The following is a 143,689-nucleotide window of genomic DNA, read 5'->3' on the forward strand; positions in this document are numbered from 1 at the left end:
AGGAAACAAACACATCCAGCTAAAACGACTGCTTCTCCTACATGTATTTTGAAGTCTGCGTGGAGTTTGACGCCGCAGCCTGAGTGAATGAATCCAGCGGGGAGGGGGCGGAGAAGATACAGCGTTTCTAGACGCCGTCCAAGGAAACGCAGCAGCCTCGTTTCCTCGGACTGAGATGCTGCGTCGACGAGGCACATAACGGAACAAACAATATGGCTTTCTTTCATTTGCTGGGTAATGATGAGAATTTTTGAATATGAAAAATATTCTGATCCATCGCATTATACATGTTTGGATTCAGGCACTGGAGCTCCTTTATTTTGTCACTTTAAATCTTTATATAATACCTTAATACCTGTACATGTACTGTAATCTTTTTTTAAATGATTATTTCCAAAAAAGTGGCTTTTCCTTTATTTTCCACACTTCCACACAGCTTTCTTACCTTTGTTACTCCTCTTGGACCCCCAGTACAACACTGTCCCCCACGTCTACCCCCCTCACCACCTCCTCACCTCCCACCTGCCCCTCCGACTGACGTCTTGCCCTTCTGACAACCCCCCACCAGCTCTCCAAAGCATTTCATACCTCTGCCGGTTACCACCCACGCAGGCCTCTTCCTCGCTCGCTTCCCTCCGCCAAGTCACATGAGGCCCCCGCCGATGCCCGAGGCTCCACAGCGCTCTATCTCCCTTGTGCACACACACATACACACACACACACGTACATACACACACATCCAGGCCATCATCGCCACCTCGGCAGCACGGGGCCATCTGTAGAGTCCTGGTATGCCGGTGTGGCCAGCCAAGTCACCTTGCTGTTACACAACTACTTTTACAACCTTTCACATGTGCTCCACATGCACACCTTCAATTAGCCACACAGTCAGCAACAATGTGTGCCTTTGTGTGTGTGTGTTTGTGTGGAGGAAGGAGGCTTTTTCTGCATGTGTGTAGGTGTAAAAGTGTGTTTGTGCGTCTGAAGGAGACACTGCAGCAGGAGAGCACAAACACAGGAGGCCAATGTGATTTCAGCCGGTCTATTGAACTGGTGTAATTGGGAGCATGACCGACAGCGTAGCGGCTGGAACGATATATGTCAGACCAACTGCTTTTAGTGCCATCTCTCCTTCCCTTTCTCCCTTGTTCACACACACATGCACTCTTTCATCTCTCCCCATTGCTTTACATTGCCTGTTCTCACCTCCCACCCCTCCATCCATGTGTCTCTCCTGAATGGGATGGAAGCTCATTCTTTTCTCAGCCGAACATCTTAGCCGAGACTCAGCCGAAAAGGCCTTAAAGAATTTACTGTATGTGGAGGGGTCGCAGCTCTCACCCCGACCCAACCTGCCCCGAGACGAGGAAAAACAGCAGGTCTTTGTAGCGGCTTGTAAGCAGGATCTGAAGTTTCTCCCACTCAGCAACGTGGAGAGAGACCTTGACTTCGACCCCTTGTTGTATCTGGCATCGCAAAATGGGAGCCGTTGATGCAGAATAGTTTTCATTGAAAAGAACGGCATTCTGAAAGATGCTGCTCGCCAAATAGGCCAAATTGTCTGAAAACACCCCTCCTACAAGGTGTTTGTTCACATTCTCACATTCTGTTATTTTATCAGAGTGCTGGCTTCTTGAAAAGTGGTGATAATGCTACAGGCCTGTAAAAAAAAAATTAGACCTTTAGGCGAGGTAGCTCAGCCACTTAGATACAGTGCCTCTGAGTGTTTCTCCCTTTCTCTTTATTTCTTTTTCTCACTTGTTTACCTTAAATACCTCTCTGTCTAACTCAGATCTGCCTTAGTTTTTTGTGTTTTTCTCCTCTATCTCTTTTCTGTGTCTCTTTCCCTCGGATCTGTGACAGATAGAAAGAGGACTACAGGGCCACGGAGCGGAGGCTGTGAAAATCTCACCACACTTTTAATGACTTTTAATGAGATTCATAAAACATGCAGAAACTTGAGAGAGAGAGAGAGAGAGAGAGAGAGAGAGAGAGAAACAGAGGGAAGGAGTGAGAGTGAGAGACGGAGAGAAAGCAGCACCGCCCGCCACCAAGCTGACAGCGAGCAGGCTTGACATTTGGCCTCTCGTAATTAGGGAAGTGCCAGATTCCGTCCCACTAAATCTCAGCTCAAAATCATTATTCTCGACGGTGTTGACTCCGCAATGTCCGACCCGCTTAAGCCCTCCTCGGTGCTTTTTTGTCCCCCCCAACCCACCCCCTCCTCCTCCTCCTCCTCCTCCCTTCTCCCCCGTAAATATCGCAGCCAAAATTACATTACAGTTTTGCGCTTGCCTCCCCCTTAATTGCTTGCCCTCCAAACACAATCTGCTTTGGCAATACATAAGATGGTATGTGAGTTAACAGCGACAGTGAGTTGGCAGCGAGGCAGCTGAGCGGCGGTCTGTGAAAAAAGGGAGCACTAAGACGAGGAGATAAAGTGTGGAGGAGAGCTGGAGAGGAGCTGATCACACACAGACAAGCTGGGGAGCAGCAGACAGATGCCATGAGAGCATGGCTGTCATCCGCACAGCCAGGATGGAGGGAGGAGAGGCGGAGCAGAGGAAGGAAGGAGAGGCCAGGATGGAGAGAGAGAGAGAGAGAGAGAAAAGGAGGAATAGAGAGAGGCACAGGAAGAAAGGAGGAGTGGGAAAAGGAAAAGGAAGCAATGGAGAAAAGTGTGATTGAAAGCAGCAGAGGGAAGAAAGTGAAAGGGAGGTGGAGAGGAGCCGATCAGCTTGAAGAAGAAGAAGAAGAAACTTAGAATTTTATTATGAAGAGAAAGTGAAAGACACCTACATAACTCTTCTGTTCTCCTTATCCACATTTCCTTTTCTAAAAGATGTCTTCTTTATTAATAGACAAGGAGCATGTCTGTGTAAACATTGTGCACGTATATACAGTATACCATTTGTGCACTGGCATTAGATAAAGAAATCACTACCCAGCCTAAAGAGAACAGAATAAAATATGCTGTTGCCTAAATATGCAAAAATGCCAGGAGAGAAATGACTCCTCCGCCTCCTGAACTAAAAATGCTGGGGTTGGGAGGAATCATGTTTTTCCCTTTTAAGCACTTTCCCATTTATGCATGTCTATACTGAGTTTATAATTTCACTTTGCGCGTTATATGTTAAGTGCTAATTAGTGCATAAAGGTCTGCACAGTGTCAACTATTCTGAAGCAAACAAAGACAGTCATTATCAGGTTTAAGTGAATATGTTTTATTGTTTATACTCAAGGTTTCCTTCAGGATTCTCAGGTTCCACTGCCTCTTCTCTCTCTGGATGTCACATATTGACATGTAGCTACTCTCCTAAATCCAGATGATCCAGTCAATGTCATCTTTAAAAAACAGTACCATGATTTATTTTAAGCCTTGTGCAGTTAATCACTTTGTATCAGAATTAAAATAAATAAATAAATAACACTTCAAATGTGCTTATACCACCCAGCATGCACCAGCAGCTCATTGCCCACAAAAAAAATAAAATAAAAATATCACCACACGCTCTGTCCCCACTTTTTCCCCACTTTAAGAGAAGTTTAGACAAAGTTCCCTCCTTTTCCTTACACTCGGAGGCTTGTGTCTTGCAGAGAGAGCCCATCACAAAGCGTCAGCTAATCTGGGAGATGGCAAAGAGGGGACATGGGTTTGACAGGGGCTCGCTTACTCCATAAGCCTGCCATTAACGCTAATCCTCATGGGTGACGAGCAGAGGAGGGGCAGTGGCGGGCAGGGAGGGACAAGACAGCCAGTAAATATCAATAACAAATAGGGGATGTGGTGGTATTAGCCCCCGCCAGCCAGTTCCACCAGCCACCACCACCACCACTACACCCTCATCCCAGCCCAGTTTGGCCCCCATGTCTTTATCCTTTATCTTGCAGGGATTGGGCTGAAGTTAATCTCTCCAGCCGTTATGACAGTCAATTAGCAGAGAAGAATGTAGCTGGACTCAAGATGCTTGAAAGTGGATGTATGGGGGTTCACAGGGTGCGTTTGTGTGTGTGGGTGTGTGTCAGTGAGTTTGGTATCGAGGGGTGTGTGTGTGTGTGTGTGTGTGTGTGTGTGTGTGTGTGTGTGTGTGTGTGTGTGTGTGTGTGTGTGTGTGTGTGTGTGTGTGTGGAGAGATGTTCCACAATGACAACTATCTCTCTGTCCGCCCCCCTGGAGAGCAGATGGGATATGAGCCTGCCAATGAGACAAGAAGAAAGAGTGGTATGTGTGTGTATGTGTACAAGTGTGTGTCAGTCATGCATATGCGCGCACACATGCATAAGGGTGTCCGCGTGTGCGTATGTATGTGTGTGTGTGGTTTTTTTCCCCGTGCATTCAGCAACAGTGTCTTCCCATAGTTGCACAGTTGTACAGGCTGGTGAGCTGAAGAAAGTACATTTACTTAACCAGCCGCCTTGTGACAACGTAACACCTATTCACATGACTCAGAACAAAACACACACACACACACACACACCATAAATAAAATCATAAACAAGAACCATAAATGGAGATTTTCTTTCTCTTTCCCCAGAAATACCCAGAACAATATTTGTTAATCTTCATTTTTAGAACAGTTTTTTGTTGTTGCTCATATTTCATGTAAGGAATCACACACTGGATGATGATCCAGTTGTAGGTAATTTAGCTGAATACATTGCACCAAACGCCTCCAAGAAAACAGGACAAAATATTCCTGTGAATCTGTCACATTCTCTACGACTCTTTGTGTAAGTTTAAACAAACGTTGTCCTCCACCTCCCAGACTTGGCAGCGAATTCAAGCTGTAGCTCAGCATTCCCCTTACCCACACTTATCATGAGGCAATATCATGATCAATAGCAGCAGAGTGAATGATCCAACAGCAACAGATGGATGATTTTAGTGGCTGTGTTCTCATTATTTAGCAGAAAGTTAAAAAACTTGCCATACACTTAATCAAACCTTTTAAACTAAAAGGATTTTTTTTTTTTTGGGTGGATGTATCATCTCCGTTAGAGATGTAGACAGAGGACGCCAAAAGAAATGATCTATTACTTTGTATAATCAATGAATTATTTTGTCTAGAAAATGTTACGCAGTAGTGAAAAGTGTATTTTATGATGATTTCCCAGAACACAAAGTGACAGCTTCAGATGTAACAGAGATGTAACCAGAATGAAGCAGAATGAGAGGCTAAACTGGGCCGCAGGATGCCCTGGTCTGTTGATGCCTCTCCCAGGGCAGAGGGGATCCGGAGGCCAGACCAGCGTGATCCAAAACTGAGCCCGAGTCAGCCCAGGGGACCAGGACAATAGCCAAGAATTTGTTCATATGGTAATGCAATCAACATCAAATCTAACTAGAACAGATTTAGAGGTTTTTTGTTGTTGTTGTTTATTTATGTTTCTTTTTTTTTATATAAGTTAAGAGGGCTCACATACTCTCATGCCCATAAACCCTGCTGAACTGTGCGTAAACATTACCATATACGCGCACACACGTATAAGCAGGCTTATAGATACACACACACACACGCAGAAATGAGAGAACACACACAGGAGCGGGAGCAGTAGCAGCTGCACAAGTCTTTGGGTGAGTGCACATCTGTTAGACTGGCTTAGTACAGTGAAACTGGCTGTTGACAGCAAATGTTTTCACTCAAGCTCACATTGTGAGTTATTGTATATGGAGGCTGCTGCGCGGGGGAAAGGATGAATTCATTTATGCTCTTTCTCCCTCTCTCTGTCATTCTTTGTCTCTCGTGCAAAATCTTTCTGTCGTCCTCTGGTTTTCCTTTCATCCCCTGCCCGTCCGAGGAGCACTGGCCGGCAAGTTAAATCAATTATACCTCTAGCAGTTGAAATATTTGTGGCCATTTGAAATAAATGCTTTGTCCAGGTATCTCTTTTAACCCCTCCCCCCCAATTTCCAGAGGGGAGAGGGCAGGTCAGGGCCACATACTTCCGACAATCTATCATCTTCCCCCTCAGCGTCGCCTGTAATAGCCTCACTTCCTTCTTATATCAAAGTGAAAGGTTGCAGTGATAGAATGACATGTTTGTATGTACCTAAGATGTGGATTGATGTGATTGTATGATTGATCTGAAACCCAGTGTTCCTTCCTGTGAGCCAGAGTATTTGTGTGTAGGCAGCAAATGAAAAAATACCAGCATGTAGTGATTGGAACAAAACGATCTGACCCTCAACCTTCCAATCTTTTTAAGCGGGTTTCCATTCAGAGGCAGCTTTCAGAACGATGACATTCAGTGGTATGATTACTCAGAAACATAGAGTGTGTGTGTGTGTGTGTGTGTGTGTGTGTGTGTGTGTGTGTGTGTGTGTGTGTGTGTGTGTGTGTGTGTGTGTGTGTGTGTGTGTGTGTGTGTGTGTGTGTGTGCGTGCGCAGGGGAGGGTTGTGGGTAGGTGTGGTTGAGCGTGGCTAGGTGTGGTAGTGCTTTATGTTTCTGTGCGTGCTAAGCACCTGTAGGCTGCTGGTTGGGGGAGGCGTTTGTGTTGAGGGCACCAAACAGGCCTTTAGAGCGCGGTTCAATGAGCAGCAGTCACACACACACACACACACACTTATGCACACACACCCACATAGCAGCCAAGTCCAAGCCTGAGCTGAGCCAAGACTCTGTGTTTAGAACAAGAAAAACACTTTGTTTACGCTTTAGGGCCCTTCACTGCTCAACCAGCGAAAGAGGGACATCAACCCATCCCTGGTTCCCTAGCCACCGCCGCGTCGTCAACAGATGAAGTCAGCATCTCACACCCAACAGATGGGGTGCAGAGAACAGCAGCCTACTTTACCAAATGGACTTTTCTTTTCCCTGTTTCCCAATCTACTAATCAATGCCCATCGTCTGTGAGACGGCGCTCGGAGCTGCAGGCGGAAGGTTACAGGAAGTCACCGGGTGAAGCGAAGGCGTGATTATCTGAGGTGTGTGTCAGCTCTGAACTCACTGTGGCATAGAGCTGGCTGGGAGAGAGAGAGAGAGAGAGAGAGAGAGAGAGAGAGAGAGAGAGAGAGAGAGAGAGAGAGAGAGAGAGAGAGAGAGAAAAAAAAATTAAAAAGATATCATTTATTGTTCAAAAGGAAATGTCTTCTCTTGGAAATAATCCTGCAGGGCTTGGTGGAAGTGTGTCTGTGGCAGAGGATGTTTAATATCAGATGCTGCTTATTTGAAATTGTCTTGCTTTGGTGAGATCAGAGCATCCAGATGATAAGGACACGCCCACCTAAACGCCCTCAATCAGATGAACAAACAACTCTGGCTCCAGAGGAAAAACACACACACAATCTATTTATTTAATTTTTATCATTTATCCTTTAAGTCGTCTGTTTTTTTGTCCGTATAATTCCTTTATTCTTCACACCCAAATCAAGTGCCTCTGTGCGCAGCAGATAAATAGGAATTCCAAACTCCAATGGTTCATTTGTCATGGTGTGAATTCCAAGAGTGGAATCTAGAAATAGCTCGAGTGTTCAAGCGCGGTTGTTGCCTGGGGCTCGGTGGCATGTAGGAGGCTTTGGTGATATTTGCTTTTTGCATATTTTCTACTAGGGGGCTTTTTTGGAAGGGAGATATGCACTTTTCCCATTGCAAACATTGCAAAAAAAAAAAAAAAACAGAGAAAAGATTTTTTTGTGTGTGTTCTGAGCAGCACGTTGTAGGAGGCTATGCCCATTATTTTGGTATGACATTACAGTTTTAATTGAATTGAATGCAATTTATTCTTAAGAAAACTTTTAATTAAGTGCCATATGGACAGATTGTGGAGTAGTGGCCTCCATCATATTCCCTTGGGGACATTTGCTGCATAATTAAGAATATGAACTGTAATGACACAGTGAGATTTAATGGAAACTTGCAGTCTAAATAGGCGACGTTGGAAAGCCATTATTACCCAGCCAGAGAGGGCTTAGTGAGGTTCTCAAGGGACAGTGGGCTCCCCAGAGTGGAACCCTGGGAAAAGAAAACTCTAGAGAACATGAAGGGAAGGACTGAAGGAAGGAGGAAGAGGAAGTACAGTACTGTACAATGCTGAAGTTGAAGGGATAGTTCAGAAAAAAATCTTATTTATTTATTATATTTAATATAATGAAATTACCAGCAGGGATATCTATATATGGTCATTAGTATAGGCTAAAGTGAGGGAGCACTTCCTCACAGCTAACAGGCTAAATGCTAAGCTTCTCAAGACTTTGCTGTTTTTTTCTTAACGCCGTTTTTTAAAAACTTTTTTTTCTTTCAAATTTTTTCTTTAGGTTTAACTGATATATTAACTCAAATTTAAACATTTCTTACAGGCTACAACAGGTCAGAAGCTGCCCTTGTGTCTGTGCAACATCGAGTTTACTTGACAACCAACTACATTTGTAATATTTGTTATTTCAGTAAATGAACATGATAACTTTATTCATGTGGCTACATAGCTGGAGCTACAGAAGAGGATGTTGTCCCCAGCAGTCTTACGATGAAATTCAGAGGTCTGGGATCAGGTTAAACCATCTGGGTGGTTTACCTGCTAGAGCCTGAACCACATGGATCTAGTGCTACAGTCTCTCTCAAGTCTATCTCTGTCCTCTGAACAAAGGAAAAATGCGCCAAAAATGTTGCACTTATTGACATCGTTCAATGTTTCTTACCCTTTAACTCACTTTTGGTTGTAATAATAGCAACCTAGCACTTAATGGATAAAGTTTATTATGCAACTGCAAACACTGCAACATTCTGTAGAGATATTAGATTGGCTAAAGAGTTCTTGTGTAATGGACAAAACAACAGCAGTTTGCCTGTGTGAGGAATTTAAAATCTTAACTTGGTTATCAGACAGAAGGTTATGACATAGGGAGCAGATATACGATGGTGAAAAACAAAGTCAACAGTGTTTACTTATGGAGGTAGGTTGATGTCCTGTTGTACGTCATTTAGGCTGCTGCTGCAACAGTGCACTCTGTGTTCCTTCAGCTGTCCAGGCAGCCATCTTTTAATCAGACAAGAGCTTATTATTGCCCTTAAGAAAATGCCTTATTCATCACTGTTGTTTACAGGTTGATTGCCATGGGACAAACAAGTTGCACAACTATTTTTTGTGTGAGGGAAACTGTCCACAATGGCTGAGAGTTAACAGTGTTGGGTGGGAATCTTTAATGTTGTGGAGCACTAATAACAGAGGATAATACAGCAGGACAAGGCTGCTGGAGTCAAGGTGAACTATTTGTTTTGAACAACACACAGCAAAATAGAGAATTCCTCTGTTGTTAACGCTCAGTGAGCAAACAAAACAAAGAAAGGGAACAACGAGTAAAGCAAAGATGTAAAATGCCTGCTGTGCCAAAGAATGTGGAACTGAGAGAACAGAGAGGCAGAAAAGAAAGATTGAGAAGAAAGAAAGTGAAAGAGAGGGCATTGAGAGAGCCAAGGAGAGGGTAAATATGGAGGCCAGATAACAAGAAAACAAAGCAAAGAGAGGAAAATCAAAAAGTGTGTGTGTGTGAAAAGGAGAGAGAAATGAAAGGAAGGAAAGACACAGTTAGCCGCCCGCAGAACAGAACAAACTCATTTACAGAGCAGTGCCAGACTTGAAAACAATTATCTGCCATCTCCGTTGCCTCTGTAGAAGAGTAGCCCGTTTTGTGGGGCTCTTTGTTTTTCTCAAGGACATATTCATTATTTCAGATGAGACCCATTTGAGTCTAAATAAAGACTTTCCGCCTCTCTGTCAGATTCACTGGTGCTGTGATGTTGCATCTGAGGGGATGTGAAAACACGTTTGAAAAGGAGTCTGATGAAAGCACTTCTATGCCACTAATGCATGTTCATTAAGTTCAAATTCTCTTTTATTTCCACCTCCCTTTTCACATTTGAGTCCGGGTGCTAATATTTGTGTTTTTGTGTTTTTCTGTGTTTGCACGGTGCACAAGTTCTCTCGGAAAACCTGAACGCTGGAGCAATCGGTGACATCTTTTTTCTTTCGCTGTGCCGCCCACGACAATAGTCTTCTGTCCGAATGGGCCCTTTGAAAGCAGGCCGCATCTTCTCCTGTGCATATATGGATGAGGACAGGCTGGCACTAATCACACTCAGACAAAAGACACCTCTGACAAACAGTAAACAAGGAGCCAGAAGTCTTTTATGACTCTCACACACACACACACACACATGCATTTACAGAAAGTGTTCTTCCTCGCCGGATGATAACATTTTGACATTGCAAGAAATAATTTGCTGTTGTATTTGTAACCTCCTCATCTCCTCCTAAGGCCACGACACCAAACACAGATGGAATCAAACTGACATTAAGGTCGATGTGGAAAAATAACCGCGCAGGTTTCAGGTCCCATCTTACCTGCTCGGGAGGTTGTCTCGTCTCCGCTCAAAGACGCCTGTGTGTGGAAATGAAAGAGGAGGGTACGGAGACAAAGACACACACACAAACACACACACACACACACACTCACGCACGCACGCACACACACAGATACAAACACAACACACTTCAAATGGCCTTCGAGAGTGCTGCATTCCACATTTAATTGGAAGCGAAAAAATCCAGCATACAGCACCCTCCAAAGTAAACTTCTCACTGCGGCGAGCCAGCCAATCACACGGGGGAGGCCAGGTCTCCGGGGCCCCACCCTCTAGAAATAGGCACAGATAACCTATTGTTGGAGCTCAAACGGTGGTCACACACACACACACAAACACACACAGTTGACCTCACGCACAGAAACACATATTCAGAGAAAGTGTTACTTCTAAAAGCAGCTGTAAACATGTTGAGTGAGCAGCAGGTACTGCGAGTAGTTTCACACATATTTCATCCCAAAAACTACGCGCAACAAGAAACTAGAAACTAATAAATGAGAGTAAAAAGCAGAGCAGGGAAAGAGACACTCAGGCTATAAAAAGGTAAAAGATGAAGCCATCCTTGTAAAGTTGCACAAATCTCAAATCACATTTACACACACGCACCTTTAAGCTGCAGGGGGAGACAATATTGTAGGATAAATTTGTATTCTTTAATTTACGCGTATTAATGCGATGCAACTTAACATCAAAATGACAGCAGGTCTGCAAGCCCATGTGGGAAATTTGATGACTTTGATCAGAGCTTGTGTGACTGCAGTCTGTGTCAAGATTAGAACAAAAGGGCAGACAAATAAAAAAGGAGGAAAAGTATTTTATTTTCAACTGGAATTGTGTACAAAAATTTTAGGTGCAGAATGATCCAAACGTTACTAATCAGTTTGACATGGCTTCAGCGCCCAAAAGACAGAATCAAATAGATGTTCTCCCATATTTTACTCATAATTTAGGGCGTTTGTTTTTGTCTTGGTGCAGTGTTTTTTCTTTTTTTTCCCCCTCTCGTTCTTTTTTTAAAGCATTTTTTAAACTCTCACGCTCAGAACTAAATAAATGTGTTTGAATCCAATCTGGATTAAAACATTATAACTGTGAGCATTTATCCCTGAAAATCCACAGCTGAATTTTTAAGAGGATGTGAGCACTAGTTTTTATTTAACGCAAACACACACAGGGGGGACATCTGTGCTGAACACTGACCAAATCCGCGGCGACTTTACTCACAATACAATTTTGTTGGAAGTGTTAGAATTTGTTTCAAGTTGATGGCACAGCCTCCATTTTGAGTTGACTTTGATATCATTCTGCGAACAGTGAAATGTCTGGATAAGTGTTGCGTTTAGGCCAGCCATCTGTACCATCTCCAACTCCAAAGCAGTTAGATGCAGAGCACACTCAGTGTAGAGGGGGAGAGCCGTGGCGGCGTTTTAAATGGTTCACTGCTGGCATCTACTGGAGGAAGAGAGGAACCCAGGCGCCATGGCAACTCCACGGACACTCGCTCACGGACCCAGAGAGGCGTTCGCTGTCCTCTCCCTGCTCCTCTGCTTCCAAGTGTAGATGATTGACTCCACAGATGAGGCATCACCTCCACTTCCAGCATCAAATGCACTGTGAATAACAGACATTATGTGGTTTGGCACAGATTAATTATTTGATCAAATGTTTTGGCCAAAGTGACAGTTTGTTTTCTGATGGAGGATCAGCTTCAACTATGAAATAAAAAATCTGCCTGATGAATCACACTAGTTTACATCTCAATCTGCATCTTGTCCCCTGCTGAGTGAAGTGGACATGAGACATTTTCCTGATTTTGAAAAGCCACTGAAATGTGCAGCATTTTGAGCATTTAAAAAACTGCTCTTTATCTTTCTGTCTTTATATTCATCCCAACCATCATTATCTATACCTGATCAGTAAAGATTTAATGAAGCAAAGCAATTATAGAAAATTTGCCTACTGTATATATTCCAAGCTATAAATTCAGAGACGTTAAAAAGATGTGAGCCAAACCTTGTATTTCAGGTTTGGATTCAGTATTTGGGTTTAAGGTTGATAATTTCTGAATAAAAGTACAGTTATTTCTTCAATTCCTGACTCCTAAAAATTAAACATTTTTAAAATAAACTGGTAATAAAATAATCAGATTTGACCTTTTTCAGGTATTTGATTACCGCTGTGTAAATTGTAATTTGCGGGGATGCAGACATGATGGAACACTGGGATGATGAATAGACGGGCATTCAACAAAAAGTGGGAAATGAAATATAAATGAAACTTTGCAAAAGAAAAACAATCACATTCACATTTGCTCTTAACATTTTAAGCGTAAAATGTCGTCAGCGGTGCAGTGCAGTCTCTCATTCTCCAAACACATGTATGTAATGACTCAGTATCCTACAGATAAATGTTTACACGCACAGAACTTCATGTTTATTTAGCACTGCATTGGAGGCAAAATCCGGCTGCTGCAGATGCTTTTCTATCTCTAGCCCAAAGCTGCTTATGATGCGGATGACAGTAGGAGTTGAAAGTGCAGTGTTCAAAACACGATAAGACCATAAATAATAACACACAGCGTGTTTTAAATAAAGATAAACTGTCATATCAAAGAAATAATCTGCCTGTCTCTAAGCTCGCCTCTCTCAACTTTTAGTTCACTGAGGAATCAGTCAATTTAAGTGTCACCAAGTCAGGTGAAAATGAAAAATTAGAGATGATTTAAGTATAATAACAATTTCTATTGTTTCTCTTTCTTCATTTTTATGTGTCTGTGTGACTTGGGAAATCACTCCTGAGTGAGGAGAAGCAAAAACAATCAGTGAGGAGAGCAGCGATGAAAAAGATCTCCCGTGTAAAGGAATGTGATTACTGTGATTCTGTTTCTTCTTCTTCTTCTTCTTCTTTCTTTTTGCCAAACACAATTCTCATCTAATTCTTGTAATTGTTGCCTCATAATATAGCACATTCATATCAGCAAATGCATTCAGCTCCCGCCTGTTTAGGACGCGGCAGATTGAGTTAGAGAGTTCATCCATTACAATAAAGAACAAAGCGCCCCCCTATCTGTTTCAGACATTTCGCTCTTTATGATGCTGAGTATGGCTCTAAGGTTGTCAGAGAATTCAGGCAAACAATGTCTCGCTTTGAGATATATCAAGAGCTCCACAATAAGATCCTGTGTTGTTGATCATTTTGAAAGGGAGGGAGCAGGAGATGGAGACAAACTCCAGACAAAGGGGATTGTCTTGATTATTTGTCCGTCAGCGATGTCAGGAGCACATTATGAACGACGATGGCTTGGAGGATAACAATGATTGAGATTAGGCCTGCTGAGACAGAGGGAGCAAGAGAGGGAGAGGGGGCGAAAAGAGAGAAGCGAGGGAAGGAGAGTGAAGAGTGGAGAATAGGGATGTGACTAGACTAGAAGAGAGCTCTGTGATAACTGCCAGCCAACAGCCTGTTTGATCCTGAGGGATGGCGGAGGGATGTAAGGCGTTTGAAGCTGACAATCCCTTTGTGATGATAACACATGTTTTTCAGTGTGCGCGCTGATCCTCCCTCTCCTATTGTATTATGGGCAGCAGACGGCAGCTGCCTGGGTATTGTAGCGCTGCAGCTAATCTGAAACAATATCTTTAGGCCCAGCGTGGTTATGAGCAGCTGTCGGCATTGTTGGAAGCACCGCTAATCTGCTTCAGTATCTTTAGCCCCTCGTTTAGCTCTTTGATCCTCTCCCATTATGCCTCCCTTCCCATCACAACGAGCGACTGAGCTTGGCAAAGCTGTGCTGGAATGTTGGATAGATAGCAGGAAACAGAGGGAGAAGAGGAGGGAAAAAATACACAGCGCGCCCATCAGAGGCTCGTCTATTAACAGATGTTTCGTACTGTTTTTCCATTTATGTCTCTCCGTGAGCTTCTGCACCTGTCACAGCCAGTCAGACAGAGACACACAGGACAAGACGGAGAAGACAGTTCCTCTCAAACATCGGAGATCTGTCAAAGCACCTTCATTTATGTGCTCCATCACTCCGTTCTGGCTTTCAGTCAGAGGTTGTGGCTAAGGAGCAAGTTTTTTTGATTCTCCCCCGAGGTACAATTAGCCATAAGAGCCTGCTGAGGTGGTTAACATCACCTCAGCTCCTGGTTTAGATCCCAGCCCCGGCTTTTTTCTGTTTCCTCCCACTGCTCAGAGACATGCGAGGCCGGTGGATGACACTGAGGGGCTTATTTGCAGAAATCACTGGCGCATGGAGCAAAGCACAGTCATGGTAAAACGCCACAAGAGTACATTTATAGAAGACGACTGCACCGTTGGTGGGTGTGGAGCACAGCTCATTACCTCCTTTACCTTCTGTAAAAGGTCTGTTCGAGTCATGAGTCGAAAATCGTTGCAGGAAGAAATTCAATCACAAGCAAATACACAGTATTATTGCAGATAAAACATGTCCTGTCTCTCATTGTGTCTGAATATTAACACCATTTCAATCTTAGGAGATGAAGAACTCAGGAACTTAACCAGAGCTCCAGGTTCCTCTGGTCCAAGAACCAGGGTTCATATGTGGACCTGGTCCTTGGCCCGTAGTAAACTGCCCAGATGTCATTTGTCTGGGGAACATTCAGGATGCACTGTTGACAGGTCAAGTACGTTAGCATTTTCCACAGTAGTGAAAAGTTTACCACAATTACTGCTTTGGCCCTCAGATACCAACAAAAATGTGTTTTTCTGAATTGATTTGTTATAGTTTTATTTGTAAGGCAAGGCAAGGCAAGGCAATTTTATTTGTATAGCCCGTTTTTACAAACAGTTTGTCTCAAAGGGCTTTACATGGCATCATAACAACATCCTCTGTCCTTAGACCCTCACATCCACTGAGGAAAAACTCCATAGAAACTCTTTTAACAGGGAAAAATCGGAGAAACCTCAGGATGAGCAACAGAGGAGGGATCCCTCACCCAGGACGGACAGACGTGCAATAGATGTTGTTACAGACAAGACAGTTTACTGCATTTATGTTTTAAATCATATTGTTTATTTAGTCTGTGTCTTCTTTGTTTGTTCTCACTGCTGTATATTGTTGGTTGGAAAGTTGATTTTCCACCATGGAAGAAAGTAAAGTTGGTAATTTCTGACAAACTAAAATAATCTGAAGAAATTTGTACAACTGACGGAGCAACTTTTAGACTGCTGTGGAAACGCAGCCGCCAATGCGCTGAATGAACCTTTTAGTTCCTGGGATACTTCCAGTTGCCTGGGAATACTGGCAGGTGTATTTCTCACAACTTCTCTCACAGTTCTGAACAGTTCCAACATCCTCAAAGACTCATCTATCCTGCCAGAACCATAAATATTCAGTCCAGATTTTATCCAGTTTCCCAATGTGAATTCATTCCTCCAGGAGAAAAAACCAAGGGAGGGTGACATCTCTTTGATTTTCTTGTTCTTACAAAACTTTAAGTTTTTTTGACAGGTTTATTTATCTACATGTATCTTATTCCCTTTTATCTGTTATGGGTAAAAGATAGTGTTCATGTTTTTTGGGTGGAAAAACAGTAGTAATGCACTTTTGCTCTCATGACATTTTCTGATCAGACAGACACCACCGGGGCTGAACTGCATCGCTTGATTATTCTGCTGAGCCTCTTCTCCCACTTAAGTGCAGTTGAGTTCATGGAGAGTCACCAAAATACCCAAAACAAGGAATGAAAAGTGAGAAGAAAAGGTTCCCTCCTGAAAGCAGAGAAATGGCAAACAAGGGATCCAGACGTAAATGGGCTGATTACGACTGAGAAACAATCAGTTATGAGACAAATTATAGTCTTTTAACAGCACTGACTGTTTGACCAAAACAGTGAGCAGTAGTCTGTAATGAGACGAGGTAGGTGCAGTGGAGGTGTGTCTGCATGTGCATCATTGTGTGTGTCAGTCGGGGGTGTGCGTAGCGGATACAAGCTGCGGACAATTAACAGAAACATAAATATCTCGCTGTGCTTAAGCAAGCCATTAATCAGATATAAATAGAGCGAAGGAGCCCTTTGTGATTAACGAGGTGAGACTCGCTGCTAATTACTGTTTCCCTCTCCTCTAGTAATTAGGTTGGCGCGTTGAATGGGGATGAACGAGACTGCCCTGACCCCATTTCCAACCCCCCCCAAACACACAAACACACACACACACACACACTGCTATTGTTCTGCCTTGTTCTCTGCTCTTGTGTGTGATTGTAGTGGTGTGTGTGTGTGTGTGTGTGTGTGTGTGTGTGTGTGTGTGTGTGTGTGTGTGTGTGTGTGTGTGTGTGTGTGTGTGTGTGTGTGTGTGTGTGTGTGTGTGTGTGTGTGTGTGTGTGTGTGTGTGTGTGTGTGTGTGTGTTTCCCTTTGCCTTCCTCTCTCATGTCATGTTTGTCCTGGGAATTTCCACTTTTGATGTAAGACGTACAGATCTGATCGTCCAGTCATGACTCCAGATCCATGTCCAAGTGGAGCTCACATGGCAGTGGCACCTTCCACCCCCCCATAGACACTGGCCTGCTTGTGGGGTAGAGTGGAGCTTCTTCCATTGGTGGGTGTCACAGCTCATCACTGATGTGGGCACCCAGGAGTTTAAAGCTGTTAAAAGAAAAGTTCACCCAAAATTCAAATTTCACTCATTATCTCCTCCCCCTCATGTGGACTAAGGGCTGGGAGAAGTTTCAGAGTCCTCCGTGGCTTCTCTGAGTTACAGGGGGTCTCGGCGTAGCAGTGCATGTCCATATAACGGTTGCAAATGGATACCAACTGTCTTTGTAACAAAAAGACACACCAAAAAACATCCAAATACCTCCATGCTGCTCGTCTGTAATGTCCGTCTTGTATCGAAGCCCTGAAAATTCTTGCGAGATTTGGACGGACCAGGAAGAGTAGCTTCCACTACAAAACAAGCTTGAAATATAGACTTATTTAATTTTTTTCGGGACAATTTCGCATTTCGGGGCTTCAATACAAGACGGACATTACATACGAGCAGCATGGAGGTATTTGGATGTTTTTTGGTGTGTCTTTTTGTTACGAAGACAGTTGGTATCCATTTGCAACCGTTATATGGACATGCACTGCTACGCCGAGGCCCCCTGTAACTCAGAGAAGCCACAGAGGACTCTGAAACTTCTCCCAGCCCTTAGTCCACATGAGGGTGAGTAGATAATGAGTGGAATTTCAATTTTGAGTGAACTATTCCTTTAATTCTCCCTGTTCTCCCTGGGCCTGCTTGGGTTCTCACTGAGTGTCCCTGGTTACTCCCGCCTTCCAAAGATATACTCACTTAGATTTAGACGGCGACTCTAAAAACTGTCCATTCCTGTTCCCATGTTGGTTCCACCATGACCCTGCATATATCATCCATCAATTCATCCATCCATTAGCTATACCTAAGTGGTATAGCTAATGGATGGATGAATTGATGGATGATTCTTTCCTCCTCAGACACACAGATTTCTGATGACACTTCCTCATGTCCACCATCATCTTCCTGGTCTTGGAGACACTGTTGTGCCACCATGTCACCTCTCTCCTGTACGATGAGTCATCAAAGTCATCAGTGATGTGGTGTTGTCAGCAGTTTCCAGACAGTGTCATCCTCAGCCACGTCACCCATGGATGTGGGGCTGAGGACACATCTTTGTTGGGTGCCAGTGTTCATTATCACATTATTTATGGATAGATCTGCACGTTGGTCTGCCACTGAGGAAATCAGCTGGTCACTGGAGTAAGACCAAGGTTGTGCAGTTTGTTGTTGAGTTTGTGGTGGAGGACTGAGCTGAGCTGTAATCAGCAAGGAGTGTTCTGACATAAGCACTGTTCTATTCTAGGTGGGAGAGGGTCGTGTGTACGTGCTTTTTTTTAAATTAATCTATTTATTTATTTATTTATTGTGGGGATGGGGGGATGGGAGGGCACTTTGACTGCAGGGGTGACCAGTGACTCAGGTGTATTACTCTGGACGTGGGCCACAGCTACTCTTTCAGAGCACTTCATAATGATTGGAGTGAGTGCCTGTGTTCATTCAGGCAAATAAAAGGGCTCCTTTTGGGAACCGTGGTGACGGTGGTGGTTTTAACACAGGCATGTGCAAGAGACAGGTTAAAGATGGAGGTGAAAACGTCAGCAGCTTCTGAAGCACATAGCGCAGGCCCACGCAGGGATGTTATCTGGACTCGCCGCTTTGCAGGGGTTAACTCTCTGTGGATTTCAGCCAGTTGGGGTTTTTGTATCTGAGTGAGAGTGTGACCACTGCTGCAGGTCTTGAGGAGGTAATAGAATATCTGAGTTCAGGTAAGGAGACAGTAGAGTTGGTTATTTCCATGGTGGTTATAGCCTGTGATCTGCTGTAGGCCTCCCAGCATAGTGTTTATATACTGTATCTCTAATTGTTTATTGGTGTGTTGGTGTCAGTGGGAAGGTACCTATGTTGCAGTACACGTCTTCATTCAGTGAAGAATCCTGTTCTGTGTTGGTGTGACAGGGGGAAGTGGGTAATTAAGACCAGCTGTGTCTAACTCCCAACTCACACACTAGTAGGAGCTGTGCTGCACAGACAGCAAGGTGTGTTTGTCCTTTGTTCTCTCATGCACAGAAAAGCCACAAGCAAGGGTATGTACAGCAGGAACCTTAAATTGTTTTAAAATAACTTGTGCCAGAGACTTAAACATTATCTCACATATAGTCACAGTGACAGAGGCCTAGAGCACCGTCAGGCAGAGATGACAGCAGGAGTTTGGCCACAAACAATCGAGGTAATGTGCTTTTATGTTTTGGTTTAATGTTTGTTTAATGCTTTTAACATTGTTGATGTGTACTGATGGAGCGTAATTCCTTTTTGTCATTTCAGAGATTGGTGCATGGTGCCGTTGTCAGCCGTTGTTTTAGTATGGTTTTCCTTTGATTTTATTGACTTTATTTTTAGCTGACTGTAAACCTGAGCCAAAGCGTATTGTAGTAGTGGTTGGGTTATAGAAGACGGAGGCTGGGTATATGATATAGGTTTTATCTGCATGGTTTTATTCATAGTGTGTTTTAATTGCATGAAGTGTGCTCCAGTGTTCTTTTATTTTCATATTGCCCAGTTGAGTTGACTTGATTTCATGTTCCGTCAATCGCCTACAGAATGTTACTGTACCTCTAATGTAAATTTTTTTTAAAAGTGTTACTCTCTAACAGTTGTCCTCATTGTTATGGGCCTTACCAAGGGGTTTAGTTAGTAGACACAGTCTACAGCTACTACATTCGGTTACAGCCCAACTTTTGTTAAGGGTGCACACCCAAAATGCACACAAAAAGACACTGCTAAAAATATTGGACACTAATTTAAAACAACAAGGAGTTAGAACAAAACCAACCCAGGCCCATCAGTCCCCATGTTAATCACCTCAGTCTTCTGCTTTTACTCCCAGACCAGGTGGATCTTGTTTAGCGATCAGGACCTGAGTGGAGCTGCAGGGAAAACAAGGCAGAACACATGCAGATTTTAAACACATCTAACTCTACATGTGCTGGGGTAATCAGCTTGATTGGCATCCCAGATCTCTTGTAATGCATCATCAAGAATATTCTGGTGACTGGGATGTTCAATATGATGGTAATATTTTGTACAAGTCTCAGCATCAGGGCGTGTGAGTTCCTTATTATTTAATTTTCTAATTACATTGATGCTTGGTGGGATTGGTACAGTGAAGCTGTATACTATAAGTAATATCAAATCATCTGTAAATGAGCTGCAGTTATATATCGCTTCTCTAGTCTTACAAAATTTCACACACTCTTACACTGTATAAACAGCCATCAGTGCAACGTGGGGTTGAGTTTCTTAAGGACACCTCAACACGGCTTGGAGGAGGTGGAGATCAGCCCACCGATTAGTCAACACCCGTTTTTTCCTCCTGAGCCTCAGCTGCCCCCCTGCTGTAGTCACCAGATTATTTGTAAACTGATTAAATGTGACATTTGTGAAATCTGCATTATAGCCCAATTGATACAGGAATTTTAAATCTCATTTTGTTATGGGCTGTATTTAAAATGCAACATATAACAAAATGGGATTTTTTTTTTTCTAAGGTTGCCTTGAATTTGTTGGTTTGTAGCAATTATGACCAAGAAATGGTCAAGACAGTAAATCAATGCAAACCACTGCTGTACTATGGAATGGTGATACATTTCAAAACCATGTCTTTCTGTGCCGACGTATTTGCACTGAATTAACATCGGACAATACTTCAGCGCAGCTAATTTTTCAGTCAGGCTTTAATCTGCATTCTTGTTTTTATTGCTTTTTCCTATTAGTCCGATTCCATATCTTTTAGTGTCAATTGTCTTTCTTGCCCTCCAGCTGATTCTCATGCATCTTAATGGAGAATTGCAACACATGGAGGAAGCAGGTTCGAGCCTCAGCGGGGAGCTGTGTGGTGCTGAACCTTCTTCTCAGGGTTCTGTAAATCACACACACACCACAGGACCCTGCAGCACTTTCATGGTCAATATCCAGATCAGTTTAAGGACCAACTTAAGGTCCTTGTAAACAGCAGCAAGTGTAATGCTATTTAATATGATCTGATTTGTTTTAAATGTTGTGGGCAATTAGTTTACTTATTTAAAAGTATGGCTACTTTGGCCTTAGAGACAGACCATGGAGGCGGTAAATTGAAGTGGTTAAATGCCTCGCCACGGTTTTCTGGGCTTCTTTTAAACCCAGAGAAAATATGAAGAAATGAGTCATTGAGATTGAACCTAGCCAAAGAGTGTGTTCTGTCTGCAGAGAAATGAAACCAATGAGATTGTTCTGCCCTCCTGAAATGTTTGCTGCCACTCCAGAGGGATTTGGCTTTATGAGTTTAGTGAAACGACACCTCTGATGGATGTGCATAACAGCTGTGTCAGCGCTTCTCCTCTGTCCTCAGCCTCTGCCTACCAGCAGGCTAACATCCCCACTGCTCCTCATCTCTCTCTCTCACACACACACACACACACACACACACACACACACACACCGAGCCTTGGTGATATATAAGTGTAATCCATTACTACACACTTCTACCAATTGTCTTCAGTGGAAGTGGCTGCTTTGACCTTTTTATGGAAAATGAAAATAAGTGGAGGCGCAGAACAGCCGATATTGGATCCCGTTGTTAATTAATGTGTGTATTATCCGGGTGGATGAAGCCAGGGGGAGGAAGTTAATTGAATTACAGTCAGTGAGTTGGATAATGCACTGTTGTAATTGTTCGACTGTATAAGACAGTGCTCACATTAGGGAGACGAAGGGCAGGCCTGATTTGCTTCCAGAGAATGGTAAGAAATTACTTGTTTGGTTTTGGGGGTGTGAGGCATGAACGGCTTTCTAATTTAACCCTTGGGATGGTAAACTGTGAACATATGCATTACTAAAGCCCGTCTACACACTTGTTATTTACTTGCTGCAGTTTTGTGACACATCCACAAACTAACACATCAATCTCATCTTACTGTGGTTTTCACTAACACATACCCTACTGTTTTTTGTTTGTTTGTTTATTTTCACATATCAAAAGTTAAAAAAGATATAACATAAAATCCAAGACAATGTGAAGGTAAAATGCCCAAAAAAACCTCCAGGGGCTTGTAGGGTGGCATTCTCCGACTACAGTTCTAAGCTAATGAGCATACATTTGTGAGGTACAAAAATCGTTCATACATAATAAATACAAACATGGTTTAACATGATTTAACATTGTACAATGCAATACAAAAGCTTGATAAACATATAAGAAATATAAAATAATCCCAGTTTAGATAGGCAGACCATGTGGAAAGTATTGACTGGTTAGCAGGAGTGACATAGTGCTCTCCTAAATTGTTGTAAAGATAAATTTAAAAAATGTACAGGTAATAAATTCCATATTTTTGGCCCACGATAAAGTATACAGAACTGTGATTGGGAGGTACAACAATATTGGGTTCTAAAGTGGTTTTTATCTGACACCAGGCTGCAGCCCTTCAGAGTTTACCTTCTCACTTTTTGAACTGATGCCATGTTGCCTTTATAAGGCTTTACTGTATGTATACAGGCTGTACAACCAAATGTGGTCCTCCACAAAGGAAAACTGGCCCAGAGCTCAATGTCGCAAAGCCTTTTTCAATGTGACATTTTCTTCAGTAAATTCCGTATTTCATTTGCAGTGAATAGAGGGGTTCAATACATGGCATATTAATAAGCCGCCTTTATTTTAAATATAGAAATCTCCGTTAATAAGCATTAATATCACAAATAATAAATGGCGAATAGGATTATTTTTGTACCCTGTGGTGAGCTTCCTGCCAGGTTTGAGGACCTGTGTGCGTACTCTTTTCTTTCTGTGGGTTGTACTGCCATCTTGTGGTCATGTCTGGTAACAGTTCTCAGTGAAGGATGTATCTTCATAACATAAGCTTTCTCAGAACCAGGGCCAGCTGATGTAGGCCACTGTTTTAGTCGCTGCAGTCACGATATCCTAAAACACAAAGAAACTTCATAGCAACATTGTCATTGATCAAATTGTCATTTAATAATCTGTAACTGTTTTTCTGTGCCTCAGTCTTAAAATTGAAACAATGTATATATGAATAAATGTTTGTTTTTTATGTATAATCATACAAGACCAAAACATACAGTAATGCAAACAGCAAACTATGATTTACATACAAATCTTTGATTGATTTATTTATTTATTGATTGATTGATTGATTAAGCTTGTCCCCCTGTCCTTGTTCAGTGTACAGCAGCGGTTGGCACAAAAAACACACCAGTTAGAGCACATAAAGTCATAATAGAAATACATCATGTAATTAGTTTTCTGGTTTACTCAAATACATTTAGTGTTTAAACTTGTTCATGTGTATGTTAAATTCAAGAAGTCACATGAAATATAAAAGCTTAAAAGATTGAGGCAAATAAATAGCAGACACACTGAACCTATATGTAAAATAGCTAATTATTAGAGGCATGTGTGTATTTGTCTCATGTTTTACGATGTTTTTAACTTTTTCTTCCCTTTTTCATGAGGTATCCATGTTATGTTCCAGTTTTTCTCAATTGTTTAGACACATTTTCTGAAAGCATACTCTCAGAACTCTACACACAAATCCAAAAACACACACACACAATGGGCAAAACCCCTAACTTCTCCTGCAAAATGAAACTTTACATTCAAAACAATGTTATTTATTCTCAAAATGCTATTTTAGTCCATCACACAAACCATCATATGACTAGACATTTATAAGAACCAGTTGAACACTGATGTGCTCAGTGTAAAACACTATGATGAATGGAAAACACTTCTTCTCCATTCATCATAATGACTTAGCCCCCCCCCCCCTCCTTTTTTACAAGATAAATACAGATAAATGTGTTGTAAAATTTTAGAATATTGTTTTTATACTCAGAACACTCAAATGAGGTGGTCAGAGGTGGTCGTGTGACGATGCAGCCGTGCTGGTGTGACCACAAAAAAGAAAGAAAGAAAAAAAAAAAGAGTCGGTCGGGACTCGGGGTCAGCTGGTTTACGGCCGGACAATTTTGAAAGACTGAACACATCATTTTGATGGGGTGAGACTGTAACATGCAGCTCACCTAGTAGAGCAGCACTCTTTGTAGTCAAAGACTTTGTTCTAGTCTAGGTTTGAATCCTTCCATCAACATACATGGAAGGCGGCAGGTGGTAAAGCGGGTCGTCCAATGATCAGAGGGTTGGCGGTTCGAATCCCGCTCTGTCCCGGTTGCTGCCGTAGTGTCCTTGGGCAAGACACCTTACCCACCTTGCTCCTGATGGGTCGTGGTTCGCGCCGTGCATGGCAGCTTCCGCCATCAGTGTGTGAATGGGTGAATGTGATGTACTGTAAAGCGCTTTGGGTATCGTTCAGGTAGAAAAGCGCTATATAAATACAGACCATTTATAGTCCATCACTGCCTGTTTCCCTTTTATGCTAAAGCTCTGATTGCTAATTGTAAAACTGTGTGACAGGTGTTTACCCATGTGATGAGTCAGTGTGCATAGTAGGGAAACTAACTTTTTTTCTTCATGCAAATTGTGCCAAACGCAGAGAATTGTGTGTAGTGTTTTGGAACTGCAATTTGAGTGTAAAGCAGGAATCGTGCTTGTAGTTTAGCAGACTTGGTTCAGGGGGTTGGTGCATGAGTTAGATGTTGAGGTCATTGTGTCACAAATACCAGTAATTGTGTGTAAACAATTGAGAAAAACTGTAATGTCCCCCTGTCAGGGTGCAGTTCTGTCTTTGACAACTAGCTGGTATTATCAGCTTTTACCCCAGGGGGGGGCGCCATTTGGCTCATTTAAACTGCAAACTGGGTAATCCCATAAGTGCTTGTTATGACAATAAAATTGGTCAAATTCTTTAAATAAGATATAATAGCTACTTTGGTTAGTTGCCACACATTTGTTTTACCAATCCTGTTTGGTGTTAAAATGTTTTGTCTGCCCCTGAACACCTTGTTAAGACACTGAGAGAGACACAACTAAGGGTAAATATACTTTATTTTTCAAAGCATGTTTACAGTATTTGAAACGTCACCTCTTACCCCAGACAACTATTCACTTTAATGCAACTTTTAGAAAAAAAATCCTTTTATGTACATTCATTCACATTATTTCAGAACAAGCAAAGATATTGTTACATTTGTTTACTGTACATATAAACATATGCTACAGTGGCCAGAGAAATTTAAAGATACACTTCTTCTTTTTTTACAATGTTACATACAAACAAACATTTAGGAAATGTAGTGCTGGTTCATGTTAATCAGAACTGAGATGAGCATTGATATACAGTGAAAATCTCTTTCAGATGGATTAGGAGACAAAGCCTATAGGAAACATTTCAGCGGTATGATTTCTACATTTTCATTCCAGACAGTCGAATTAAACCGACTGTATTATAATGCAAGTGTATGTTGTGGGTAAACGCGGTGTGACAGTGTACTGCATGGACACCAAAACACAACTTTAACCAGTTATGTAATCAGAACAGCCATCAGGTAGAGGATTTTCTTGCTAAGTCTTTTTGGGGCTCCTCAATTTCCTCATCATTATTCACCAGCAACAGCAAATTAAAGACAGAAGAGAAGTAACAGGCTAAACTTCAAAACTGTGAAGTACAAAATAGGAGCTTCCACAGGCACACAGGCAAACAGGAGTCTACACGTGATCCGACAATCCAGCATTGTCTGTCAAGTCTCTTCACAGAGCTAACCAGCAAAGGACACCTGGGTAAATATGTGATCAGCAAATGTATTTGAGTAAACCAGAAAACTTGTTTCGCTGCAGCTTACATGTTCATGTTTAACCTGCTCAGGAAGTTGGAAATTAAACGTTTTTTTTGGCAATGCCATTCATAAATTCTTATTTGAATAAAACATATTTGCCCAAGTGTCATGTGTTACTGCACCAGCAAACATCCACACAGTTTCCAAAGACCCCAACCTTGACATTTCCATTTAAATAAGTATAAAAATGGTCATTTTTATGAAGTCTATATAAAGTAAGAAGTCATTCTAATACTTTGTGCGCTACGTGGAAAATGTGTGCATTATGTACAAGCAAAAAAACAGATGTCAGCACTTTGGTGTAGGCTTGTTAAAGTAACCAGGAGATAATGAATAAAGGGCCCCCTAAAGCTTCTGAAAGCAGTAACATTTAACATGTAGGTCAAAGGTGAATGTCAAGAATGACGACTGACAGCAGCCGTTGTCTTTTCTCTCCAACAGATGGAGCTATTGTTCCTCAGGTCCCACTAACAGCCGACTTTCAAAACTTTAATCACAGTTTTACTTAACCCATTAGAGGTAACTGACTTCACTTTCTTTTCTTTCATTGTTCTCAAACTTCAACTTTTCTACTGACCTTCGTTTCAACATTGGCTCAGCAATCTGACAGTCAAGCAAAGGCCACGTCACACTATCAACAACACATTTTGTGAATGAAAACTGGTCTACAAGTAGATAAAACGATCAGTCCTTGAGTCACCAGGGCTGATTAGTAGTGTTTCGTAATATTTAAAGATCATTCCCAAACATTCCCTGAAAAAGGAGCAGGCTATATCATGGTTTGGTCTTGTCAAGTACAGCATGGCTTACAGTCGGTGCCACAGTGGATCAAAGTCCTTAACACTACTGACGCATCATGTGACCTACAACCAAATGTCCTGTCTTGCATTATGAACATGGAATGTTCAACTTACAGTGAGATGCATTCATGTCCCCAGTTATGAATCAGACAAAAACCCAAGTATCAAAACAAACCTGAAAACTAATTTACAGTGAAATCTCTCTCAAGTCAAGTGGCTGTTCAGTGACACACAACTATTTCACTTGAGGGAACAGGGTAAATGTAAACACAAGATGCTCTCCTACAACTTGATGTTTCTATTTTTAGTCTAGAAAGCCAAAACACAAACCCTCACCAAACTACACACCAGTGACTACATGGCTGTTTTTGGTGCACCACCCACGCCCAGCACGCTGCGGAAAATAAGGGTGAAATCGAGAGTCACAAGACAGGCCTTAATGTTTTTTTTTCCTTTTTTGTGGTGTGGCTCATATCACATGGTATTAGGGTTGAGCACTGGCCTTTTCACTTGGCATTTGTTTCATTTCTTGGTTTTTTTTTAAATCATGGATGGTTTGCGAACAAAGCAGGCTTTGTAATGTATGTTGTAATCAATTTGGTCGTTGGCTGCGCTGGCTCTGAAGGATTCCACCCATCTGTGTATAACAAAGGTGTCTCCAGGCAATCACATTAGTGCTCGGGACAACCTGTCCGTCGCGTTGGTGGTTTCTATGTGTTGTTTGTCAATGAGGTGACAGTCCACCTGATCTGACCATGAGAAAAGCTGCTTACAGATACGTATGCCGATATCCTGTTACTGATATTATAAGAAGCCACGTGAACTTCACATTATAGCAGGTCTCAAGTCAATCCTTCGTACGCACCCGCACTACAAATTGGAGCTGACCCCCCGGTTACAAAAAGGCGTGACTGCAGATGATGGTTATGACTGGGTGGTCCGTTCAATCTCTAGAGATAAGGACAGTAGAGAGGGGACCTGTAGGCACTCAACAGGACAGACTCTCAGTCTGGCTCTTTCCTACACAGACCTCTAGAGGGCGCTCGGCTGTCAGCATGTGAGGTGCAGAGCGGAGTGGTGGAGGAGGAGGAAGAGCGGGAGGAAGAGCGAACGAGAGGGTGGGGACTTTTATTCTGGTAAGTTCAGCGCAGTCACCTCTGGTTTCATCTTGAAGTACTGGTTGAAGCGCAGGACTGCGTATCTGAGAGGAGAGACATGGACAGAGGAGCAGCGTCAGCAATGAGATAAAAATGCATGCGATGGATATCGGTGCAAATATATCAGACAGCAGAGATGACACAAATAACACTAATCTGGATGCTTCACATTTTGTTCTTAAACATATGATTAAATATCTGTGGGGCAGCAGAATAAAATAGCTCTTAGTAAAAGTGTTGTAGCTGGTTTATTTCAAGATGGCAACCTACCCCAAGAAGTCAAAGTCGATGGTGGAGAAGTTGGCCTGAATCAGAGCCCAGAGACCCCAGATGAAATGAGACGCCTAGACACAGAGAGAGCAACAGGCAGACAGGATTAAAATGGACTAGAAGTAAAGGCAAGGTTTCTAATTACCCAACAAACCTCACACACACATGTACTGAGCTTTCAGAAGACCTATAGCAACTACAACAAATGGCCGACACAGAAAACAATTTGCCCCACCGACTTGCCCATCCTCCACGCTGCCCTCTTTTCCTCTTGACAGTCAACAAGGCCGAGCGCGGCTCAGAGGAGAGTTTCAGACCGCCACACTTACACTGGCCGCATCAGTGAGCATGTCACAAATATCTTTATCTGGTATTCAGAGCAGGTAGCAGCACTGGCTGTAGCCCACATCACTCAGGTCTGTGTTTACCCACATCAGCCTGTAATACGTGTTTACTGGCCCAACACCTGCAGGAGCAGGGGATGGAAAAAATCAGCTGACAGGAAGCCCCCGGCCTCTTACTCTGTAAGGGTTTCATTTTAACTTCTCTGTTATTTACAAGGGCACAGCGCAGTAGCTAGAAAGAGTAGGAGGACAGCATACAGTAATACTAATTCTTGCCCACATGGAATTTGTCAAGATGAATCAGAAGCTGCTATCTGCCAATCAGAGACCATCAGCAACTTTTTTTATATACAGAATCGAGACTAGACCATGAAGATAGTCTGTACTGGTCTTTTAGTTTAGTTTTTTTCTGCTTTGATGTTCTTCATTTAAACTTATTTCACCATTTATTTAACCTTCACCCTGTAAGTTGTATATTCATCTGATCTGCAGGTCATGGTGGGGACCATATATAAGCCCTCCACGGGTTTCCAACCTCTCCTGCACATTGTTTTTATATAATCCATTCTCTATAGAGTGATTTTGTACCAAATGTAAACACTTTTTTTTCTGTATTTTAGGTGCAATAAACTAATTAAATTAAAGATTAACCAGATGCAGATATGCACAAATGCTTACCAGGGCAAAGCGGTTGACTTGGACGTACAGAATCTCCACCTCTGTGTCGGTCACTTCACTGCCCTGGCCTTTGTGCTCCTTATACGCTTCCAAGTAGGAGCGGAGCCACTGCAGCTGAAAGGCCCGCCCTGGATAGTAACTATAATCCACCTCATTCAGGCCTGGAACAAACAAACACACAAGTTAGAAAAGACTCATGTGTGAATGTATTTTACATATGCATTTTCATGTAAATCTGGACATACACCTACCAGCAAACTCATTGAAATGGTTCCCAATGTCGTAGGCTTGGTAATTGTACCCAGCATATTCGTAGTCAATGAACTTTACGGTGCCTGGAAAGAGAAGGGGATTTGTTCAGACGGAGACACAGGAGGCAGGTGAAATGATTATGTTGTGTTTTCCCTTTGATAACTCAGAATGTCAAGGCCTTTCATTTCATACTGTTACTTTCTCCCTGGCTGTCTGGACTGGCTGGCTAGTTGCCAATTTTAGAGCGAGAAGAAAGAGTTTGCATTTTGAGGGGAAGAAGACAGAAGACGACTTACAGTAAGCACAGAGAAAAAAACAAGATAAGGGAATTAAAGAGAGACACTTTTAGACTGGAGGTATTCTGAAAATAACTGCTGACCAACACTTCCTACTAAAATGACAAGCTGCTTATTTAAATATATCACAGCTGACTAACACTGGCACATTTACTGTTATGCTAACTGTGATGTGTGTTGTCCTTGTAAAAACATTTAGGATAAAAGCTCCTGTTGGGTTTCATATCGTGAGCCTCCCTGTTTATCTTGGTCGTCAGAGTAGAAGTACTGGTGAATGAGTTATCAGCCCATTTCCAAGAAATCACAAAACAGGCAGCCGGGATACATTAGCAGAGATGAAAAAGTGCAAAGCCTGATGCAAGATGTGGAACACATACAAAAGTCTAGGGGGGCAAAGCAGTGCAGCTGCGTTTTCAGTGTTTGTTTTGGATACATGCAACAGAATAAAAGGAAAAAAAAGGTCAGTTATTTTTGAAGAGATGGAAAAAAAGAGTCAAATGAAAAGAAAGCAGAGAGACAAAGGAAGGAAAGGTCCTAACATACAAGTAGACACTCAAGTGGATGTCAGAAAAATGCAGTGAGTACAGGAACACACTCTTCCATTACTTGCAGCGAACAACGTACCCCATGCACAGACTGGGAACTAAATGGGGCTATGCGCTTTGATAAAGTTTGTAAAATAAAACACAAAAGCGTTTTTTTTAGTACCAATGAAATATGGCTATCTGGAGATTACAGCCGATCATAAATTTAAACCTGTGGTAAGAGAAGAATGCGTTGCTGTCTGGTTGCATTTGTAGGTCAGTGAAAATATGAGGTGACTGCACTGATAGGAAACACAGAGGGAAGCATTCAGTCATGAAGTGGCTGACCTCAAAATACAAACCCTTACTTTCACAAGCCCAGTTGTAACAGTCAATATTAACAAAACAAAAAAAAACCTTGAAGAACAATTATATCTACGGTAATGAAATGTCTCGGCTCTTTAATCTTTTTTTGTTGTTGTTTGTTTGATTTGGCCTTAGCTCATTTCTTTGCCCTAACATATGGAACATATGTCTTTTGCGGTGTTGCTGGACTATAAAAAAGACACTTTGAGGTGGGTTACCAGCCGGCGTGTAGGTCCTAGCGGGACACAACTGAACACCTCCGGGCAGTGGCTATAGCCCCCTGTGCAGCAGATGAAAAGGTTGGGGCAAACACATCTTTCACACATGCTCACTCTCTCACTGACACATTTGTCTTTTATCCATTCTTGCTCGCACGCATAGTGTCGAAACATCAGGCCCTGCAGCCAAACTTCCATTCTTTTTCCTCCCCACCCGATCACCCCCCTTTCCCCAATACATGCAACCTCACTTCCCCTTCTCACAACACTCCCCTCCAATACTCCCTTCCCATTGGTCTGTGGTGAACCCAATAGCGTGACACCTCTGCTGCTTTTGCAAATGACAGAATTTTTGAAGAGGGCTTCCTGTTGGCTGCTGAACTGCAGTGTCTGTCTCTTGTGTGCAGATTTTTTTTCCCCTTTGCAAACATTTGAGTAAAGTGAGAGGGGCAGGGGAGCTAAGGCTGAGAAACAACCTGAGAGAAGATAAGCAATACAGCACTTAGTGAAAGTATCTCTTTTTGTTTAACCCTTAACTGAATGTTTTAAAGAGAGCAGCGAAAGCAAATGAGCGTCCACCACTTTTATTTATGGTTTTATCAATACAGGAAGTGGTGGTTTCACTGCTACAGTGCTTGGCAGACAAGTGGTTTCAACTCAGCAACTGCAGCTGAAGAGAAGTGACAGGAAGCAGCGTGGTAGATGTTTGTTTTGTGTTTTTCTTTTTTTCATGCCTAGTCTGTTTTTCAATCAAACACAAGGCTGTAAGTGCAAGGTAAGACAGGGATTACTAGAATGAGGGTTCAGACAGCTTGAGTGGGCCCAGTCAGAACTGTGGTAATTATAGCTTGAAGCTGAAGTCCCGCAACTCTATTGTAGTGTTGATTCTATTGTGTTTGTCATTTGTAGGCATGGCCTAGTTGTGTTTGCAATGTTAAGACATGTGATTACACTGAAGGTACTGGGATAAGGGGAAATTCCAGGTCCTAATCAATAGTACTTCCAAACTCTGGTCCTTTGTACCAAACATGATTCTGCTAACATGCATGAATTTTGTGCAGCCTTACATGTCTATACAAGTGACCCCCCAATACACCTACAGTACAGAAAACTAATTAACAATGTTTAGAAGCATTTAAGGCGTTATCCCAATCGTTGGGATGCTGGATTTCTTTCCTTGCAGAACCAGTCAACACCTGTTTGATGTGCAGAACCACCTATTCAAATGAGATTCTGCAGGTGTGCACATCAATTCCTCCACACTGTGTGGTTATGCAAAGAGATTTCCCTGCATACTTCTGAAAAAAATAAAAATAAAAATAAAAAAGCAGAGAAATCTCTCCAATTTTTTTTTCAGCTTTGAGGGATAAAGCCAATGAGATTCTGTATTATTGCTGTTCTCAACAAATCCCATGAAAAGAACCAAAACCAACCATGTGTTAATCTGTTTCTCTGTACTTTCCAACTTCCCCATACTGTCTCCAGTTACCAGGCCCAAACCTGTTCATTCTTTTTCAAATAACCCTTTTCTCAAATTTTCAAAAAAGGTGGTCATAGATGTAGTCCCTCAGACTTGTTTCCTACAACAGCTGAATAATGTAGTTGTTAGCAGTATTTAGAGTATTATTGTAGAAGTAAAAATTCTGTAGAAACTCAAAATGATACATTTTGTGTTGACAATGTAATCAAATGCAACAGTGTTGCTGACTGGTGTTTTTGACAATACGTAGTATGTAAACCCCTTTGAATAACCTGGTTTCTGTATTGTTTAGATGTGACCTGATCTTCATCTAAGTCACAAGTATAGACAAACACGGTGTGCTAACACAAACATCACATCAGAAATGATCATCTTTTGTGTCTTTATTGTACATAGTGATTAAATATTCATGGTGCGGGTGAAAAAGTAAGTGAGCTCTTGTGTTCAATAGGTGTTAAACCTCCTTTTGCACCATTAACCTTACGGAGGAGCTTCTGGAATCAGACTTGTGAAACAATCAGGAAGTATATTGGACCTTTTTTCTACAAAACTGATTTGGCTCAGCCACATTCTTAGGAGTTCTTGTGTGAGCAGCTGGTTTAAGGCCTGAGCTCTGACTGGACCACTCCTATATGTGGATTCTCTTTGTTTGAGGTCATGTAGGAGATTTACTTTGGCAATTAGTCTTCGGGGTTTCTTTGGTCCTTGTCCTATTACATCACCTAACTTGTATTGAGCTTCAGCAGCTGGACAGCCACCCTCCTATTATCCTCCTGAATTCATTTTCCCCTCGAGCTCTCAAAGCCAAGAGGCAGCAAAGCTGAAAATCAAGACGCTCCCTCCACCCTACTTCATCTCTGGGATGATGTTTTCATGTTTGTATACGGTCTCCTTTTGACGTCATACATAACGCTGTTCTTCCCCTAATAATTCAACTGTGGTATCACAAGACATAACACCCAGTCGTGTTATGGAGCCTAAGCTGCTCTTTTTCAAACTTCAGAGGTCCAGAGATGAGTTTTTTGGAGAGCAGCAGCTATCTCTGTGGTGTCCCTGGTAAAACACCATGGTACATGAAACCATGCAACAAGATTTGTTTACAGTAGACTTGTGAACAGAGATGTTCACCAGCTCCAATGCTTCCTTGAAGCCTTTAGTCTAACCCCCACTCCAATGGAGAGTAGCCACAGAAGTGAATGATCTCCATTTAGAGAGTTTGTCTGTGAACTAATGAGTCTTTGAGAGGCATCCGTAACCATTTCCAGCTTTATGCAAACCAATTATTGTTCTTCTGAGATCTTTGATGTGAGGAATGTTTCACATCTGCAGATAAAGTCAAAACGTTTGAGTGTTTCTTAATAAATCAAAGCAGCTCTAACCCACACCACCAGTCTGGTTTCATTGCCTAGACTCCAGGTTTGAGATCTCTCTACTTATTATAGTTGGTATCGACCCAAAGGGTCCAAACATTTTACACTTTGCACTGTGAATGTGTGAATTATGGAATAACAATACAGTTAAAGCACAGTGTTTATAGGCGTAATGTGGAAGAGAGACAGATTTATACAGAAATGAGGATTGTTCCAAAAGGGTTTAATTACCACTGTAGTGCTAAATAAACACGAATTGTTAGTTGGAAAATGTGTTGGTTTTGATTTGTTCGTTGGATTTTCTTGACACTTAGGAAAATACAGATTATCATTGGACATACTGAATCCTATCACTTATATGGTCTGCCCAGTGAAGAATATGGTGCTTTGATGTGGGAATTGCAGAGTGAGGAGCAGTGACGGAAAGTAGCTTTATTCTTTAGGCATTTGGCTGGCGCTCACAGTAAATAAAGCAAGTGCAAATGGAAAAAAAAACAGTCGTGTAATAATCAGTGTGGTAAGTAGCCTAGCAATAAGAGGTCAGAGGGAACTGGTGGCCGAGCAGCACCGGAGGGTGATAAATGGGTACGTGACTCCTACTGCTGCCATGAACTCATCCCGATTAGCCTGAGCAGTGGGCAGACTACTTGAGGGCCCTCAGAGCCGCCTGTGCGTGAGGTTTGTCTCTCTCCATTGCCTCCCCAGGGCAGGGCGGCGCAGGGCAGCCACACCCTCAGCTGTCATTCCTGGGGGAAAAAGGCTAGACACAAGGAGCTGTGAGAAGGGCCCCGCCCCTCGTCGCAAACCCGACGAGGGGGCTGACAGCTCTGAAACCCTCCCTTTAACACCCCCCCGCCCCACCTCCCGCATACATAAAATGCCCCGTACTATCATCATCACCCCTTTGTTTATTCTTTCTCACCCGTTTACTCCACCATTCGCCTGCTACAAAGACAATGCTTAGAACAGTTGTGGCTGGTACACGCTCTCTGGCCGCTGTAATCAAAGTCACTCAGTGCAGAAAGGCAGCTACGTTTGCCCGAGGACATGTCGCTTGACATTCATACAATCAAAACAGCAATAATGCTAAAGCACCAAACATGTGCCGTCAATGTGGAATGATGTAATGGCATTGTTTGTTGAAGCTTGATAACAGTGGTTTTTCCTTTTAAGTTTTCAGCACAGAATTAGAACGACAGATCAGACTTCATTTAGGAATAAGAATGATATCCAAATTAGAAGAGGCTTCACTGTGCATCTATCAATAAATGACACAATGGCCAGGATTAGAGGTACAATAACTCAAATCTCTAATAAATGTGTGTTTTAACACATTTTTGCCTTCACAAAAAAGAAGACTTTGGGAAGATATATTGTAACTGAACCACATGTTGTGCCTTATTTTGAACAGGAATTCCCCCAAGGACAATAGTCAAGCATCTAAACAACTGGATTGTCTCGTCTGACCGTTCTAGTTCTGCAGCCCAGTGCAAACACTGACAATGAGTGAAGCATGTGACTAGGGTTGTGAGGAAGTGCAGGTAATACCATCCTACCTGAGCGTAGGGACCAATGCCGATCACACTACAACACAAAGCAGTCATACAAAAATGCCTATGATTATACTTGTGTGGTTTATACTCACCCTCCACCTGGTTGTAGATGATATTTTTGCAGAGGAGGTCGTTGTGGCAGAGAACTACAGGGGAGCCGAGCACTGACAAGCTCTGCTGAAGCCACAGCAGCTCTTCCCGGAGGCACCGTGGGCTGGGCACCTCCATGCTCAACCTGGAGGGGTCAGAGAGTCAAAGACGGTTTGAGAAGAGCTAGGTGCTCTGGGTGTCAAAATAGGGAAGTAGAGTTAAAAATAGAAGCAAGGGTGAAGATGGAAACTGAGATTAAGGCAAACAAAAAGAAGAAAATGAGCCATGTGTATAGTAGAAAAAGTTATTCATACAGCCAGCTCTACAACTCTGCATAGTTTGCATTGTGGTCCTGGCCCGACTTAACTATAGTAGCATGCACAACATACAGTATCGTAATAAAATGTCTTTCAAATAAGCAAACAGCCTTTTCCTGGTTGCACAGTTTAGTTATATATGCCTTACAATTCACTGTATCAGACAATTACAGTTAACATCATTTGTAGGACCTGGTCAGGAGAAAAGTGGATAAACGCGGTGCGACATAAAGTGGGAAGAACATCATTCAGCCTAACTTTTTGTTTTTGACTTCAACACACATGAGCCCTGAGATACTAATAGTGTCATAGTCTTTATCAGCATTCCTCTTACAGTGTTAATATTTGTGTGGCCTCAATGGTAATAAAACAACTTCTAGAAGTCAAATGTTTGTATTGGATTCATTTTGAGCGTCAAAATAGACAAAGGCAGTTGTTATTGCCAAAGCTAATTTCAAACAATATCCAAAGCCTGTGAGTGCTCTTGAAGAAGTCAGAGTCAGTTTACCTGTGATGCAGCACACCTGATTGATTGATTGATTGATTGATTGATTGATTGATTGATTGATTGATTGATTGATTGATTGATTGATTAAATCTGTAACCAACATATTTGTTTGACTATATTGAGGTATATAATAGCAGTATTAGCTAATACAAGCTTAATATAGACAGCTTTAAGTTTAAGAAATTAGGGTGACTGCGTTGACTAAAAGTAAGATTTACAACCACCTCCCTTCCTTCTCTTTCATCACTCACATCTTAGAGAGAACATTCTGTACACTAAGGTGTTATCTGTCAGGAATGGTAGAGCTGTAAAGTGAAGTCATACCTGCTGAGACTATGAAATACATTCCAACAAGGTCCTCACGTCATGTGAGACGTGGAGATCTGTTAATGAATACCCTTGTGTGGTGCAGTTGCACCTTGTGGTTGGTTGGAATATTTGTAAGTCAGTGATAAGAGAGGTTGGGAGTCATAGTACCACGTGGAGATGACTGAGTGTGAGGAAAATACAGGAGGTGAGGCCATGTGTCCCCCACTGAGTGTAGTAACACATCAGTTAGAAACTATTATGGCTTTTTGACGAGACTGTAGAAGGTCTTAAAAAAAAAAAAATCTTAAGACATGCAAGTTCTTATGACAGTTCACACTATTGTTCTTTGTGATTTTTTTTTTAAAGTCTAGATGCTGTTATGGCATTCAGTTGAAATTCCTTGCATTAAACTTGTAGTTGAGTCACACTGAAAAAGTGACACATTTCACTTCTAGACTCTGGAAGCGAAGCTGGATCAGGCTTTAGGTTTAACGGCATCAGTTTAATGGAAGAAAAACCATGTCTGATGGCTTAGCCGATTGCGGTATCTGTGAAATACAACAGGGTCTCACCTGGTGTTCTGTTCAGGGTCCTCAAAGTACTTGGGGATCAGAGCAAAGTACTTGCCCATCTTTAGCCAGAGGTCAGACTGGGGCACCCAGCCATTGTGGGCATGGATGGCATGGTACTTGGCCAGCTGCCTGGCAATGAGCCTGGAAGGTAGAAGAGAGAAAATGGTTGGAATTTGAATTAGAGCACTAAGCAGCAATACACAACCAGGATCCAACTTGCAATTAAGCCATGAAGGGCTTTTCAAATACAGGGTCAGACACAAATCTGTTTAAAAAATGTGGATAATTATGTTTTAATTTAACCTGCTTTGTCTGTTCAAAATAATTACAAATTTCTAATTATAAGAAAAAATAAGACTTCATTTTAAGTTTTACACTTTTGGATAACATCTTGGCCTCTGTAATAACCACTACAGAGCAGCCATTGAAAGATTTTTCTCAGTTCTACTCAGTTTGACTCTTTATTTCAAACTGGAAAAAACAGCAGTGCAACTGTGTAAAGTGTGCGTGGGAGGAAGAGAAATAGAGAAGAAAAAAAGAGATGAAGCTTTGGCCCTTTAAGTCTTAGCCACCAAATATGTAAATAATTTCAGCTCTGAACAGGAAAGAGGTAGGTGAATTTAAGTGCGAGTGTGTGCCTGTCAATCATTCCCCAGGACAGTGAGAGGTGCTAGCCACAAATTCCATATGTCACATGCCTTCCTAAAAACCCTCCCTGAGCGTTTTAGTTACATAACAAAGCCAATTTACCTAAAAACAGGTTGACTGCGAATGTGTTCAGGCTCCAGGGCAGTTCCTTGTAGAAATTCATAACACAGGCCATTGTTGAAGGTGCAGTAGAGGCGTGGGGCACAGCGGTGTGCGTGGAGCACTCTGAAACTTTTCACCTCATTTTCTCGGTCGACCAACAGTTCTGTTTTGTTTCCGTAAATACGGACCAGAACCACATCCTGCATGACTGTACCCACATAGCAGCCCAGAAGCTTATTGGTTATTCCATCTGTGAAAAACTGTGAGAAGAAAATAAAGAAAGAGTGAAAACAGGTTAATCAGGGGGAAAATAAACCATACTTTGTCCTGTGCTTCTTGATGCCTAATGTTTAATGACAGTGGGAACATCCTCCACATGATGCTATTTAAACACTGTCTGAACACCTACATTATTCTGAGTATTACATAAGAACTGAGGGTTAGTCAGGATCCTGCAAAGAACACAAGGGAGAGAAGGAATTAATGTCGCCAAACACTGAACTGTCTCTGTTGTGGAGCTGGGAACATTTTTTGTGGGAGAGAGGTTGGGTGGGCGGCTGCCAACATACCAGCCCTAATTGTTCACTCTAGAAGGGATTGACTGAGAACGGCAGGATTGTGGGGAATTTTATTTTGCAGAAGGAAGCAATGACTGGCATTTGCTGAGTTCCCACTTTGCTCTCATTGATGAATATAGGCAAGGGTGGCGGAGCATGTGATCAGCTCTGGTCCTTGCTGTGTTTACCAAGCAGAGCCACACCCCCTTGATCTGTTATTGTAAAGAGTGAAACTCACTTTCAGTGCCTCCAACCAAGCTTCAATGTAAGCCTGCATATCTAGGATAATATTAGGTAACTCTACAAATAATGATCCCTTCCTTTTTTATTTCATTATAAAAAGTAGACCTGATTGACTTTGGCAGATCAAACATCAGAGTATTGGGATAGTTTCAAGTAATTTGTGCAAAAAGTGAAAGCAAACTGTGTTTTATCATGCTCTATTTGCCCTCTAGAGTTTTTTTTTCTTCTTGCCCCAGTAGTAGACAAGAATAGACAAGAGATTCATACCATGATATAGGCCTAGCCTGTGCTTAACACCTCCTGCTAGTTTCATACATACCAGGAACTGGGTCATCAGGGCGCTGTATGATTAGAATTTAGAGCTACGATGACAAGTACCACCTCTGCTGTGTGTGAATACCCACCTCCAGGCCAAGTCTCACAGAGTTCGTGCCCGCCCGGATTACATAAGACTGAAGTAACTTAACTACAACGTTGTCGAAGTGAAACGCAGGGCGAGCAGGCTCGACTGCGCCAAAAGCGGCGAGAGAGACTCCCCCTGTTTGATCCCGACCTGAGCTGACGCAGATGCTATTTCCAAAAGGCAAAACATTAACCCTAGCTGGGAAAGATTACCGCAGCATCTCCTCCCGTGCTGTATGTAACACAGCGAGAAAACCACCTACCGTCTATTTGAGGATGCCATTAGCAGTTTTATAGTGACATTAACGGAGAGTATCGGCTGTTTAATGGTGTCATTACGCCGGGCTAGTTTCAGCTTTAGTTTCGAGCTAACTTTACCGTGTTTGAATGGGAACACCTTGCTAGCTAAACTTAGCTTTGCACTACAGAGATATTAGCATGCATACACGAATAAATGCAGAGGTATGTCATACCGAGCAAGCTAACAGTGACATCTACAAAATGATTAATAAATGAATAAATAAACGGCACCTTTATTTTGACCTCAGATGGTTTCCAGCTCGGTCTCAGCGTCTTGATCAGTTTCAGTGCACCGGGTCTGTAGTCAGCCTCGTCAACTGTCACGTCTATTTTGGGCACAGCTGGAGCCTCGTCCGGTACATGAATGTAATTGGCCATTGTTTAGTCTTTATTTCTCGAAAACGTCGTGAATGCTGACAACTGCAGTGCTGTACGCAACGGTAAAGAGAAATGCGCAATGTATGAAAATGTGCGTCTTACTGCGGCTATATATTCCTGAAGTGGTCGACGACGTGCGGCAACGCCTCTCTAAAAGTCCCACCCACCTGAAAAAAAACGTTCACCCGTTGCATGCTGGTAGTCGAATGACTCACGAGAGGCGCGTGTTCGTGTTGTCAGCGTTCACCGCCGGCGGAGCTTAATCACTAACATGTATTTGTGAGTGAACTATTTTGTAAAATGTATGTTGATGTAATATTTAGCGGCAACAACAAAAACAACGCATAAGTTTATAACATTTTCGCGTTCAATTATATGTTCTAACTCCTCATCAGCGTTTTGAACCTGCGGTCCGTGGTGACTACATGCACGCGCTCCCCTAACGCAGACGTAGCTCACTATTCCGCAGGCGTCACGTCCGTAACCTACTTGAATGAAATGAGCTTTGTGTCAAGTCTGAGCGTTTAAATGTCAGTGCTGTGAAGGCCAGTAGTCCAACGCGGGAGAGGGTCAATCCACTTTAAATCGTGATAATCCGGCTTTGCAGTCACAAAGGCATATAGAGGGTGTGTTACTGATAAAGGAAAAATCGAGAAAGTTGCTGATCTTGCTGCTTTATATTAGTTGCAGGTTTCATAACAACCAGCTGGGTTACCGATATTCCTCACTACGTTGCTTATACAGCCCTGTGGGTTTTCCAGGGTTTTCCATGGAGTTTTTCCTCAGTCGATGTGAGGGTCTAAGGGCAGAGGATGTTGTTATGATGCCATGTAAAGCCCTTTGAGACAAACTGTTTGTAAAAACTGGCTATAGCCTACAAATAAAATTGCCTTGCCTTGTATTTGATAACATTTCACATAGTAGAAGCTTGCCCTTTCCTCACCTCACTATAAACATTAGTTTTTGGTTTGTTTTGTGGATTGAATGACACAGCTGGTTGTCTATCAGCATTACACTGGACCTGGTTTGTCCTATATATATGTTAATAGTACAATTTGTAAAACCTGTGAGGAATAGCTATTTTCTGGCAGTGCACTTGGGGGAAGTACCCCCCTAGGCACCTCATAGCACAGGCTTAGCCCCTCTAAATATATGAATCTACTTTGTATCAGTGGTGACACCCATGATGTACAGTATTTCTACCTTGACCATAGGATAGTGTATGCAAAGTGCTTTCTACATGGCATTAAGGTAACATACTACATCTAAAATAAGTCTCACTGCACAGATTGTCCTTCTTTATATTGTAGCAAGTTCCACTAACTAAAAGGGAATTTGAAATGTATTTTTATACATGTACTCTGTTCAGTGTTGACACACCCTGTAAACAATGCTCTGCTGTCCGCCCGCCCCCACACAGGTACACACTTTTACACCTGGGAGTGCTTCTCGATGCAATCAGCCTCTGGTGCAGCTCAGTTCAGCTGAATGGAGACTGTCATCTTACACAGGGAGACTTCAGCAGCTCTTTAGGACATCGAGTGGTTTTTGATTTACATTTGTTGCTCTTATTTATTATAAGTATCTTCTGAGGAATCGTGGCCTGTTTGTCTTGTAGGGAATGGGGCAAAATAAATGCATAAATGTTCCCATTTATCCCTCACTACTTGAAGGCTTATCACGTAGCTATTGTTGCCTCACACACAATTTACACAATGCTAAAATAACAAGGTTTCCATATTTACTTGACAATGTGAGCAACTAAATCAATATGAGCTGGATCTTATAGTTGAGTCACTGACCCAAAAAACACATTTACAAAAACACCCGCAAGCAGAAAAAGGGAGGTCGACTTCTTTTAGTCATACAAATTTCCCTTGTATAGACAACTCTTTCTGCTTCACTTCTAAAGTTTCTTGTACTCACAAAAGTAGATTTTCAAATAGCAACGTCCCCAAGAGCAACATACCCCCAGAACAATAGACAGCTTTATACAAGCTTGAGAATGTCTATTGTTGTAATGTCTTCTGAGGCACAGGAGGAGCAGCAGTTGCTGTTTAGGTTGAAATTCGAGTCAGAAAGACAACATGGCAACAAAAGGATTTTCCTTTTCTACTGGTAAGTATCACGGAACATATCCCATAAACTTCTGCGTTAAAAAAAAAGTGTTTGCCTATCAAAACAGTGGGACATTTTGACAGTGTCCTATTGTATATCACTGCTCTGTGGGAGTCCAGAGATAGATTTACATCATGCTATAAAATAATGAAAAAGCTTTTTTAGATCAAGTGCAACTTTAGCATACTTGCTTTTGAAAATAATTTAATTTCTTAAATTTACAGATGGCTTAGTAAGAGCAAAGACAACCCTCCCTTGTCTTTCTCAGTGCCAAAAAAATATCTAACACACCCACTGGTTTAGACATAACAAATTGCAGGATTCCTCCCCCAGCCTTTGGGCTTTCTTCAGGCATGAGTTTCTCACCAATGCCTTCTACCTTCTACCAAGACTTTTGTGGTTGCAATGTTGAATGTTGTCCAAAGTCGCTCAATCAAAGTAGTCCTCTATATCAATGTCAGGGTTGAGCAACTCCTCTCCATACGGTGTCAGATCCATCTGGTTGAGGATTAGGTTCTCAAAGGTCTCCTCCAAGTCTGTTTCCCCGATCAGCACCGCTCCTACCATCCTCCCTCCGCTGAGAACCACCTGGAACAGAAATCCAAGAGTAAACTGCATGAATATACAAACTAAACTAAATTAGAAATTAAGATTTCCCTTGCTGCTGAGGGAAAGTACAAACATCTTCAGGTGCGACTGACCAAAGGTTTTAAAGTCAGTTTGTGCCTGACTCAAACCTGGCATTAGATCATACACATAAAAGAACAGTGATTCCTTTCACATGCTTACAAAAAATTAAAAAACATGTTATGTCATGGCATATTTTCCAGATGCCACTGGAACAACAAGAAAGGCTTACATACTCCAAAGCAGTTTCAGTTTTTATATCACTTACAAAGAAGTCACAGTTCCCTGAGTTTGTGTGGAGGATAACAAACCCATTGTTTATGCTAGTGAGTCAGTAAAAATAGACTGACACTGTAAAATCATTGGAATAATCAACACACCAAGTCCATTTATACTTATTTTCTTATTCTCATCACCTTGACATACTCCTGGCCTTTGGTACAACGCACCAGCAGCTCCTGGTCGGGCCCCAGCCCCTGCCCATTAAACTTTCCCAGCAGGACCACCTGTGGCATGACCAGAAGACAGGAAGTTGTTAGTGAGCTCAGAGAATCAGAGAGGAGAACTCTGTGTAGCATTGTAAAAATGACCTTGAAGATTGGTGGAGGTAATGGAAAACAGTTGTAACTTGCATGGTAGATGATTAACATATTGGTTATAAATAAATAGCCTGCAGTTAAACCACACACCTTGTAGTTGAAGAATTTGGTGATGTGTGAGAAGAGCTCGAAGCAGAAGTCCAGTTCTATCGGTTCTGACAGGACGTGTGCCGACATGCAACGGCCTGCATACCAGCCCATCTGACGGGCCTGGGTCCACAGACGCATCTGTGTACAACACACACACACAATAACTTTTGTATATCAGGCACTTTTGCTACAAGACAAAATGATTAATTTGTATACTTTTTTTTTTCACCAGTGTGTTCGTTAAACATTTTCAATCTTATCTCGCTTGAATTCAAATACTTGTTCATGTATAACTATCATATCAAGGATCACAAGCTTGTCTTTCAGCTTTGGTAAATGGTTTACAGCTCATGTGTCTAATTAATGATTAAATAATTCATTTCTGTTGCTTTTAATAATTCACATTGGTAGAACTGTTAATACTAATGTAAGAAATGAAAGTGAATGGGCTTAAAGTAGTTTGTGAGCAGAAAGATACTGAAAACTGAAAGATAAAAGTTAAAAGTTGACATCACTTAGTCTGAAGGCAGTAACCCCATTATGTTATTTAGTTTCTAAAGATGCCAAGCCAGAGGAGAAATTTCTCAGCAGATTAGTGAATGAATGAATTTGTCTGTTAGCGTACCTGCTGCCACAGTGGACTGTGTTCCCAGCATGCCGTGCAAACATCTCCTGCGGCATAGACGTCTGGTTCTGATGTCATCATGTGATCATCAACCTGCAGGCCACCATCATCTGCAAGTGCAAACTAAACACATACAACCAAAGTAGTGAGCATTATTACAAGCCAGTATATGACTGATATCTCTGTTGTGCTAATTTAAACGAGGGTGTGTTAGTGGCTGGGCACCAGGGTGATGACTGCTCATCTGTCCTTTAGTGACATCTAGAGGCGTTAAAACACAACTGCTGAGAAACCTACATGACATTCTGTGTCTGATGTATTAGCTCAACTTTCACTAGCAGATCTTAACTGATAACTTCATCAATAGATTATCTTAAAGGCTGTGGGAGAAATATGTACAAGGCCACTTTCATCCAACCATTGGATCATTAACATTTACTTACTAAAGTACTGCACTTAGAAATGTATGGGTATTTGAAAATTTACCTGAGTATTATTTGTTGGGAATTAAAGACATACAGCAAAAACAGAAATATTGTATTTCTTGATTTTTTTTGTTAATGTCAACCAAAGCTTTTAGTCAGTTTAATACATTTTCATTCATTTTGAAATATGTGTTCAAATGCTTAATTTTTGGACAAGCTCAGATTGAAATGTAATAGTTTACTGTGTTTACCACATCAACTTAAACACTGCTATGCTGTTAATAGTAAAAAGGCTGTTCTTTGTTCTTTTGTTGACTCAACCTACTTCTGAATACTGATTTTTTTAAAGCATATACTCCAATAGCTACTTTCACTCAACAAAAGGTTTGATTAACAACTTCCTCTTATATTGAAGTAATGAAGCTGTGTACTTTGTCCAACTCTGCTGGTATTACATCAAATCCAACTTTATGGTCTGGTGTAGTGCTGGCCCAATTAAAACACAGGAGAGCTCATTTGTCCTTCATATAGTAACATCCTACAGTAATGTTCCTCATTAGGAACACAGTTGTGACTTGTGTAGTTATGAGTTATTTTGCATTTGGCTGAGTTCACTCACATTGTTGCCATGGAGAAATGGCTCCGTGTTTGGCACGACACCAGTGGCACTGACCACAAAATCACAGCCAAATGTCTTTCCATTGGTCAGCTGGACATAAACTGGCAAGGATCCTACTGAGAGAGAAGAAAAGCTGAAAGAATGAAAAGGAGGGGGGGGGGGGTAACAATTAGAGGACAAGTCCGAGCAGCAAATCTAGTTCTCACCGTTCTCAGGTCTGAGTGTTTGTTGTTGGGAATCGAGCAGCTCCTCAGAGGTGAAGATCTTTTCCACCTCACACTGGTATTCCACTGAAACTCTGCGGGACACCTGAGCACACGCCAAACCAGAGAAGAGACTCAGGAGAACAGGAACATAAGGTCAACACCGTTACAGATTTGTTCGCAGCGGGTATTACGCACACAAACAGACTCCACACAAGCTGACCTACATGCTTAACGTAGCAAAGGTGCAAGTGCCATCTCACCTGTTCGGCTCCTCGGAGAGCTATTCCTTCATGCCAGTCTGGACCCAGAGCGCTACCTGGCTCTGTAGGACCAGAACCGCGCCTGCGTGAAGTTCTATCTGGGAGAGGACAGACACATTAAACACCTCAGTAATACAATCTGTATCAAAATAAAATGATTTCACTGCAGCATAATAGAAGATTAGATAAACATCAAGATGAAGACCTGCGGTGAAGGTCTGTGATGCTCCAGCTGCCGGTTCCTCTGTGGTGTAGCGAGGCCTCTTACAGGGAGCGTCTCTCTCGGGTTTGTCAGCTTCCAGTGACGGGATGAGGAACTGGGCCGCTCCTGCGTCGAAAAAAGTATTTCCTATGGCCTTGTCCTTCACAGCCCAGATCACCTCACAGCCTTCCACCTCATACCTGCACAGAGAACATTTATTATCAGTGAATGAACTGACGGGAAGTGTAGACTGTCAAATAAAACCTTTAAATGTTGTTTTTTTTAACCAGGTCAAAGAAATAAGAAAACAATCGACATGGTCTCTTACTCACACTAATTCCAAGGCTATTCCACCATTTCCAACAACTACAATTGTCTTTGCTTTAGATAACCGCTTCTGAAACTCCTGAAATACAAACACAAGAAATCTGGTGAGAAACCACATAATAACGAAAAAAAAATTCTGATATTAAAATTCAATCAAAAGTCAAACTTTTTAACTGTCTTTGTATGAATCATCAGTATCTGTGTGCAACCAGGATTCATCTCAAAAAAGATTGTACAGGCATACAGGGAGTGCAGATCCCATTGTTAATTATTCTACTGACCATATATGATACAGAGCAACAGTTTTTGAAAATGAATGTGTGATATAATCAGGCCTGGTAGAGTTTCCTTCTTTAAGCACTCTATTTGTAGCCTAGAAATCTAGACGCACCCTAGCGGCAGCAAAAATATTTGCTCCGTAGGTGGGTCTAGAAACGAGCCATAGGAACTTTTTGAGTCTCGAACACCGATTGTGTTCACCAATCACAGCGCTCTATCTGTTTAGAGAGTCGTTGGGCGGCTTAACGTGATGACGACATACATTTTAATTGGCTTGTCAGGCTAACGTAATCCTGCTCTTTGCTCTGATTGGTCGTAGCGCTAGCTAGCGCTACCCTATTGCGTGCAGGGGCAGTTTGAAAGACAGCCTTCATCCCGCCCCCTGGATTGAGCCGAGGTCTACCGGTCGTTTCCAGACTATACATTTTAGTGATATAGTCTGGCTCGTCAGGCTACTCTATTTGTACAAAAACTACAAAATGTTGTTGTAGCTGCAGCAGCCAGATGCACATTTTGGACAAAGAACAAGGATCTGTTCAACCGGTTATTTTTTCTGTGTGCGTTTAGCCAAACATCATATATAAAAGGGGAAAACACCATGACAGCAGTTTCAAAGTTTGCTGACTCAAAATCTGTTTGCCTAAAGAAAGAAAAAAGTTGTGCATGACATCTCACAGAAAGAACATGTGATTGAAGGGTGGGATTTTGTTACTTTAAAAGTCTCCAATGTTTTCAGGACTTTAAGACAGAGGGATGGGGTCGTACCTGGGCACTGTCTGTGTCCCGTATCCCCAGCACATAAGGGTTTTCCTGGGTTAGGAGCTTAGGTCTGCCCCCGCTGCAGATACACAGATTCTCATAACCAAAAATGCGTCCATCTGTAGTTTCCACAGTCTGAGAAGGGAGGGAAGTAAAACTAATGAGAAAATGAGATTCATTCTATCACCAAGCTATAGTTGTTGTTTCTCATCATTCACCTCAAGAAACTAAAGATTTTTCGAAATCTGTCGAAGTGATTTTGGACACAAAAGTGTCTCAATCACATTCCTATTACATTAGTTTTAGACCATATATTGCAACCACATGTCCACAAGGTGGCAATAGCATACAGATTAATAGTCACCAAAAAGCCTGCCATATGTTGCAGGAAACCACCGTCTTCATTCTCATATACATAATGTCATTCCTCAGAAATAAAAACAGCTAATTGGGAATTACAGCGTATATAGCTTTTACTGGAATAACTGTGACATATGGGATCCATAATTATGAGACAATTTACAAGCAGGCCCAGTTACTTATAACCTCACCAGAAATTATGCCATTTTGTATAAATGCAACTTCACAACAAATGCATAGTCACATTATTTAAACTTCATTGCAGTCTGACAATTTATGCTACTTTCTGCAAATAGATACTCACATGTGATTGTGTGTGAAGTGATTTGACAGCAGAGTGGATGACAGTCAGGTTGGGGAATTTTCCTTCCAAAACACTGGATGGTTGCTCCTCTACATCGAACTCCTCCAGCGTCTTTGACACCTTCATAAAGAATAATGGCAATGAAAAATGTTGAAAGATTCATTAATTTAAAGAAACTTTAGACAGTCAAGTGTCTAACACATCATGTCCATTATGGAAAAAAGTGTTGGGTCTTCTCTGTGTCATTGTAGGTATGTTGTAATTATGTGGTAGATCACCTTACATAAGTGCATAAAGAGAGGGAGACCCATTGGAAAACAAAACCATATTGTTGCCTTCATCATCATCATCATCCTGACCTGTTTATAGTTGGTCACTGCCTTGATATGGGCACCTGCTGTGATCAGAGCCACCTCAGCTGACGGAGTCTGGGATGACAACTGTCAATAAAGATTTAGACTCATGTTAAGTAGCTTTACCATAAACACAACAGTAGTAAACAAAAGCTTTTATATCTACGTTCATAAATGCATTTTTTTTGTGTGCAGAGCTTATCAATGCATTTTCACCTGCTCAACACACGTCACACCCGCGATACCACCTCCTACGACCACAAACTGAAACGTTTTCTCCACTTTATCTTCCATTCCTTTTACACAAAGCTAAGCTAACGGGCTAAGCTATTTCGCTAAGCCGCGCATTTTCCGACGGCAAAACACTCTTACACTCTCTTTGTCTGTTAATATAGACTCGCTGATAAACATTTAAGACCCAGCGACTTGTTGTTTAGGGTCAACATGCTTATAGCAATCTGTTGTGATATGTAACCGGCTAAAGGTCTACAGCACATGAGACTGACTAAAGTAACTTCCGTGTTTAGAAATAACTACGGAAAGCAGCAGGTACAATTTCTATGCGTGCTCCCTCCGTGCGGTGCGAACCTGCGAACTTGGAATGTCCTATTGATGTAAACTTGAGCCACAGGCGTTTGTTGGCCACTAAAGTCGATACTAACAAGACTTTCCTAATACAATCGGTTTGCCATGTAAACTAAATATTTAAATACATAACTCAATCAATGTCAACTCCTAAGACTGACGACATGAACTCTACAGTTCAAGCTGTGTAGTGAAAATGTTCATTGTCCTACTGTAATTTTGACGAGCAGCTTATGTGAATGCATCACCTATATTCATTATTGTATTGGCCACGTGCTGTCATGGCACTTAAAAAGTGATGAAATTGAAGGTATGGATTGAGTTTTTATGATATAGTATGAATAAGAATTTGTCCTAACTGAAGTGAACTTTAGAATGTTTATTTTTATTTCTTCAATATAATATTCCCATTTTATTTCAATATAGTTTTAGTAACAAATGTAGACAGTACACAAATGCATAGAACTATGCTGATCTGTATACAGTTATTTTGAAAACATTGTTTAACTTGAACACAAAAATGATAAAAAAAAAAAACAAGCAAACAAACAAAACAAAAAACACTTTCCACAATTTATTTCCTCGGGAGATGTAACACAAAATAAATAGAATTCAATAACTTATCTTTCCCTGCAACATATGTCGATAACACATTTATAAATAAGTTCTCACTTCAAAGTCTTTCTCACAATGACATTTGATGCCTGAATGTTTGCACCACACATTATCATAAAGGATTGTTGCTACACACTGGTGGTCGTCTGTTTACAAAGTGAGCGTGCCAGTCTCTGCATCACTTTTAGATTCTTCTATTTCTCAGGGCCTCTGTCAGCATGGTTTGCATAACGTCCTTGGTTGAGTATAATGGCAAGTCCAGCCAAGAGCAACATGTGTGTGTCTCAGGGAGGCACTGATCAGCTGGGAGCTCCATTGCTTGTTGAACCCTGATTGTCATCTCGATGTTTTCCAGACCGAGAATAGGCACCCTCTCAAAACCCGTCAGAAACCCTGATGAAGAGAAAAGTGGTAGCAGTGAGATCCTCTCATTTTGAATTTAAAAAGTTGAAAATTAGTAGTATATTCTTGTAGTTGAATTACTGTACTTACAAAGGAACGTTGTCTTCTGCTCCTCAGTTAGTTCATCAAAAACCTCCCAAAACATCTGTACAGTGGGATGGTCAGCATGGTACTTTCCCTCATAGCTTGTGTTCTAATTAAAATGAAAGAGACCATTAAAATGACTCCAGGCAGGCTGTTAAAATCATTTTCAGTATTTACGTAAAGAACCAGGTGGAGCTCATGTTTTGAATCTATACCTGCTTCAGCTTTTCCCAGTCATAGAAGTCTTTGCCCACGAGCACGTCATACAGCTCCTTTGGTTGGAACAGTTTTACCAGATTCGGTTCACACACTTGGAAGAAGCCTCTCTCAAACTCCGAAAACACACTCTCCACTGATGTGTTGAAAGCATGATTCACATAGGCGTCCACATACTCCTCCCTTTTTAGTGGATACAAATGTAACTGAATAAAGTGTAAAAAACTGAAAATATCTGATTACATTCTGATCCTTCTCTGCACTCTGTTTCATGATGTGCATGTGTATTGTATCATATTGTGACCTAATCTATCCATGCATTTCACATCGGGCAGTGTAACAAATTATTTTCCTGGTCCTTACTTATTTTGACCTGTCAGTGGTTTTGCAGGATTTTCAGGATCAAGGTCAACCTTTGTCCCGTCCCAGTCGATCTTTTAGAAAATAGAAGAGAGACAGGCTATCACTGTTTTAGGAACTGATAATAATTGGTCAGTTGAATATCAGAAAGAGGATAATTGAGAAGTTACTGGTCACCTGGATAAAAACACTTACATTAAAATCCAAATACAGGCTTTCTATGTCCTCATCTTCGTAGTCTTCCAGGATGTCCTGCAGACTCCTTGATACACAATAAAAACAACATTAAAGCATAAATGACACTGTTCAATATTTACAGCAAGGTCTAAAAATCAGCACCAAAACCTTCACGTTTGTGTAATTTAAATTCACATTAGTTTTCTCTTACTTTCCAAGAGATGGATCGAACTCCATCATGTCCTCCAGTGAAGGCTTTACACCGACCAGTTTCTTGAACAGAGCCAGTGGGAAGGGTAGGTGTATGATGCACTTGTTGTAAAAAGCCAATCCACACAAAACCCCAAACAGGAAGTACCTCTGGGGCGTCTGCTTTGCCTGTTGTTGATGGTAGAGAAAGTTTAAATAATCTGAAATCCAGTTTACACAATGCTTTAATACATGATAGATGTTTGCACTTAAAAAAATGTAAATCCAATGTATAAAGTGGACCATGAGTATTTTCATTGTTATTTTCCTGTATGAGGATCTGAATGCTTACTCTGGAAGGGAACCATGCCACTGTTTTGGAGTCATTGAACATGAACATCCCAGAGTCATCTGACACCATCTCATGAAAGACTTTATGAAAAAGGTCTTTGTTTTGGATGTTGTCAAATTCATTGTTACCATCAAAACAGACCTAGAAGACAAAGGGATACAATGATTTAGTATATCAGACTCAATAATAAAGCAGTAATGCAATGACTCTGACCACACTATTTCTATCACATCAAAATGACATATTTACCACGAGTGGCCTTTTGTAGTAACTGTGATCAACAGACTCCAGATGTTTAAAGGTGTCGTCTAAAGTTGCTGCTCGGTTCAGTTGCACTTCACAAAGCAGTTCTCGAGGCAGGAGAAAATCACACCCATTTTCCAAGTAGTAATTCCACCAAAAGCTACCCATTGTTTCTCTCTATAATAATGATTAACAATTCACAGTTAAAGGCTTGTTTTTCAATTCCTGTTTTCCAGATTGATAAGCAACTTGTATTCTTTTGGACACAAGTAAGTAACACATACATTTCTTGGATAATATTTCATGTAAGACTATTTCTCATAAGGCACAGACTTTAATTACCATGGTGTCCTCTGTATACATCTCAAAAACAGTTTTCTTTGATTGCAGACTCATCACAGTTGGAAAACCACAAAGGATAAGTGGCTCAGCATGTGCACTCTAAAAGAAGCATACATGTCATTTAAGTTTAAAAATATGATGGATGGATATGACAACCATTGAAGCTCAGACATAGACAGTGGAGACATATGAATTCATGCGTGCCTTAAGATCAGAAATTATTTTATTTTACCCTGTGTATCAACTGTGAATGCCAAAGCTGCAGGTCCTCATAGAGAAAGTCTTCATCGATCAGGAGACAAAAATCACTTTCTTGTATCCTTCGAGATTCCGGGGTCCTGCTGTTGACCTTTAAAACAAGTGTTTTTTTTAATCAGGTGAACCATTCAACAAAGAAAAAAAAATGAAATGTGAGTAGGATTACTGGTGTAGGATTCTACTTGTGTGACAGAGATTGATACTAACATTGTACATGTACTGGAGGACTAGTAGCAGATTTTGGACTCCAGAGTTGCGAGGAACAGGCTTTAAGGACAGAATGACTGAGAGGGCCTGCTTCCACACCTTCACATATCTGATCATTCTGGAGGCCGAATGTGAAAACAACCACGCCTCTGAGAAAGACAAGGTGGAGATATGCAAACATCAGTCTCAGTGAGCAGACAACAAGGGGTTGGATTTCATGAAAATCTTAAAGATGGCAACTTAAATCCACTGTCTCCTGATTCAATGTGATAAAAAGACAGTGTGCAGCTGTCTCAGTACCTATGACCTGAAGACTTTCTGGAGGCAAGCTCAGTAGTGCTGCAGCAACCGCCTCTGCAAGCTTGGTGTTCTCTTGCTTTTTGTGATTCTGGATCACATATAGAAACTCATGGAGAAGTACAAAGATCCTCATGCCCTCCACTCCCACTGGTGTCACATTAGAGGAGAGAGGCAACTGCAGCAAAGCAGCTTCTACCTGTTGATTTGAAAACAATTTCAAATAATTACTACAGCACCCATTTGAAACAGTGGCATGGATATTCAGACTTACAGGTACAGGTTACATAGTGTACAACTCATTTACCTCTGCCAAGACATCATCCCTCACCACCAGTTTCATGAAAGCACTTTGTGCAAGTTCCAAGTTCAAGCCGTGGTAGTTTGTTGATGTCTGGAAATGTTTGTCTTTGCTAAGAGGAAAAAAACAGACACTCACTAGCTCCACATCCACAATAGCAGCTTTGTAGGCGTATGGCTATGCTCATACAGTATAAAAGATATTAACATGCTCATAAGCTAAGATGCTACTTTACCATGATCATCCTCCTAGTTTAATGCTAATATATGCTAATTCAGACTCAACACAAGGACATCTGAGGTAGATGGGAATGACCTTTTCATGGGTATTTGGTGATACCGAAGTATTGGAGACATTCTATTTTTGACTTGGTCATGGCACTAATAGATAATAAGGGAATCACCAGATAGTATAAGTTATCACGGAGAAACTGTAAATTTATGAACCAAAATTCACCACAATGTCAATCTAGAAGAAACCCAAGGACCAATATCAAACCATAAGGGTCATCCGTAGAACCTTACTGCCACCTGGGCTGAGAGGTGAATTCAGTCATTCTACAATTCAGCACATAAATGATAATTATGTACTTAAGTACTGTGTGTAGGCCTACCTTTCCTCAATGAAGCATTTGTTCAGACAGGATGCTGAGGAAAAGAACCTGCGGATTTCCCTGTAAAAAAGTTCACATTTATAAACCATTGCAATAAGAAAATAAATGTCAAAAAACCTTTGGATCTAAAAGAATAATTACAGTCAGGAAACATCAAACAGGTTACATAGTGAGAATATTAACAGCTGCTAGTGCATCACACTTACTGTTTTATCTTCTTCCATGTCTTTGAATCACATTTCGAAGTCCATCCGTCAATCATGTCCGCAAGACAATGTTGTGTTTCGTTGCTGATTCCGTCTGTGTTTGACTCCTTGTAAGCTTCCTGCAACATAAACTAAATGATATGATATCCATTCACATTACTGTCCTGCAATCACACCTGAAATTGTATGTATCACGTTACCTCATCAGAGGAGCATGTTGCAAATGAACAGTTTCCTCCTGCAAAGATGTTTCTAATTTTGAGACCATCTCTGCCGTCTGAAATGAAATGTAATGAGTATAGATGTCAGAGTTACTTAATTGCATCCACATAAGTGAATTTATATTTATATGTAGTACACTGAAATGTAGTTACTTTGTGGCAGTGCAACAGGTAGTGGCACAGATGGGTGGCTCTCATCTCCATGTCCCAGCTGCCCTTGCTCTGAACACCCAAAGGAGTAGACTGTCTTGGAGCCAGTCAACACTAATGTGTGATGTCTGAGTAGATAATGTATGACAAACAATGCATTTTCAGAAATAGACACAGATTCAATTCCCTTTTTATAGTTCTCATCACAGCAGGTTCCAGGCCATATGTGATGATGTGAAATTCTTTCACCTCATTCAGGTTATTTATGGGGATCAATATTATGTCAATGCTTAGTTCTTTTACAAAGAAATCTGAATTATTTCAATAATAATAAGAGAGGAATATATGGTACCGTCCACATGCAATCTCGATGACCTTTGCCCCAAAGAGCTCTCCAACAAGACGAGGACGGAGTTCATCCCTGAATGAATTGTGTCCAAGCTGCCCATATTGACCGCTGCCAAATGTAAACACTGCACCATCCTGAGAGAGCAACCAGACCAGAGATAGAGATAGAGAGCCTACTGTTTAATTACATAGAAAAGTCACTATTGAGGCCTTTGAAAATAAATAAATAAAATAAAATAATAAAATATTTCATATCTGACTGTGCACTCAGGTGACATTAATAAGTAAATTAATATAGTTTTAAACTAAGTGCTTAAATCAAAGTAAATTTGTGTGATATATTTCATCACCAGCATTTTTTAAACTCACCTTTGTCAAAACAGCAGTGTGATCTTCTCCACATGAAATATGAAGAGTTTTCTTCTTGTTCAGGCAGTGAACTAGAGTTGGTGTGTGTCTGTCTATAGAGAAGAAATGAACATTGATGTTTGCATGCAATGGGGTAAGAATTAGATACATTACTGTTGTAACAAAAAGAGACAACAATGTAGGATTACCTTGATGTTTACGACGTAAATACATATGGTACAGTATGGCTGTACAGTACCTGATGTGTCTCCCAGCCCGAGCTGCCCACAGTGGTTTCTGCCCCAGCTGAACACACCTCCAGACACAGAGAGGGCGAAGCTCTGCTCCCCCCCTGCAGCGATCTGGACCAGGGGCATCACTGACAGACACTGGAGATGTTGGGGTGAGCTGGCACTGGGCTTCCTCTTCCCTAGCCCCAGCTGGCCCCTGGAGTCCTGCCCCCATGTGTACACCTGACCATCTGTGGAAAAATCATAGTCACACTACAAAGTCAAGAAAGGTAAAATATGGGCTTTGCTTCCTAAAGAAGAAGATTTCACTTAAAGGGATAGTAGCATTTTTTTTAAAAGTGGGGTTGTATGATCTACAAATAGCCCTTAAGTACTTTAATTGCAGTAGAAGACTCTCTGCACTCCTCCCGTTAGCAACGCCAGCCCATAGCCCTGCCCAGAGATTTACAACACATTGTAGGGTTGCACGGTATACCGGTACTAGATTGGTACCGGGGTACTAACGCATTTAAAACGGTACCATACTGCGCTTAGATGGGACCGGTACTTTCATTCTGCGCCGCCGGCAGCGGTGACGTCGCCGCGTGAAGTCGCCGCATTGTAATTTGAGCCGCGAGGAGCGAGAGAGCGAGTCACAAACGAAGCAAGGTGCTTTTTTATCATTACCGTTACAGCGCCACCTGTCCATGTGCCTGTGTTTGTGTGTGTGTCTGTGTGTGTGCGCGCCGCGCGCGAGAGAGAGACGGCCGCCACAGCCTCGTTAATAAGTTTTGTTTTTACCGCGGATCACCACTGGCTGCATGCTCTCTCTGTCTCTCTCTCTCTCTCTCTCTCTGTCTCTCTCTCTCTCTCTCTCTGTCTCTCTCTCTCTCTCTGTGAGTGAGTGAGCACGGCGAAGCAGCGCTATGCAGAGATGAATTAACGGAACGATATTGCGTTGATGGGGGTGGGGGGAACAGAATCTATTTGGTCTACATATGGGAAACAATAGGTGTATGTTTGAGTAACATGAACATTTGTGTTTCATTCTATAAACTACTGATAACAATTTCTCCCAAAAATTACAACTGGTCAAAATAACAAAAAAAGATGCAGTGTTTTCAGACCTCAAATAATGCAAAGAAAACAAGTTGATGTTCATTTTTAAACAGACATTTTTTAATTTAGGAAGAGTTCAGATTAATATAGATGGAATGTTAATCCTGCAGCAGCAGTAACTGTTTACTGATTTCCTGTTTTATGGTCCAAAATTTTTCTATTAAAATAAAGCCAATAATGACATTTTTTGTGTTCTCTTTTTATGTGGAAAAGTACCGAAAAGTATCGAAAAGTATCGAAAAACATGTTGGTACCGATACCGGTACCAAAATGTTGGTATCGTGACAACACTAACACATTGTGAACAGACCCAAAAAAAATACACAGTTCCATTGTTCGCTATAATATAATTTTTTCCAGCCCTTCAAAGTGCAGGAAAAACGCAGATTTTATTTGGACCTAACCAACTCACGTATCCCTCCGCCCAGGGTTAGCGCCCGCCGATCAGCAGTTGGTTAGGTCCAAATAAAAACTGTGTTTTCCTGCACTTTGAGGGGCTGAAAAAAATTATATTATAGCGAACAATGGAACTGTGTATTTTTTTTCAGGTAAAACCTCTTTTAGGCCACGAAATTAGGCCGTTTCTTTTGGTCCATTCACAACAATGTATGTTGTAAATCTCTGGGCAGGGCTATTATGGGCTGGCGTTGCTAACGGGAGGAGTGTAGAGAGTCTTCTACTGCAATTAAAGTAGTACTTAGGGGCTATTTGTAAATCATACAACCCCACTTAAAAAAAATGCTACTATCCCTTTAATATATTATGTTGCTCATGATTTAATATAGTAAGTAGCTGCTCATGGTGTAGTAATGGAAATCCTAATGAATTTTAAAAGAGATGGTTCATATCTTTTTTTTTTATGACAGAATTCCTTTTTATTGTTTTGCAGTGATGTAAACACACTTTTGAACATAATAAACAAGGTGAGTGAGAACAGATATTTTTCTTACTGTACCTCTGGTGAGGACAATTGAATGCTGCCTCCCACAAGCAACCTGAAAAACTGGTATGTTGCACAAAGCTTCCAGCGGCCTGAGAGAGCAGGAACAAGGAAAGAACAGAGCTCACCTGGATGAAACCAATAGAGGATCTTATGTGCTGAGAAATGACTGACAATAACACAAATGTGAAACATCTAAAATATTTTACATTTAGCTATTGTAAATTCTTTACCTTGGAGTGAAAGGGGCACGAGTCGTGTCCACACAGAAAACTGTGCCTCTCTCTGACAACAGTGTGACCAAGTCATCACCACAGCTCACAGCCTGGATCCTCTCTTCACACTTCACAAACTCTGTGGGTGAGGGACAAAGCAGGAGATAATGGGTGCAGAGTTTTGTGGTGTCAGTAGCCTATTCGTGCAAAAAGGACCAATGCATTTTTGCCAGAGCTTGGTCAGTAAGAGATGAACTCTATTAATTAAATAGGAAGTGATGCTCACTCTGTTTCCCTCTGACTCTTCCGCCGTCTCTGCTCTCGTTTGTGCGAACGATGAACGCGTTTCCATCTGTTTTGACGAAAGCCAGCACAGAGCGACCAGCACACAGCTGATTGATGTGGTAACCCAGGTTACAGAGGTGGACCACCGCTCCAGCTCCAGCGTCTCTCCTCCACGACCCGCGCTCCTCCCCCCATGAAAACATCTCTGTGGACTGAAGCTCGTCACCGCCGTCAGCTGTGTTTCTGTGACTCAGCTGTCAGTCAGAAACGAAACTTAGACTGGAGTCAGCTGTGAGCGGAGAGGAAAACAAAACCTATCATGTGTGGGGTTTGTTTTCAAGCTGCAGGCTGCTGTCACACTGACACACAGCCGGGAGTCAGAAAAATGAAAGTGAAACACTTAAAAAAAAAAAAAAAAAAAAAAAAAAAAAAGTGATAGACACAATGATCAGCTGTGTTTACATTTTTCGACTTGCTAGCATAACAATTAGTAGTTTTCAAGTTAGGCCGGTGGCCCCTTGTGGGCTCCTGGGGGTCACTATATATTATATGGGTTATAATAGGGACCCTCAGCACATGGAAGAGGAAAAAAAAAGTATATATATATATATATATATATATAGCCTACTGTATATAATTGTTTTATATGCATAACTTGTTCTGCTTTTGAAAATAGCTCCCCCACTTCCATGTAGCAAGCTATAAACATTGAAATGCTTAGACCCATCTGTTTTACAGTACAGTGCTGATAAGGCTCAGTGGGGAGTGTCTCCTGATAGGCTATTTAATAATATAAGATATCAGTAGGCTAGTGCCTGCTTGTTAAAAAGCAGAAGTAAGCGGAATATTTGTGTTAATACTGTATAAGTCTTAAATAGTTGTATCTTCCGACAGCAATCACTTATATTGTTTGGTCTGAAACACGGGTCTGTCAGTCACTCTGCTCTGCTGTAAGCCGAGGAGAAAACTTTCCTTGTATCCTACAACCTTTATCCAATGAGGAGAGAGAACGGCATGAAGGGCTGTGTGTGCAGCCAAGGGATGCGCGTGAATGTGGTGACGTAGGGACGAGGGCGGGGACTGCTAACTCCATCTGCTGACAGGAAGTTAGCCAAAACCACCGGATCCCTTACTTCTGCTTTAAATGCAGATATTCATGTCATGTGAAAGCAAAACTTATATATCACTATGCCTTGTGTGTTTGTCAGTTGTGACTGAAAATGAATGTCGACCTATGTTAAAATCATTACAAACAGAATGACAATAAACCTTATTTGTCAAATATGTTACATATGTGGTTTTCAAATCTAAACACATAATAATGTGGTAGGCTAGGGTTGACAGAGTAAATGTACAGTACAGTCTGTTTGAGTAAGATACTGTAAAACAATATTATTTATGCTGCCGTCAACAACACAAAACATTTTTAACCTGATAAAGTGAAGGTGTGGATATAGGTATAGTGTTAGTCACTGCTAAAACACCCGTAAATCAATTATACAGTGAAAGAAGGTTACAGTCTTTTGTTTTGAAATTTGGTGTCAGGATGACCTTTTGGTTTATTTTTGGATCATAACGTATCACAATGTAACGTCAATGTCAGAGGTTAACATGGCCACCGGGTCGTGAATCAGACCTAAAATTCCATCAGCGTTCATCAGCCGTCATTACTGCAGAGATAAACAACTCAGCACCTGATAACAGCTGAAGTACAGCGCCATTTGTGATTTTACATGAAATAATTGACATATCTTGACACGATCCCCATTCTCTGCCAGGGTGTTTGCTGGATAATGGCTGCATTGTTTTTGGATTCATCAGCAAAAGGCGGCACTTGTTCTATTTTTGAAAAACCTTTTATGCCGGTGTTAACCATGCATGGGAGTATTGATGTCAGTGTCTGAGACGATCAGGTCACTGGTAATCAAACGCAGGTTAATGCTGTGCGTCATACTTCCCCTCTTGATTTTCATTACGTTACCCTGAATAACCCCTGCAGGAAGACAACACATGGCTATATGGAACACACTGAGACACATTCATGCCATGAAAAACAACTTGGCCAAATGTGTTTGTTTGTTTTAAATAAGACTGATTGCATTCAGTGTATGCAGTATGATTTGTATCTTAATGATGTTATTGTCATATCAATAGTCTGTCTCTATTGCACGTCTGTCCGTCCTGGGTGAGGGATCCCTCCTCTGTTGCTCACCCTGAGGTTTCTCCGATTTTTCCCTGTTAAAAGGGTTTCCATGGAGTTTTTCCTCAGTGGATGTGAGGGTCTAAGGACAGAGGATGTTGTTACGATGCCATGTAAAGCCCTTTGAGACAAACTGTTTGTAAAAACGGGCTATACAAATAAAATTGCCTTGCCTTGCCTTGCCTTGCCTTGCCTGTGGAACTTTTGATCATATTTCCAGACCAATGCCACAAATTACTCATAATTCTCTACATCATAATGCATCAATTAGCTACCCACAGTGCAACAGGCTACAAGCTGTAAGAGCAAACTTACAGTTCGGAAGTTGACAGCCTCCATTTATAATCACATTTGGGATCACAGTTAACCTGACTATATTTACTGGACTGGATAAGGCCTTAAAGCAGAAGTAAGGTGAATGTTTGTGTTAATATAAGTCTTAAATAGTTGTATCTTCCGACAGCAATCACTTGTGTTTGGTCTGAAACACGGGTCTGTCAGTCACTCTGCTCTGCTGTAAGCCGAGGAGAAAACTTTCCTTGTATCCTACAACCTTTATCCAATGAGGAGAGAGAACGGCATAAAGGGGCGGTCCTCTCTGTGTGTGCAGGGGGCGAGGGCGGGGACTGCTAACTCCATCTGCTGACAAGAAGTTAGCCAAAACCACCGGATCGCTTACTTCTGCTTTAAGTGAAGATCAATTTTAGTTTAGGATACAATAAATGACATGTGTCTTTGACTAAACCTTTGCACAATGCAACATTAAAACATATAGGATAAAAAACAACAACATAGAAGTGTAATTGGTAAATGATGGGACACGCTCCACTAACAGCAGCATGTAACACATTATATGACAAATAACATCATAATAAAGGTATACTAGAGAATCAATTAATGATTTACATTTTTATGGACCATAAACATACATAGCCTAAAGGAGCATGTGAATGTAGTAAAGTTGAACACTGTGGACATATAGATGTTTTGCAGTGTAGCAAAACCTAAGTACAGGAATTGTATATGATGACAAGTTTTTACTTGGAGCAATAGTTTGACATTTTGTGAAAAAATAATGTCACAAGTATGCAGTCAATATATGGATAAGTATTTGATTTGATTTGATTAAGTATTTTTGCCCTTATATCACTTGATCAAATGTTAATTCATTTCTAACCTTATATGATGATATTGTTTCTGTTTCTAACCCTAACCTTAACCTTTTTTGTTGATATCCTGTCTTTCTCTGTTAAAATAAACGTACCATGAAAAACACAGACCGTCCTTTTCTTTGTGGGGAGCTAACTTACAAAATCAGCAAGAGAGCCCCATCCCCCGACCCCCGTATGTGATATTATCTTATTACAAAAACTGAAAATCAAGAGCAGTCTCAGCAGTAGAAAACCCTTGCGTTATACCTTTCATATGGCTTCCATTTTCCACTCCTAGCTTGCCATGCCTTGACCCTCTTGTCACCGCTTGTCACCTCCCAAACCTAAGCGGTAACATCCAGGTTGTGCTACAGAAGCTGCAGTGCCCTGACATCACATGGTGTATTGTAAACACAGCAATGGCTGGAGCATAACAACAACTGATAATGCTATGCTGGCTTTGTAGTACTATATTAGCAAAAAAAACCACTTAATTCTTTATATCTCTTTTAGTTTAAATTGAAAAAACTGAAGTGTAAAAATGTAAATTTGTCATTTTAAGAGTTGAATGTCAGAATATTCTGGCATTCAACTCATTTTTTCAACAGCTGGCTCCAGAAATCTACCATACAGACACAATGACTATTCATCTTATAATCTGTCTCTCAACAGTGTGGTACTGTAAACTGAGGTTGAATTGAGAACAAAGGAAATTAAATGTCTCTGTTTTCAAGGCCTCCATGTTCCCAGCTGATGACGCAGGCATGCAGTCGTACAGACCACACTACTGTAAACACATGTAGCCCATAAAGAATAAAGCAATCCTCTCATGTCCTGTAGCAACTCTTTGCACATGACATTTTAGCATCTCATTACAGACTGTATGTTGCCTATGTCTGACTGATTGGATGTTACCTGGTAACATGACACATCATGTAGCTGTGTGATATAAAGAGTGATGAACAAGAATGGCCATTTAAGTCTTGAGTGTATTTTGGCCTTTGTGTTTGGTAGGAATAATCTGATTGGCCACCCCAGGTGCCACCTCAAAATATAATAGGCTATATGCCCAGTCAGAGGCATTTTATACAACTTTTGTCAAGTAATTTTTTTCTCAAAAATAAAATATTGAGGTTTTCTATCCCAATTGTATTTTGCCACTCCTGTATTTTGACTAGGAGGTCTAGTTTTTCTTGCAGTGTTAGTAATTAAAGTAGATATGGGTTTTGCAGACAAAACTGGCTATGCCCAAAACCTGTGTGGGTGTGTGTTTGCATGTGCACGTGCTCACGCTTCATGCCACCCACCATAAGTCAGTGCCCCACTTGGGCCGCCCCATCAAAAACATCTGGTCACACCCCTGGAAATAAGAAAGTCTACAGCTGATTACCAAAAAATGAAAAATAGAAATACCTGTTAGGCTATTATTTTAATAAAACTTTACTGTATTATTTTAAGATATAACTTATCATATAGATGTAAATACCTCATGGCCCCTGCATGCAACTGTGATAATAACGTGGCTTAAAACGCATGGAGATTTCTTTTTTTATAAATTCTTTTTTTTTTTTTTTTTTTTTACAATTTTATTATCAAAACAACAGATGATAACATTAATTTCATATGGCTTTACATCTTTTTTCTTTTATTTATTGTTTTATTCATTACTGTTATGAACTTCTATATTCACATCATGACATTGTGGAACATTATTAACGGAGCCACAACACACACATCCAGGAAAACCTACACCGATGGTTTAAATTAAAGGCACTGTTTCTTAAAGTATAAAATAAACGAGAAGACTGTTTTCTTAATCATCTTAACAACGTTCTCACAATCATTGTTACATAAGATGACTTGTTATATCATCAGAGCACTGGGAGTGCTTCCACAGTTGGTACTAGAGAGGCAGATAGCTGGGAGGCTGCAGTAGGTCCCTCTTGCCGTAGGCGGCTGATCCCACGTTGGTCGGCGCGTAGACGGTACCGAGGGTGTTACTGGAGCGGACCAAGAAATCTGCTAGCCTCTGGGTGACGCAGGTGGCTGTGTTGCACTTTCTCTTCTGTATGTTGTGGCTGGGAAGAAAAACACAATGAGACATGTCAGGACATCAAGGTGAAACGTTCACAGTGGTGTTAGCTTGTCTTCCAGGTCCTGTAGATTCTGTCACCTGATCATAGGTGGGAGCCCTCTCTGTGGCCGTGTACCCATGAGGCCGAGGAACGGATTGGAGACCAGCCCGGGAGCTAACCAGCCTTCCTCGTTGTCTGGGAGAGCACTTTCCTGCTCGCTGGATGAGCTGGGACTGAAGTACCTGAATCATATAGAAAAGGGCCAAACGGTTTCACACTGATAGCTGATGATTCCCTCTTCAGAACATCCACTAGTCCCAAGAGGAAGACGAAAAAGTGGCCACTTAGCTCCCCACGAGATGCACAATGAAGCACTTTCACATAATCAAGAACAATTGGCTTCCACCTCCAGGGTTATACATCAGTCCCCTCCTGCTACTCCTACAGAGCAGCCTTTCTCATTGCACAATGTCCGTGATATTCAGCTGCTTGTCTGCTGAACTCAGGTTAAACTGCTATAATTGTTTCCTGACTGTTGAGACAATATGATTTGAGCAATGAGCAGTTCTACAGTTGTCTTATCTGGTATGATGAATATAACTACTGTATAAACCTACACACACCAAAGAGCTCATTGCTCTGCTTGTATGTTCACTTACCTGTAGCTTGGGGCTGTGGTGACACAACGCAGCAACACAAGCAGCACGAGGAGAAGCACAGGCACCTTCAGGTGATACATAGCGTACGATAACCTGGATCAACACAGTAGAGCAAGACTATTGTGAGAAAAAGAGGAAGTCCTAGACTACATCACCTATCATTTCACCTATGGTCTTATTAAAGCCATGTCAATTGATTCAATGACAATAATACACAAGCATCCACCAGACATTAATCAGAACATTTTCATTGGCAATTAAATGGCATTTTGTGAATTAATCTTTGACAATAAATGTCAGAAACCTGTGAAAATAAACCTAAAGTGAAAGTCTTAGAAATTCTTGTTTTTTTCATTCAACAGTTCAAAATTCAAATATGTCATTATCACACAAGGGAGAGCTCTCACATGAGTGTGATTGGATGAGACAATCCGAGAGCATTTGAGTTTAAAATCACATAATTGATTGATCATAAAAATAGTTATCAGCTGATTTTCTGTCAGTTGGCATTGCACCCCTGCGTTCCACTGCATTATGCTAAATTATTTAAGTTTCTATCATTGCACTTGCACGTTATTACTTAATAACACAAATAACACATGTTTATAAGATCTCTTATAATTTCCTCATGATGTGCACCTTTTCCTACAAAGAATCATATGGTTGAAGACATATTTGGATTCTATGGAAACCCTTTGGATGTTGAATTTAACATAAACATTAGTTGAATTAAACCACAAACAACGTGACCTGTAAAGATTTAAAAAAAAAAAAAAAAAAAAAAAAAAAAAAAAAAAAAGGTAGAAATTCAAAAAAAGATCTCAACTGAAATATCATTTTCCAAACTCAAAATAGTGTCCATTTGTTGTATATTGTAAATAAGTTATAAGTTATATGTGTTAAGTAAAAGAGTACTTACTTTCTGTTGTGTTAGCCAGTCGTCAGTAGATCCCAGTCTGTCAATGGAGCAGTCCAGGGTTTGTCTCACTGTAACACAAACCGACACCAACAGTTATAGGCTCTCTGCTCAAACCACTTGTGACATCAGCTCTCTCCAAATATAGCCTTGCTTTTTCATTTACACAGAATGGGAAAGGTGGGGGGTGTGGAGGTAAGGTAGACCTCATGTATGTCATCACACCCTCAGCTGTATGATAATGTGCATGTGTACACTTAAACTCATGCACGCTCACAGAGCCATGCAAACTTTGACAAGTCACACTCGCATAAACACACACACACACTGGCACGCACAGCTGTACGTCACCATCCTCATCATCACCTTCGTCATCATTGTCATCCACGTCTGTGATGGGACTGACCCGCCGTAAACCCACACAGGGGGGAGAGGGACACTGTCAAAGTGGAAAGCTGTCTTCCTATTTACCTTGAGACACATAATGAAGTTTTAGGTTATTAAGCTGTGGCCTTGGTGCATCCCTCTGGGCTTCATCATGATGAATAATACATACCAAGAGTAATTATCATCAATAATGAATGATGTCTCATTATTTTGATGGGACACGTCACAAGTGAGTAAGTGTTCAATAATGAAGTGTAACACTTTACCTGAGAAGTGACCAACTCAAACAGTTTTCCTGAAAACTTTATTTCAAATAAGTATTTTTCTTTCATTAAAGCAGCCATGATAAAAATGTATCATAGCTGCTTTAATGTTAGAAAAATACTTATTTTAATATTTGATATTGATATCGATCACATGGTGTGTGTTTCAAAGCTGTGTCGAGTAGCAACTAAGTCAAAGTAAAGTATTATCAACAATTATCCGTTCTTATGAGCATTTTAGTGTCTTTCAGCTCATTCTTTTGGTAAGTTTGCAACTTGACTGTTTTTTTTTCAGACAAAGCTAGCAGCTAAATGCTAAAGTTGGTCCATATCAACTCAGTAAAAGTGGAAGCAGTGAGGTTAGGTTAGCCTAAGCAACACAAAAGTGCTGTGTTTACAGTTTGTAAGGGCTGCATTCAAGTGGTTAGAAAAAGTAGCTAGGCTACTGCAGGTTTAAATGTTCAAGAACAAAGAAAACAACCTCATGACTGCCATCAGTCTTTGAGCCAAATGCAGCTAGAATTTTACTGAAAAACATGGCTTCAGCCTTTGCTAAGCTTCATCTGACATTAAATCTGTGAGAAATGCAAGGACAACAATGTAAATACAGAGTCATTAAAAATATTCACATCTTTTCTATCTGATCTCATTGTTCACGGAGTGAAATTTTCTAGTAAATCTTTACCTACTATAAACTCTGTACTTGATTATGTAGAAGCAGTAGACATTAAAATTGAAAGAGATTCTCATAAAAATGTAATTATTAGAGGAGTGAAGGGATAAAAACTCTTCTTCTTCACGTCATGATTATTGTTTCTAATGATCTGTGTTCATAGAAATGATCCCAATGTCTCACTGGGGAAATGCCACAGGCTGCAGGCTGCTGCTGGTAAGTGCTGGTGCACCACAGTTTTTGCACTGGCAGAGATGAAGTACAGTCCTAATGGATGTGTAACACCCCCAAAACCACCAAGGTACAACGTATACCTCCCTGTGTTTCCTGTAAGTGTCCCAAGAAAACTAAACAGATGAGCTGACAGCATCATTTTCTCATTTCAAGGATTATTCATGCACATTACAGGCTTTTTCTGAAGAAAGCACCATGACATGACCCATACTCCACCTTTCACTACAGCTCATTCTTTCCAGGCCGATTTCTACAGATGAACTGACAAAAAACAACAATTTCAGGCTAAAAAAAAACAAAAAAACAACTGATTGGGCCGTATGTACAACTGATTTGTCAAGAGGCTCATTTCAATGGCAAATAGTGGACAATTTAAAGAAACAGAATTTGATCTAATAAATAATTAACATATATATTCAAGTCAGATGCATATGAGGAGTGTGTTAAGAATGATTAATATGCAGAATCCTGAGAGACAGAGGTTGAATGAAAAGAAGAAAAATTAAAATAAGGGGGAGGAAAGAGAGAGGAGGATGTGGGTGGGATGTGTAGGACCTGACATCTATTTATGTAAGTTATAGTTACAGTCAGTTCATTCTGATGTCACATCTTGTGGATTGCTTTAGTAATTGTGAGGAGCTACATGTTACATGTGGCAGCTAATTTCCTGCTCATTTCACAGACAGAAAACCATTTAAACCACAATTTACCCTCAATTTACAGGAAGCTGAATGAACCTACATGATCTTCACAGCACCAGAAACACTGTGATATATTCTTGTCTCACTACCATTCACATTCAGTGCTGCGCAAAGCCTCAATTCATGAGTTTGACATAGTACAATGCCAGCAGTGGACATACGAGGGATTAAATGTCACCAGAGGATGGTCAGTAGATAAATAGCCAGTGTCTGTGAAGGTAATGGTTTTGTGACCTTGAATAATTACTGCTCATATCGAGGGCATTCACACCTGCAGGTTTACAGTGGTCATAGGGAACACAGTCTCTGTCTGGGCTGCATAAACCTATGGAATCATGTGTATAAATAGATTTGATTTTCTCTGTCTGGCCCACAATGCATCAGTACATATATTAATGCCACCAATGTCACCAACACTTACCTGTACTGGGAAAACAGATGCTAACTGTTACTGCATTCAGTGGAAATTAAGTTATGCATTGAGTCATGCAAACTGTGAATCATAATGTTGTTCTTTGTCTGCTCATTGTGTAAATAAGTCACTCCTTACTAGTATGTTTTCCTCTCAAGTTTATGAAGTGATAATTATTTATACATCTTGTTGCGCTGCCCTCAAGTGGCCAAAAATGTACTGCAGGTTTTGACGTTTTTCTTCCCCATAACAGAACAAGCCACTTAGTTGTATGTGAGTAACAACAACATAGCATTTTTGTGTCCATAGTATGACACTGGTCCCATGAATGTTTGTGAGAGAAGACTGTGCATAGATGTGATCTGTAAAATTTAATGTAACAGTAGCATCACACATTCAATAGTCTAATCATTGACATGAAAAGGGAAACATTTATTTTGGCCAATAGGTTTACTATAGTGCTTTTTGGGGTTTCTGGTAAACACAGTTCTATTCAGTTTTTATACCAAATCCTATTTATCTACAGTTGTGGAAAATATCTTTTTAGGTCTAAGTCATGTTTATAACATATAACAGCTATATTCTTGAACAAAAGAAGGGGAAACACTGTTAGATTACAACATGCCATTGTCCAGAGGAAAATCCAAAATCTGAATTTTGGCCGAGTGTTTCTAGCGGCCCCATGTCTGGCCTTGTTTGACAGTGGTGAACACCCTAGCTTCGCTGACTGTCAGTTTCTCTGCTGTGTGGTGACTCTTTCTCAGACTCATTCTTGTCTTCTGTGTCATGGTCCAGTGCCTCTTTCGCCACACTGACGTCATCTTTTTGCTCTTTCTCCTCCTCCACTTCTTCCTCCTCCTCCTCCTCCACTTCCTCCTCCGGCGCCGGCCCTTGCAGCTCTAACACTGCTCCATCTGCAGGAGGAGGAGAAAGCTCAACAGTGATCTCTGTCAGGGAACTGGACTGTTGCTTCTCCTGTGTGTTATTTGTGGAGATGACTTCGGCGAGCTGCTCTATTTTATGAACTCCGCCTCCCTCCTCCACTTCTGTTGCAGCCTTTACACAAACTTTGGGGGCTTTAACAGGACTGGGCCGAGCCTCATTTGGAGCCTTAAGTTCGATTTCTCTTGACGCTTTGGGTTGCTGGGACGCTGTTTCCCGCTCTGGCTTTTTAAACTGTTTTCTGAGGAGGATGATGACGGCGATGACGAAGAAATAGGAGGAACCACTGAGGCAGGTGATCAGACCCAGGAAGATGATCCTTAAAAAAGAGACAAAAGATGCACAGAAGGCAATAACAGAGAAACCTTGTTGATATCTAATAACTTGTACTAAAAGTGATACCACCACATGCCACATGCAGACATCATATTAGCAATCATGTTCTATTTTCACATACTGGATGTGTTTGGGGATGTACCTGTACATATCAGCGTCATAAATGCGACATGCACCCCTGCCCCCACACTTCTTGATGGACCACTTCAGGCAGGTTAAATCAATCATGGCTCCAAAATACACAGGCGCAGGGATTCCACCTACACACAAGGTATCACATGAATGTGCATGGCTGCAATGCTTCAATACTGATTGACACAAAATCAATGGAAACCTGAAGTGACTGAAGTAGCACACCGAAAAGCTCAATTTACCCAGGGGGCAAAATCAGACACGGAGCGTTGTAAAAGGTTTGACACCAGAAATGATATCTAGGAACTTCAAGGATTAAAACCTGGGTGGACAACCTGGTCAACTAGCTGCTGGGAAGCTACAGGGGCCAAAAGCCCTTTCTGGGGTTGTTTTGCTGGCGAAATGATGTAAATGCAAATATTTAGGTACTACGCATAAATAGTCATACAACTATAAAATTTGGCAGAGAGTATCTTGACACATAGGGGGAGGCATAAAAAAAAGATTCTGGGGTTTGTTGCAACTCAATTTTAAGATATCACCCTCAACATCCCAAAAAAGTACTGTTCGCCTGACAAATTCTCATGAAAATTATTATTTTTCAGCACTTTACGGAGAATATCTATGCTTAACATGTATATAGAACATTTCCTTAATTCATAAGCTTCCATTTGAGTCCAAGATAGCCTTTCTATCTCAAAAGCCCCACTTGCTGTGGCCAACGGTCTTCTCTATCTATCTGTTCCAGAAATAGCATGTTTTCTGATCATGTCAGCTAACATGTAGTTTTTCACAATAGGTGTTGCATTGTTTGGAGACAGCCTGTAGCTTTCCAGTAGCTACTGTAGTAGAAAGGCTATCTTGGACTCAAATGGAAGCTTATGAATTAATGAAGTTTTCTATATACATGTTAAGCATAGATATTCTCCGTAAAGTGCTGAAAAATAATAATTTTCATGAGAATTTGTCAGGCGAACAGTACTTTTTTGGGATGTTGAGGGTGATATCTTAAAATTGAGTTGCAACAAACCCCAGAATCTTTTTTTTATGCCTCCCCCTATGTGTCAAGATACTCTCTGCCAAATTTTATAGTTGTATGACTATTTATGCCATTGTAGTACCTAAATATTTGCATTTACATCATTTCGCCAGCAAAATGACCCCAGAAAGGGGTTTTGGCCCCTGTAGCTTTCCAGCAGCTAGTTGACCGGGTTGTCCACCCAGGTTTTAATCCTTCAAGTTCCTATCATTTCTGGTGTCAAACCTTTTACAACGCTCCGTGTCTGTTTTACCTTCAATGTAACTAATCATAATGAGGCTCACCAAGAGTCCTGGTCACCAAGGCCTGCATACCAAGTGCAAGAGATTTGAGCTCTGGTGTGATGCATCTGTGATTAAAAAACAACACCAGGTCACTTGATACAGAAAACAACACTGTCCTTTGTCAGTAAGAGTCTTTAATATCCACTGAATTTGTTACTTTAAATTCTTTATCATTCAGTGATCTCCCCAGTGATCTCCCTCTCAGGTGCACAGACCTTATGATGACCATGTATCCAGGTGTGGCTCCCAGAGAGTTGATGAAGGAGCTGAGGACGGACACGGCCATGTAGGAGGTGAAACTGCGGCTGCAGTCCTTGGCATGAGGGCACTGGCCCAGCTTCACTGACGTGCTGCTGCCTGCTGGGTAGGAGGCAGACACACAGCTGCAGTTGTGAAAGACCTAGTAAAAAAAGAGACAAACAGTGAAGTGGGAGGACTCATTGGAAATCACTCAAGTAAAGCAACAACCAATTATAATGTAATTAGAAAAACAAACCAGTGGTTAGAATGTAATGTTTTCACACTAATTTCTTATATTTTGCTAAATATAATACAGCAACTAATATAAATAGTGTTAACATTTGCTGTTTATGTATGTATTAGTCTAGAGGCGACTGTGTTGTGCCACTCAGGAAAAGTGCTTTTGGTCAAGCTGTATTTTCTTTCCGTGCATCCCAGACCTGGAACCAGATACCTACTGTAGCACTATACGTGAACTTCCAACTCTTACCTCTTAAGGCATGGCTATTACAAAATCAGACCTGTGATTATGAAGTCTAGAAGTGTATGTTTGCCTGATTGATTGTATGGGGCACCACTCTGTATTCTTTTTTTCTTTTTTCCTTCCTTTTCTGTATTGTGTATACATATACATATGTATCTCAATTTCATACTGTAGAAACTCAATGTCCTCACTGTTTCGTGTGTTTGGGACTTGAAGCTTTAATAAACTCTCAGTGATATTATCACAGGTAACTTCTTGCATTCACTCTGCTCATGCAGCAGCAACTAACACAGACGGTAAACACAACATGACTTCCTCAGTCTCTTAAAGGGATACTACCTAATTCTAACAACACTACACATACAATGGTGTGTATATAATACATTTATATATACAAACTTTGTGCAATATTGGACACACATCTGCATGTGCAATCGTGTGCTATGGGATAGTGCAATTTAAGTCGATCCTGCACTTTATTGGGGCATCGTGCAATCAAATTAAATTCAATCTTGCACTTATGCACTCGTCACTTTAGCAAACAGCACTTTAACACATAGCACTTTAACTCCTCAGTAATCTTTTGGTCCCCTTACCCACTCTTTTAACCGTCTTTGGTCAGTTAACTGGTGGTTTATGTATGTCGTTCATATATGTTTTGTGTAAGATGTCAAGGTGTTTTATTGTCCTAGTCCTGCCTCTTGTACTTTTTATCGTCATTGTTTTTTATGTCTAACATCAACCTGCCAATGGGACTGGGGATGGAAATTAGCCAGTTGGCTACAATCCCACATATTTACATGTCAATGTCCATCAATATGTATTGTTCCCATTTTAAATAAATAAATCTGAATCTGAATCTGAATGCACATAATACAATGCACTACTTAAATGCCCTGTCTTGACCGGGATGTAGTGAATGAGATAAAAATATATACATTTTTGAAAGACAATTTAGAGGAAATGTGACTGAATGAAATAGATGATAAACAAAACAGAAATTAGAAAACTAGAGGAAAAGAACAAATGTAAGGACCTTTACCTATATCTATCTGAATAGAAATGAGAGAGATGCAGCTGAAAGCTCCAAAGACTAAGAAGTGGACCTTATATATGCGCATATATATATATATATATATATATATATATATATATATATATATATATATATATATATATATATATATATATATATATATATATATATATATATATATATATATATATAGAGAGAGAGAGAGAGAGAGAGAGAGAGAGAGAGATTTTAATCTAGATTTTTGTCTGTCTGTCTATCTATCTATCTATCTATCTATCTATGTATATATATATATATATATATATATATATATATATATATATATATATATATATATATATATATATATATATATATATAGAGAGAGAGAGAGAGATAGAGATAGATATAGATATAGATATAGATATAGATATAGATATATATGTAAAGAGAATAAGGATTGTAGAGTTGACAGGCAGGTAATTGTGTCTAGTGTGTGTCTTTGTGTGTGTCCTACTGTGTTCTTGCCGTATCCACTGGAGCTGATGCAGCCAGCCATACATGGAGAGATGTAGGTGATGCCGCTGTCGGAGCACACTGGGTCCCACTCCTCTGCTGAACACGAGCAGTCTCTGTTACACTCCGAGAAGAGCATCTCACTGTCGGATGATATAGTCTCAGTCCTACAGGGCAAAGGTCATTTTTATTTCATCTTAGGTTTTAAAAAATCCTAGGCTTGACAGTATGGAGCAATTGAAGAGGATATACATTAACCTTGTCTTGTGCTTTCTGCTACCAGCTATGGTGTTAGGGTCAGTTTTGACCGTGTTTTAAATCAGCTGTAAAATACACTAAAACCATTTTTTTCATCCAATTTGTTTTTCTTCTCTAGGTTACATTGTTAGGCTTCCTTTTCCATGAAAATTTTGGTTTTGCACTTATGATTTCAGTTTTAACTCTCATTATTGTTCTTATAGTTATAACTGCATCAAAATTGACCCTAACACCACATGATTTTCACCAGAGCATTTTAGAAATTTGTGAAAAAAATGTTTTTGTTTTATTTTGTTTAAAATGAGGTTCCTGACCAATTTAAAAAGCTTTGATGCTGTAAACATATTTATGTGGTACTTCTACGCATTTAAAACCTGAAAATGGGTCACCAGAACCCAAACACAAGAGGAAGGTTCATTTAAATGGATTAATACTGAATAGAAATATGTCCACACAACACATGTCACATATAAAACCTGAGTCGAAATCTGAATGTTCACCCATCCACCTGACAGGTGTTCTATATCAATGTGCTGATTGCACAACATCATTACTGCACAGGTGTGTCACAGTAAACGGCCTCACTAAAATGTGTACTTTTACAACACAAACAGTTCCACAGATGTTCCGCATGTTTTGAGGTAGCGTGCATTTCACATGCCCAGTGTGCACCAGACCTGTCGTCCATTGAATAAACTGCCATTTTACTACCAGATGCCATATATCTCCAAAGTTGTTTGCAGAAACTGACAACCCCCCCAAAAAAGACAGAAAAATAGATGCTAATAAACGCCTTTTACCAAAATACAAGTGCTGATTTCACACACCTGTGCAGTAATGGTGCAGTGTAATCAACATCTTGATTTTTCACACCTGTCAGGTGCATGGATGATCTTAGGCAAGGAGAAGTGCTCACAAAACAGATCTGAGCATGGTTGTGAAGAAAATGCGTGAGAATTTTTTTTTTCAAATTCAACTCATGAATCCTGTAATGGCTCATGTGTCTCAGCACTCACCCGTTGTAGGAAATGGTGAGGCCGGCCACAGGAATGTTGTCACACTTGGTGCCGAACTGCAGCAGCAGGAGCAGATATGCCATGAAGGACGTGGCGAAGGAGAGCTGAGCTCCTGACACCACACTCAGCTTGTACCTCTTCATCAGCAGCCCCCCCAGGAAGATCCCCACCGCCACCACGGGCAGGTTCAACACACCTGGAGGAAAAACTCAAAGGGCTCTAGATGCTGGACACTTTTGATGACCTCTGATGACCTCTATTCAAAAGGTCACACTATATATATTTATAGTATTTCTTTCTTTTTTTATATATATAAAGCAGGTCTAGATTCTGAATAAATTCTATATCAGTTGAATTAAAGCACTCAATCCACAGGCTGCATTCAGAAACTGAGCCTTTGAATGAGCCATCAGGACTGACATAACTTTGTGACATCACAACTATACAGCCAATGCCTCCATCATGGCCCACGTCAGTGTTTATGTATGTATATGTGTCATATGGAACTTTTACATATAATCAGACATTAGCCTTCATTCAATTTGTTAGTTTCTGATTCCTGCAGTGAACGTTTTCTTAAAGTGGCAAAACTCACTTTACTTCTTGGTTTGTGACTCACTGTGACTTAATCGTCACTGTATTATCATCCACATAAATGTTTTCCATAACAAAATATGCATGATCTATTTGAGTTTTCTCCAGTCCATTGTTTCAAAGACCCTAAACAATTCAAGTGGTGGAATCTGCCAAGGGTATCACGCCCCTGCATGAGTCATTCAAGTAATTGAAAATGTATGCCAACATTACTGTAATTAAGTCTGGGTTTAATGTTTGTACAGTTTTATTCAAATGACCAATGTGTTTTCCCTCAGTCTTCAGCTCTGTATGTGTTTGACTAGTCTACATGCAGTTACAGCTCCACTGTGATTGTACATTACAAAAAACCCAAAGTGTTTTAGAAGAGCCCAGTTACAGGTACATACAGTATCTATTACCTATGAGGAAGTTAGCTCTGGATGCAGATTGTCCAAACTGTTGTTCCATGTATTTGGCTTTGAAGGTGAACAGGCCCATGAAGGAGTTGAACTTGAGGATGCTGCCACAAAGGAGCAGGAAGTAGGTAGGAGTCCCCAACAGGCGCTTCAGTGAGGGAAGAAACCCTGTGAAAGGACATCAGGTAAAAACACAAGCACAAGTAAAAACCGAGTAGCACCGTCTCTCCTTTACCTTTGGCGATCTCGGTGAACTTGAGGTTGTGGTTGTTGTCGAGGGCGTCCTCTCTCCCATCCAGGGTCTGGTGGGCTGAAGCTGGTTTGCCCTCGTCTGCCCCCTGCTTGGGCAGTGAACGGGGCAGGAACCAGAAGGGGATGCTGGAGACGAGCAGCAGAGAAGAGGACACCAGGAAGCCCAGCCACCAGGCCCCCACCCAGCGGGCATCTTTAGGAGTGATGGTCACACTTTCTGCAAAATTAAGAAAAGAGTTTTCATGTGCACGGCTGCAGCTGGAGCCTGATATGTGTTTGCTGTCACTTCAATCTGCTTCTTCCTTTTTTTGAGATGTGACCATTTTGGACACCCAAAGACAGGATGAGACACTGCACCGTCTGGTAGGGACGCTGCACACTTAAGGTGGACAGACTGAGCTTGTGTGACAACTAAATTATTGATTTTACCTTCTGTATATATGAGAGTCAAGAGAGTTCCTCCCTGGGACAGTCAGAGAGGCCTTCACTAAGCTGCTCTGACAGGAGAGCAGCCAGTGTGGTAGTATGTCAAACCTCTGCACCATGAACAGCAGGCTGGCTCCAAAAGACGTCACCATGTGTCCTCTGTCAAACACATGAGACTCTAGCCAAAAAGTCCTCCTGTTTAACTCTATGATATCTGTTTGTTCTTGAGTGGTTGAAAATTAAAGCCAGTAACACATATGAATGAAGCGTACACTGATGAACTGAATGGTGGAACATTTACCACTTTAAAGGGACAACGAGGAGTTTCTATTTGGTTGTAAAAAAAAGTCTCATATTAATGTGGATGAATCTACGTTACCACTTGTTAATGGGCCCATTTTAGATAAATCTATGGTTTTGTCTCTATCGTTATTTTGTTATTATTAGTGGTGGTGGAAATGCTGGGCGAGCCAACCAGCGTTTCTTTACTTTCGGTTTCATGGCGAGTCATGAGAATAACGCCGCTGAATCGCCATTTATGGTGGGAACTACGACGGTATGTGATCGTCTTCCAACCTCTGACTTTAATTCTTGATGAATGAAAACATGAGTCTGTCTTGTGCCGGTCAAAGAATTTCACGGTGCGGAGGCTCATAAATGTAGTGTGAAAACGCTTCGCTTTTCCAAAACTCCTCGTTGTCCCTTTAAATATAAAAATTAGTTATACTAGGTGTTATGAAGTATGTTGCTATAAGCTTGTAATCATAAATTAAATGTATATTTTATTTATTACATTTAGTTTTCATATATATTACATTGTATAACAAATATTTAAATATTCATAATTTATTTATCATTGAAGTTATGTACATAAACACGTTTTCCCAGGGTTATTTATCCTATATTTTCATGTATCCAGGGGATGCATATGGGAATGTAAACATATAGGTGACATCACTCCTGATATATGGACATTAATGTCGTCTATTTGATTTACGAGAGGCAGCGTTAGATCTACAGTCAGGGGTAATGAGTTAGACTGCTTGTGACCTCAAGACCTTTAATAAAAACATGTGTATTACACTTACCCATATCAACATATCCAATGTCAACATATAGTCTGGCACAGTAGGAGCCCAGGAGGAAACCAAACATGGGACCCAGGAGAGTAATGGTCTGGAGACAAGCTGTCAATCACAAAACAATTACAAGAAGTGAGAAGTAAATAAGAGTTTATATAGGGTAGGTTAACCTATGATAAGAATATTGTAATAATACCAAGTATATGTAATGTTAATGAATTACTATTAAGGTGAGAACTTTTCAATATCCCACTGTAAAAACCAAACCAACCAATAATGACTTACCAATGTAGAACGGTGAGTTTTCAGCTTTAGCAAAGTCGTCGATGTAGGAGATGCCCAGAGGTGTGACTGGGGTCTCTCCAACCCCCCGCAGAGCGTTCCCCAGAAACACATAGATCCACATGTGGGAACTAGACTCCTTCACACAAGCTGCATAGTGACACACGCACACACACTGCCCAGATAACAAACTACACCTGACCACAAGCTGCGCCACATACTGTATACAACGTAACTATCAGATATTACTTCCACATGTGGACACCAGAGATAATATCTGGAATCAGCTCCAGTATAGAAGTATATGAGACGTGTGTGTGTGTTCAGGGCCAGAGATATGTGTCATTTTGCTGCCTAGGTGGATATTCATAATACTTATTGTTTTTATAATGATTTTCAGATTGTTTGGTCATTGACAATATTTGATTTCAAACATCAGTAACACTTTATTTGACGCCTGTACAATTATAGTTATAAACACTCATAAATGATCATAATGTGTTATAAGAATAATCATAACACACTATAAAGCATTTTATCATGACTTATAAGGTCAGGTATTATAATACGTTATAATTGTTAGTAACTCGCTGACAATGCCCAAATTATAAATATAGTTAGAATGTGTTGTGATTGGCTTATAAACATGTATAACTATCATTATAAACACTCATAAATTATCATAGGGCTTTATAACAATAAGCATCAACACACATAACACATCATAGAGCATTTTATAATGGCTTATAAGGTAATAGAGTTATAATGTTCTATAATGTGTTATTCCTATTGTACCCCCCCCCCCCCATATATTATATATTTTTAATATAGAGATTAATTGCGCGTCAACTATGGAAAAAAAAGTGATTAGAAAAATGTATCGTTTGACAGCCCTAATTATAACGTATTATAATACCTGACCTTGTAAGTCATGATAAAATGCTTTATAGTGTTTATAACTATAGTTATACAGTCCTATAACTGCATTATAAGTATGGTTATAATGCATTATAGAGATAGGCGTCAAATAAAGTGTTACCCAAACATCTATCAGATACCAGGTAAGTCCACTGTCATCACATAACTTCTTACATTAGAGGATGCGGCTGTTTCAGCCCTTGACTTCGCATGTGACTTTGGAAGCTCATCTCAGTGAAGTGTGAAATATATTTTTACCATGAATATTAGAGATGTTTCTCACTGAAGCTATACAGACCTAATCATGACACCTAATTTTCTCCTTTGACTGTTGATGTTGATGCTGCTTCTGTTGACAAAGTATTTAACCTTTCAGCCACGATAACTTGGAGCTTTGGGGTTGATACGTTCACTGCATGAGGAGGCAGGTGGCTTTGAAGGTCTGACCATAGGATCAGTGCATTCCAGAGATGGATGAAAGAAAGAAAGAAAGAAAGAAAGAAAGAAAGAAAGAAAGAAAGAAAGAAAGAAAGAAAGAAAGAAAGAAAGAAAGAAAGAAAGAAAGCCACTGAGTTGTTCATTGCTTTCAGGCCTGTTGTTTATGCTAGGCTTACTGTTGACCAGAGGGGAAAGTCAGGGGTTAACCAAGGTTAGTAGTTTGGTCTGGTGACCATACCCATACAATGCATCCAGTGCAGTGAGACAGATTCACAGAGCAGCACTATACCAACAACATACAGCTACACAAATAAACCTGCACCAAATGGCACAGAAATAAGTGTATGAGTGAATCGTTTTTTTAAATGATGTTTACTGTAGTAATCCTGATTAAGGCCTTCCACATGAAGCCCACAGTCTCACCTTTGTGGTCTTCTATAGAGGGCTCTATCTGAATTTCAGGCTCTTCAAGTGTTTTCAGAGGGTCCACACAGGCAGCGATGTTCATGCTGTCGTTCTGGAAAACCTGAATGACTGTGTCATACGTATAGCTGTGAAAACACACACCCAATTAGACATCTGGAAATCTTTTTTCATCAGTTTTGTTCTGCTAAAGTTTACCGTCCCATGAAGAAATGTGTCAGGCCAGTGAGAAAGGCCCCCACCGCCATGAGGAAACAGCCCACCGCGATGAGCCTGGGCCGATGCAGCTTGGCACCAAAATGGCTGACCATGGCGAGGAACAACAAGTTGCCTACACCCAAGACAGAAAAAAAGCACAAGAAGAAGAAGAAAAAACATTTAGAACACCATCAGCAACACCGCCAAACTGAAAAAGGAGGAGGAGGGGAGTTAAGTGTTGATGTTACCCATCTCAAAACTGCCGTCAATGAGTCCAACGTGGGTGCTGGAGAGGTCAAAACGTCTCTCAATCTGAGTGATGGAGCTCTTCATGTAGGTTCCTGTCAGGGCCTTGGAGAAATAGGCGAAGGAGAGCGCCACTATAAACAACTAGAAAGCAACAAAAGGGGAAATATTAGCATTCTGTCCTCCACCTGGATACTGCACAGTAAATTTACTCTGATCAAGATACTTGGAAGATAAAAACAAACAAACAAACAAACAAAAAACATCTTAATAAGGTGTGGTTGGAGAAGTATTGGTTGTACAGATGACTCTAGTACTTTGAGAGTGGAGATGCGAGGACGTTTGCTGGTCTTCTGGTCGGGGACACACAGAGCCTGCTGGCTGGTCATCTTGCCCGGGTCTTCTGCTGCTTCCTCCATTCTGCTGTGGCCTCAGTGTTTGTCTGCAGATTACACTACACACAATATACATTAACATACTGAGAAGTTAGAATACCATCTTAATGTTAGCACCATCTCAACCAACGACTGTTTAATTATCCATTAATAAATCACTTTGGATACTTTCAACACAATAATACTTTTTTTTGTAATGTTTTAGTGTATTATACTTCAGTTCTATTTCTATTTCAGTAAAGGTTTTGAATAACTCCTCCACCACTGACCATATTAGAAGCCATGTAAACATTTTAAGACTGTAGGTAAGATAAGGCATTGTTTTTATATTCTTTAAGATAATAATGTGATTATACCTAAGAATAAACAACAGCTTATATGTTTAATAGTGGATGTGAGGTGACAACTTGGTTAAATCACATCTCACAAGGAACTTGCATTCAATATGCATTATATTATATTCCTATTATTCCAATGGGTAACATTATGGTGCAACTTTTTATCTTTTGTTTTTCCTAGTGCAAAGACAGTCCTAAAGTGAAAACAGAGGAGCTCCAGAGCCAAACCGTACCTGTGTAAACTCCACCAGCAGCCTCTCTGCACAATCCTCTCAGCTCAGGAACCGTCACAAGGTTGCAGGTTTAGTCCATATCATAGAGAAACCCGGTTTTCAATGACAGCTCTGTTTTCATTTGCACTGGGGAGGGGGCGGTGAGAGCAAGACTATTTCACCTCATAATTACAACTTTCCCTATCAGATTTAGCACAAAGCTATAGTGAGCTACACCATGTAAACAAAAGACATGAATCGAAAAACAGCTACAAACAACTAGTGAGAAAGTTTAGTGAAATACCTAGTGCATCTCCAGGCCGAGGGGGCTGGAGTGTCCCCTCTCCTCTTCTGCTCCTCTTTCAGCAGGAGACAGACCTCAGACCTGCTCTCTCCACGCTCCTTTTCTCCTGTGTGAGGGCAGAGCTGTTACTTGGAACCAGCGGGACAAAAGGCCTCGCACATTTCTATTCCACACACATGCCAGCCAGGAGGGGGACAGCAACAAGAGGACAGGGGGAGGAGGGCCGAGGGCTGAGGGGGAGACAGATTAGTAACTCTAAACTAGGCTCATTAGATTTTTTTTTTAATCTCACAAGGTAAAATATCAGGTGCTTGTTCCTTTTACACAGGATTGTTAGTGTAAGTGAGCTTCTTCCACAAATCAGACAGTTGCCCACCATGAGTCAGGTCCTGTCCAAAGTATCTACCTGCTCCTGCCATTGTCACAAAGTGCTTGCTCATGGGAGAATGTTGGGCACCTGTAGCTATTATAATATTAATCTAATATGAAAAGCTCCCTGAGATTACTTCTGTTATGATTTGGCGATGTATAAATAAAATCTGACTTGGCCTGACCTCGAAGGTGGAAGAGTGTGTTTCAGTGTAAAGGTGTGAGGGTATGCTCTGTTAGTCCAGTAACCCGTGGGGAGTTCAGGCAGCAGCGGGCAGCGGCTCACACAATCAGCTTTGGCTGCTCACAAATTCCAAGGATTAAGATTTAGAGTTGTCACATTCCTGCACAGCAACAGTGAAGGAGGTGTTTACCACTTTTCCTCTCTGAAAAATTATACTCAGCTCCAGAACTGTGCATTCGGTGCAAGTATTTGTCATGTCTGTTGCCACTGTCTCATGTTTCAGGTACATCTAGATGGGAATGCAGGATGTAACAGCAGCCGGTCTCCATCAGGTCTACCTGTAACTTCTACCTTCAACCTGTTCAAATAAAAATACTTGTACGAGACTTTTTTGGGATATCCGACATATTAATTTTTTCAATCTCTATAAACTCGATATAGTACACATCTTCCAATTCTGATTGGCTTTGGGTTGTAAATAATAAAAACATTGCCACTGTCAGACTCACTGGCCCTGCAGTGCCATATGATGGACATTTTGTTGTATAGAGCACAATCTTGTGGTGAAACCAGACACTGCACTACCTCACAAGTTCATTCACACAAGAGGTGGTAGAAATTAATACAAAAATCATAAATCCAGAGATTACATCATCCCAGTTTGAAGCATGAAATGGGAAAGTTGCCAAAACATTTTCTTATCTTGGCCACACTAAAGTTTAATCTGTGTCGTTTAAGTGATATAAAGGACGAGCAATCATAAAATATCATATGACTGGTTATAATGGTAATATAATAGCCTACATTATCTAACATAGTGAAGGTAAAAGAGGTGGTCACTCTTGCTCCAATAAAAGAAAGAAAAAACCTATTTAGTGAGGCACAAAGAAAACACAGTGAGTCAAAGTTTGATCGGACCAGGTTATGTAATCATCTACAACCTTCAACGTTAAGCTGTTAACATTATACCTGTTACACATCAGCGTATTAGCACTGCCATTATAAAAGGTACTTTATTTGTCACATATACAGCTAGTACAGTGAAATTCTTTCTCTGCATTTAACCCATCCCTGAGGAGCAGTGGGCAGCCACGGTGCAGCGCCCGGGGACCAACTCCAATGACAATGTTAGCATTCACAAATAGCTCACATGCTCGGTGCTCCCCAGTGCTGCTATGGCTATAGACACTTTTGTTTAGGCTAAGTAGGGTAATGGCCACTAACTGATAATGGCAAAGTTATGGACAAATGTTCATGGAGTCATTGGTCACAGAGTTATATTTCTGCCATTAAAAAAAAAAATGTGTTCTTGATTAATGAGTGAAATATCAAACACAACACTATGTGCTGCTGACAGATGACATTTATCTGAACTCATTTCTACCTGAGGCTCCTATAGTCATGAGCAGTAGTCATGTGATCTATTTCAGTATATTGGTTATGGCTGCTTTATGAGGACACAGGAGCTTTATAATGGGATAAATGGAGCAGAGGGGAAAAAGAAGGGAGAAAGACACAAGAACATGTCAGCATCTGCAGAACATATAAAAAATAAAAGGTGGAAAGTGTATTAATAAAATAAATGCTTGAATATATTGTGAACATTTGTCTTTAATGCTTACAGATATACTTCGAGGACAATAAACAAAAATGTAAAAAAAAAAAAAAAAAAAAAAAAAAGGAAGAAATGATGATAAAACAAAAAATATATAGACATAATAAAACCTAACCTATCTAAGTCAATATATAAATCTGTATTATACATATTAATCAACTACAGTGTATAACAGAGTAAAACATAGTACAGACACATCTGTGTTACACATTACTCACCGTTAGTCCACTGTGCAAACAGTGAACCTTTCCAGACAAACACTGGTGAGACACAGAAGTATGTCAATGTCCATGACCTTTAGGGTTTGAGTTAAATGATATGATGTAACAAGAAGTGTGTGAAATGTCAGACAGGTGAACTATTATAGTTAACAGACATAATAAAATATAGTCTGTCTAACCATTCCCCTGCTTCACTGTCCATGACCCCTGACAGGTGTGGTGTTTCAAATAAAATGCAACTAAAATATGCACTTCTTTAGCTCTGCTGGCACATGTACCATCTACAGTATCTCATATTTACAGTAAGTAAAGGGGCTCTTCCTTGCAACAGAAAAAATCACATACAGTATATGTATGCATTTATATGTCACCTTCATGTATTGAAGCTATTCATATCTACACTGTACAGCTATTCTAAGCCCAGACATTAACTACCCTCTGTGTCTTCATTATAATACACTTTGTTGAGGGTAATATTCACTGTATTAACTCACAAAGTCTCACCCACAACTGAAGACATTGTTGTCAGTACTGTCAAAGATTTAAAACAGTATAATGTACATATAATTTATATTGTAGATGTTAGCCAGACTGTGAATGTAAATCTGTAGGGAGAGACATTACTTTCATTTCCTGACCTAATGCTTTTCAAGTATAAATAGTGGACACAGATACTCCAAACACTGACACACACAGCACAGCATATTATACTAACAATGTTTGGTGCGCTAGAATAATTCCTGTCCTGTCCCTATACTGTAAAAGTCCTTTTTGTTTTTATGTGGCTTGAATATTATTTGATGACATTTAAATGCTGCTAATATTAGAACTAAGCTCTTGTCAGGATCTTTGACCTTTGAAGTGAACAGCAAGAAACTGACAATTTTGGCACAATAAAACAAGAGGTATACAGCTTGAAGACCAAAGAGGGTCGACACTGTACCATTACCACATCTGGTCCAGTATGGGTGCAGCACAGTAGCCAGGCTATGAAAAATGGTGTATGTGTCATTCACCTGCACTGTACATTAGTGTTTCCCTCCTAACAAACGCTTAAATCGTGCTCTCCCTGTCCTTGTCTTCTTGGTTTTTGGCGATGCTGATGTTGGCGTGTCCGTTGGTCGCTTCGTTGCCCTCCAGGCCATTCTCTTTGGCCTGATTCCTCAGTGCTAACTTCTTCTGTCTCTTGACAAGTTTGAGGTAGAGACAACCCCACAGCGAGTTGGACAGGAAGTAGAGTCCAGTAATCAACCCCATGAATGTCATTCTGAAAGTAAAGTGTATTGGAGCAGGGTTAGGTCAACACTTTACTATATAAAATACCAAATATTATGTAAAATTGTTGGATATAAAATATATTCAAATATAAGTACGCTCATGTTCATCTAGAGCAGCATCACTGGTTTTAATAGATAATAAAAACATGTGAATAAGACTGCAGTGAAACTAATGTTGTAAAATAATAAAAAACATCTCCACCAGAAATATAAATAAATCTAAATATCCCCCTTTGATGTTTAAATCAGACTTGTATGAGAGTACCTGAAGGTATTAGCGTCATAGAGTCGACATGCTCCTCGGCCTCCACACTGCTTGGTGCCCCACTTCAAACAGGTGCGGTCGATGAGTGCGCCGAAATAAATAGGAGGAGGTATCCCACCTGAAAACACAGATGGTGAAATCATATGCTTACACCTGCATGTGCACACAGGATGAATACTGTCAGTGTTGGTCTGTTAGTGGTCCAGTACTTACCCAGAGTTCTGATTATCAGCGACTGCATACCCAGAGCCAGGGACTTCAGATCCTTCTGTATGGACCTGCAATCAAAAGTCATATATGACTGTATATGTTAACATAAGGATAATATATAACCATAATATAACATATACACATAACATCCATGCTACAGAACAGTTTGGTAGCTAGAAACTAAAGATTAAAGGGACAGTTCATCATTTTGGCAAATTTGCCCATTGCCATAATCGCTATAGTCACAGCAGTAGGTTCGTTACCTTTAAAGGGACAGTATGGGACTTTATTGGCTTTTTATTGACAAAAATCAAATATCGCTTTCATAAATACGTATTTCACTGAAGTGGAATCGCGCCCGCATACAAACGAGCGCTTTCTCGTACCTTAGAATGAGATGTTACAAGTCGTTACAAACATACAGGGGGGGGGTTCACCGAACCTTCTCTGCCATGTTGAATCGCCATGTTTTACGTTCAGTGTCACCGTGGCTGTAAGTAACCTCAAACTCGGGCCGCCGGAGCTTCTCGGCTCGGGGAGAAAGTTTTCCAGACAGCGCCTGTTAAAACTGTCACCACCGTGTAGCTAGTGTGAGGAAGGACGGAGGCACTGGTGTTGCCTTCAGGTGCAGTCAGACACCTGAATGACGCCGTGAGTGACGCCGTCGGCAAACCAACTGGATGTTATTTTACTCGACGAGAGAAAGCCGGTAAAACGTGGGTCAGGTAAACAATACGACATCACCATGACAACATATTGTCACGCCTGTATTGTTTTGCCTCGTGCTGGCGGACCGTTTGTTTACATAGAGGCTTGTTTATCCTGATACATGCAGCGTGTGTTGTTTTTCTGACTTCTGCCCGAGTTTACGTAAACGCAACAGCAAGAATACGTGCCGACATGCAACCGCAACGCTAGATGGGGGTAAATCTCACATACTGTCCCTTTAATTGTCGGTGCAAGCTATTTTTAGAACGGCGGAGCAGAGCCGTGAGCTGCTCAGAGCTACGCTACGGAGGCTCAAGGGATTTCTCGGTTTCCCTCATCAAACTCATCAAATACACTGTGGTGGAAAATTGCTATGATGGGTATTCTCCTTGTAATAAGTGGTAACATAGTCTTTGAAGTAGTTGTAGTAAGACCATGTAGCAATCCTGTTAACTCCATTAGTGGAGACATTTGTGTATTGACCATAATAAACCTGGGGGCAGAGGAAGGACACTAGGATGACCCATGTACAACCTTGTTTACTAACTGATCTAGGTTGTAAATTCCTATAGGGAAACCAACACATCTGTTGAATTGTTTTATTGTCTAACCAGAGTCATAAAGTGGGGTATAAGAAGGGACTGCAACCTCTGTTCTTGGGGCACTACTCTGAACTGCTACCTGCCATGTAGTTATGTGTTCTGTTCCCTTCTCCCCTTCTCTGTGGAGAATGGAGAATAAACTTGGGTGCATGCTACCTCTCCTGTCTTGTTCTTTGACTCACCACCGGCAGGACCAATATTTCCACGACAACACAATCCAACAACTCCAAAACGCTCTGGTGGACAGTTTGTGCACAACTTGTCCACGAGAGCGGTTTCGTGGACGAGAGCGTTTGGGGTTGTTGGATTGTGTATTTGATGAGTTTGATGAGGGAAACCAAGAAATCCCATTAGCCTCCAGAGCGTAGTTCTGAGCAGCTCGCGGCTCGGATCGCACAGACAATTAAAGGTAACGAACCTACTGCTATGAGTAGGGATTATGGCAATGGACCAATTTGCCAAAATGTTGAACTATCCCTTTAAATGTTTTTCTTATTCCAACTTATGAATTGTCATTGTCACATAAAGCCATAAAATCACTACATATACTAAAATGTCAACAGGATAACAGATGGAAGTGAAGCCTGTAGTGTTTCTGACCTGAGCAGAACAATGTATCCTGGTGTGCCCCCGCAGGCAGAAATGAAGGAGCCAACTACTGATAAAGCCATGTAGATTTTAAATATGCCATCACAGTCATTCATCCTGGGGCACTGGCCCAGCACTGCAGACATGTTTGTGCCTGGAGTCATTGTCTCCCCAACGCAGGTGCAGTTATGATATACCTACAGGGCCAGAGAGAGGAGAAGAGAGGATGTTAAAATGACAGCACTCATTTTAGTTTCTGATCCCATCAGCTCCTTTTTGAAGATAGTTCTCTGAATGTCTCTGTCTGATTACACTGCATGTTACTACTGTCAAACTTGTGTTGTAAATGTGACCTCTTGTCATCTATATTTAGCCAGTTCTCTATCTTAACATATGCCTGGCCATTGGCCAACTCTTTCAATCTACTTACTGTACCAGTCTTAATATTATAGCTGCTGGTGGGTCGGGTCCGGGCTCTTTTTTGGCAAATTTAGACAAATTCTGAGCAACAAACAGGAGAATAGGAAGACAGGACAGTTGACCTTGTAATGTTCACTTTGCACCAGTTGAGGATTGAACCCGCAACCTCTGTGAACCCAAGACCATTGCCTATCACACTGAACTAACTGGCAAGTGGCAGTGCTACGGTGGCTTCACAAATTGAGTAGCCATTCACTGTCGTGCAGGCAGATTTGAAACCACTGTAAAAGAGGTAACATTCTGATATGTATTTGTTAAACATCTGCTGTGACTCTAAGATTTTGTACATTTGTTTCACAAAGACCATTCAGTATTTTAGTCAATTTCCTTGTTGGGTCTTGAATCCACATCCTCCAACACCAAGAACCAGCTCCTAACTAACTGAGCTAATTATCTGGAAGTGAGACCTGCTGTGTGTCTTCTCAAATAGACTCTGGGAGTCAGCGACCAGGCAGCAGATGTCAAGGCGGATTTCAAATATGGTCAAAATGTCACAAATTCTAATATCTAAACAAAAATCTGTTAATACATAAATTGCATCTTGACAGCATGGGAATGTTGGTGATTTGTTTTTAGCGATAAGTGTTTTGCTTCTCAAGAGAAAATATGATGTTTAAAAATACCACTCTAACATTGACTGCAGTTGTTCCCATGAGAGCAGAATTCAAAATGTTCTAGAAAATTCAGTTTTTGAGATAAAATTCTGATATTTGCCAAACTTCATCAACCATGACTCCAGAATATTCTCAATTTTTTTCAGTAAGTTTGAAAATGTATTTAGCAAGAATGTAATGGTATTTGTTTACAGTGCTGTTTACAGTCATATGTTTTCATGCACTATAGGCTCAATTTTTGATTAATAAAAAATCTGAGAAACAAGTTTTGTGGAGGACAGTCTGGAGATGCTCTGTAGCAAGTTTGGTGACAATTGAGCAAAGATTGTGGGAGGAGATACATTTTAAAAGTCCTTGGAAATGAGTGAATCTGGCATGGGACTGGACCTTTGTGCAAAGTTTGATTGATTTTTCAGCCATGGGAATTAGGATTTCCTCGGAAGAAGAAGAAGAAGAAGAATTCCTAGGAATACAAGAGGGTCCCCCCTAATTATCTGTGTGAGGATCTAGTCCAGTCATTTTATGAGAAAAGGTTAAACAAATTGCAACAGAAGCAAACTCATCTGATTTTGTATCCTCAGCATGTCCTGAGTGAGGGAAAAAAAGCCCCGAAGAATCCCATTAGGGGAAAGTTTCGAAAAACACCCAAACATATCCCATTTATACGCATAAAAAAAAAAATTTCACGTGTATAGGGTAAACTTTTTAACCTTTAGATATCTCCATGAAAATTACTGAGTTGATTACTTACATTAAGACAAACAAAAAATGTATTACAAGTTTTTTGAAATTCTTTGTTAACATGAGCAAATTTGCATAAATTTGCATAAATTCCACCGTTTTGACGGCACATGTATGAAGTTGCTGTGGTGGTACTGGCATGAAAATTGGAATGAGTTGACTCCATCGGTCAACCGAGAAGTTGACCACTTTAAATTTCAAGATGACTGCAATTTTTCACGACAGCCACATCCTTAGTAGAGCAGGTATGACATGCTCCGTCTCTATTAATGCTCATGGGTAGCCTTTGGTTCCATTCCTTAAGTTTTTTAACTGTAATATCATATTACAGTTAAAAAATGTCTTGTTCAATCTTGTTAACATATTATATGTTAACAAGATTGAACAAGACATTTTCACCTGCTCTACTCAATGTTTAGATCAGGTGCTGTATGTATGCAAATTAGCCATACGTAATTGGATTATGCACTGTTGGCTCATGTCATACCTGCTCTACTAAGGATGTGGCTGTCGTGAAAAATTGCAGTCATCTTGAAATTTAAAGTGGTCAACTTCTCGGTTGACCGATGGAGTCAACTCATTCCAATTTTCATGCTGGTACCACCACAGCAACTTCATATATACATGTGCCGTCAAAACGGTGGAATTTATGCAAATTTATGCAAATGTATGCAAACACTAACAAAGAATTTCAAAAAACTTGTAATACATTTTTTGTTTGTCTTAATGTAAGTAATCAACTCAGTAATTTTCATGGAGATATCTAAAGGTTAAAAAATTGACCCTATACACGTGAAATTTTTTTTTATATGCGTATAAATGGGATATGTTTGGGTGTTTTTCGAAACTTTCCCCTAATGGGATTCTTCGGGGCTTTTTTTCCCTCACTCAGGACATGCTGAGGATACAAAATCAATTGAGTTTGCTTCTGTTGCAATTTGTTTAACGTTGACCCCTTTTTTGGCCTAAAATTACTGGACTAATCTGTCAGTTGCTGCCTCACCGTTTCCTTGCCATTACCGGTGGAGGTCTGGCAGCCAGCCAGGCAGGGCGAGGCGTATGTCATGCCGTTGTAGGCACACACCGGGTCCCAGTGCTTCATTGAGCAGGAGCAGCCCATATTACACTGTGACAGCAAAGTCTGCTGGTTGTAGGACACCTGAGTAGCTCTGGTGCACACAAGAACAGATATCAAATCAGTACAGCCATAGGAATCTTTACACTGCACCAACCCCTTCAAAGTTAACATGTGCTTTACATGCTCGACTCACCCCTGATATGTGACAGTGAGACCGGCCACATCTGCATTATCACAGTGGATGAAGAACTGAATGCAGAGCATACAAAAGGCGCCAAGAGAGGCAGCAATGGACACCCTGGCTGCTCCGATGACGCCCAGTTTGAAACGTTTCAGCACAAAACCTCCGGTGATGATGCCCAAAGCTACTGCCGGCAGGTTCAGGATACCTGGAGGGAGGGATGGATCAAAACACTGGAATTACATTGAGAAGAAAATGTCGTGCTGGTTACACGTTTTGGCTATATCTAAATAAATGTGTAATTTACAATGGGTAACACAAAAACATAAACACTGTAAGGAAGCAGAAATACAAAGGGAACTGGGTAACTGTGAGAGGGTATGACTGTCTTGTTGGACGTACATCAGCACCACCTGTCATGATGCAAATGTAATGTAATTTAACACCAACTGATATACAATGTTCTTTGTTATATTCAGTTGAAGGACAATTTGCATTCCTGTTGTTTCCATGTGTGGTGGCAGAAGCTAAATGTCACAGCAATTTATCAGTTCAATTTATTATTTATTTTATTTTCTAAACTAATAACTTATTGTACAATTATAAAGTAATTTTAGTTCACTATTTATTTGTTAATCGATTGGATTTAAGCTAACTGTTAACCTGCTCAATGCAATTTGTGAATTAAAAAAATCTTCATACATTGATCCACAACATTCTCTTGTCGCCATGTAACTGCAGACATATGTGATACATGGTTGGGAAGTAAAACTAGTTTTGGTTTAGTTTTATTTTCAGCATCTGTCACTCCTTCATGGTGCATTCAAGTACCAGTAATAAGCTCTTCCTGTCTGAAATATCCAGGCACAGCACTGCATGTGAGCTGTGTTGTTCAGTGACACACAGTAGGTTTTTGCATCAACAATATTTTATCTGTCAATTGCTATTGTTCTAATGTTACTTTCCACATTAACAGGTGACTGTAGAACAATGACATTTACAGTAACTGTGATCATGCCAACAGTAACTCGGTTAGCCAACCACGCAGGTAAACAGTCATAAAACGTTAATCACAGGTCAAAGTGCTAGTTTACAAACACAAAAGGGGAACCCACAGTGGGCCACTTAGTGTGCACATTCCAAGTCACATTTATCTCTCACAATCACACTTCCCTTCAAAAACATCATTGTTTCAGTTGCTTTCGATGAGCGAGTTCAGGGAAGAGGGGGAGTGAATGGGGCTCAGTACCTATAAGGAAAATGGCCTTGGAAGCTGATTGGCCGTAGACTTGCTCCAGGTATTTTGGCTTGAATGTGATCATGCCGATGAAGCCGTTGACGGACACAAGGTAGGTGAGGATCATCATGGAGTAGATGCTGTTCTTGAAGAGTCGTCTCAGGGACGGGACAAAATCTGGTGTAGGGCACAAGCACAGGGATTAAGACAAAATACTATTTCATTTTTAAATATAAGAGAATGTAAACATGACCACACAAATGAATCTTGTTTATTATCATACACTTTTTCATTAACACCTTGATGGAAATTCCAATGGGAACATTTTGTTATTATGCAATACTGTGTTATGTACTGTGGCATGATTGGGCTTTAGCTTAGGTAACAGTTTCCACGTGTTTCTCTGTACAGATGTGTCATTCAACTCTTGCTCAGATTCCATGTTGGTTTATCCAGGAATCAGGGTTACTGGTCCGGGCTGCAGTTTTTTTGGGCTCTACCTGATTAATGATTAACTCTGTGTTATGTGTAGGGAGGTGAAGCCTTTTAAATCAGTATTTCTTTTGACATAGCTCTGGCGTGAAATCAGAATATTGTTCTTCATGCTAGGCTCGATGCTAAATTGTTGTAACAATGGTGCATGAAATAATGACACAAACAGCTGTGTGATACTGTACCTTTAGCCAACTGCTTGAATGTGACCTCCCCCTCTTTTTCCTCTTGGTCCTGGCTTTCCTCTGGGAGGAAGTTCTCCTGCTCTGCCACTGTGGCCAGTTCTGTGCTCTTACTCTGACTCTGTTCTTCGCCCTGCTTGGGCAGAGACTTTGGAAGGAACCAGAATGGGATACTGGACAACAGCATCACAACAGCAGTCACTATGAAGCCCAGCCACCAGGCCCCCACCCAGCGGGAGTCCTTGTGGTTAATGGCGATGCTTTCTGTGAGAAGGAGAAGGGAGGGGACAGGTTTAGGGACAGGGGCATTCAGTTCACGTGTGCATGGGCTGTCAACAGCTCTGACCCACACAGTAAAAACTGAACTTTTCCAACTATGTCAACAAGGTGAGACACTGGGAAATCCTGTTGTCCTCAGAAATCCTGCAATTACTCACAAATTACAAATTACTGACAAACGCTCTTGTTTTTAATGACAACCTTGCCACATAGATTCAGAGGGAGGGTGGGTAGCTGTTCTTCTTCAAGTGATTGAATGGGACAAGTGAGTTGAACTTGAGAGTTAGCTGAAGATGATTCCAGATGCATGGGGCATAAGCAGAGAAGGCAGGTCAACCAGCCTGCCCTCTGTTAAAAATAGGTCTGCAATTTGTCAATATAATTCTTATCACTCAAGGACAACGAACATATAACAGTTATGCTGAAAGGTCAGAGTGTTACCAAGGTATGTTTACTTTACTATGCATGTTGGGCAGTGTTGCAAGGCCGCATTAAAGGGGGGGGTTCAGCATCAAACTTAATTTTGGAAACCAATTTAACTCTTTACTGAGGATAGCATACTAAACAACTAGCCCTAGTTCAGTTGGACTGCCCAGTCAATTTCTGATACCGAGTCACTGTAGCACCCAGTCCACGCTGAAGAAGCAGCACTACTCAGAGGACATATGCTGCATTCAAGACAACGCGGAAGTCGGAAAAAAAAAGAGCTCCGAGTTGTAAAAAATGAATTGAACGGCGTCGAACTCGGAAATTACAGGTCGGAAACTCGGGTATCATTTCAGAGCTCCGACTTTCTGACTTGACGTCACGACAACATCAAAACATGGCAGCTCTCGTCTTAAACGGTTAGGATTTAGACATTTTAAGTTATTTGTTGAGGTTTGAATGCATATGTTTGTGTATTATTGCAGTAGCCTATATGAAATACGTTTATATTAAGCTGTGATTGTTGTATGGTGTGAAATTGTGTTCCTCATATGTGACGGGAATAACGTTTAACTGTTATCAAGGTTGTAACATTATATGTGCACTCATCTGCGGCGTCTCCTCTCCTAAAAAAATAAACATCATTTACTGCTGCATTGATTTGAGCCACAATACGCCAAACTGCCTTCAGGTATCAATGTTTTTTTTCTCCCGAGTTCCTGCAGCGTGAACGCAATGATGTCGGAAGTCGGACATTTTCGAGTTGGTATGAACACAGCAATAGTATACAGTATAGCCTCCTGTCTTGTTAATGCAGGAGTTGGCTGAGGCTCTTTGCAAAGTTAGTAAGAAAACTATTGCTAATGTAAACATTATCAATGTAGCCATAGCAAATCTTACAAATAGGTCCTTTAAGACTTTTTCCCTTCGATAAATTGATATTCAGAGGTCCCATACCTAAATCCACAGATCCAACATCCACATAGATCTTGGCGAGGAAGGACCCAAGCATGAACCCAAACATGGGTCCTAAGATCCCCACTGTGTGGATACAGGCTGGTGAATGGAGAAACAGAGAAGGTTTTGTTTTTGTTTTGTTTTTTTACATTGGTCCAACAGACTGTGACATGAGTGCAGATAGGAGTATGTAAAAAAGCCACTGACCTAAATAGAAGGGAGTGTTCTCTTCTTTAGAGAAGTCATCCAGGTAGGACACACCCAGAGGCATGATGGGAGTCTCTCCAATCCCACGCAGCATGTTTCCAAGGAATACGTAGATCCACATGGACGAGCCTGCTGCCTTTTCACAAGCTAAAGGTGGAAAAAGGGGGAAACAGGACTCAGGAATGGGAACTGACAGAGGGTTTTATATTAAAAAACATTCCCTTTCAGAGTATTATCAATCCTCTGCTCTTGTAAATGTGTTCATTTGTTATAATGTCTAATGTGGACGACCGACTGGTCTGAATTGATCTGACGTTTACCTGTTTGAGCCGCTAAATCTGGTGTCTCATCTGTATCAAGCATGCTGCTGTTGGACAGACAGGGCAGGATGTTCCCAGTGCCGTTGGCGTCTTTGTTAAGAGACAGACCTGTCTCATATTTATACCTGGAAAATATTAACAATTGTTACACAACTGGCTGGTTCAAAATAACACTTTCCAATAAATTGGTGTTTTCTACATAAAAGCAGTAATGCTTATAATATGGACTGTACACAATTTAACCACATGCACTATAGATCCATTGTTATGCACTATATATTTAAAGATGAATTAATACAGATTCACATTGAAGTTTCATTATCAAAAGCAGGCAGCTGGCCTGGGGAACCAGGTTTATTGTGCACCAACTTGTTTTAGGGAATTTAAAAATGTGTCTGACTAAAGTAAAATAATAGCTACAGTGGGTCATGCATTATGTCTTGCTGTGTCCTCCAGATTTTTGTGTCAAAATGCACTTTTAATTTAAAATTGCAGGTCATAGTAACAAATTAAGCATAGTATAGGCTATTATACAGTATAAGTTAAATAAAAAGATAATTTCTGTCTCAAATAGCTGTTTAACTACTGCATTACTCAAGTTAATGATGTCCATAATTACTACAGGATATACCATCACAGGGCCACAAGGTTAAACCCTAAAAAGTTGAAATTTGAGAATATAAAGGAAACTGTACTAACTGTCCCTGGAAGAAATGAGGCAGGGCTATGAGGAGACTCCCTGTAGACATGATCAAACAGCCAATACCGATCAGCCTGGGGCGATGGAGCTTTGCACCAAAGTAGCTCACAAAGGCTATTACCAACAGGTTTCCTGGAAAGGAGAAGTTTGAAAATATGTATGAATGAATGGCTACACATTTAGACAGATACACTTGATTGCCTTCTTTCAGACATAGATAACTGGATAGATACCATAGCCATGTCCCTATAGGTACTGATTAAGCTACCTTCGATGGCTAGTTGGCCTATCTTAGCACAAAGGCCGCAAACAGGGGGAATAAAACAAAGGTTGTTTCAAAGTAACATGACCTGCCTCCCACCACCTCTATAAACTCTCTCTATCATACAAAAAGTGAGAGCAAGATGAGATGCTGTCTCAAATCACAGACCTTTCTTCGTGTAGTTGTCTAGCAGAAAGAAAGACGATGGCATGTGTTATTGGCTGTGATACCTCTGAGAGGAACATTAGTCATTACTTAATAAGAATACAACCATACCATCTATTTCTGATCAATAACTGGTCCCAAGTTCTTCAAATGTTCTATTTCTTCTACAGGCTGCTAACTGAGTCTGAGAGGGGGGATGTTATTGATTGCTCTTGGTTTTGTTTGTAATTGAACATTATTACAATGAGGACTGTGTGATTACTAGTCGTAACCGCTTGATACTACTAAATATAGTATTATTACATACATAAATGACTATCTGAAAAATTACAAGGGATTACATTAAGTATCTGGTATCATTGGATAAAGTTGGGAAAGTTGTCTATGTATCAATGAATTCATGATAAATACATCAAATCAAACATTTTGATTTCCCATACCTCCTATTGTCACGGATCAGGAAGGAAGACTTTGTCAACTTGGAGCTAACTGTTTTCCCCTGTTTCCAGCCTGTATGCTAAGCCAGTGATTCTCAAAGGTTTTTACATTAAGGACCCTTAAATTGACACAAATTAGACCACGGACCCCCATTGGACAAAATTTTGAAGCAAATGCCAGAAATACACAAATATTTGTTCTGAGACTGAAGAATGTTACATTTTTAGTCAATGTACAACGTTCAAATTAGGGCCAATGGCGTGATTTTTTTGGAAATATTGTAGAGAAATTTCTGGAAAAAAGTGGTACAGTTTGTCTAAAAACATTTAAAACATTTAAAAATTCGGAAAAAAATATATAAAAAAAAAACAATTCTAGAAAAAAAAGTGATAGAAAAAAAAGTTAAAAATTTTCCAGAGAAAAATGGTAAAATTTCTCAAAAACAATTCTAGAAAAAAAGTGAAACAATTTCTCAAAAAAAGGTTTTTAAAAATTCTAGAAAAAGTGGTAAAAATTTCTCAAAAAACGTTTTAAATTCTAGAAAAAAAGTGGTAAAATTGCAAGAAAAAGTTGGGCACCCCCTTAAACCCTCTCAAGGACCCCACGTTGAGAACCACTGTGCTAAGCGATGCTAACCATTGTCAGTCTTGACATCACCATCTGATATTCAAAACTGCACATACCCATTTCGAAGCTGCCATCTATGACCCCGATGAGGGAGCTGGGGATGTCAAAGCGTCTCTCAATCTGGGTGATGGAGCTCTTCATGTAGGCTCCACCAAAGGCCTTGGCAAAATATACAAATGCCATGGAGGCCAGGAAGAGCTGGAAAAACACACAGGAGAAGATGTTTCTGTGATGAAACAGGCCCAGTGAGTGATGTTGATTTAATTAGTGCTCGTGAGTAACACAACACAACCGTTGTGAACAATGAATACGAGTTGTGTTGCTTCTTGTAAAGTGAATACTTTCATAATAATCTCTGCTCAAAGGTTTTTGAGTGAGAGGATTACGGTAAAATGCTTTTTTGCACTTCCAGTAATCTAATGAAAGGCTTTTGAATGAGGCTTTTCCCGACACAAAGGCTACAAGGATGTAATTGCACCTTATGCAGGGAGAGTGTGGATGGCTGTATTGTCACATACTGAGATTCTCATGGTAGATTAGGCTAACACACACACAACACTCTAGACCTATGTAACAGGTACTTCACACCTGCACAGTATTGATTGGATTACACTAATTTACATTCGATTAGAAACTTCTTGAAGATATGAACCACAACGGCATAGTTACTCATGTCCCAAACCATGAATGGGCTGACATGGCGTCCTTGTCTCACCTGGGCTGAGACAAGAACGCTGCATCCTGTTTTTGACTTTAGTGGCACATCTGCCACTATTATCTTTGTAAACTGTATGAAAAGCTGAGAAGCGCACGACTGAGTAAAATATCAATTTACAAAACAAAAATACAACAATGAATTTACACTTTTACATTAGAGGCAAATCTTCATCTTAATTTCTCCATCATGCATGTGACAGTCAAAGAAAGATGATTGGATGCATACTACATCATGTTACTCCATGTAATGAACAGTTTGTTTGATCAGTGCAAACCCTTCTTGTGTGCAGATATAGCCTTGTCCCAAAGACAGTTGCAAATTAAAGGGATTCACAGTGGGTTGCAGGTCATAGACAACCTGAATACAGTAGTTGTGGATAAAAAGAACTAAACTAATTTGTCTAAGAGCCTCACAGCCCACATTATAATTCCTTGAGAGTTCAACATGTTTCTACTTAACAGGAAGGTTTTGTTCTCCCTACTACACCTGTAAACACTGTTGCCCATAAAGTTGGAATGATTTTGTTTTTGGACACATTCTTCATTTCATTCCTATTATAAAGGTTAATTGTGGTTTAATTTTCACACTGATATGTTTGAAGGAAATTGATCAATAATGTTTTGAGAAGATTTACACTTAACGCTAACCCTTTCATAATAAGAGATAGAAAAAATATTTTATTCCAACTTTATTGGCAACAGTGTAGTTATATTGTTTGTTTGTTTGTTTGTTATCAGCAAACATATATCACCAGGCTGTCAAAGTGAGCCAATAAAAACAGCTCTCACATGTTATGAACCCAGGTCACTGCAGCCATACCACTGCTTTTCTCCCCAAAAACACATAACCAACTGAGCCTTATCTCTGAACACTCCTTCACACTCATAAACTGCTCTTCTAATCTTTTCATCCTCATCTTTCACCTAATGTCTCATTTGGTCTCAAACCCTGAGTTTTATCTGGTCAAAATTGTTTAAGTATCAGTTGATAATAGATATAACAAGTTTAGAATGTGTGAACTTCATTTTCTCATGTTTTTGGGAATATTGAATGACTATTCAATGACTATTGAACTACTGATAGTAGTGGTAAGTTTGTGTTATTTTGTGACTTTTGGTGATAGAAGAAGTTTTCAGATCTTTTATGTAGATGAAAGTAACAATCAATAACACAAACTAACTAACCAGTCTGAGCGTGAGGCATTCCACCTATTTCTGCCAGATAAAGCTACTGTTGTTCTACAAGGAGTCTGGTGGTGATGTAAAAGCTGCGACTGGTAATGATCTGAGGCTTAAATAAATGGTTTATCTCTCTGGGGGACCAATTAATAATGTTGTCAGACAGTTTGAATAACGATAAAGATTAATAATAAAGATATGAGCTGATCAATGATTTACACCCCAAAACATGAGAAAATAAGCCCCCAGGTTCAAAAGTCTTGAAGTTATCCTTTAACACTTTACATTTTTACAACCCAATTAAGTGTTGTGTTAGTTGGACACAGATAAGACTGACTAAAAAGCCACAGACGACAGTTATCTGTAGGGGTAATGTTTGGCTTGGGTTTTGGATGTTTTGCAACACAGTGACCAAGAAGCAATGAGTGATATTCAATACGAGGAAAAAGAAACATTTTACAGACCTTGAGCTTGGAGCAGCAAGCCTCTGGTGTTTTCTTGGACTCTACACTCATAATGCTGCTGTCAGTTCAACAGATTCAAGGAAGCAATAAACACAGCAGCGAAGGACCTGCAGACAGACAGATTATGAGTTGCATTTAGTTCAACAGATTTAGTAATCTTCTGAGTAATATTTTTTCAGTTTATCTGAGTAATTTGTTTCATTTTTTCAGAGTAATTTCTTTCTGTTTTTCTGAGTAGGCTAATATTTTTCCTGACTGAACGAGATTTCAAAATCCCGTGTGAAGATACCACCTGATATTGATATTGAAAAGAGACTACCTGCTATTACAAAACGCCACATTAAAAAAAACCCACAGAAAAACAGAAAAAAAAAATACTGAGAAAAGCCGAAAAAAATATTACTCAGAAAAACAGAAAAAAATTACTCTGAAAAACAGGGGGAAAATTACTTACTAAAACAGAGCTTTTTTTTTCAAGTGAATGCAGCACAAACTGCATAGACACAGTCTCAAATCTCCATGTATCAGTGAGAACAAGAAAAGGAAGACTTCATGTGCTGATTCATTTCTACCATACACACTTTAAAACAAGATAACATAACTCTCTTTGTCAGATTTCTGATCACAATACACAAAATATATGTAATTTACTCTAAAACATCAGTAAATACTTCAATGTTTCATCTTAAAGAACAACTTGTGCAGAATAAGAAGAGCTGAAGAAGCAGTCAAAGTGTTTACCTGAGAGGCAGCAGTGGTCCACGACGGATGGGAGGGATGTGGTGAATTAGCGGAGGGCCTGTTGTACCTGGCAGGACTTTGTGCTTTAAGCAGAAGTCTTATCACAAACAAACTACAACATTACCTGTAATCAGTAACCCAGCTACTCATGTGCACTTGTTGATCATGTCAATAGAAAGCCCTAACACACACGCACACACAAAGACACGCTCACACACACAGACCCTAACCCAAATGTGACTGCACCGATTGGCTAAGGTCCAGAGGATGCATGGTCTCACCAGCAGCGGAAGGTTCAGAGGTTCAGTGAATGCACACACACACACACACACACACACACACACACACAGACATTCACAGTTTGCGTACACTCGCACATCCTCCTCTGTGAACATCATAAGCCTCCCGAGTATCCATCCTATTGAATGCACAACAAACAGCAGCAGCGTGAAGCTTGCCAAAGCTTATTTTACAACCCTGCTGCTTCTGTTAGTTTGTGGTTTTCAAAGAGTGAAATGCTTTTCCTCTCCTGGACAGATTCAGCTTTTGTAGGGTTGGGTGTTTCCTAAGTTTGATCAAAGTCTTCCTGTCCTATTGATAGTCCCAACAATGGCTTTCTCTCTCTGTGTCCTAATGCCCGAAAAAAATACATCAAAATATAAATACTAAACTACTTATGTTTATCGATATTTAACCATAAAGAAATAGAGTTGTTGTTTTGTGTGAGTGCTCCTGTTAGTATACCTTAATATCACAAGGTAGAACGGGGATTGTTTCTTCCATAGAAAATACTTTCATAGGAAACCGTCAAATGTCTAGATTAGGTAGAATCGAGTAAAAAGAATATTTCTAAACCTGCACAGACAAAACCAAACCTGCTACCAGTATTGAGAAGTTGCTTTTCTCATTTGAATGGAACGACCCCTTAACAGGTCAATGACACTGAAGTGATCAAAGTCACAGTGCTGTGGAAAAGTGACAGTCATTGTGTTTTTTAAAGGTGAACTTACTGCAGTGAAAGAACATGCATCTCGCAAACTTTCTGTTTAGAATATGATTTATTGTATTTGCTGAAAAACTGATTCAATAATGGATTTAATTAGAGATAACATTTTCAATTAATGATTGATGAATTTTGAAAACATTTGATTTTGAAATGTAATGGATACATCATAGTTTTGCTCTTTGGTCTGTGCTGTTCAGCGCAGTATACCACAGCTTTGACACTGACAGCCGGTGATGTGCTTGTAAGCGTAGTGTCTGGTGGTGTGGTCGGAGCAGCGCAGCGTCACTGATCTCCTCTCGGAGCTCGACTCCTGACAGGATCTGCTCTGCTGCTCCACCTGTAGGTCGCCGTGTAGTAACACCGCCCTGATGCTGTGGGCCGAGGGGGAGGAGAGGAAGCCAAGGAAGAAGGAGGGGAAAAGAGAGAGAGGGGGGTGTTTCTAGAAGCTTACCTAGACGTGGTCAGCTGCTGATTAACAGGCCTGTGAATGTGTTAACTCGATGTGTATTGCTATTTAGATTGACGATTGATTGATCAATTTCTTCTCACCTGGGCTGAGACAGACACTGGCCCTGACACACAGGCATCTCTATGACGGTGGTGCAGTTGTCTAAGGTGATGTTGAAGCTGGACAACTTGGGAGTGCAGCTCTGGTTACCTGAATTGAGGGAGATTAAGGATGAGGGGGTTAAAGTTTTAAAGATCAATCTGAATGTGCAGCTCCAATAGGATATATATTTACATAAAATGTGTCAAGGTTGGGACAAGGTCTTGTATTGTTTGGATAATGTTAAATAAGTCCAACACTGAGTTGCAAGGTCAACGGAAACCAAGTAGAGAATAAAAGCTATTGGGCAGTGTTTGCTTTTCACAGCAGCATTTTAATATCAACTAAACTCCTGGGTCAAATGAATCACTGTGTCACATTATTATTTTTATGTTAGCTTTGTCAATTGTCAATATATGTCCTGTTTATTATTAACTGGTTCACATTAATTAAAAGTATATAGAGTGATCATCAGGTCAAAATAAAAAAGTTAAGATTCATTATAACTGATAGCACATTATTAGTTGTCAGCTTACATGTAAAGGAGCAGTGCTGGTTATCCCAGATCCTGTCCTCCTGGAGAACAAACCCACAAGAGTTCATGGTCAAAGAAATCATTGTGGTTTATGCACATCAGAGGTGGCTAGCTTCACTGTGCAGCTTTTCAGTAGTTTCACCAATACATTTTCATTATAGCTCTGAATCCGGGCGAAAAAATTGATGTTGGAGGACTGCAGTACCTCAGGACAGTTTTCTCTGGGACAGACTGTCTCTGTCTGAACCCCCTCTGTGCTGCAGCTCAACGACACACAGGGACGGGTGGGATCTTTCCATGTGTCTCCCACCTACACACACAAAGATTCTACCATGACCATATTGTATAAACACAGATTCCTTTTAATCCAAACTTTGTGTTATCTATCTATCTATCTATCTATCTATCTATCTATCTATCTATCTATCTATCTATCTATATTTTTTTATATATATATACAGTATATATATATATATATATATATATATATATATATATATATATATATATATATATATATATATATATATATATATATATATATATATATATATATATATATATATATATATATATATATATATATGCTAATGTGAGACCCACACAACATACCTTGTATGTCTTTCCATTATAACTGCAGTTCTTCTCGACTGAAAAACAACACAATGAGTAGAGTCTGAGTACAGAAGGTCAAATATGTATTGGTGTTCATGTGGGGAAACAGGAATAGAAGCCTACGTAAAGATGCTACATGTAAACATTATGGCCTTTCCATTATCTTAATATCTTCATATCTTATCTTCATATTTCACTTTTGTTAATATTATGCCCACTTGCATTGTCTTGATTCTATAAATTAGTAAAAATCAATTCATTAAATCAATCTATGTATTCTTTACACTTAGCTTTACAGAGAGATTGCAATTGTGTTGTATGCTTATCTATTATTAGGCATTAAACCTTCATAAAGAACATTTAAACCACCAGTTTAATGATGACATCCCAGTGCTTACCACACATCTGTTCACCACAGCAAGAGGTGTTTACCAAAACACCAGTAGGGCTACAGAGAGGAACTGGCTCAGGTGGTTTTGGAAAACACTCCTCTTCCCTGGTCTTGTTGTTACATGTACACACGTGACAGTTGGACTGCCACACATCACCAGGCTGGAAGACAGGTACAGTAAGACATCTAGAACCAGATGAACAGCTACAGATATGACTTCTCTACACTGATGGAATAACTATTCTTACCATCTTGGCTTCTCCAAGTGGTCCTTTACAGTCTGTTTGGGGGGAAAAGGGCAGAAACTCACAATGTAACTAATTAAGAGTTCAAACCAAAATGTTCTAGGAGTCATTGTCACCATAATAGATTGTGTTACTCACAGGGACATTCAAACACACAAATGTTTGAGTGATTTCCTGCCCTGATAAGGCCGCTGGGACAGAAACAACCTGTAGTGTTTTTTTCAAAGGAGGCCCCTTCATATCGCACCCTGTACAGCCAAACCAGTGGGAAGGTAAGAACAGAAATAATGAACATCCTGACAATAGTCTTGACTGTTCTTGAGTCTGTAGAATATTTTGTAAAAACATTATTTCTCAAAAATAAAGCCTCCACACCCTCCATAACAGTAGTCATCCATAGCTGGAGGACATTCTTGGTAAACCAATCCTTCTGGACATGATACATCTGAAACACAAGGACATGGTTATTAAATTAAAATAAATTACTGTAAATTAAGTATCAGCAATTTACCAACATCATTTCTTAAGCAAAACATCATTATAGTCAGGGTCATAAAACAGTGAGAACATTCTTGCAGACAATAATTCATCCCTGGTTTGACTAAGCGTAAGTAAAAGAAAATACATACTACATCTTCCATTTGTCAGTTTTCTCCACTCAATGCAGAAACCAGCCCTCTTGCATTCCTCAGCAGCTTGTTCTAGAGAAGAGCAGGGGCCTCCTGTGTTCCCACATGAATCAAACTTACAGTTCTTCTTTTTAAGTTCCAAATGAACAACCTTACTGCAGTTTAAAAAGACTCTAAGGGAGGAAAACAGATTAGAGTTTGTGTGTTGTACACCAGATAGAGACAAAACTAACCAAAGTGTTCCATATGGTAGCTTTGCCATTATTTTATTAAATACATTTATATTAAAATGTGCAGTTATTTTTAAGTATAGTAAAATCTTTTATGACATATTGTGACCTTTATGAATTCCCTGATCAGTAGTGAGTGTTTTTGTGTAGAGCTTACTCGTGGTCTAACAGCTCACAGAGTGAGCTTCCAGGGCAGGTGGTGGTAGAAGTGGGTGTGTCAGTGGGTTCTGAGGTTAGCTCATGACAAGGTACATCTCTTGGTGCAGAAACACAGGCTGGCTTCAGAGGGTCAGCTTGCACCCAGTCATAGGCCGTCTTATGACAGCAGCTGTTGTCCTCCATATGTCCCCCTCTACGGATGCATGATCCACCACCACATACACCTAGGATTTTAGGTGAGGTCAGTAAAGACGTTGGGAGATCTTGTATCCAAAAAACAGTTTAATGGACATATACATTTATCCCAAAGATTGACTAGCCTAGTTGAGATATAACTACAGGACAACAACTTTGAAGTTGTATCTCAAATATTACTGACATATGACAAAATAAATAAATTAATGAAGAAACCTGAAACAGAGTTGCTATCAGATTTAAGGTAATATCACACAATGGGTCTTTCTTGAGTTTTTAGCAGCATCTTGACTAAGGAAGAACTCAGAAACCCGTATTAATTTTCATTATCAACTTTGGATCAAAGGACTCAACTCTATGCAGAGCATAGCCACTTTTAGCCCATTTTTAGTTTGCAGGACCACTCATACAATAGTAGTAGTACGAGGCTGTGTAACACATGTCAGTCATGCATTTATATCACTGTCTACTGTTAAAGCAGAAGTAAGTGATATATTTGTGTTAATATAAGTCTTAAATAGTTATATCTTCCGACAGCAATCACTTACATAGAGTGTTTGGTCTGAAACACGGGTCTGTCAGTCCCTCTGCTCTGCTCTAAGCCGAGGAGAAAACATTTATCGTATCCTACAGTTTTTATCCAATGAGGAGAGAGAACGGCATGCAGGGCTGTGTGTGCAGCCAAGGAACGCCGTGAATGTGGCGACGTAGGGACGAGGACTGTTATGGCGCGTTCAAGGAAACTCGTATTTTTCCGACCGTGAAGTCGTACCAGTTCGATCTGGTACGAGTTCACCGGTCGGAAGTTACGAGTGGCCGTTATAGTGACTTTCACCGGTAAAACAGGTCGGAAAAACACGAGTGGGTTGCCTGGAACGCTACAAAGTCGTAAGTTGTGACTTGAAGCTGTAATTTACGATTTCAAAAGCCTGCCTGGAACGCAGCATTAGCGAAAACGACCGGACCACTTACTTCTGCTTTAAGTTGGAATTGTATCACCTTTTTTTTTTTAGCAACATTGAGTCTTTCTGCCATCTGGTGGTCAGAAATAGTGAAGGCAGCATTACGTTACACATCTTGGTTTGTTAGCTAGACTAGCCTGTGTAACCTATAGTCTAGTAATGTAGCTAACATGTTACCCACTGTATCACTGTGACAAAGGACTCACATATAAGCTTAAGCTAATACATTTATGAGACAATCAATGTAACACATTGCTGAATTGGATAGACAGTATGCTATGCACTTAACCATATCTGTGGTTTCCTTTTAATCTGTTACTCACCACATTGTCCCTGAGTGTTGTTGTGGAAGTGTTCCATTGCCAGATTGACCACCAGGGTATAAGATGGACTAAGGGAGATGTAAGAGCGAATCTCTGGGATGTAGATTGTCACAATGTAACCTGTGGTCTCAAACCTCAACCCTTGTTCTTCATATGGTGGCCGTATGGTCATGTTGTTCAGAGTGGCCTAAATCAGATTAAATTAGCATCGAATCAACACATTAGCATTATAATTTTTATTTTGAGTATGCTAGCTTTAAATGGTGAAGCATAAATAGCATTATATCATCAACAATTATTTTTAGCATTGAAAGAAGGATTCATGGTAACATGGAGTCAGTTGTATAAAGCAGTTAAATATCTACCTGTACTGTAAACAAAGCTGGGATGATACTGAGTGTTGCTACGTTGTTTTGATATTTCAGGATGATGCCTTTAGCACAGGAGCCATGCAGGCCCTGCACACAGTAGAAGTTATCCACTGTAATAGACAGATTATGTTGTGGTGACCGCTCCTCCACCAGAACATAGTTGCATTCATCCAGGAAATCAAAGGTTACGCCATCAAAAGAGATGTAGTGCGGGTCCCCGTATAGCTCACAGCGACCTATGGAGGATATAGGAAAGGATAAAAGATGGGTTTTAGAAAACAGGAACAGAAAACTGGACACCTATTAATCCTTTTCTCTCATCAACATTAAAACCAACATGTTAATTAATTCAAGAGTAACAGGAGCAAGATAAGTTAGTAATCTTTGATAGAGCTGCAATTTGTGCAATAAATCTGATTTAAAGCAGAAGTGAGTGATCCGGTCGTTTTCGCTAATGCTGCGTTCCAGGTAGGCTTTTGAAATCATAAATTACAGCTTCAAGTCACAACTTACGACTTTGTAGCGTTCCAGGCAACCCACTCGTGTTTTTCCGACCTGTTTTACCGGTGAAAGTCACTATAACGGCCACTCGTAACTTCCGACCCGTGAACTCGTACCAGTACGTCTTTTTGTACAGTCTATGTACCAGATCGAACTGGTACGACTTCACAGGTCTGAAAAAAACGAGTTTCCTTGAACGCACCATAACAGTCCTCATCCCTACGTCACCACATTCACGGCGTCCCTTGGCTGCACACACAGCCCTGCATGCCGTTCTCTCTCCTCATTGGATAAAAACTGTAGGATACGATAAATGTTTTCTCCTCGGCTCAGAGCAGAGCAGAGGGACTGACAGACCCGTGATTCAGACCAAACACTCTATGTAAGTGATTGCTGTCGGAAGATATAACTATTTAAGACTTATATTAACACAAATATATCACTCACTTCTGCTTTAAGTATATTGCCAGACCACATGGAAAAAACAACGTTACTGTCATCAATGTAGAGAAAAAGACAAGGGATAAACAAGAGCTAAAGATTGGGGGTGGAGATGGAAAAACACTTACAGTCACATTTCCATGTTTCACAGCATCCATCCACAACTTTTGTGACCTGACCTCTGGGGCATATGGGAACTTTAGGGTCTGGACAAACCACTGGAGTCGCCTCTATCTTCCCATTTATACAGGTTTTATGGAAGCAGTCCTCTGTCCACATCTCACCACAAGCCCAGGTTTTTTTCCTCTTCAAGTCCATACACTGATTGCACACTGTTGTGTGAGATGTTGACTCTGTACTGTATGCTGTAGTGTCTGAAGTGGGTCCTTCGCTAGTGAGAGTCTCAGTGATATAGGTTGTTGGTGACATCGTTGTTGTTGTTAGTTTTGTTGTTGGCTGAGCTGAGGAGGTATCTGTTGGTACAACTGTGTATGTTGTTGAGTTAGTGAGCTCTGTAGGGGGTAATGAGGTTAAAGATGTAGTTGATGTAGTTGTAGTTTTTGGTGTAATTGGTGTGGTAGTGGTGGTGGTAGTGGTTGTCCATGTTTCACTGGAGGTTGACATATTGGTAACGGTTGTCATAGGTGTAGTAGAAGGTGTCGTCCATGTTTCACTGGAGGTTGACATATTGGTAATGGCTGTCGCTGGTGTAGTGGCAGCGGTGGTGGTACTCGACTCTGTAATGAATGCTGTGGTGTCTGAAGTGGGTCCTTCGCTAGTGAGAGTCTCAGTGATATAGGTTGTTGGTGGCATCGTTGTTGTTGTTAGCTTTGTTGTTGGCTGAGCGAGGGAATTTGTCACTAATGTCGAAACTGACCCTGTTACAACTGTGGTGGGTTCAGTACCTGTTGTTGAGTTAGTCAGCTCTGTAAGGGGTAATGAGGTTAAAGATGTAGTTGATGTAGTTGTAGTTTTTGGTGTAAATGGTGTGGTAGTGGTGGTGGAAGGTGTTGTCCATGTTTCACTTGAGGTTGACATATTGGTAACGGTTGTCATAGGTGTAGTAGAAGGTGTCATCCATGTTTCACTGGAGGTTGACATATTGGTAATGGCTGTCAATGGTGTAGTGGCAGTGGTGGTGGTAGTCGACTCTGTACTGAATGCTGTAGTGTCTGAAGTGGGTCCTTCGCTAGTGAGAGTCTCAGTGATATAGGTTGTTGGTGGCATCGTTGTTGTTGTTAGTTTTGTTGTTGGCTGAGCTGAGGAGGTATCTGTTGGTACAACTGTGTAATTTGTCGATGGTGTCGAAACTGACCCTGTTACAACTGTCACTCCTGTGGTTGTTGAGTTAGTCAGCTCTGTAGAGGGTAATGAGGTTAAAGATGTAGTTGATGTAGTTGTAGTTTTTCGTGTAATTGGTGTGGTAGTGGTGGTGGTAGTGGTTGTCCATGTTTCACTGGAGCTTGACATATTGGTGATGGCTGTCAATGGTGTAGTGGTAGTGCTAGTGGTTGTCCATGTTTCACTTGAGGTTGACATATTGGTGATGGCTGTCAATGGTGTAGTGGCAGTGGTGGTGGTTGTCCATGTTTCACTGGGGGTTGAAGCATTAGTAGTGGTTGTCATTGGTGTAGTGGTTGTGGACGTTGTTGTCCATGTTTCACTGGGGGTTGAAGCATTAGTAGTGGTTGTCATTGGTGTAGTGGTGGTGGAAGTTGTTGTTGTCCATGTTTCACTGGGGGTTGAAGCATTGGTAGTGGTTGTCATTGGTGTAGTGGTTGTGGACGTTGTTGTCCATGTTTCACTGGGGGTTGAAGCATTAGTAGTGGTTGTCATCGGTGTAGTGGTGGTGGAAGCTGTTGTTGTCCATGTTTCAGCTGTAGTTGATAAATATGTAGTTGTTGGTGTAGTAGAGGGAACAGTTGTTTCTGAAGTGGTTGAAACAGTTGGGATGGTAATGCTTGTAGCGATGGTGGTAGGTATAGTTGTAGTTGTAGGTGGGGGTGCTGTTGGGGCAGAGGTGGTAGTAAGCTCTGGGGTTTTGATAGAAATGATCAAAAATACAAGAACACCTTTTGCATAATCTTCTTGTACAATCATGAATACACACATACAATCATGAATGAAATGCTATAGAATTCATACTCACGGCACTTGATGATTCCATTTTCACAGGGGCTGACAAGAATGAAAAGCAAGCAGTTATGAATGTGATGATAAATAAAGTGCACTATTTGTCATATGTTACAAATCAGTCATCATCTTACCACTCATTAGACTGTATCACCAACAGTCTTCCTGGTTGAATGACTGTGTCATTGAAATAACAGGTGCAGTTCCTTAGTTGGGTACATTCACCAGTATTTTCATCATAGTATGGTGAATCTTCTGGGCATCTGGGGTAGCAGCCTTTTCCAAGAGCAAACATAATGTTTATGTTGACAGGGTTACAATTAATTTTACCATTGTCTAATTACTATAACATTACGTTAAGATCTGTAAATTTAATATGTGTATTATTTTTAGCATTTTTTTTTTACCTTCGAGCTTGTGAGTGAAGTGGTTGCTTTTGCCACAGGTTAGCATCTGACCACAGGGCTCGTAGTGCCAGCTACACTGGCCCTGCTCGTTGTAGTAGTCACAGTAGACGGCTATGGGTGAATTCATCACAGGTTAAAGCATAACAGACTAACATGTGCTTTATATTTCATAATTTTAAAACAGTGATGCACACACTTTTCATCAAAAGGAGGGTTGTAATAATCAAAATAAAAAAAAAAACTGATCAAATATTATCTAAGGTGTATTAAGTAGGTGAAATACTAAGTAATGAAATTAAACTTAGGCTTGGGCGTTATTACAGTAATCAAACGGTATCAGTTTCAATACCGTCATGAAAAAATGCAATGCACTTATAGGAGATAAGGATTAAATATTAAATAAAAGTCATTTAATGTCTAAAATTGATTATATATCCAGTACCACTTATGTGTGGTTGAATTTTCAGTTAGGTAAATATGTTTTAACCTACATTTTTAATCAGTCACGGTAATACTGTATACCGCGGTAAAATGTGGAGGAAGTTTGAAGGTATCAAAATTTGGATACAGCCCAAGCCTAACCTGGATAGTTACTTTTAAATTGTTAGTAATGCATAGTATACATCTCTTAAGCGAGAAAGTAGACCTGAACAAATTATCAGCATGGCATATTGAAAATGTTTTATTAAAATGCTGCCTGATATGTACAGCTTGTCTGTTTACTGTTAACTTTCTGAAAAGACAACTCCAAAAGTTCAGTAAAACTAATACTAACTGGGGAAGGAAGGTGGGCCTTAACTTACGACACAAATCAGGCGTTCTCCATTTGACACACACATCCTGGTCACTGCAGGCCTCGGCGTAGGCAGCCACAGCTGTGCAGAAGCCTAAAAACTTGCCTTCAAATTCACAGGAGCAAGACTCCTGCACACAGGCATGGTAGTAGGGATCTGGGTCCACCTGGGGATCACAGATCATCCAGTTGAACAGGGCTTATCAACATGTGTAAGGGCTCAGAAATCTATTCATGTAAGTAGTTACTGTAAATTATGATGTTATGATATGATCTGAGGTCCTGGTCAATTATACACTTAAAATTTTTATCACCCTTCTTTAAAAACTTGCAGGAATGTCTAGTTATATTTTTTAAAAGTCATACTTTTAAGTGGCATTCTTTGAAGATGTCTGATGTAATGATCATGCAGCGGCGCTGGGCCCAGGCTGAGCAGTAGGAGTTCCGATCACATGGAAACATCTCCGCAGTCACATCAGAACAAGGAGGTGTATCGACCTTCCAGCTGTTGCCAAAGGTCATGGGACTGGACACCACTAAAAGAAGAGTTCCTGGGGTTATTTTGACGATTACGAGTGAAGTACTGTTTCATCATGAGGTCAAGAGAAAACTAATTTACCCGCTGAGCCACTTATCTGTAGGTCATTCATCTCATTGGAGTCAAAATTACCACAGAGGCCACACACGTGGTTCTACAGGTGGGATAATTAGAAACACGTTTATTCAAAAAGTGAATGATTTAAAGGTACATTGTGTAAGAATTACTCCCATCTAGTGGTGCGGTTGTAGATCACAAGCAACTCAGTCGTATTTTTCATGCTGCATTCACGTGAAATCGGTTAGATGGCAGCCGGACAACAGCCGCTGCACGTAACGGCTTAAACAAGCCTTTATGTAAACAAGTGGTCTGTCAGCACCAGGCAAAACAATACATGTGACAATATGTTGTCATGGTGATGTCGTATTGTTTACCTGACCCACGTTTTACTGGCTTTCACAGTCCTCACTGCATTACCGCGGTGACTTTTCACAGACGCCACCTCCACCTGAGCCGACAGCTCCGGTGTCTCCGCTGAGTTTCCGTGGTTTCCTACCGTCACGCTGCCACTGAACGTAAAAACATGGAGACACCACATGGCAGCAGCACCGAGCTTACCCGCTCCATGGAGATATGAATGATATGAACGGCTCATTCAGAGCTGAAAGGAACACTTCACTTTGTTGATGGGGGGGATTACTGATGAATGAAAAACGTACTTTTGAACGAAATAATCGATTTTCGTGAATAGATAACAGGAGAACTTACACAATGTCCCTTTAACAAACAATTGTACAAAATGTGTTTCAAAAATCATTCTAACATCCCCACCACTCACCCTCCAGTCTGGATGCAGCTCTATAGTGATCCTGGTGTGTTTGTCCCAGATGAGAGTTAATCCTCTGCTCGGCACTGAGATTATGATGTAGAGTCCCACGGTGTGTGTGGTGTAGAGTGAATCTGCTTGCAGAGTCCAGCCTTTTTGGAGGCTTCTGGTCACCTTCATGTCGCTCAGTGTCAGGGTGACTAAGCCCTGGATGGGATGAGGCAGCAGAGCTACAGTACAACCCACGCACAAACAAGATGCTGTGACAGAGTGGCATGGTCAGCAGCTGAGAGTCACCCACCTGCAGGTCCAGGATGATGGCACGAGAGCAGGTCAGGACCTCATCACAGCAGGGGACGCTCTCCACTCTGACAGAGAAGGTGCCGTTTCCAGTTCCACAGTAATCCTGAAGGTTTTATTTTTGTATTTTAAAAATGCACATGTTCCCTGTAGTTTTGTTATATCCCTAAATCAGTTTGGTCTCACCTCTACAAGTGTGTACTGGCAGTGTCCATCAAAGCGGTACCACTTTGAGTCAAAGGTCTGGTAATGCCCATTTCCATACACTTGACACTTCCCAGGACACGGCTGGTCTCTGCAGTGCCACTGACCGTGACCACAGACACTGTGAGACAGAGGGAAGTACCTCAGGTCATGGATGAGTGACACAGTTTGATTATTATTGTACAAGTAGTAGGGTGGCAGTAATAAAGGTGTTACCATGTTTTACAGTTGGTTTTGACATGCTCTCCTGCACTGAAGACTTTACCGCTATACACGCAGGTGCAGTTGTCCACAGAAACACAGTTACCATGGTGATCTTCAAACTGGTCATGTGGGCAGTAACAGCCACTCTCACAGGTCATACTGGCCCTCTGGAGGTAACACCAAGAGGAAATGTTTTAGTTCAACTCTACATTTCACTGATAAGTAAAGAAAGCAGAGTTATAGAAGAACTAGAATTGAACTTGAACGACACAGAAAGAAATGAATAAAACATGTTTCCTTAATGCTAACAATATTATGAATAGGCTCATGTTACAGATATGTTAGATAGGTTTATATATAATCTGTTGACCTACCAGTGGTTTGCTGAGACTGTCACAGGTTTTCTGAGCTGTGTTAACTGGGAACTCGGAGCAGTGAACACAAACCTTCCCATTTTTGCAACCTGATGCAAACAATGATTAAGTGCACAAAAAATATTTTTTATTTTTTAGTATTTCATATTAGACATTAGCATCAAACTTTTTAGACAGTTGTGCTAAATAATATATTTTAATGAAATAAACTCGATTTATGTTATTAAGGTTATTATAGGTAAAATTAAAAACCAGTGTTATGTATGAATCCTGAATTTCAAAGTAAAATGTTCCTGCTTGGTGAACATGATTGATTTTCCTTTATCACTAAATACTGTAAATGTAGTTCAAACAACAGGGTATGTTTGGTTAAGCGTGTAAAGATAATAAAGATTACAGATTAAGCTTAACATAGAGATACAAAATAATGTAGGAAATTATATTTATTTACCACAGTCCTTGGAACAGTGCAGTTCTCCATTCTCACAGAGGCTGTAGAAGACACAATATCGGATTGCAACACAATATAGCTACATTATAAATAAAACTGACTTGACTATTTGAGCATTTTAAATGACAACAGACACGTCAATGATCAGCTCACCACTGTCGTCCGTCGATAACAACATGCCCTGGCAACGTTGTCCCACCATAGTGGTGACATTCACACCCCCCTTTTGGGGTGCAGACGTGTCCTTGGTTCAGGTGAGTTCCTTCAGGACAGCCACATCCGTCCACGGGAGCATCGTCCACGTCCCCCCAGCAGCGAGGGTCAGGGCCGGACAGGGAGCGGCATGTGTGGTTGCAGGCCCGCATGTCGTAGAAGAACTCTTGATTCTTCTGACATGGCAGAGCTGTGACGCATGATGATGGGTGATATTTTTATTAAAATTTACTTTTGCTGTTTTATATTGACTGTGTTGTGTCCAAAATGTGCTTCCACAATACAAAAACAACCCAGAAATGTCCATTTATCACTGCTGCCAAAATAAAAACTATTTCAAAGCTTGTTGGAAACATTATGAGCTTGTCTTTTGCTCATTCCTGGGGGGATGCTGACAGAAGAAAAGGGATGTCTCTTGAGCTTTCTATGTTTATTTATACAATTGTATATTCATGAAAGCTGAACTCACTGCAGTTAGTAGCTTTCCTCCAGTCCCCAACTGCAACACCCAGGACGGCGCAGGCTTTGGCATAGCTGCTCAGAGCAACACACAGACACTGCTGCAGATTGCTGCCACAGTTACAGGTTCTTTGGATGCAAGCCTGCAAATACAAGATAGGGTTTAAGATGACATGAGTCTGTCGATGCTGAAAACTTGATTTAGTTAACGTTTAAAAAATCTTCTCACAGCATGGAATTGATCCGTTGGGATATGACTGTGGCATTTGGCAAATATCCCAGTTGGTTTGTTCAACACAGAACACTTCTCATCAGCGAATATTTCTGCAGAAACACATCATATATAATAATATCATGAGGTAAAACACTTTGTCAAATATCAGAGAGAATATCAAATTAGTGTTTGATTATCCAGATTGTGTCTATACACATTTTACAGGTACATTCATATCATTCAAAGAGACCATAGTCTGTGTTGCTGCAGGAGCTGGGTATGTTCACTGCACATGCGCCCACAGTCCAGGACAGAGCAAAAGACTGTGGTGAGTTCTCGATGATCCCGCTGCTGGTGGTGAAGTCGTCTACGGTGTCGTTGTTGCTGTTGCCACAAAGACCTGAAAGACAGACCAGACCGGCTCTAAGGTCACATCCCACTGGATCATGCTCATCAAAAAAATCAAGAGTCATGATCAAAGTAAAAATGTTTGACCTGTGTGTTTGTAGCCTGAGTTCCTAACCTGAAATGATGCCAGTGTGGTTTCTGGGTGGGGTGATGTAGAGCTGGATTTCAGGAGACGTCTGGACTTGGATCTTCAAACCGAAGGAGGTGTGGACTTGGACGTATATGGAGGACTGCCAGAAAACCAGTGCATGGTCTGACAGGCGACAGAGATTAGTAAGTGAGTCAGTAGATTGTGGATGCATTATAAGGCAGGAAAAACTGACACAGTGACACAGTAAACAAGGTGGACAACAATAAAGGGCTAATCCTCTTTTCTCTTTATTTCTTCTTACTAGACTGATGAAGTTCAGTGATCTCCTCGGCTCCCTTTTTAACGCTGTTCAATGAGAATGTATACACCTCCTATAAAAACCCAAATGACATTGACAATCACCATGTTGCTCTTTCTTGACATTTGTTGAATAAAGTATATGGATTCAAAGTTAATACCCAAAGACGATACCTGAAAAAGTTGAAGCACAACTGTCTTCAGAGACGTCTCCTTCTCAGAAAACTGAACGGTTACTGTCCAGTTGAAACCCTGGCAAAGGGATTTTACAGGAGGAGTCAGTATCAGAACGCACAACATGTGTTGGTTAATATTAGATGTTGGTGTAGTGGGGGAAAGAAAATCTACCTGTGACACCACGTATGTGCATTTACCAGGGAGGGCATATTGCTTGCCATCAAATGTGGTCACAAACTGCCCTTCAACCAGACATCGGGCTGGGCAGAGGTTGTCAGAGCAACGCCACTTCCCACCCTCACACACGCTGAGAACAAATATTAGAAATCAATTCAAACTAAAACCTCACATGTGTTTATTCCATTGGTATAATCTGCTTTGCTTCTGCATCCTCACCATGACTGACACTTGGTGTTACGTATGTCTCCAGTTACATAGCTGCTGCCGGCAAACACACAGGGGCAGCTGGAAGGACTCACACAGCGGACGCCATCAGCGTGATCATTAAGGACAGTACCTACGCACAAGGTTCAGAACAGCTTTAAAGGGATAGTTCACCCAAAATTCAAATTTCACTCATTATCTACTCACCCTCATGTCAAATAAGAGCTGTGAGAATTTTCAGAATCCTGCGTCCCTTCTCTGAGTTACGGGGAGAATCACGTGAGATTTGCACTGACACAGGAAGAGCAGTGAACCGAGACACTGGGAGCTTCCGCTACAAACAAGCTTAAAATATAGACTTATTTAATTTTTTTCGTAACAATTTCTCATGTCGGGGCTTCAATTCAAGAGGGATATTACAGAAGAGCAGTATGGAGGTATTTGGATGTTTTTTGGTGTGTCTTTTTGGACAAAGAAAGTTGGTATCCATTGACAACCATTATATGGACAAATACTGCTGCGCGGACCCCCCCGTAACTCAGAGAGGGAACGGAGGACTCTGAAAATTCTCACAGCTCTTAGTTGACATGAGGGTGAGTAGATAATGAGTGAAATTTGAATTTTTGGTGAACTATCCCTTTAACAGGCAGCTAAACAGCAGATTTACATGAAGGAGAGCTAAATCATACAATTGTAGTGTGCTCACCCTTTGGGCAGATGCAGGAGCTGGTGAGGTCTTGGTTGGAGAATCTGGGGTTTGGGTTGGAGCAGCTGGGAATAAAGGCAGCACCCTGTTCTTCATAATGCAGGTCACCTGGACAACCTGGTGGAGCTGCACTCCCCAAAAGAAACAGACAAATCACTCAAAGTGTACCTAAATTGTCAAGTCAATGAAATAATTTGTATTTAAAACTTAAAAAATCAATCAAAGTTCACCCACTGCAGCCGCTAGCAGCTCTCCATAAGTTCCATACGTAGCTGTTGTTTCCACACTGCTGAGCAACTTCTTTGAAGAATGCGCAGCCAATGTATTTGCTGTTTTCATAGCTGTAAATGTTGTCTTCACACAGTTGGATATAATGAGGCACCCTGGCTTGCAGACAGTCCAAGGTGTAGGAGAAGAACATTCTGCAGATCTGAAACCAGAGAAAACCATCTGAACACGTTGTGGAACGGACCTCTATTTGAGTTCTGTTTGAAACTGAAACACTGGTCACAACAGTCAACTTACAGAGTTCACAACAGAGGAGGGATCTCGGATTTGACACGTCTCCTCAGTGAGCACGCTCTCTGTTATCAGCTGCTGCTTGATGCCTAATTTCATAAAAAGGTACAGCAAACAAAATTATTGTGTGTGTGTGTGTGTGTGTGTGTGTGTGTGTGTGTGTGTGTGTGTGTGTGTGTGTGTGTGTGTGTGTGTGAAATGTGAAATGGTTATATTTTTTTCAAAAACAAAAGTTATATATTTCTATTATCATTTATGTTATGAAACTTACATTAAAGTACTACAATACAATCACTACCATAGTTGCCATACCTGTAACATTGTGTTTTCCACACAGTCCCATCATGTCCGTGCTCAACTCCTGCTCCAGTTCCACCTTAAGAAGTTTCATTGGGTGATGTATGTTACTGCAGTATTTAAGTAGCCATGTACATTTGTGTGTCTGATTTTAATATATGCAGCATTACTGTTCTCACCATCATTGTGTCTATTCCTCCGGGTACGCTGTGCCAGGTGACGGACAGAGGAAGCAGTGAGCTCCTCAGTTTGGTATAGATGCCATACTGATATATGTGCTGATAGGTGTGGTCATAAGGAAGGGAAACTCTGTCCACAAAAAAAAAAAAAAAGCATGCACACAGGATCAATACAGAGATCATAAATTTAAAAAAAAATTAATGAATAAATAATGAATAATAGCACTGGTAACATATTACATCGTCTACCTCCTACAGCTTGAAAGTCACCTTACAGGCTTTGATGACCTCCAGTGATCCTCCGCTCGTTTGTTTTCAATTAATAATGCACAGTGTCCCAGAGTCAAAGCTAATAATAAACTAACACTGACTCCATTAAGAATGCATAAAGATGCCAACCACCAGGCCGTGTGGTTGAATATGATGCTATTTGACTGATCTGAAGTGTCTTTGGGAAACACTCTCAGCAACCACTATCTCACGTGATGTGGCAATACATTATAGACTATACTTATTGATCTAAACCAGTTTATACTCAGAAAATGAGATAGATTTGCAAACATCATTATTTCAGTGGGTTAGGATTCAGAGACAAACCTTTTCCTCTCCACCATGATACTTCCATTCTGCACAACAGTCCTGACTTTGTTGATGATGATCTCGACTTGGACCAGCAGCCCGCTGTTACCCCGCCGCGCAGTGATGTCACATTCAACTCGGTTGTGGGTGAAGCGGGTGAGGGTGAATGGGCAGTTCGATCTCACATAGTAACCTAAACCACTGAAAGGCTGGACGACCCCACTGCCAAAGGTCCTGCACGTGTCTGGACACAACACAGGTCATTTTACTGATTCTTGCTGGAAGTTGGAACCATATTGAGTATGTATGCAAAAAAATTATGAAGTCCTATGGCATTATTAGAAGAGTTTCTTCCTTAGTTAATCAGTCCTGTCTTATGACATTATATTACAGTTTAATTTATCCATATTTGACATATTGTAACATTGCTTCATATTCTTCGTACCTAAATCAGTTATTCTCAATTCAGAAAGCACCATCTGCACCCTTATTTAGCAAATTTAAAGCAGAAGTAAGCAATATTTTTGTGTTAATATAAGTCTTAAATAGTTATATCTTCCGACAGCAATCACTTACATAGAGTGTTTGGTCTGAAACACGGGTCACTCTGCTCTGCTCTGAGCCGAGGAGAAAACTTTTCTCGTATCCTACAAGTTTTATCCAATGAGGAGAGAGAACGGCATGCAGGGCTGTGTGAGCAGCCAAGGGACGCCGTGAATGCGGTGACGTAGGGACGAGGACCAATAGATCCATGATGAGGGCGGGGGCTGCTAACTCCATTGGCTGACAAGAAGTTATGGTGCGTTCAAGGCAACCAGTAACTCGTGTTTTTCCGACCTGTGAAGTCGTACCAGTTCGATCTGGTACGACTTCATTCATTACAAACAAGACATTCCAGGAACTTTTCATAAGTTTTTTCTGTTATCATCAGATATTCACTCTTATTCAGTGAGAGGTCTGAAGAACTTTCATTTACCTCTTTGTCGTACCTCCAGTCATAAATCTTTTATCAAATTTCATGGCCCCCAACTCTGAGAACAAAGAGCTATGAGCTCGAAACGTTACTACTGATGTGCTAATAAATCTGCACATAAGGGAGCTGATGTGTGCGGTCTCCTCTTTTTGCTTTTCATGGCCCCCAACTCTGGAACTCTTTAGATAGGTCTCTTACGTTTGTATCATCCTACAAAATGTTTAGGACTAGTTTGGTGAGGTATCTTCTATCCAGGCAAAAATAATACTCTATGTCTAGTATAATTGAAATTAATTTGTAATTTTATGGATATTTTCTGTTTGTTTGTTTGTTTGTTTATTTGTGTTTTTTGCTTTCTTTTCTTTTTCTTTTTCTATTGGTTGATTTGTTTTAGTGATTTTGTATTGAGGGGGAGGATTTTATATAAGCCCTTTGGGCTTCTTTTCCTCTCCTGCACAATTATTTGTCTTTGTATTATTAAATAAAATTCTTGTTTTATCATTGTGCATATGAATAAAATAAAATAAAGTTGACAATGACAATAGACATGACTGAAATTATTCATGATTAATCATAATAAAATACTTGGCATTAATTCTAATATTTTTCATTAATAAAGATATTTAATATCATAATCATAATCTGTCTTTAGTTCTTTCGTAAGTGTATAATGTAATCAGTTGTACAATCCTCAACTTTCAGTTTGTTTTGTAGCTCCAATTACACTGGAATATGCAAAACAAAAGCAGTTAAGTCCACTGAAATGCACAGAACAATAAGTGATTAGATTTTTGCTTTTAGCCATTTTGATCAATCAATAAACATTAAGACCAATTATAATTTCAAGATATATAAAAATCAACTGATTGGGATCAACACCGGAGTGACTTATACTCACATTTCTGTGTTTCTGTAGTTGCAACTGATTCACCTGTCCCAAAAACTGGAAGAGATACAACAACAATAACAAAATGTAAGCTATTTGATCAAATTCACATGATAAACACAAAAGTGGCAGAATTTAACAACTGAGATGGAGTTCCTGAGAGTGGTGCTTTAATTTGTTATGTAATGTTTCTGTTATACTCACATGACTTGAACATTATATTATAGTGCATGATTATATGCTGATTATACTGGACTATTATATTTGATCAGATGCATTCATGAGTAAGTAGCAGTTTGCTGTTGCCGCAGTGAATTTCATAAACTGTTGAGTAATTAAAATTAAGCATCATATTTTATAAGCTCATCATGTTTCTGTATAAAGTCATTAAAGTTTGAAATGAAAGCTGTCAGTTAATGTCATGGAACAAAAACAAGAGAAGTGTGGTACTTGAATAAATGCGCTTAGTTGAATGAATCTTTATTGCTGTTAAAATCTTATTACTGTTAAAATCTGATCTGTTGCCAAACTTGTCTTATAGAATTTTGATTTTGCAAATCTTTTATCTCATGTAACTTCTTCTTAAAGGAATTACTTATTGTCATATTCAATCTATTAAATGAAATGTCATATGGTACCTGAGGCCAGTGCGAAGCAGACAGCCGGCATCCATCTCTGCCAGGACATGGTGCCTGATGCTCCCTTGCTGCAGCAGGTGAAACCACGGAGCACTGCACAAACAGCCCACCACGGGGGTTATATATGTCCATACACACACATTGTCTGAAACACCACCCCATACAAATGGATGTGTGAACACACATGTGGATACACGTCTGTGCAAATACCAGGAAACAAAAAACAGATTAACCATTAATCTAAATGGTAATTGGGCAGAAACACGGAAATGGTGACACAATGCTGGAAAACCAGTTTATTTCTAAGTATATCCTGCTTATGTTGCATTTACTGTTAGATTATTTCATGGTCACAACAGACCCTGGGCTATATACTCCCGTGGGAAATTGGGAGTGTGTTTGTGTGTGTGTAAAAGACAAAAGGAGAACTTGATCTACAAGAGGTTAGAAAACTCAACATGAGTGGATGCACAAACACAGTCGAAAAGACTTAATATCCAGCAACTAAATGAGAGTTTGAAACTGGAGCCTGCTCTTCTTTTTCTGCAAACCTCACGTTTCCTGGTACAAGAGTCACCAGAAATGGCACCTGGTTAATACCAGGGTTTTTTCTCAAATTGAAACTGTTGTGATTGGATTTTTTTGGTCCCACTGCGTAGAAATCAAATAAAGGCAATGCATGCGTGTCACCAACCTCACCCATAATGGGTAAAATATTAAGTCCTGTATTGAGAATAAAGGGGGGATGCTTACTTTTGGCAAACACTGGAAACAATGTCTTTCAAGAAAGGAGATGACAGCAAAGCAGTGATAAATGAGGCATTTGTAAATGGTCAGGGTGCATGAACCAGGATGTAGTGAGATATTTTTTTAGTCCGAGTCCTGAGGGAAAGTGCCAGACGACCTATTACATCCTGCAGCTATTTTGATTTCTTTCCAAGCGAGTATTATATTTAAAGCTGCAACCTGAGAGAAACACTTATTCATATATCGTTGTCACGGTCCTGACCTGAGCACTGGCATATGTGTATACATTTCTAATATTCACTATTTTTTAACACCATTATGGTTTCCACCACCTACTGAGAAAAAGAGGTCCGTCTGTTACCTGCCAGCAGTTCATCTTTCTTCATCAACTTGCTGCAGATGTTTACGGTCCTCTGTTAGCCACTGGCTGGGTGGCACAGTGGGAGAAGTTAGTTTCTATCAACAGCTACCTGCTGCAGCTGTAGAAAGGGTTAATGAGCACAGAGTTAAAGAGATTGAGCTGAATGGTAAATGTCCCATACAACAGAAACAAAGAGCTAAAAGAAGTTAAAAACTCTCACAATTAAGTGATTGACACTAGGCTTTAGGCTAGTAACGCCTGTCAATTCACAATTATATGTTAAGAAAATTGGCAGACATAAAATTATTCAAGCAAACAGAAGGTAAAACTGTAGTATTGAAGCACTCTAAAATCAAAATAGTCAGCGCTAATTGGCTAAAAGGTTTTGGAGAGAACTGATAGAAGACAGTAACCCTACGTCACGTAAAAGGCCACGCCCCCTCGCCGGTGAAAACAAAGGAGAAGTCCTCAGTGTGTTCCATAGGCGCCAGTACAAAAAAACACAATGCACAATCAACAACTTAAAAACCTAACATAAGATTTTTCCTACTCCCCTTAAGAGAGTGGGACAGGAAAAGAAGAGATTTATGGCTTCAGGCCAAGCTGTGGGACCAGGCTAGTCCACATGTGATGTGTGGTAAACCCTTCAGGGGGGGCGACCGCCATTCCGCTAACGTTATTCCGAAATTTTCCGAAGGTCCATTCTAAAATTGTACATAATGTGTGGGCTAATCTACAAGGGGGAAAAAGAAAATGACAGAAGGAAAGAAAGAAAATGGGAAGGGTAGATAGAGAAAGAAAGAAAGAAAGAAAGAAAGAAAGAAAGAAAGAAAGAAAGAAAGAAAGGACAGAAAGAAAGAAAAAGACACAGAGAGAAGGGTAGATAGAGAAAGAAAAAGGTAAGAAAAACAGAATAATAGAAGATAAAGAGAATAGAGAATGAATGAAAGAGACAGAGGGGTAGTAAGAAAGAAGGAAAGAAATTGGGGTGGATAAATGAAAGAGAGAGATATACAGAGAGCGGTAGAAAGAAAGAAAGAAAGAAAGAAAGAAATGGGGTAGAAACAAAGAAAGAGAAAAGGAGTAGAAAGAAAGACAGAAAGAAACAAAGAAGTAAAAAGAAATGGGGTGAAAGAAAGAAAGAAAGAAAGAGAGAGAGAAAGAAAGAAAGAAAGAAAGAAAGAAAGAAAGAAAGAAAGAAAGAAAGAAAGAAAGAAAGAAAGAAAGAAAGAAGAAGAGAGAGGGGGATGATAGATAGAAAGAGGTAGATGGATGGATGGATAGAGAGGGAAAGATAGAAAGAAGTTATGTAAAATACAAATGAAGGAGTAGAAGAAAGAAAGAAAGAAAGAAAGAAAGAAAGAAAGAAAGAAAGAAAGAAAGAAAGAAAGAAAGAAAGAAAGAAAAAAAGAAAAAGAGAGAAAAAAGAGACAAAGGGTTTAAAAAAAGAGATAGATAGATAGATAGATAGATAGATAGATAGATAGATAGATAGATAGATAGATAGATAGATAGATAGATAGATAGATAGATAGATAGATAGATAGATAGATAGATAGATAGATAGATAGATAGATAGATAGTTGCCCTGATCCCTGCAGCTATTTCATAGCTGTTGCAGTTTTCCATCAAGCATGTGCTGAAAGACCTGCAGTAGACGGATAACTTCATTACTTTCCTTTGATCTCGTATGGTTTTCTGTCTGTGGCGCTGGGATGGGCGGGGTCGACTGGTCCAGTGTGGAGACATCCCATGTAAAACTGAAAGACAATAATAGGGCCTTAAAACATGCTGTACAACATGAAGGGACATTTTCCTGGACATGAAGTTGAGTCAGTTTGTAAGTCTTGGAGAAGATGTAATCATAAGCCTGTGAAAGCAGCCTATAATACTCTCAACTGCTCGTTTCAGACAGTCATACACAAATTAATTGCTGCTTTTGTATTTGTCATCGTACTGTACTCCGTTTGCTGACTATTACTTCTCTGTCTACATGCATGCTTTCATTTGATACACACTGCTCTATCAAGCCCAAATCAAGTTTATGTAATCACATTCCCAGTCTTGAAGTGCCTCAAAATCCGCAAACTGTGAGAACAACTGAAAATCATCCTCCTCAACCTTATAACAAAGTGAGAACAAGAAAAAAATCCTACAGAAACCCCATGATATGAACGACATTGCCTTTACTTTCATGTTCACTCTGTAATGACCATGTGCTTTTTAGATGCATTCAAGCCACTAATCTAGGCAACATCAATAAGACCAAAGGATTCTGCCTATGTAAACATGTAACATCCATGTGGGACCCAATGCGCGTGTGATCATGACTTTCAAACCCAGCTGAACCTTCTTTGTATGTCATGTCATATGCTACAATCTGTCTAGTAAGGGTTTTGAATCCATCAAACATGTCACATACAGGAGATATAATCTCAATGTTAAATTCAAAATTGTATTTGACAAAATTGGTTTAGCTCGGTGATCAAGTTGCAGACAGACAACCAAAAAAACTTGTGACGTTGCAAAAATCCAACTATGTGAGAACCAGATCATTGATTCATCAGGCAGTTCATCAGACACTGTGACCCTCCCTAAAACTGCACATCAAATGAAAACTGATCTGGCAGAAATTTCACCAAATTTTGTGTTAAGTCAGACACAACCAATTTAGGGTTGTGTGCACAGTGTTTGCCCATCTCAATCAGATATGTCCCACTCTTCCAAAACAAACAAAAAACCGAATACCACAAACTCTGAAACAGGAATATTTCTTCATGTATGTAATTACAAAACAAAAAACAAAGTGTTATTATCTTAAATGAATTATAGATAGGACTTTTCATAGGGTTCCAGTGACTTCCAGTTCACATAAATGCTTTTGATTGCATGCTATATATGTTTCTGAGGAACCAATATATCATGAATATTTAGTATATTAAAGCCCTTCATCATAGATGACTTTGAGCATAACAGAGACCTTTTATTACTTCTTAGGTGAGATTCATCTTGAAAGACTCTTGCTGTAGCTAACACGGTTGTGACACTTGATCCCTCTCCCTCTCTCTGCTCCAACTGATGAGGCTGTTTAGTCACCCTATAGGAGATTATTGGACTGTGAAAACACTTTTATTGAACCATTACTTGCACCATGGAAAGCATGAATCACTGTGTGTGTGTAGTCTCTCATTTTACTATACTTGTGGCGTCTGTAGGTTTGTGAGGACCAAAATGCATTATGTCAAGGATAAGGGATAGAAAAAGGTTGCATAACATAACATAGTCAGGACATTTTGCCTGGTGCTAACTTTGTGATACACCCTCATGCGGGCCACCTAGGTTTTTTTTCTTGAGGGATAGAGTTTGAATTAGGGTTAACTGAGAGTAAGTCATGCTTAAGGTATGGCAAGGGGCTGGCGTAAGCAATATGTTAACGAGTGTCCTCACAAAGATAACCACAAGTGTGTGTGAGTGTTTGCGGACTCATTTCCTTTCAGCTGTTATGAGTGTAATGGTATGTCAAATGCTGAAGTTTGAGAATATCAGCAAAAACTCCCTAGGCGGTGTAGCTAATAAAGCCTCAGGGCTCTCTTTTTAAGCTTCTTTAAATTGTGCTTTGATAATTCACAGAAAGTTGCAAAAATAAAAATGGAGCAGAATTTCATGTTTTAATAGGGTGTTGTACCATGACAAGATGCCAAAACACCTTCAATATGTCTGAAACTCAGTTGGAGAGAAGCAGCACCATCCCTCCACAGCCCATGACATCATCTGCTGCTTGGTTGATGATGGTGGAAAATACCATCTCTCACATGGCAAGGCAGAGTTTCCTGTAAGTGTTCAGCTGGGTTGAGGGCTGCTGTGCCATATGTTTCTCCTGTTTTGTTTTCAGGGCCATTGAACCATTTGGTGACCATTTGTGGCCCCTGTAGATTAAGGGCAGAAGCTGACTCCCATCAAATCACCTCTGAAGGTGCTCAATGAGAACACAGACTGGTCTTGTGTTTCCTTCTTCTTTGAAGAGCTCAGAATACATTCATGGACAGTTTGCTGGGTAGGGAGGTGTGCAGACAAAATGTTGGTACCCCCCAGACTAACTGCGTATTTATTGTAAACATGTGTGAGACTGGAGGTTCACATAAATCAAAGACGTTACACAACAATGTTTATTGCCTGTTAACGATGTGAGCTAGGCAAAGCATTGTGGAATATTAAAGTTATTGTTTTAAATTTCCACATTTCTTTTCACGTTTATTTTCCCAATCTCAGCCTAATGAGCAAGTTTCCATGGCGTCTGCTGTCTAAATCCACAGATACAAACAGGGGTGAATGGTGCTAAAATACTTCACTCAATGGCTGCATGCTCAAATATGCAGTAGCCTAATTGAATTGAACAGGTGAGCAGCGTATTCCCTCAGCTGAACATCTGTAGGAGCTGCTCAGAGAACAGCAGCGGATCAGCGCCATCTCTCCCTCCTTGCAAACGCTGGCTCTGATCCAGCCCCGCTGGACTTTCAAAACTCTGAACATAACCTGGTCGGGACGATGGTGATCGAGCCGGGTTAAAAGAAAGCCACCTTCGTATTACAGTTAAAGGTACGATATGTAAGAATGTGGCCAAAAATTCAAAACACAGCAGCGCGTTGTCCCCCCTCCCCTACCCACCAGACTCCAGGTTGCCGGACAGCGACGCGCTATCCTCCGCTCTGCTCACTCAGTCAGTCTCAAAGCTATAGTGAAAAGCTAAATATTCATCAACAACTTCACTGTTTATTGCTCTGACGCACAGTAACTACGACACTCAGGTGATCTGCAAGTTATTGTTACATTCACCGCTCCGATGCTGTGTCTGTGTGTGCAGCGCTGACACACACACACACACACAATGAAAAGAAAGGGAAGTCTGCACACCAGAGATGGCTCCCATCAATTTATTGTGTTACGTTTCGGGGCAAGCCCTTCGTCAGACATCAAGGATTGAGTGAGGACGCACTGTCCTAAATCCTCCCCCAGGGATCACATGACACAATCAGGCCTAGTAAGCCACAGGTGTGTGAATGATTACGATCTTGATGTATACAAAGAAATAAAACACTATCAACTATCACAATACTGACAGTAGAAAATCAAATACACAAGTTTTTTTCACTATCACAGTATTCACAGTAGAAAATCCAATACACAAAGAATAATTCACAACAAGAATCTAACACCTAGAATAGTGTAACGGATGTGCACTCACTCCACCCATAAAAGACGTGCTAACCAACCTGCCAAGCGGTTGTCAACCTCTTGGCGAAGAGGTTAGCATCGTCGCCTCCGGTGCGGGAGGTCGTGGGATCGAACCCCACCTAGGGCAGGCCGTGAGAAACACAACGCAGAGGGCCAGATATGACATCGGCTACAGTGGTGCCGTGACCCGGATGCCCTGGGTGGAGTGAGTTCAGCGGGGGTGAGTGTAACGGATGTGCACTCACTCCACCCATAAAAGACGTGCTAACCAACCCGCCAAGTGGTTGTCAACCTCTTGGCGAAGAGGTTAGCATCGTCGCCTCCGGTGCGGGAGGTCGTGGGATCGAACCCCACCTAGGGCAGGCCGTGAGAAACACAACGCAGAGGGCCAGATCGACATCGGCTACAATAGCACATGACAGCATCAGGTATATACCGTCATAAACTCATGTGATATTGAAGGGGAAAAAGAGCGTCTCAGGAAAGAAAACAATCCACAGCACCACAAAAAGAAAAAAGTTGCAGCAAAGCCTGCAAACATGGCTAGCACAGTAGTAGCAGAAGAAAGACAATAGCAACACACCAACTACTGTCTAAGCAATGTCTGTACAGGAGGCATCTAATGAAGTCAAACAGGGGAGGCACGCAGGATACAACAGGAACAGAAGCAGAAATAGCAGAAAGGGCTTCACAGAAAAGGCCTCAAATCAAAATCTATATTGAGCCCTTTCGGAGAGAGCGTGTCTAGTGTATATATCCAAAAAGCTTCTCTTTTCAATACCAAGGTGTTGATGTCACCGCCTCGTGGGGGCTGTCTCACATGCTCTATGCCTATATACCTGAGTGCAGAAACATTGTGAGACGCTTGTGTGAAATGCAGTGCCACTGGGCTTCTGGTGTCATGGTTTCGAATGTTAGATCTGTGTTCAGAGATTCTTGTCTTGAGTGGCCTGATGGTCTTACCCACGTATGCCAAGCCACATGGGCACTTTAGCAGGTATATAACATTTTTAGTGTTACATGTGATGACCCCATTGATGTTGAAAGGCTTTCCTGTCCGTGGGTGATTGAATGTGGATGTCTTATGCGTGAAGTTACACTGGGGACAGTTTCCACACCTGTAATTGCCTGGGGGAACAGCCTGCAGAAAATGAGGTGGAGTCACAGATGGAAGGTGTGCTCTAACCCAGTGGTCCCCAACCACCGGGCCGCGGACCGGTACCGGTCCGTGGATCATTTGGTACTGGGCCGCAGAAAGATGAAATGATAATTAAAAAAAAGAAAAAATCGTTTGTTTCGTCTATTTCACACTTCCGGTCGTTTTATTTAGTAAATGTTGCCACTTCCGTTTGTGCATCGTTCCAGCGCTGCGCAATTGACAGGCAATTGACAGGCAGGCACAAACGTAAAAGAGTGAAAAACACACGTCGCCGGGCCGGGAAAAACTCAATAATGAGACGACAGAAGACCCGACGCCTTCCAACAAGAAGAAAGCTGTTCTAAAAGAAAAAGCACGAGTCCTGTTTAAATTACGGGTTCATTGCAACAGGTGATTCACATGCTCCAAGCTCCGCAATGTGTGTGTGTATCAGGTTGCAAATTTACAAAGAATTCTGCTGCTCAAAGACCTCCCTCAAAGGGTACATTAGTATAAAGAGACTCGATGTCCATAGTGACCAAGAAGCAAGGCTCATCTTTTAATTGAATGGACTGGATCATCTTAATAAAATCCATAGAGTCTTTAATGTAAGATGGCAAGGCAATAACAAGTGGTTGAAGAAAAAAATCCACAAATGCTGCTATCTTTTCAGTAAGGGACCCAATGGCTGCGACAATGGGACGGCCCGGTGGTACAGTGGTGTAGTTTTTGTGGATTTTGGGGAGAGTGTAAATAACAGGAGTGATGGGAGAATCAACCACTATAAATGCATGTTCATGTTTTGTGATTTCGCCACTCTCCAAAAAGGCATCTAGTTTTGCCCTGATGCACTGTTTAAAGTCTGATGTTGGATTATGATTGAGTTTTTTATAGAAAGTGGTGTTGTTCAATTGTCTCTGTATCTCTCCCTCATATGCAGAGCGGTCCAGGATGACGATGGCTCCCCCCTTATCAGCGCTCTGAATGATCACTGTCTTATCTTGTTGCAACATTTTCAATTCATGTCTTTGTTCCTTGGTCAAGTTATTAACCGTCTTATATTCCTTCTTTCTTTGGAGCAGGAGGGACACATCATTTTCCACTAGCCTACAGTAGGTATCTATGGACGCATTTCTATTTGGAGGATGAATAAAGGTGCTTCTACCTCTGAATGGAGTCCTGGGTCCGGCTGCTAGAGCTGGGCTCGTGCCGTCCTCCCGTCCAGTACCCTCTCCTGTGTCACCCGGTGCCACCGCGCCCCCGACTGTAGAGAGAGAGGGATGGGTGAAAGGCCTGTCATGGCCGCTAAAAACTCTTTGAGTCTCAAGGTGCGGAAAAACTTGTGAAAATCAACCACCGTATCAAAGTCTCTACAATGGGAGGTGGGAACAAACGACAGTCCTTTACTGAGGGCAACAACACAGGTATCAGACAGTGTTTTGCTTGATAAATTTATCACATTTTGTACCTGTTGTGCCTGTGTGTCTGACGAGTCCAGCATGGGTCTCTGACGGTTGGTGGTCTGCCCCCGCCTGCATTTCCTCTTGCGCCTCTGAGCTGGGGGCCTTCTCTGCTCTCGGCCTCTAAAAAAGGGGCGCTGGTCTGGGAGTAGGCGCTGGATTCCGAGTCGTAGTCGGTCGTAGAGTGATGCTCCCGACCTGTTCGGTTCCTGTGTGTGGAGTAAGTTTTCCGTGTGCACACACACACACAGACACACACAAACAGAGACATGCACACACAGACACACACACCGTAACCCTGCATCTACAGGAGCCTTAGTGCGTGTTAATCACGCCGTAGATGAGCCAACATATGAGACGTCTTACCACAGAATAAACGTCACGAGCCGCTCCGGTTCTCCTCCACTTTCTGACGTCGAATCATTAAACATGACGACCGGAGACAGGAGACCTGACCGGGCCGGACTCATCTAATGAACCGCTCCACACGTTCACCATGACGACCTGACCGGGCCGGACTCATCTAATGAACCCCTCCACACGTTCACCATGACGACCTGACCGGGCCGGACTCATCTAATGAACCGCTCCACACGTTCACCATCACTTAATTTACCATCGGCTCCATTTCGCCACATTTCCTCCCTCTTTTCTAACTTTCACTTTGTAATTCTTCCCTTAGCTTTAGCTTTAGCAGCAGCTCAAACTAACTAGGCTATAGCTCACAACAGCAAGCTGTGTAGCCTATTAAACGGCAGAGCGACAAGCCGCTTATTTCTACCGTGTGATATTAAGCAAATATGACCATAATAACCGATAATAGAACACAATCTTTTTTTTCATCTGGTTTTATCTCCCAGCCGTACTTGCAGCTCAGTGGAAGCTAACTGGCAACCCGGAGTCTGAAATGCCAAAGACGCTGTGACAGGGAGAAAGCGCTGGGTGGCGACACATGCCTAGAGAAATGCCTAGAAATTCAAAACATAAACATGATTTGCGGTCTGCAAAAAAAAAAATGTAATGCAAATATCTTGGCTGTAGGATTGTTGTTGGTGAGTTCAGTATGTTATATGAACATTATTCCTGTCTCTGTGACATATTAGGACGATTTTACAGCCAGTTTCTTTAGATTTCTTATGTACTGTACCTTTAAAGTGGAAATGAAGCACCCAGCCAATTTAACATAATTCATTAAATGGATTTCCAGTGTGCTTACAATTAGGCAAACTAACACATGAAACACAAGCATTTAGGAGAAAATGGGAGTTGAAAATTGCATTTTTTAGCTAGGGCGCAGCCATCTTGTCGTTCGACAGTCTGTGACGTCACGGGGTTGGTTGCCTCCGCTGGCTGACAGCTACAGACAGAGACGGTAAAACATGAAACTGTGGAGGCACTGGATTAGAAGAGACACAGAGGAGACCACTACTGCATTGCTCCTTCGTGTGACAACTAGTTTTACAGTGTTAAAAACTAGAAAAAAAAACCCTGTTTTCATTAACTGCCGCTAATGAGGAGCCGCCGCAGCAGCGGAGCTGTTATCAAGACTCCTCTGCTGATCTCGGTGTCATCATTTCTTACAGCATGTTTACATCCAGAGGAAAATTCTGATCAACCCTGAAAGTTGATCACACTGCTGCCTCGTGATTTAATTATTTGTGAAGGGAATAGAAGAGAATGACATTGTTTCGTTACACTATTTAAAACTCTACCAAAGAGTGCAAATAACCGATGTTCTTCTTAACACAAAATCAACACAAGGAACGCAAACCAACACGTTTTCAACCGCAGTGAAGTTAGTTTTAAGTTGGATATTTGACAGACATTCGCTCCTTCTCAATACATTAAAAATTCAGAGAAAATATAAGACGTGTGCAATAAAAAGAGGTATAAAATATATAAAAAAAATAATATAAAATATTACATCTGTTCAAATGCAATAAAAACAGGTGAGTGTCATGGAGGAGGCGTGGATCTTCTGTTCTGTGGTGATTTTGAGCAAATAGGTCACATGACCTGGGAGTTATTGAGCTCTAATGCTCATATTTACAATATAAAATATATTTAAAAAAATAATATAAAATATTACATGTGTTCAAATGCAATAACAAAGGAGTGTATCATAGAGCAGGCATAGATCTACCATCCTGTATGATTTTGAGCCAACAGGTCACATGACCTGGGAGTTATTGAGCTATAAGTCTCATATTTACACGAAATAAATGAATAGCCTATTTAGAGATGTCAATGATCTAGAATGTGGCCTGCAATGAAATGGATGCTGGGATAAAAGAGGCAGGGCAGGGCTGTGTTTATACTTGCCACGATGTGCACCCCTGGTTAACTTGAACTATAAGGTCCACATGGATGAAACTCACTCTGGTTACACATAATACTCCCATCTTTAGACTGAAAAGCAATTTTGACTTGGGGTGCACATTGTGGCAAGTGGAACAACACAGCCCTGCCCTGAAAAGCACCCATCCTGTATTTCTTTTTGGTTGATCCCAGCATCAAATGCTTTTCACTGTTTTATCCAAGCATCCTTTTCATTGCAGGCCACATTCTAGATCAGAATGTTATTGTTTTCGACCATTTTGCCACGTCAAATGCCTTGAAATTGCTCAAAAAATTTCATTTTGTAATTATAGCTGGGGTATATTTCCACACAATATCATGGCATAGCCTACTGAAAGGTGGCTGCTGGCAGTTAGTTTTAAGTTGAATATTTGACAGACAATCGCTCCTTCTCAATACATTAAAAATGTGTTCAAATGCAATAAAAAGAGGCTTAGATCTTCAGTCCTGTGTTGATTCTGAGCAAATAGGTCACATGACCTATTTGGATTGACATCTCTAAATAGGCTATTCATTTATTTCATGTAAATATGAGACTTATAGCTCAATAACTCCCAGGTCATGTGACCTGTTGGCTCAAAATCATACAGGATGGTAGATCTAAGCCTGCTCTATGATACACTCCTTTGTTATTGCATTTGAACACATGTAATATTTTATATATTTTTTTTAAAATATATTTTATATTGTAAATATGAGCATTAGCTCAATAACTCCCAGGTCATGTGACCTACTTGCTCAAAATCACCACAGAACAGAAGATCTACGCCTCCTCCATGACACTCACCTGTTTTTATTGCATTTGAACACATTTAATATTTTATATTAATTTTTTAAAATATTTTATACCTCTTTTTATTGCACACATCTTATATTTTCTCAGAATTTTTAATGTATTGAGAAGGAGCGAAAACAAACTTCACTGCGGTTGAAAACGTGTTGGTTTGCGTTCCTTGTGTTGATTTTGTGTTAAGAAGAACATCGGTTACTTGCACTCTTTGGTAGAGTTTTAACGAACCAATGTCATTCTCTTCTATTCCCTTCACAAATAATAAAATCACGAGGCAGCATTTCCCCCAGTGTTTGTTTGCGATATTCAGGCGAATTGCTTCACTTTTCCAACAGCGGAGTGGCTTAAGCGCGCTCCCACGAGGGGGTGCTTTTCACGGCAAGGGTGCATACTACGGCACAACACCTGTCTGACGGTCTGACTGTTGACTGCTTGTCAGGAGGAACTACTCCTCGCCCGAATGCGGCATCTACGTATATCTATGTACAGCCCTCATGTGGCGACAATCCTCTAAACATCCGTCTAAACACGGTGACAACACGTAATTTAATTGAACATGTTAACCAGCTAGTAAGTAGCATACTTACCCAATCAATCCACTCCTCTTCCTGTTAACGTTATTCTTGGGACTTCAGATGCTCCAGGATGTCTGTGTCTGCGTAAATTCAGAGAGGGAGGGGCGAGAGCGTTCAAGTAAACTGCTACACCACTGTGTTCAAAACTCCGCGGCTGCAGATTCCGTGCGGGCCTGATTATGAGGCAGCCTGACGGTGGAGGTCTGCAGCTTGAAACGATCAGTCACTGAGCTCATGGATTGACGTGCAAGTTGTAAAATGCCAGAAAGCGGATGTGCGTCACTGCCGATCCTACGTTAGCTTAGAGGTGGTTAGCCGACCTAACCACTGATACTGTTATAGCTGTGATCAACCATATAATTCGTGAATGGTCTTGAAATAATCGGGTTAACCTAAGCTTTCTAACCATGTATAGCATGGGACGTTCAGAACAAGTTGTCGCTACCGCCCAACTTCCGGGGCGTTCCGTGGGCGGAACGACCTATAATCAAGGGAGTAGGTTTGATTTTGACATTGGTGGGGACATAAAAGTGCTCCGAGGCATCGCTCCTGAAAGTTGATGTTTTTTTGCATTTGCAATCATAATTTCATGTTATGTAGCTATGGTAACTAATGAGCAACTAATGAAAGACAAGAAGACAATTTAGAAGAGTTCTCATTGCTCTGGCTGAAGTGAACTGTGCATCATCATGACTAACACATCCATCCTCAAATGTGAATTTCCAGCCTCTCCTCCATCTCCTCCTTCTCTACCTCATCCAGCTTCTCCTTCTCTACCTCTTCCTGCCTCTCCGCCTTCTGTTCTAGCCTCTCCTCCTCTACCTCCTCTGGTCTCTCCTTCTCCATCTCCTCCAGCCTCTCTACTGTCTGTCTCTGTCACCTGACAAAAATATGTTGATGCATGACATATGAACAGATACATTAGGGATACAACCATCATAGAGCTTGATGGTACAGTTATTGCCTGATGAAAAAAGGCTTATACTTTCACACATTTGTGTAATTTATTCCCCCAAAATATGGATGTATAAAATGAGCATCTGGAATCTGAGGTTTTTTGTAGGCCTATTTTCCCCACCAATGTTCTTTATTTTTTGTTTTTTATTAAACAGTTGCTCCCTTTCACACAAAGGATACATGGAAATAATAAGCTAGTAAAAAATAAAAATAACTTTAAAAAAGTGTAGGCTATCTGTTTGCCATGGCTTTTATTCATTAGGCCTATCTGTATTGTTGAGGCTCTACAGTAGATACCCCTGAAGTAACTTACACTTTCACTTATAAAGAAGTGTCTTATGTTCTTTTTTCTTTTCTTTCCAAGCACAGACCCACAGGCAGAGCACGCACGCACACACACACACACACGCACGCATGCAGACAGACAGACAGACACAAACACAAATGCTCATGTAGCCTAAATGACACCACTGATGTTAAAATCCGTCTTGCTGACGCGACCCAGGCAGAACTAAAGCCGAACATGTTGACAACTTACATTGGCGGTTGCAGATTCAAGCACCGTGACCTCCTGTCCTGTCCGACCAACGAGCAGGTAACTTTTACAAGCAGACGGAGTGACAGCGGGGACAGCCAATCACATGTACGTTAGCGAGAAACGGCAGAGCCAATCGGAGATCGATATTCGGGTTAGAGGCGGGACTTCTAGCAGAGACCGGCTGTTAACCCTTTTTCTGCCATAATCATTTGACTAAACACTACGGACAGCAGACACGGCGGCTGAATATTGGTAGGGACGTGTCCCTAGCGTCCCTACCCAATTCTACGTCCTTGCCTATAATACATCCATGGGAACGACAGAAAGTGTTGAGCAGCTGCAGTATCATTATTCCAGCCAGGGACCGGGTAGTTCACCCTCCGAAGCTGAAGGTGGCGCTAATGCGCATAATACACTGATTGCTTACTGCTCTTTGGAAAACAACATAAGAAGAAGGTTTGAACCAAGGCGAGCAGTCAGCAGCAACAGCAAACACAGCACGGAGGAAGCGGAGGACTGCAGCCAGCATCACCATCACCATCACCGGACTTGCTGTAAGTTTTGAATGTTAATATTAGTATATTGTTAACATAGTAACATTTATTTTGGGTGCGTGTCTGTGTGTTTTTTTATGTGCTCTGCCGCTCTCCGGAAGGAAACGTTGTGCTAGCATAGCAGGGCTGCAGCAGAGGTAACGTTAGCTAACGTTACGGTAACTTATACAACAGTTATTTCCGACCGGTCCCAACCGAGCAATTTGATTGGACAAGAGACGTTCCTGCGACTTTTTACGGACGTTATCACTCCGCTGTTCAGCAGTGGACAGGAGCTAAGTCAGAGCCACGCTCCCCACACAGGAGCTGCCCCATCTCTCTGCTGCTACTACAGTTAGAAATGGACCTGAACATTAAAACCTGGACCTGACCTGGTCCGGCTTATTGGAGATAAATCTCTACTAAACCCGGTTGGAAAAAAATCGCCGCGGGGGCAACTAAGTTACGTTTTGACGGCGATGTGTTTTGATATTAGCGTTAGCTGTTGTTAGCCACGTAGCTCAGCTACTTAGCTTCAACTGTGTTTATATTGATTACATTGCAGATAAAGAAATGTAATACGGTATCGATAACGTCTCTGTATGTCTTCACGCTGGTCCTGTTGCTCCGGTGCTAATCACGGTGTGATTATCTGCGGCACTCGGCCTGCGGCCTCGTGCCTACGACCGAATCACAGCCGTGCTGATATACAGTACAACAGCACTCCCTCTCGTGTGATATTGCTTAATTAACTGTCTGCAGTGAGAGATAATGTGTGTGCAACCTTTTTTTTGGTTAGGAGCTTTTCTGGTTGTCGACGCAACAGTCTTGACATGCTTTTGTTTATTTCGGTCATATTATGCTGTAGAAAAGTGGTTCAACTACCGGGAGACTTTCCTCTTTCAAATACACCCTACACTACGTTATTCACAGTTAGTAGAGCACGGCGCAGGCACACTGCAAGTCGCTCCAGGGTGAAACTGCCTTCAGCCGTCGACTTCCAGGCTGCGCAGCCTGGGACGCTGGCGCTTGTGCAGCCCATAGTGCATAGTGAAGTCGACGGCTGAAGGCAGTTTAACCCTGGAGCCTGCAAGTCTGACTGTGTGCGTCTCCTGTGTCTTCTAGGGGCGCTTGTTTTATATTCTGTGTGAGCACTGACACACGGAGATTGCTGTTAACACATAGACACAGAAAGAGTAGACGCCGCATCGAACGCTGGGGCGCGGGAAATGTGGCCGCCATCTTGGACCGGTCATTTAGTTGAGCAGCAGAAGTAACAGGGTGCCAGAGCACTGTGCAGCATATTATTTCGGTTCTAATCAGCAGACCATCGAAAACAGCTGGCTCTGTCCGAGATAGTAAAACGGGCAACATCAGTGACCAAAAATAAGTTTAAAACTGCGACGCTGAAGTTCGAGCCTCCGATTCGAGGAAATTAACGTATCCTGCAGTGCAACTGTTTATACACTGTCTGTTTTTTGTGACACTTCTTGATGTAAAAAATGTTAAGACATTTTAGGTATGACACATTAACTTGACACTTCAAATGAGACATTAGACTATCATTTAAACTAAAATGTTTTCACTTAAATTGGGGTGGTATATTAAAATTGGCTGAAAAGCAGACTTGGTGGGCTTAAGAGGTACACTTACCCCTGTCTGTAAATGTTGATATTGACCAACTCCTTCATGTCACACATGCATGCAGAGAAACATTTATTTGTTAATTTTGAGGGCAACTGCGTGTCTTTCTGCAAAGGTTTCACAGTTAGTGTGTAATGAGTAGCGGCGAGTTCCTGGGGTGACGTCACAGCGCCCATTCCCTATTGAATTACTTTTCACAAATAGGATTGAACATTACTATTGGTTGTATTTTGTGAATCAAATATTTATTTATTTATTCTCTCTCTCGCTCTGGTTTAAATATATTTTCATTTTGGTCACCTTGGTGTCTCGCACTCTGTGTTTCCACAGATCCACTGGAGCTCCATCTCTCTGCACCAGCCCCCCCCCTGCTGTTAGACGGCCTGGCCTCCCTTCCCATGGACCAGTGTGCCACCTAGTCCTCCCCATTGAGCTGGCCAGCTCTCCCTGGGATTCAGGTTTAAAAGGTGCGTTTGGTTGTGTTTTTGGACTGTGGAAGTTTCCACACGGAGATGTTGCTGCTCACTGTTCCTGGTCACTGTTCAGAGTACTCAACCCTGCACTAAGCAAACTCTACTCTGTCTACAACTCGCTAAGATCGCTTAGGATACAGAGCTAGCTGTTAGCATTTCACTGCATTACATGTATGTGACACAGTCTCAGCTCAACTCATAACCAGCACTCAGTGGCCCTGTGAGCTCATAGCTCTCTCTTCTCGGTACATTTTTGAACTGTCAATTTCTGTTGTACTTTGTAGTTTGGCCTTGGTGTCTTGCACTAGGTGCGTTTGGTTGTGTTTTTGGACTGTGGAAGTTTCCACACGGAGATGTTGCTGGTCACTGTTCCTGGTCACTGTTCAGAGTACTCAACCCTGCACTAAGCAAACTCTACTCTGTCTACAACTCGCTAAGATCGCTTAGGATACAGAGCTAGCTGTTAGCATTTCACTGCATTACATGTATGTGACACAGTCTCAGCTCAACTCATAACCAGCACTCAGTGGCCCTGTGAGCTCATAGCTCTCTCTTCTCGGTACATTTTTGAACTGTCAATTTCTGTTGTACTTTGTAGTTTGGCCTTGGTGTCTTGCACTAGGTGCGTTTGGTTGTGTTTTTGGACTGTGGAAGTTTCCACACGGAGATGTTGCTGGTCACTGTTCCTGGTCACTGTTCAGAGTACTCAACCCTGCACTAAGCAAACTCTACTCTGTCTACAACTCGCTAAGATCGCTTAGGATACAGAGCTAGCTGTTAGCATTTCACTGCATTACATGTATGTGACACAGTCTCAGCTCAACTCATAACCAGCACTCAGTGGCCCTGTGAGCTCATAGCTCTCTCTTCTCGGTACATTTTTGAACTGTCAATTTCTGTTGTACTTTGTAGTTTGGCCTTGGTGTCTTGCACTAGGTGCGTTTGGTTGTGTTTTTGGACTGTGGAAGTTTCCACATGGAGATGTTGCTGGTCACTGTTCCCGGTCACTGTTCAGAGTACTCAACCCTGCACTAAGCAAACTCTACTCTGTCTAGAACTCGCTAAGATCACTTGGGATACAGAGCTAGCTGTTAACATTTCACTGCATTTGTATGTGACACAGTCTCATCTCAACTCATCGCCAGCACTCAGTGGCCCAGTGAGCAGTGCACAGACTTTGCAGAGTAATCAATCGGAATACAAGTCCCTTGTTTTCCGCAGCTGGGGCTTCGTGGGCCGTCAGGCACCCCGTTCCCCTAGTCCGATCCTGTGGGGCGTTGATCACGTGCAGTGATGTGGTGCATGTTGCTCTCTGTTCGGACCCGGGGCTACAACAGAGGCGACTGCGCTTACAGCTGGACTGGTCTTCCTAGTGCGGGTTCGGGCAGTACGAGATCTCTGTCAAAGTGGCGAAAGGGTTTGTGTGGGTCTCTCACTGTTCCTTATTCACTTCCAAACGCCTTCCACATTCCCTTCCGGGGCCATGTACGTATACTCTGTGTTTGCGTCCGTGGTACTTGTGCTTTCGCCTGGGATTCAGGTTTAAAAGGTGCGTTTGGTTGTGTTTTTGGACTGTGGAAGTTTCCACACGGAGATGTTGCTGGTCACTAAGCAAACTCTACTCTGTCTACAACTCGCTAAGATCGCTTAGGATACAGAGCTAGCTGTTAGCATTTCACTGCATTACATGTATGTGACACAGTCTCAGCTCAACTCATAGCCAGCACTCAGTGGCCCTGTGAGCTCATAGCTCTCCTCGGTACATTTTTGAACTGTCAATTTCTGTTGTACTTTGTAGTTTGGCCTTGGTGTCTCGCACTCTCTCTCTGTTTCCGCAGATCCACCGGAGCTCCATCTCTCTGCACAAGCCGCTGCCTACATCGCCCTCCCCCCCTCCCCCTCCCTTTCCCGCTTCTGTTAGACCTTCCTGGCCCCCCTTCCCATGGACCAGTGTGCCACCCAGTCCTCCCCATTGAGCTGGCCAGCTCTCCCTGCCCCCCCCTCACCAGAGGCTGCCTTCCTCAACTCTTGCTACATTTCCATGTTTCCCACATTCTGTGTCATAAACTGTAAACTTTTTTGTCTTGTCTGTAACAACATCTATTGCACGTCTGCCCGTCCTGGGTGAGGGATCCCTCCTCTGTTGCTCACCCTGAGGTTTCTCCGCTTTTTCCCTGTTAAAGGGGTTTTCTATGGAGTTTTTCCTCAGTCGATGTGAGGGTCTAAGGGCAGAGGATGTTGTTATGATGCCATGTAAAGCCCTTTGAGACAAACTGTTTGTAATAAACGGGCTATACAAATAAAATTGCCTTGCCAATTGCCTTACTCTGTCTAGAACTCACTAGACCAGGGGTCTCAAACTCAAATGAGCTGGGGGCCACTGCTGGCACTGTCATCTCAGTGGAGGGCCACTAAAGTTTTCAAGATGAATATAAAAAAAAATCACAAATATTTCTGAAAATGGGGTCTATTTTCAAATATTGTACGATAATTAGGGCTGACGATTAAAATTTGTAATCCTTTAATTTCCTGAGTTAATCACATAGTATTTTTCTTTTTTGCTTGAAATACCAGCAAGATGAATGGAAAGCATAAGAAACATCCAGATCTGGACGTTTCTTATGCTTTCCATGCTTTCCAAATACCATTTTCATGGTAGGCTATTTGGTATTATCAGCTGTCAGAGAGAGCAGCCTCGTTTGGTGACAAGAAGAACAAGTTCTCTAGTGTAGGAACATGAGGAGAAAAAACATATGCAAGTTTTCTGCATCATAAGACCTCCCCCCTCCCACACGCACACACACACACACACACACACACACACCCCACCCCCCTCCCTCCCTCCCTCACCAGGCTGAATGAACGGGAGATTGGGGGGGGGGGAAACAACTCGCTAGTCGAAGCGGCAGCTCTACGTCGCGTACAACCACAACAACGGCAACAACAGCAACAGCAACATGTTGCAGTGGATTATCACTGTTTGTGTATGAGACACCGGGACCACGGGTCCTCACAGTAGGAATGCACGGTGGTCGGTGTGACATGCAGAGCAGCAGGACGACTCCTCAGTCCATGAGTTTCATGTCTCAGACCGGATCATGTGAATCCAGCTGCAGAAATATCCGGGGGACGCGTCGCGCTAACCGTAGTAACTCACACACACAGACATGCACACACAGCCTACCTGTGATCACGTCTGGAGAAGCAGCTTCTCTGTTTCCCCAAACTACGGAGCGGCGGAGGTTAGCGCATTAATTGCGCATTAAAAAAATAGGGCCGTTAAAAGCATTTTGCATTAAGGTTAACGTTAACTTTGACAGCCTTTAGGCTACTTTTCACGTCAAGACGCGGGCCAGATGTAGGGGGGCCGCGGGCCGGATGTGGCCCCCGGGCCGGGAGTTTGAGACCCCTGCACTAGACTGTCTAGAACTTAGGATACAGAGCCGGCTGTTAACATTTCACTGCATTACATGTAGGCTATGTGACACAGTCTCAGCTCAACTCACAGCCAGCACTCAGTGGCCCAGTGAGCACAGGCTTTGCAGAGTAATCAATTGGAATACGAGTCACTAGTTAGCGACTAGCGAATATTATTATTATATAGTAAATCCGATTTACTATATAATCTTCAGAAAAAGCAAAAATCTTCGCACATCCACTTCTCAGGCAGGTGCGTCGGAGGGCGACAATCAAGTCCAAATTAGAAAAAGAAGAGTTCCCGCACACTAAGCCAACTTGCAGAATTTTATTATGCAACGTTTCGGTACTAGACCTTTCTCAAGCAAATGTTTGCGCCGCCACAGGAAGCCATCTTAAATAGGAGTGGCTGTGTGACACAAACCAATCACTTTCCCACACGTCTGGATGTGGGGAATTCAAATATTCAATATCAACATATAAACAATAGAAACAGCATCAATATACAAAGGTAAAGAACAATGAATATACAATAAATATTAGACTGCCGTGACTGGATACATTAGGTCCTAATGGAAGGTAATAGCAAAAGATCACAGTCAGAAACGATAAATACGACAGATACAATAATAAAATAGAAGACAGAGGAACTTGCAATAAAAAGTGTGCAAGGATACAATAGAAATCTGAAAAAGTCTAAACAAATCATGCAGGGTCTACCTACATATGTAAATGAGCACAAGACCAGAGGTCATATAGGTTCATAAGTCTGGTGATGTGGACATAAACATACGTGGCTGCATCTTCTATAGCTGGACAAAACCCCACCAATAGACATAAAAAATGTAAACAATAGCAATGTTAACATAAAAAACTATAACTATAGTTAACTATATAATCTTAAAATCAAATGCAGTTGAAGCCTCCTGCCTCCCCGTCACATTATGGCTGCAGCCTGTACATCAACGCTTCACGGCAGTGCCAAGTGCTCACAGAACAGCAGGAAGTCCAGTATGGATTTGTTTTCAAAATATTTTTCTTCAAGAAGAAGAAAAAAAAACACCCAGAGAGAATAAAAACATGATAAATCTCACCATCAGATATTTTGTATTGACACAGTTGAGTTGCGTCCTATGTAGGGGTGTAACGGTACACAAAAGTCACGGTTCGGTACGTACCTCGGTTTGGGGGTCACGGTTCGGTACGGTTTCGGTACAACAGACACTAATTGAATGTAAAACTAAAATCTGTCTTGTATTTTAAAAGTTAAAATATATATATATATAATATAAAATAAAACAAGTGCATTAGGAGTGTTATAATGCCATTTATTAATTCTAGAGGGAAAAAAACTTGCACTTGACAACTGTCAACTATTATTCGAATTATTAAATTATTATTATTAAAAAATATATTATTATTAAAAAAATTAGATTAGACTAGATGCCAGTTGCTTTGGTGATGTTTCTGGTCCTGTCTGTGTTAATAAAACAGAGGTTTAGGTGCTGGACCACCAAGAAAGACACAGGTAAGGATGAAAGGAGACCGCACACTAGTTAAAAGCTTCCGTGACAGTTTAATGTCACTCACACGTTTCGGGCGTCAGCCCTCCATGTCTGATAGTGTGCGGTCTCCTTTTTTCCTTACCCGTCTGTGTTTATGTCAAGAGGCTTAAAAGCAGCGGAATAAGTTGTTGCACACAACTTGTCTTTTTCTTTGCACCAGTGATTGACATATCGGGTTGAACATGCGCTACGTGTTTGATGCGTTTCTGGCGACGCACCGCGCATCCGTGAAATAGCGCCGACGGACTTTGTCCGGTGGTCCAGTCGCGAGCTGCTTTACAGTCTATGGTCGCGAGCCGCCGCCGCCGCCGTTAAGAGGCAGGCAGCTCCTCTAACTTCACACTCTCATCACTTCTCTTCTTCATCTGTTATGACGGTTGTGGCAGCTTCGAGGCTCATAACCGCCACCTGGGTTGGAGTGAGGACTCGACTTTTTTTTTTTTTTTTTTTAAATATTCACCCAGACGTATTCGTCGTGTGACTGTGTGCACCGAACCGTGACCCCCGTACCGTGACGGCACGGGACGAATACATATACCGTTACACCCCTAGTCCTATGTATTTCCATTTTCATTATTGGGTTGTAATTAATAGTCATGTGTTTTTTTATGTCTTTGTTCATCTTCGTCTTTGTTAAGCTTGAATGGAATTTGCGATTTGACGTAGCAGCTCTTTGATGAGGATGCTGAGGGTCCTTGTTAGAAGTTAATGATCTTGCGATGACGGGGGGATGGGGGAGAACTATGGACTATGAACTATGGACTGTGGAAGCTTGAATGGCCAAAATACAGAAGTTATCATGACGTGAACCATATGTTGCGGTGTGTGTGTGTGTGTAAAAAAAAAAAAAAGGCCGTTGATTCGGTGGAAACCCGGCTTAACGGGCGGTGGCGGGGCCCCCACGGCATGCGGGGCCCCCCCGCCTCGTGGGGGCTGCGGGGGTATACTTTACGGCCTGCCTATATAACTTCATGTGTTGATACAACCATGCTCCTCTACAGCTGAGGCTGTGAAGAGCCTCCTCCCGTCGCTGCTGTAGCTCTGTAGTTGTGTTTTTCATGTTTCATATCGAACTATTCTGGCTTTACTTCTTAAACGTTTTTTTAATAAACCAAGGATACTTAATTCACTAAATCTGTTTCTTCCCTCCACGCCTTTGACCTGTCCCAGTCACACCACTACTAACAGAAGAGAATTAAATATTTTTTCTGGACTCCACTTCACCCAAAATGACTTCGATCCGTGATCTCTCTTTTTTTCTCTCTCTCCCTCTTTCCTTGTTTGTCATGGCCGCAGGTGAGCAGGATGCACCTACCTCCTAATATGGTGGTCAGGATCCCCTTATATGGCTATTCATGTATGGAGATCTATGCTAATTGCTGATCACCGGGGGCGTGTTGTTAGTTTACGATGGGTTGGCATTCATGAAGTTACACACATGTTTACGATCAAATCTGAGTTTCCCGCACCATGAATCCGGAGTAGAGTTTTAGTAGAGTGAGCTTTTATGTGAAAATCTACACACATATTTACTCACGTTTCATGAATGAGACCCAGTATCTCCAAAATGGAAATATTGCAAAGGATTTTTTTTTTTTTAACCATTTTTAATATAGAAATGTTGGCCTTCTGAAAACTATGTCCTCAATACTTGGTTGGGGTTGAACTACTGGAAATTGACTTTTCCGTGATATTGTAATGTACTTATTTGTTAACTCATTGGGTCTCATTCATGAAACGTGAGCAGCACGGATTTGCGTGTAAACCCTGAGCAGCGCAAATTTACGTGGATTTCCGCATTCATCAATCTTTTAGTAGTGCTGATTTTTTCGTAGCTACTCACAAAATCTACACCTGCTCCGGACTGTGTGTAGCGCTTGTGTAAATGTAGGAATGCAAATAAATACTGCTTGTCACTGTTGAAAATTAAAATTTTAATCCGTATTACTCCCTCTCATGTTCAAAATACGCCGATGCCTTTGAAACACGTAATTTAAACATGACAAACAATTAGAAATATTTGGAGAGAGAGACGTTTTAGGGATCGGACACGCACAAACACGTCAAGGCTCCATCTTATGATGATGATAATATGATATAAAACCGGAAAAAACGTATTTGTGTTGCTACAGTATGCGCTCGGTGGGCGCACACTTCACCCTGCGCAGCAGCGCAGTCGGCACCGGTTTGGATGGGACAGACGGCTGGTGCTTCTAAGAATATAACCTGCCCATATAACTTCATGTGCTGATAGAACCATGCTCCTCTACAGCTGAGGCTGTGAAGAACCTCCTCCTCCCGTCGCTGCTGTAGCTCTGTAGTTGTGTTTTTTTTTTTTTTTTTTTAAGTTTCATATCTAACTATTCTGGCTTTACTTCTTAAACGGTTCTTTAATCAACCAAGGATAGGCCTACTTAATTCACTAAATCTGTTACTTCCCTCCAGCCTTTGACCTGTCCCAGTCAGTCACACCACTACTAACAGAAAAGAATTAAATATTTTTTCTGGACTCCACTTCACCCAAAATGACTTCGATCCGTGATCTCTCTTTTTTTCTCTCTCTCCCTCTTTCCTCGTTTGCGTCATGGCCACAGGTGAGCGGGATGCACCTACCTCCTAATAACAGCTTGGACGCACTAGACGCGGAACCGAAGCGCAGCGCCCTGGAGCGGAGGGAGTTTCAGTTCGGCGCACATGTTAACAGGTCTGCCTGGCCGCACATCTCGCGCTGTGGAGCGCAGTGCGCGCGCCTGGAGCGCTTCAGTTCGGTTCATTTCTATTTTTCGCGCGAGCCGCGCGCGCCGAGAGCGCCGTCTGTCAAGCTGGACAGACGTGGTCGTACCAGACAGGAAGTCGGGCACAGAAAAGGCGAGAGAATCCGGTCAATTTTCAAAATAAAATAATTAAATGATGATTAATTAAGTTGTTGCTTGTCCATCTATACATATTTGACCGTTGCGTCTGCACATGAGACACACAGACACATGTTTAAAATGACGTGTGTGTGGAAAACCGAGTGAATACGAGTATGAACGACTGCAGTCGATGTCTGACCGGCGCGGAGAGAAGAGGAGAAGTATGCTCCTAGTGCGACCACCCAAGCGCCCGAGAAGCCGCGCGCAGTGCGCGCGCCCAGCTTCCGCGTGCAGTGCGTCCAAGGGGTAAGGTGGTCAGGATCTCCTTATATGGCTATTCATGTATGGAGATCTATGCTAATTGCTGATCACCGGGGGCGTGTTGTTAGGTTACGATGGGTTGGCATTCATGAAGTTACACACGTGTTTACGATCAAATCTGAGTTTCCCGCACCGTTCATGAATCCGGAGTAGAGTTTTAGTAGAGTGAGCTTTTATGTGCAAATCTACACACAGATTTACTCACGTTTCATGAATGAGACCCATTGAGTGCCAACCACGTAATTTCTCGTTTTTCGTTCCCATGCGTTGAGTGCCAAAAACGAGATTTTACGTTTTTTGCTTTTTTTTAAATTATGAAAATAGACACTTTAAACCAACACTAAGGAACTTTTCAACCTTCATCAAATATTTTCATAACTTTTGTGATGATACATCGACTTACAACAAGTTGAATGACACCTCTGTCGTGGCCTGAGGGTCTGTATCTCTTTCTCTGGCACTAAGCAACTTTGAGGAGCATGGTAG

The 143,689-nt window shown here is 41.1% G+C and overlaps 8 protein-coding genes and 1 long non-coding RNA gene across 10 annotated transcripts; 1 reads left to right on the forward strand and 8 right to left on the reverse strand.

Moving 5' to 3' along the window:
* The first annotated feature begins 18,872 nt into the window (after nucleotides 1-18,872).
* On the forward strand, nucleotides 18,873-19,750 carry LOC311006960. The gene is made up of 3 exons (XR_014596402.1): nucleotides 18,873-18,984; nucleotides 19,058-19,127; nucleotides 19,223-19,750. It is a non-coding gene; the product is annotated as an uncharacterized lncRNA (long non-coding RNA).
* A 5,345-nt stretch (nucleotides 19,751-25,095) lies between these two features.
* On the reverse strand, nucleotides 25,096-39,560 carry etnk1 (ethanolamine kinase 1). The gene is made up of 8 exons (XM_084000005.1): nucleotides 39,272-39,560; nucleotides 37,539-37,798; nucleotides 36,789-36,929; nucleotides 35,085-35,227; nucleotides 29,185-29,268; nucleotides 28,934-29,094; nucleotides 27,912-27,985; nucleotides 25,096-27,685 (listed from the first exon to the last, which is right to left on the reverse strand). Exons 1-8 carry the CDS (start codon nucleotides 39,416-39,418, stop codon nucleotides 27,613-27,615), a joined length of 1,083 nt encoding a protein of 360 aa, XP_083856131.1. The 5' UTR covers nucleotides 39,419-39,560; the 3' UTR covers nucleotides 25,096-27,612.
* Nucleotides 39,561-41,317: 1,757 nt separating this feature from the next.
* pyroxd1 (pyridine nucleotide-disulphide oxidoreductase domain 1) lies at nucleotides 41,318-48,085 on the reverse strand. 2 transcript variants are annotated; one of them, XM_083999471.1, is made up of 13 exons: nucleotides 47,788-48,085; nucleotides 47,578-47,658; nucleotides 47,219-47,338; nucleotides 46,561-46,689; nucleotides 45,522-45,595; nucleotides 45,193-45,389; nucleotides 44,988-45,085; nucleotides 44,728-44,830; nucleotides 44,522-44,634; nucleotides 43,478-43,600; nucleotides 42,853-42,990; nucleotides 42,580-42,669; nucleotides 41,318-42,124 (listed from the first exon to the last, which is right to left on the reverse strand). In XM_083999471.1, the coding sequence occupies exons 1-13, from the start codon at nucleotides 47,863-47,865 to the stop codon at nucleotides 41,966-41,968; spliced, it is 1,503 nt and encodes a 500-aa protein (XP_083855597.1). In that variant the 5' UTR covers nucleotides 47,866-48,085; the 3' UTR covers nucleotides 41,318-41,965. The 2 variants fall into 2 exon arrangements, with proteins under 2 accessions (XP_083855597.1, XP_083855596.1); XM_083999470.1 differs by having other exon boundaries at nucleotides 44,522-44,637.
* Nucleotides 48,086-48,955: 870 nt separating this feature from the next.
* Nucleotides 48,956-57,077, reverse strand: LOC311006921 (putative E3 ubiquitin-protein ligase HERC3; the record flags this gene model as incomplete). Its single annotated transcript, XM_083999957.1, has 22 exons — nucleotides 48,956-49,164; nucleotides 49,264-49,366; nucleotides 49,473-49,656; nucleotides 49,837-49,907; nucleotides 50,029-50,095; nucleotides 50,222-50,388; nucleotides 50,552-50,692; nucleotides 51,137-51,235; nucleotides 51,369-51,485; nucleotides 51,602-51,750; nucleotides 51,902-52,097; nucleotides 52,206-52,311; nucleotides 52,813-52,872; nucleotides 53,019-53,137; nucleotides 53,219-53,295; nucleotides 53,393-53,517; nucleotides 53,742-53,872; nucleotides 54,107-54,198; nucleotides 54,345-54,566; nucleotides 56,390-56,466; nucleotides 56,608-56,728; nucleotides 56,876-57,077. 22 exons carry the CDS (start codon nucleotides 57,075-57,077, stop codon nucleotides 48,956-48,958), a joined length of 2,835 nt encoding a protein of 944 aa, XP_083856083.1.
* Nucleotides 57,078-62,128: 5,051 nt separating this feature from the next.
* iapp (islet amyloid polypeptide) lies at nucleotides 62,129-63,909 on the reverse strand (the record flags this gene model as incomplete). Its single annotated transcript, XM_083999729.1, has 4 exons — nucleotides 63,879-63,909; nucleotides 62,960-63,052; nucleotides 62,399-62,542; nucleotides 62,129-62,303 (listed from the first exon to the last, which is right to left on the reverse strand). Exons 2-4 carry the CDS (start codon nucleotides 63,037-63,039, stop codon nucleotides 62,129-62,131), a joined length of 399 nt encoding a protein of 132 aa, XP_083855855.1. The 5' UTR covers nucleotides 63,040-63,052; nucleotides 63,879-63,909.
* A 3,011-nt stretch (nucleotides 63,910-66,920) lies between these two features.
* slco1e1 (solute carrier organic anion transporter family, member 1E1) lies at nucleotides 66,921-78,483 on the reverse strand (the record flags this gene model as incomplete). Its single annotated transcript, XM_083999905.1, has 14 exons — nucleotides 66,921-67,806; nucleotides 67,966-68,083; nucleotides 69,279-69,343; nucleotides 69,494-69,678; nucleotides 71,535-71,700; nucleotides 72,808-73,003; nucleotides 73,803-73,967; nucleotides 74,035-74,268; nucleotides 75,566-75,664; nucleotides 75,845-75,991; nucleotides 77,621-77,748; nucleotides 77,819-77,951; nucleotides 78,067-78,208; nucleotides 78,382-78,483. The coding sequence occupies 14 exons, from the start codon at nucleotides 78,481-78,483 to the stop codon at nucleotides 67,260-67,262; spliced, it is 2,427 nt and encodes an 808-aa protein (XP_083856031.1). The 3' UTR covers nucleotides 66,921-67,259.
* Nucleotides 78,484-80,849: 2,366 nt separating this feature from the next.
* On the reverse strand, nucleotides 80,850-98,349 carry slco1d1 (solute carrier organic anion transporter family, member 1D1). The gene is made up of 15 exons (XM_083999891.1): nucleotides 97,840-98,349; nucleotides 97,099-97,205; nucleotides 94,795-94,936; nucleotides 93,246-93,378; nucleotides 92,547-92,671; nucleotides 92,227-92,373; nucleotides 92,020-92,118; nucleotides 90,361-90,621; nucleotides 89,696-89,860; nucleotides 88,459-88,654; nucleotides 88,191-88,356; nucleotides 85,365-85,549; nucleotides 83,458-83,522; nucleotides 83,245-83,362; nucleotides 80,850-82,969 (listed from the first exon to the last, which is right to left on the reverse strand). Exons 2-15 carry the CDS (start codon nucleotides 97,147-97,149, stop codon nucleotides 82,756-82,758), a joined length of 2,067 nt encoding a protein of 688 aa, XP_083856017.1. The 5' UTR covers nucleotides 97,150-97,205; nucleotides 97,840-98,349; the 3' UTR covers nucleotides 80,850-82,755.
* A 561-nt stretch (nucleotides 98,350-98,910) lies between these two features.
* LOC311006875 (intestinal mucin-like protein) lies at nucleotides 98,911-105,750 on the reverse strand. The gene is made up of 14 exons (XM_083999878.1): nucleotides 105,118-105,750; nucleotides 104,042-104,283; nucleotides 103,677-103,863; nucleotides 102,195-102,420; nucleotides 101,808-101,980; nucleotides 101,554-101,623; nucleotides 101,317-101,426; nucleotides 101,182-101,213; nucleotides 100,941-101,094; nucleotides 100,540-100,577; nucleotides 100,133-100,237; nucleotides 99,929-99,968; nucleotides 99,395-99,503; nucleotides 98,911-99,216 (listed from the first exon to the last, which is right to left on the reverse strand). The coding sequence occupies exons 1-14, from the start codon at nucleotides 105,674-105,676 to the stop codon at nucleotides 99,039-99,041; spliced, it is 2,223 nt and encodes a 740-aa protein (XP_083856004.1). The 5' UTR covers nucleotides 105,677-105,750; the 3' UTR covers nucleotides 98,911-99,038.
* Nucleotides 105,751-105,776: 26 nt separating this feature from the next.
* Nucleotides 105,777-118,321, reverse strand: LOC311006922 (mucin-6-like; the record flags this gene model as incomplete). Its single annotated transcript, XM_083999958.1, has 31 exons — nucleotides 118,240-118,321; nucleotides 117,614-117,658; nucleotides 115,761-115,986; nucleotides 115,164-115,293; nucleotides 115,000-115,063; nucleotides 114,694-114,776; nucleotides 114,403-114,598; nucleotides 114,169-114,294; nucleotides 113,475-113,595; nucleotides 113,250-113,385; nucleotides 113,076-113,153; nucleotides 112,906-112,975; nucleotides 112,629-112,766; nucleotides 112,356-112,505; nucleotides 112,121-112,215; nucleotides 111,902-112,034; nucleotides 111,373-111,622; nucleotides 111,220-111,260; nucleotides 110,769-110,857; nucleotides 110,407-110,561; nucleotides 110,173-110,311; nucleotides 109,988-110,092; nucleotides 109,699-109,893; nucleotides 108,942-109,014; nucleotides 108,689-108,858; nucleotides 108,333-108,489; nucleotides 107,530-107,640; nucleotides 107,257-107,398; nucleotides 107,139-107,167; nucleotides 106,015-106,995; nucleotides 105,777-105,829 (listed from the first exon to the last, which is right to left on the reverse strand). The coding sequence occupies exons 1-31, from the start codon at nucleotides 118,286-118,288 to the stop codon at nucleotides 105,777-105,779; spliced, it is 4,530 nt and encodes a 1,509-aa protein (XP_083856084.1). The 5' UTR covers nucleotides 118,289-118,321.
* Nucleotides 118,322-143,689: the final 25,368 nt, after the last annotated feature.

The sequence above is a fragment of the Trachurus trachurus genome (genome assembly GCF_905171665.1).
Source record: "Trachurus trachurus genome assembly, chromosome: 23".
Classification (NCBI taxonomy): Eukaryota; Metazoa; Chordata; class Actinopteri; order Carangiformes; family Carangidae; genus Trachurus; species Trachurus trachurus.

What these genes read in the sequence shown, in the direction of transcription:
- etnk1 (XM_084000005.1), bottom strand. Translation starts at nt 39,418, where the DNA reads ATGGCCAATTACATTCATGTACCGGACGAGGCTCCAGCTGTGCCCAAA. An exon ending in GACCCTGAACAGAACACCAG is followed by an intron (nt 35,228 to 36,788) that starts GTGAGACCCTGT and finishes TGACCCCTCCAG; the next exon opens with GTTGAGCATGGAGGTGCCCA. An exon ending in ATCGACTTTGACTTCTTGGG is followed by an intron (nt 27,686 to 27,911) that starts GTAGGTTGCCAT and finishes CTCTCCTCTCAG; the next exon opens with ATACGCAGTCCTGCGCTTCA.
- slco1d1 (XM_083999891.1), bottom strand. Translation starts at nt 97,149, where the DNA reads ATGAGTGTAGAGTCCAAGAAAACACCAGAGGCTTGCTGCTCCAAGCTC. An exon ending in CTTGCTGCTCCAAGCTCAAG is followed by an intron (nt 94,937 to 97,098) that starts GTCTGTAAAATG and finishes GTGTTTTTCCAG; the next exon opens with CTCTTCCTGGCCTCCATGGC. An exon ending in AGATGGCAGCTTCGAAATGG is followed by an intron (nt 93,379 to 94,794) that starts GTATGTGCAGTT and finishes TCTCCTTTCCAG; the next exon opens with GAAACCTGTTGGTAATAGCC.
- LOC311006875 (XM_083999878.1), bottom strand. Translation starts at nt 105,676, where the DNA reads ATGTCAACCTCCAGTGAAACATGGACGACACCTTCTACTACACCTATG. An exon ending in TGTGAGCTGTTAGACCACGA is followed by an intron (nt 101,981 to 102,194) that starts GTAAGCTCTACA and finishes TTCCTCCCTTAG; the next exon opens with AGTCTTTTTAAACTGCAGTA. An exon ending in TTGTGTGTTTGAATGTCCCT is followed by an intron (nt 101,214 to 101,316) that starts GTGAGTAACACA and finishes CCCCCCAAACAG; the next exon opens with ACTGTAAAGGACCACTTGGA.
- pyroxd1 (XM_083999470.1), bottom strand. Translation starts at nt 47,865, where the DNA reads ATGGAAGATAAAGTGGAGAAAACGTTTCAGTTTGTGGTCGTAGGAGGT. An exon ending in CAGTGACCAACTATAAACAG is followed by an intron (nt 47,339 to 47,577) that starts GTCAGGATGATG and finishes TTCTTTATGAAG; the next exon opens with GTGTCAAAGACGCTGGAGGA. An exon ending in CCAAATTCTTCAACTACAAG is followed by an intron (nt 42,670 to 42,852) that starts GTGTGTGGTTTA and finishes GTCATGCCACAG; the next exon opens with GTGGTCCTGCTGGGAAAGTT.